The 107,818-nt window shown below is 30.9% G+C and overlaps 10 protein-coding genes and 1 long non-coding RNA gene across 13 annotated transcripts; 7 read left to right on the top strand and 4 right to left on the bottom strand.

Moving 5' to 3' along the window:
* Positions 1-10,708: 10,708 nt before the first annotated feature.
* Positions 10,709-12,172, top strand: LOC103493635 (transcription factor MYB36-like). The gene is made up of 3 exons (XM_008454467.3): positions 10,709-11,053; positions 11,186-11,315; positions 11,390-12,172. The coding sequence occupies exons 1-3, from the start codon at positions 10,918-10,920 to the stop codon at positions 11,958-11,960; spliced, it is 837 nt and encodes a 278-aa protein (XP_008452689.2). The 5' UTR covers positions 10,709-10,917; the 3' UTR covers positions 11,961-12,172.
* A 6,007-nt stretch (positions 12,173-18,179) lies between these two features.
* On the top strand, positions 18,180-20,005 carry LOC103493634 (uncharacterized). Its single transcript, XM_008454466.3, has 3 exons — positions 18,180-18,380; positions 18,909-19,322; positions 19,396-20,005. The coding sequence occupies exons 1-3, from the start codon at positions 18,330-18,332 to the stop codon at positions 19,606-19,608; spliced, it is 678 nt and encodes a 225-aa protein (XP_008452688.2). The 5' UTR covers positions 18,180-18,329; the 3' UTR covers positions 19,609-20,005.
* Positions 20,006-20,714: 709 nt separating this feature from the next.
* Positions 20,715-23,868, top strand: LOC103493633 (uncharacterized). 2 transcript variants are annotated; one of them, XR_007822580.1, is made up of 4 exons: positions 20,715-21,156; positions 21,359-21,533; positions 22,934-23,065; positions 23,763-23,868. It is a non-coding gene; the product is annotated as an uncharacterized LOC103493633 (long non-coding RNA). The 2 variants fall into 2 exon arrangements; XR_007822581.1 differs by having other exon boundaries at positions 22,915-23,868.
* Positions 23,869-24,905: 1,037 nt separating this feature from the next.
* On the bottom strand, positions 24,906-30,962 carry LOC103493632 (squalene monooxygenase SE1-like). The gene is made up of 8 exons (XM_017045860.2): positions 30,481-30,962; positions 29,003-29,114; positions 28,722-28,896; positions 28,145-28,313; positions 27,755-27,973; positions 27,360-27,635; positions 26,568-26,846; positions 24,906-25,282 (listed from the first exon to the last, which is right to left on the bottom strand). Exons 1-8 carry the CDS (start codon positions 30,709-30,711, stop codon positions 25,169-25,171), a joined length of 1,575 nt encoding a protein of 524 aa, XP_016901349.2. The 5' UTR covers positions 30,712-30,962; the 3' UTR covers positions 24,906-25,168.
* A 7,323-nt stretch (positions 30,963-38,285) lies between these two features.
* LOC103493629 (uncharacterized) lies at positions 38,286-40,207 on the top strand. 2 transcript variants are annotated; one of them, XM_008454462.3, is made up of 4 exons: positions 38,286-38,699; positions 38,787-38,982; positions 39,097-39,183; positions 39,795-40,207. In XM_008454462.3, exons 1-4 carry the CDS (start codon positions 38,482-38,484, stop codon positions 39,951-39,953), a joined length of 660 nt encoding a protein of 219 aa, XP_008452684.1. In that variant the 5' UTR covers positions 38,286-38,481; the 3' UTR covers positions 39,954-40,207. The 2 variants fall into 2 exon arrangements, with proteins under 2 accessions (XP_008452684.1, XP_008452685.1); XM_008454463.3 differs by lacking the exon at positions 39,097-39,183 and having other exon boundaries at positions 38,365-38,699.
* LOC103493628 (amino acid transporter AVT6A-like) lies at positions 39,872-45,354 on the top strand. The gene is made up of 6 exons (XM_008454461.3): positions 39,872-40,022; positions 40,791-41,502; positions 41,735-41,887; positions 43,087-43,290; positions 43,888-44,353; positions 44,734-45,354. Exons 2-6 carry the CDS (start codon positions 41,097-41,099, stop codon positions 44,864-44,866), a joined length of 1,362 nt encoding a protein of 453 aa, XP_008452683.1. The 5' UTR covers positions 39,872-40,022; positions 40,791-41,096; the 3' UTR covers positions 44,867-45,354.
* Positions 45,355-51,498: 6,144 nt separating this feature from the next.
* Positions 51,499-55,140, top strand: LOC103493627 (probable xyloglucan glycosyltransferase 12). The gene is made up of 5 exons (XM_008454460.3): positions 51,499-52,943; positions 53,035-53,343; positions 53,431-53,721; positions 53,818-53,931; positions 54,026-55,140. The coding sequence occupies exons 1-5, from the start codon at positions 52,164-52,166 to the stop codon at positions 54,650-54,652; spliced, it is 2,121 nt and encodes a 706-aa protein (XP_008452682.3). The 5' UTR covers positions 51,499-52,163; the 3' UTR covers positions 54,653-55,140.
* A 2,056-nt stretch (positions 55,141-57,196) lies between these two features.
* On the bottom strand, positions 57,197-61,110 carry LOC103493626 (transcription factor bHLH74-like). The gene is made up of 8 exons (XM_008454459.3): positions 59,335-61,110; positions 59,009-59,236; positions 58,865-58,930; positions 58,708-58,776; positions 58,166-58,237; positions 57,933-58,085; positions 57,770-57,851; positions 57,197-57,682 (listed from the first exon to the last, which is right to left on the bottom strand). The coding sequence occupies exons 1-8, from the start codon at positions 59,848-59,850 to the stop codon at positions 57,660-57,662; spliced, it is 1,209 nt and encodes a 402-aa protein (XP_008452681.1). The 5' UTR covers positions 59,851-61,110; the 3' UTR covers positions 57,197-57,659.
* A 14,041-nt stretch (positions 61,111-75,151) lies between these two features.
* On the bottom strand, positions 75,152-81,502 carry LOC103493625 (AP2-like ethylene-responsive transcription factor AIL1). Its single transcript, XM_008454457.3, has 10 exons — positions 81,436-81,502; positions 77,631-77,898; positions 77,012-77,537; positions 76,821-76,903; positions 76,688-76,696; positions 76,528-76,616; positions 76,383-76,456; positions 76,237-76,287; positions 76,060-76,136; positions 75,152-75,838 (listed from the first exon to the last, which is right to left on the bottom strand). Exons 2-10 carry the CDS (start codon positions 77,836-77,838, stop codon positions 75,234-75,236), a joined length of 1,722 nt encoding a protein of 573 aa, XP_008452679.1. The 5' UTR covers positions 77,839-77,898; positions 81,436-81,502; the 3' UTR covers positions 75,152-75,233.
* A 9,680-nt stretch (positions 81,503-91,182) lies between these two features.
* On the top strand, positions 91,183-102,375 carry LOC103493623 (pre-mRNA-processing protein 40A). The gene is made up of 28 exons (XM_008454455.3): positions 91,183-91,395; positions 92,340-92,492; positions 92,855-93,190; positions 93,340-93,480; positions 94,400-94,473; positions 94,676-94,745; positions 95,223-95,275; positions 95,389-95,446; positions 95,520-95,875; positions 96,019-96,091; positions 96,307-96,405; positions 96,557-96,625; positions 96,710-96,787; positions 96,933-97,019; positions 97,120-97,154; positions 97,258-97,363; positions 97,704-97,784; positions 97,874-97,966; positions 98,053-98,106; positions 98,195-98,311; positions 98,458-98,556; positions 99,931-99,978; positions 100,053-100,142; positions 100,624-100,731; positions 100,827-100,891; positions 100,990-101,092; positions 101,496-101,795; positions 101,885-102,375. The coding sequence occupies exons 2-28, from the start codon at positions 92,460-92,462 to the stop codon at positions 102,014-102,016; spliced, it is 2,958 nt and encodes a 985-aa protein (XP_008452677.2). The 5' UTR covers positions 91,183-91,395; positions 92,340-92,459; the 3' UTR covers positions 102,017-102,375.
* Positions 102,376-103,078: 703 nt separating this feature from the next.
* On the bottom strand, positions 103,079-104,873 carry LOC103493622 (uncharacterized). The gene is made up of 3 exons (XM_008454453.3): positions 104,160-104,873; positions 103,878-103,920; positions 103,079-103,761 (listed from the first exon to the last, which is right to left on the bottom strand). Exons 1-3 carry the CDS (start codon positions 104,670-104,672, stop codon positions 103,250-103,252), a joined length of 1,068 nt encoding a protein of 355 aa, XP_008452675.2. The 5' UTR covers positions 104,673-104,873; the 3' UTR covers positions 103,079-103,249.
* Between the last annotated feature and the right edge of the window lie 2,945 nt (positions 104,874-107,818).

Below are 107,818 nucleotides of genomic sequence, written 5' to 3' on the forward strand. Positions count from 1 at the left end.
TTAAGAGATCTTGACTTGAATCATTGTTTAAAAGACCACTGATTTGCGGGACGGGATTCTCTCTTTCTCTCTCTAATCATCTATTAAGAACAATGATTAAGGTTAGCAGATTGTATTAATGTTTCTTAATCTCAATTATTATAATGTATTTCTTGTTTTTACGGACCCTTCATGTATTATTTTGTTATTTACTGTGTGTTAATAACGAAGAAAATTTGTGGGTTTCTCTCCATCTTTAATAATTACCGTTTTAGTGTTAACTATGTGTTAATTATTATCCTCTTTTAACCTTAACATCAAACAGATTACTCCTACACATTAACTCGTATGCATAATTTTCAAAACAAAACTATTTCTTTTTAGTTTTCAAACATATGTGCAGAGGTAGGGTTTATAAAATTTAATTTTTCGTAATAAAAATCTATATTACGATAGTCGAGATTTGGAATTTTTATTTAATAGATTATGAAATTTTACTGTATTTATAAATATTTTTAGCAACTTTTTATTTACAATATTTTTTCTACCATTATTAAGTTTAACTATTCAAAAACGATACGTTTCAAATGAAAAATAAATGACGAAAGAAATTGAAACGTAATACCCACTCCTACATCACACCTCGTATTTGAAATAAAAATTATTATGACATTAGATAAACATAACTATCCAAACATCAAAGAAAACATAAAATCTTATAACACCGTTGATTTAATTCAAAGTTATAAATAAAACTTTCTTAAAATTATGATTCTCATGGTATATGTAATAATGTTATGATTTTCATAGTTTTCAAACTAAACTAAAAAAAATGTTTTTAATCAAATAATTAATAATTAATTTATACATGTGCTTTAATTACAAGAATGTGTAGAAAACATTCATCACATAGGTCTAGTATGTAATAATAGTTTGAATTGAATTAAAATGGAAACTATATATATATATATATATATATATATATAGAAATAAAAGAATGAATAAATAAATAAATAAAGGAAAATAAGTGATGCTTTTATAATTATTATGGTGAAAGAAGGGAAAAGCCATATTTTTGAGAGAGAGAGAAGAAGAAAAAGAGAAAAATGTCCCCTAACGTCCATCCAAGTTGTGGCAGAGTAAAGGAATAGAGTGCCGAAGGCAAGAAATCAAATATATATATATAATAATAAAAGCTTCCCCATGACATGACTCCATTACCATCCTCCATTGTCCCATTGCCCCCTTCACAATTTCTATTTTTTTATTATCTTCCTTTGACTGCCGACTCTCCCTTTTCTTCACTCACCCTTTTTCAATCAATATTTTGTATTCAAATGTCTTGAATTCGGGATGTTATGCTACGAACGACTTAGTATTAACGTTTGGTTAATTTGATTGGCGTTGTCGTGTCTAATAATATGTATTTCATGTTCTCTCCTTTTATCTCGTGAATGCTAACAAACTGTTAGTGTGCCACATATTTATGTGTTGATCTGGTTTTATTTTTTTTTGTATTGCTTAATTGTTGATTTTGTAATTCATTGTAAAACAATTTGCTAAAACTACTTAATATGGTAGAATGCGGTGTTTGGAGCCCTTAATTAGTTATTATAATATATGTGAGTTGTAATAATAGATTGCGATAGGGTGGAAGCTATTTAAAATTTAAATTATAATAGATTCAAGTGCAAATTATTTTAGTCTATATAGGAAATAGTAAACACTATAATAAATCAAAGATATTTTAAATAATAACAATCTAGTAAATTGTAGGATAGTTGGAAATGTTAACTATTAAATCGGAAGTTGGAACCCTAAATATGGAGCTCGAGTCTCCCAAGCATATTCTTAGAGATTCAAATTTGTACTCCTATATTATGTTGACCTAAAAAACATAATTGTTCGCACACGTTTTTCACAAATATATTTTTTGGAATGGTGAATTGTTTTATAACACTATTCACGAAGTGACTATAATTGTATCATTAATTCAGATATCTCACAATTTTTTTAAAAAAATAGATGAGATATTCGACTCATATTTAATTGATTTTGATATAAATGTTCTGTCTTCCCCTTCAAAAGTTAAATTAAAAAGTCCAAAAAAGAGAAAGAAAAAAAAAAAAAACTTCAATTTGAAATTTTTGTAGGTACAATTTATGGATGATTTGCTAAAATAACTTTTTCTTTTGTAAATGTAATTTCTCTTTTAGACATTATTATTAGAAAAGTAATTTGTTGATGAATGCGTTTGAACTTTCACTTCACCGCTCCACAAACAGTTCTTAAAATGGTGGTTTATATTTTAACCTACACATCATTATGTCATATTAGCATCACCATTACATATTGAAAAGAAGTTTTCTTTTTTTTTTAAAAGAAAATTACCTTACACCCAGTTGGAGGATTTACACCATTACATTTACTTTAATTTTAAAGGTACATTAATATTTCAAAGTGCACAGTAAAAAAACAATGACGTTTACGCCACATGGCTCTAAATTGAAGCACATTTTCAGGCCCAAACATTTGGGCCTTTTCCTGTCAAATTGGGCCCAATAGAGGACTCCTCAAAAATCTAAAGTTGGGCCTAGTTTTTTCAATCCCATCGATCTTACTAGATACTATTTATAAAAAAAAAAAAAAAAAAAAAAAAATGGAAGAAAGAAAAAAGTGAATTGAATGAATGTGAAATAAGTTTTAAATTATTGGGGTTGAAGTCAATTTATGCCTACAGTCAATTTATTTATTTTTTCTTAAGAAATTAGGGCTCAGTTTAGCTACGATCTCTGCATCATAATTAATACTGAAAGGAAGGCCGACCAACTTGGCTGTAACTTTGGTCGGATGGCTGTGCCTAAAGATATAAGAAAATTAAATATGGTATAAATAAGTCTAAGTTTCATTCAATATTCTCTTCTTTTGATGTGAGTTCTTTCAATTACCCTCAACAACTAAAATGGATTCAATTTTGAAGGCTTAAAGGAAAATAAAAACTAAATAAATTAAAGATGGACAGTACTCATATTATAATACTCTTTAAAGTCTTAAATTTACTAAAGATCCACAATTGAAAAACCTCGATTTCATTAATTATTCATCTTCATATATCTTCCTATACTAGAGAATTCCATTCCTTGTCTAAAATGTTTTTTTTTTTTTTTTTTAACAATTCCTTTTAGTGATTTAATATTAATTTTAATTGATTCTGTTTGAAATCAATTTTAAATTTTACATTATTTATATCTTAAATTAACTTATTTTTTATATATTCAAGTGCTTGAAAAATATTTCAAACACATCCATCGTCCCTTGTTTATTATATGTTTTCTTTTTGAAATGATATTAGTAATTGACTCTATGGTGTTTTCCTGGAAGATTATATTATATCTAAGGACACATTCATTTTGTCGGGTTTGAATACATGGACTACAATAATCACAGGGTATTCATATGCATGTACCTTGTTAATCAAGTATTTTAAATAAGGTTTTCTTCCTTAAGTAGAAAATTTTGATAAACTATTTAACGAACAAAATTAATACATGACAAAATTTATTACACTTTTTTTTTTTTGTGAAGTGTAAATATTTTTATCAAATAATCAATTTTTGACATTTCAATATGGGAGTTCTCTCTTTTATTATTATTATTACTCTTTTTTTAAAAAAAGAAAATTGACAAACTAATTTATTATATTTAATTTTTGTATGAAATGTAAATATTTTATCAAATCATCTATTTTTGACAATTTTGTAAAATAGAAAAAACTAAATTAAGTATATCTAACTTCTTGCATGACTTTAAACATAGTCTTGACTTTCTTAACCCCAAATGAACTATGCAACATACCAAAATTTCATAATATTATTATCACTAATAGACAATGTTGAATTTTTGTAACGTTTTATAAATATTTTCAAATGGTTATTTTTCACAATAATTCTCATGAAATTGTCGCTATTATTAGAAAAATAACATGAGTCATCTTTCTCATACTTATTTTTTGGTTGGTAGCCCACTCATGATGATAAAGAGTCAAAGACACCAAAATATATAAACTAGACCTAATTGCATGTGTGGAAAAACAATAATGATACATGTTGTTCTGAAAATCTATTTGTGCATTGACTTTGTGGAAAACAAAGTTTGACTTGGAGTAGTTTGTTTGGTATAAGTTTCCAAGTAAAATAAAATAGCTAGCTAGGTGAGTTTTCTATAATAACAAATGATCATATTATTTAGCATTTAATTAGCATTATTTGTATAACATATGAATATGTAGTTGACCAAAAAAGTGCTCTAAATAGTTTTCAGCATTTTAATTAACTCAAACTTTGCATTTTTTTTTTTTTAATCCAAGTGTTTCAAATATAAATATCAACACATAATCATTTTTCTTAATGCTTTACTAGTGTATTATACTGCAGTAAATTCAACTGTTGACATAATCTGTTGGAAAATATTTCTTTTGTATAACAAAGCTCAGCTTGCATGCACTACCATATGAAGATTGGAATGGATATATATTTCTTTTTGATTGTAGGAAAGATTTTCACTCATATTTGAAAGCTTTCTGAATTAAGACAACTGCTAATTATATATTTGGTGTGAGTTGTCTCTTTTAGGGTTATGATTTTTGCTTTTTATAGAAGAGAGTTTGCATTATTGTAGGAAAGGGAAAATGCAAGCTTGATCTATGTACTTAAAGTGTTTATGTTAGTTAATTAGACTAAGTTGATTAGTGTTTGAGTTTTTTTTTTTAATATTCCTATATACTTTTGTGATTAAGAGTGCAAAAGTCTTTCATATTTGAATATTGAGAGACTCCTTCATAGCTTTTGTACAGTTAGAATTATTGTGAGTGGTTCTAGACTCATTACAATGGTTAAGTTAGTTTTGTGTAAAGTGACACTTAATCATACAAAATAAGGAAATATCTCATTACAATGGTTGCGAGGAATTTTTAAATTTAAGGGGATTAATCTATATTATTTTCACTAAAGAGATAGCTTTGTGTATTACATAATCATACAAGACAAGGAAAGATTGTTATATAGCTGTAGTGAGAAATTCTCAAGCATAGGAAGATTCTAAACTATCTCTTCGTTAAAGAGATAAATGTGAAAGGTGTTTAACTTATAAGTATTTCATTGTAACTGTTTTAATTAACACTTTACTAGCCGATTAGTTTCTCTCCTTTTGACATATTGACTTAGATATAGATGATATTAATCATATTGGATCATCCATATTTATTCCTTTTTATCTCAACACTTATTATGTACTTTGCACGTACATAAATATAAATATTATTACAACATTATATGTAACTCTTGTCCTTCGATATGTTAAATTCATCTCACTTTTATTATGCGTGTTTAGGATTTATTTCAAAAAATAGTTGAAATTATTTTTGTTGCTTGTGTATTAAGAAATTTTGTGTAAAAAAAAGTAAACTAAACATATCAAATACTAAATTAATTTTGAATATAATTAAAGCAAAAGTGAATTTGATATTTACAAAAATAATTATAAAAGATAGTGATTCACCTATAGAATTTTAAATTTTTAATTGATGTAGAGTTATAATTAGTTTAGATGTTTAATTAATTAATACCATAATTAAATTAGAAAATGGGGTTATATAAGTAAGTCAACTTAGAGAATTTAGAGAAAATTTCCCCCCAAAATAACAATAATCTCATGACTCATGAGTGTCACATTGAAAGAGGAAATTAATAAGTGCATGGATCAATCAATCCACTAAATGTTAAAATTTTGTTTATACTTCCGACAAAATAAATTATTGTTTTATTAAAATCGTAAATGAAAAGTTAATAACTTTTATAAAATTAAGATCCCGCTAAACAAGGAATAGACCGAGACGAGAGAGAGCGCGTTTGGTCAGTATAAAAAGGAATTATATCATATTCTATTTTAATTATTATTATTATTATTATTATTTTCATGGGACGTGTTTCAAAAGAAAAGAAAAGGAAAATAATAATAATAATAAATAAATAAATAAATAAATAAATAAATAAATAGTACGTTTTTCTTTTCTTTTCTTTTTTTCTGATAAAGTGAACGACCATAATGCCCATATTTTAAATAAGATTTTCACAAAATTTTTCTTCCTCGGTACTTTATCTATTACTAAAATATTTATAATAAGAAAATCATTTTTATATGAAAGCCTTTCCTTTGATATATATATACACTGTATAATTAGAAAAAGAATGAACAAACTATTTATAAAATATAGTAAATTTTATTTTAAAAATATATTCAATAATTTTTTCATTTAAATTATTTTTAAAAAAATATTAAAAAAATTATCAAAAATAAAATATTTATTTAGTGTAACAAATTTTATTTTTAGTGGTTTTGTTTTGTGAAGTGTAAAGAGTTCGATAATTTTTTTTATTTTTGAAAAATTCTCCAAAAAGTTATATAATATATATATATATAAGAAAATTACTAAGATAATGTTTACTAAATTGAATGAAAGTGGTATAATTGTGATTAAGTTCTATTGATGGATTAATCGTAATGAATACGTATCAAATGTAATTGGATTGATTTTTTTTTTAATCTCATTTACTTATAATTATGATTTTTTTGACATTTGCCATTAATATCACTGTTATTCTAATTGGTATCATTATCATTAGACATAATCTGTCATCTTTTGTAGATATTATGACTGTTATTGTTATCACTAGATCCTAGTAGTAACATACGAATATTTTAATATTGCAATATTAACACGGTATTTTTAATGATGACAATAAAGTTTGTAGGTTTAACGTAAATTTCAAACACAATATTAGATTGAATACCTTAAATTCCTCGATCAAATTACATAATTCAAAGTGGATCCCACATTTCATTAGGATTACGAAATATACATAAACAACAATAAACGTAATCATATGGAACCCTTTTTTCAGATTTCTTTACATTTATTATATTTACAAGTAAATAAACTTTTATTCACCCCAAATATATACTTATAATTTTTGTGTAATCCAAATTTTAATGTGTTAATTATATATATAAAAATCCTTTATGATTGGAGAGGAATGCAAGGCTGCATTGAAATATCATTTATTAAACATATTGTCACTTTATTTGATCAACTTTTCATACACCATAGCATACTTTTGGTTAAAAGAATAAATAAGAACAGCTGTCTGTGGGCTCCTTTCTTCCAATTATATAATGTAGTTTCCTTCAGGCTTCTTATTAAAAAGTACACAATCATTATCTTCATAATGCATGTATATACATATAGTTGTTTCACATAGCAATTGAAATTAATGGAGCTGTGTGCCAAATTTTAGCATCAAATACCCAATTATTGTTGCTTTCTTCGTTCAAATTACTCTTCTAAATATTTATGGCTGTGCACAGAAATTATTCGTTAGGTTCAAAAGTAATATTTTCGAAAAGTGTATGTTTCAAAATAATTTTGAATAATTATTTCAAAATCATTTCTAAAAATATATCGAAAAGACTAGAAAGCTATAAATTTTGGTACGAATCTTAAAAATCGGTTGAGAAATTTGTATGATGTTCTCATTGAATATACATTATTTCTTATCCCTATAAAGCTGTCTATTAAGTTTTCCCTGTGATGATTTTAATTTGTCTTCAAAATTTGAACAACCTTTAACCATTTTATACATAATTATCATTGACTATAAAAATATTATCATTTAATTTCTCTAGTACTTAATAAAATCATTTTAAAATTATAATTCCACCCTTTGACTTTAGCTCATTGTTTCAAAACATACCTCTATTATATTGTTTTAAAAGATGTATCATTATTTACATCTTTGATTCTTTTTATAAATGTCCTAAAACTATCTATCAAATTAAAGATATCCTCTTTCATAACATCAAACAGAAGGGTGAGACTAAAAATAATATCACACAGTCAAATTATTTTAATTACCATTGTACAATAATTTTATATTTCTTTCATGCATGTGACGACATTCTAAGAAAATTCTATCTAATGAAATATCAAGGATACATAATATAGCAACTTTAGAAAAAATATGTGTGTGTGTGTTTTTTTTAAATAAATTCTAAGGGTGTGTTTTAATTTTAACCTAAAATATATAAACTGTGGTAATGTTATCATTTTTTACAATTTTAGTACAGCAAATTGAATTAGGTGGATTAGAAGAATAATTTTAGCCTTGGATATCAAAAGTTGGTGTATAGTTGTATATTTCTTTACTATGCTAATGTTTGCTACTAGTTGTTAGCATGAATGCATGGAATATTGAGGACAATTAGAATAGAATTAATAATTTTCAAATGTTGAATATCATTTTTTTGGCTACTTATATGTATATTTCTAAAAAAAACTCTTTTTCTTTCTAATTTCTTACAACGATTTTGCATTTTTTTCGATGATTAAATTCTTAATCAAATTATCAAAAAGAAAAAAAAGTTTTTCAAAGCTTTTTTTTTAGGTTTTAAAAACTCATTGATAAAAGGTAGATAATAGAAAAACAAATTTACAAGAAAAAACAGTGTCTACGTTAGCTTAATTTTTAAAACTAAAATAATTGCAAAAGAGCCTTAACAATTCGAACTAAATATTATTGGGTAAGGGAGTAAGCACCATTCATTGTTTTTTTCGAACAAGATAATAAAATAAGTTGAATCAATAAATATACTTACACATCTCAACTAGGTTGACACATTTTAATTAACCGTCCTCAATATAATTTATGTTTATTGGCATACACACATTTAATTTCCAAGTTAAAAGTTCAAATTAGGTTGTGTCCGCTTGGTTTTTTGCGACTAGTTGTATTGCACTCATTGTTAATGGTCCAATTTAGTGGCCTAACCATAATTTGGCCATGTTCTTTTTTTATTATTATTATCTTTTTTTTTTTCCCTTTTGTCCTGGTTGGGCTGCTGCTGCAAAGAACTAGGAATTAACTATAAGTCTTGGCACAGGATGTATCCTTCTTTTTTTTAGTAAATTGATCTCAATTATCAACACAGGAGACATTAATTACATCCTCTAACATAGTTTTAATCAATTGAAGAAACATAAAAATCTACTAAATAATTGAAATGATCATTCCCTAAAATGAAAGTGCTTGAGAAACTTACACTCACCGTTTATCATTATTAATACTATGACTATTTTGTTGTTTATGGACTACTCATTGTTTTGGTATCATTTTAAACTACCAATTTAATGTTATTAATACCATATGATAGTCTAACAGTCAAGGATAAAACAAAGAACAGATTTTTCTATATTCATGTATAATTTGACTTTCTAGCCAAATTCTACAAATTTAAAAATATTTTTTTTGTAAATATATATTTTATTATTATTATTGGTTATTTGGTGACCTAACAGCAAGGGAAATAAAAGAGAGAGAGACACTTTCGAATGTTCTATGAAGAAAGGTCTACAATAATCTACTAAACTCAAGTGAGATTAGATTACTATTATTAGGCAAATATTGGGGATATTTCCAACATCACAAAATCATTTGACATTTTTCCCCTTCAAAGCCTAAAAACTTCTATGATTCAATACACAATATTTCAAATCAAAGTTCGGCTTGTTATTGATGTCGTGCATGCATTTGGAAAATTTTCTCTTAATTAAAGTTAATAATTGCCAATCAGAACCATCATATTCATTTCTAATTTTTCTAAAATAAATAATTTAAAATGACCCAAAAATAATCTAAATGAATAATATAAGTTAGAAGACTTACAAATTTTAATTATCATTCTCAAAGGTCTTACAAAATTTCAAACATCAGATATGATATGTGGTTTTTTTTAATAAGTTTATGTACGACTTTCATACCATTTTAATACGACTAATTTAGACATTTAACTTAACGAGTTAAAATATTAATAATTCTTTTTCATTAAAAAAAGTTGTTGAAAGTATATTAGTAAATTAAAAGATTTGAAAACTTAGGGTTATATATAGTGAGGATACACTTCTTACCTTGGCCAAAATTTCAAAACATCCTAACTTAGTTTGATCGTGTGTTATAATTAAAATAGATCAATTTTAACACATGATCATTGTACGTCTAATTATTATTGATTATTAGACAATTATAGATTAAGGTTTAATGATAAAGATGTAGGTATGACTAAAATTATCCGATTAGGATTTAATATTTTACGAATTTTTTTAATAATCAATGATAGAGGATGTGATGGAAGTATGTTTAGCATTTTTCTCCCATACATTGATCAAATATGTAGACTACATCGTTGCAACTCTTATTGTGCAACCTCCTTCATGGAATAACTTTTCTCAAATGACAATGTAATCAATGACTTTTCTACAAAATAGATGTAAGTACGTGTCGTTGTTTAATTGCTCAAGTTTGATATGTAGAAGGGAGTGGGAAACATACAGTACTGCTACCTTTATAAAATGGAAGAAATTAGACATGCTTTAATTATCACTAATTAAATCAGAGAGGTTTAATTTAATTATTAAAAATAAAATACACAATATATAAATTAAATATCGTATGCATGTCCCCAGTAGATTCTGAGGATCAGTGAAGTAAAGAAAAAACAGCTCAACTAAAAGCTTATTACAGGGACACCCTCAATATATTTTTCTATTATATATCCATATTTGATTCTATGCAAAACCAGACAAGAAGAAAATCCTTTGTCCTCCTCTATATATATAACACTTTCTCTGCTCTATTCACTTTTCATCAATAAATTAAAAGGTAAATTGAAAATTTGAGAAATTAAAAAATTAAAAAAAAAAAAAATCCGATGGCTTTTTATCATCAGGCACATGAATTTCCCCCCCGTTAATACTATTATAATTAACCCTCTCTCTTTTCCCCTCTTCTCTCTCTAAACTTTGAAGACTTGCTTTTGAACCTGAAGACCATGGGGAGAGCTCCTTGCTGTGACAAAGCAAACGTGAAGAAGGGTCCGTGGTCGCCGGAGGAAGACATGAAACTCAAATCCTATATCGAGCAGCACGGTACAGGTGGGAACTGGATTGCACTGCCCCAGAAAATTGGTAATTGCTATTTATCATAACCTATTAGCTTAAATTTCTCTCTCTCTCTCTCTCTCTCTCTCTCTCTCTCTCTCTCTCTCTCTTTTTCTTCAAGTTTAGTTTGAATACGAAATGGAAATTGAAATCGATTAGGTCTGAAGAGATGTGGGAAAAGCTGCCGACTCCGGTGGTTGAACTACCTTCGGCCTAATATTAAGCATGGGGATTTTTCTGAAGAAGAAGATAAAATAATTTGCAGCCTTTATGTCAGCATTGGAAGCAGGTAAAAGAATACCTATAATCTAATTAGAGTTTTGATTAGTACTGAAATTAAAATTAAATCCAAAATGGATTTAGGTGGTCGATTATTGCAGCTCAATTACCAGGACGAACAGACAACGATATAAAGAATTATTGGAACACAAGATTGAAGAAGAAACTATTTGGAAAACACTATGAGAAACAACAACAACAATTGGTGAGAAGAGGAAGAAAAATTAAATCCGGAATAGGAAATTCCATGGCTATTGTTTTTGATAATCAAGGTATTTACAATAATAATAACAACCAATCGCCTTTCTTGCCGAAATTATCACCGGCGCTCAATTCACCGCCACCACCGCCGTACGCTAATTATCAGCCGCTTCAATTCCATTCAAATTCGTTCAGCAACACCGCCGGCGTTATTGATGATCTGAGGAGAACCGACAGTGTACTCCAGTTTGGAATGGATGGGGCTTCGTGTCAGCCAGTAACGAGCACCCACGTCGGTGAGTTGGAGAAGGTTGTTTACAGCAATACTCCGTCGTTTGACGATGGGCTGCAGTTTTCATGTGATAACAATGGGTTGAATTTGATGAACGATTTGGATTGGGGGGAAATGAGTTCTTTGATTTCTGCTCCTTTATATCCTTCGATGATAATTTGATGATTCGTGTTGGTCTTAGTGTGAGATTATCAAAATTTTATCTCAATGTGTACATGATGATTATAACCCAATAGGTCAGGATTTCTTGTAGAAGTAAAACCCTAAGAAGTTTTAGACCTTTTTTTTTCTTCTTTTAATTACTATTATTACAATACAGTTGAGATTTGATATGCTTTGTTTTTCGATCTTTATCTCTCATTTCATTTGCGAGATATAAATTGTGGAAACTTTTGTCCACCAATTACTCGACATGTTTATTTTAATCTCTTTTATGTTAAGTACTACTTCTTTAAATTTGGATTATTGCTCCTTTTATGTTCGTAGGAATGATAATTACTTCATTCTAAATAGATTTTTTCTTTCTTTTTCAATAAAAGTTCTGAGAGAAAAATAGCTAGATACATTTTTTTTTATATATATATATACTATCAATTGTTGGAATTATAGTTTAACGTGTGAAAAAATTGTTCCTACTTTTTATTTTAAAATTGTTGAGATGTATGGAAGTATAGCTCAATTTGAAATGCGTAATTAGCAAAAGCTAATAGGTAAATGGGTTGAGATGGAAACTACGAATTTAGGAATAAAAAGGCAATGGCCATATTATGACTATAGGCAAGGCAATATAATCTGTGGGTGTTATTGCAATCAGTTCTCTAAGTGGAAATGGGATTTTTTTTTTTTTTTTTGGATATAAATTTGTTTCAATATATATTAATATATAAGCGATATTGCTTTCCCTTTTAGTTCATATTGATTTAATTGCCTTTTTTTAATCATCTAGTATTATATTTTATGATGCCCTTTGTTAAAAGAAGAAATAAGTAATTAAAAAGATCAACTTTTAATTTAAAGTTTTATTTTCTTTTCATTATATTAGTTATTAAAATTGTTTGATATATAAACTTATCTTAATCGTTAATATATATTTAGGGTTGAAGCTAGAAATTGGACCTAAGAAAAATAAATTTTTCACTTTTATAAAAGCCACGATAAATAAAATGGCTAAAACTTAATCAAGGGCTAACATTGTATTGTTAATTGAATTTTATGTTACCTGCCGCCATGTTGGAGTGGAAAAAATGTTACTACTATTATAGTCTATGATATTTAATTAATTGAAACCAAGATTATTTTACTTGAAGCTAAATAATTTGAAGTTATAATTGTAGATGAATACATTATTAAAATAAATTAACATCCACTTAAACATAATCCTTTGCTTTTTATTAAAAAAGAAAAAGGAAACTAAAACATAATGAAATAATAAAGAGGAAATAGTCTATAGGCTTTCACTTTTCCAAATATTTATACATAGTAGATATCAAGAATGGTTTTTCCAATCACATGCACATTTAGTTATACATTTAATCACACTATGGTTATTAATTCTATACAATTCTTACTATACATACAGTTATTCATTATTATAAGGAATGTCTTAGTCCATTCTATTGATTCGAATCAGAGTAAGGTTAATAATATAGAAGTGCTATAGGTGTACATGCACAAGTGTTTATGCACCAGAAGCCCTCTTTGTAGCTAATTGATCAGGTAGTGCAAAATATAGATTTGAAGCTACTATTTTTGTGTTGTTTGTTGTATATAAATTAAACAATAGTTGAAACAATTAAGTGAATGGCACCTACACTTAACATAGTTGTTTAGGTTGGGCCATAGGGTGTAGCTAGTGTCGTTACCAATATATAATATCCTTGATATATAGTTACCAGTTAGTCGTGTCATTCACAGCGCAAATAGTTCATTTTACAGTTGTCTTTCATTCCCCTTTATCCAAAATAATGTGTTTAATATTTATAAATTTTGACTATATGCTTGTATTTGGTAGCCTTAACTGTCCAGGTTTGTTAGAATTGGTTGACATTTTTTTGAAAATCTTTGCAGCTACCTTTTGCCAATGATTCAAAACGCTGGCCCATTGAGAAACCAACTCTGTAAAAAATATATATGCTGTCATTTTAATCTCATGATCTCCCAAAACATTTCTATATTGTGCAACTCTCTAATTAATTTCAAGATTTATAAAACAAAACATTAGTTGAGTTAACATTTTTTAATTTTTTAAAACCCAAAATGGTTATATATATATATATATATATATATATATATATATATATATAAGTATTTTTAAATACCTAGAAAGTCATGAAAAGAAATATACAAATTATATTACAAAATGATCACAAATGAATTAATGTTGGTTCACAACCTCCACGGAATAGAAGATGAAATATTACATATTACAAAAATAACGCCTTCAAAATCTAGAGAGTTGATAGGGGTGGCAGTTACTTGAACTTAAAAACATAATCTTAACAAGGTATAAATTAGATAATTAAATATAATTATACTCTGTATTTGATCATTACAACATATACCAGATTTAATGCGTTCCAGCAAATTAAATAATTATTTTAATATGAAGAAAAAGAAAAGTAGAAAAACGGCAAAATAGAGAGATTCATGTGTTTGAGCATATCCTGGGAGTTCATTCTTTTGGGGGGGAATGCAGCCTAAAATTCATAAACACAGAGATCCAAGTTATTAAGAATTTAATTAATTATATATATGTGTGTGTGTGTGTGTAATGTTAAGGTGTGTGGTCAAAAGAAAGAAAGAAAGAATATCCCGTACCATAGAACAAGCACATCAACAAAACGCCCAAACAAGAAACGTCCAAGCTAGGCCTTCAAAAGCTTAATTAAGTGCATGAGCCTGTTTCACATATTTTTCTTTTGTTTAATTACTATAATAATTATGTTCTCTTTTCAACTTGGCATTTATTTATTTATTTATTTATTTATTTATTTATATGTATAATTATTAAATGGCAAAAAGCCAAACAGCCAAACAGCCAAACGACGACGTCTCTAAATTCTAATTAATCCCCGTTTCCTCATTTTTATATTTGCACGCACAGAACGTCTCTTATTATTATACTTCATTTCAAAACAAAAACCACGTAGTCTTATTATTCTTTCTCACTACCATAACGTTATCTTCTACCTTTTGTCATCTTTTTATGACTCCAGACTACACCTTAATTATATTACTTTCGCTATATATATATATATATATATATATATATATATATATACACCTTTAATTTATAATAAAGTATATTTTGAAAAAATTGAAATTAAGGCCACTCATTTGCTTGTGTTGATTTTAATCCCTAAAAAAAATATATTGAAATTTTTTTCTTTTTTTCTAAAAAAAAAATAATAATAATAATCTTGGAACAATTTTGAGTTGTTTTTGTTCAAGATATACCTAAACTTTTTTAAAATTATTATATTATTTTGGATATTTACTTTGTAGTTTATTCAATTTTAGTATTTATTGTCTACTTTTAGTCTATTTATTTTTAGATGACAACAAAAATATGGAATTGAGTTGAGTTGAATTGATAATTGTTACAAGGAAATTAATCGGGGAAATTGATGCAAATAACGAGTAAAAAATGTGAGTTAGCCTTGAATAACGAAATAATAAAATTCTTTAGTTATTGGTGAACAAAATGATACGTAGGTAGGTTTCTTTTACTCATCCAACCCGAATCTACCAAATTACTCAAGTTTATCAAAGTATCGTTTGATTGATCTTATAATAATGAATACCCATTACTATTCTAATGGTTGATTTTCTAAAAACTTCTTTTTATCGATTATCCAGTGTTTTCACACTAAATTTTGAAAAGTCATGACCAATTTTATGGCATTTCTTTGTAAGAAAATTGCTATTATTATTATTTAACAAATTTTGTTAATTCTTTTTATAGATTAAATTTAAGAACATTTTTAAATATCTTAAAATAAATAAATAAAAATATTTTTAAAAAATATTATTATTATTATTTACAACATTTCTATGATTCAGTCTCTCTTGATAGTTATTATTGATAAGATTTAAAATTTTATTATATTTAATCTTTTATTTTAAAAAAATATCTTTAATTTAAAATTTATTAAAAATATAGATAAAAAGTATGAATTTGTAAAAAGAAAAAAAAGTATTAACGAAACAATATTTTTGGCATTTTCTTTTTATGATCGGAGGCGGTGGGGCTTTCACTGCATATGTTTGGAGGGAAGGATGAATTCTATTTAAATAATTGGTGGCTAAATTTAATCATTTGTCAGTGTTATTCTAACTTATCTATTATCTCGTTTTCATTTCTCTTTTAGCAGGTTGGTTGCTTGACTCTACAAAGTGACGATGGGCCATGATTTAAATTTATAAATCTTACCTTTCGATTCTCGATTCAGTCAAATTTATTTTACAATCGTTTACCATCTTTTTTGTGAAAATTTTGTGTATATAATCAAACTTTTGTGATGAAAGTTTTAAAATATGTCAAAAGTACAATGGAATTACGAAGGATTTCAACCAAGAATAAGAAATAGTTGAACAGATAGCTTAAATATTGAGAAATCCGTGGAAGTAATAAATATGAGGATAGAAAAAAGAAAAATAGTATTATTTTTATTTATGGCAAAAATAATTCTCGTAAATATTTGTCCACTTTTTTTTTTCTCGAAATTATTCCTCTACCGACGGCAATTATCCATATATAAATATAGGATATTCGTTGAGATCAAAAAATCAAACAAAATATCAAAATCAAGTGTATTTGTTGTAAACAATAATTCTTAACTAAATCAAAAAAATATTATATTGTTCCAACAATCTTTATATTCATTAGTTTCAACATCCTCTAATTATTATATATAAAATACAGTATATTGATTTTAAATTCTTAAATTGAATTTCTAAAATTATGCCAAAAATAACGTACAATCCATTAATTTTAGATGAATTTATTTTGTTGGGTGTTAAAGTTATTTAAGTTTGGAAAGGAAAAAAAAAAGATATAAAATTTATAATATTATAAAATAAAATAATATGGATTATATTATTATATTATTATTATTATCATCATTATATCTTTTTTTAAAACCCTAAATTCATCATCTTCTTCTTCATCTCAGCCACAGTCCCCCAACTCTCAGCTCCAACCGATGTTTGTCCGTAAAGCCCTAATCGCCGTTGTTGCATCTCCACGAACCCAGTCGCCGCTGTCACGATCTCTCATTCGCATGGAGCTTGTTGCACCATCCATCCTCCTCCGTAGCACGCTGCCGCACCAGGGTGTACTCTCCTCGTCGTTGAAGAAGCCTCCGTCCTCAAGCAATCATGTTCCAAGTATGGGTGCATAGTTTGTATTAATTATAAGGTATTTTTAGATTCTATTACAAATGTATTTAAAAATCACATTTGTCAATTAGGTAGGGACATTTAAGACATTGTTCTCTCATTTATTATTTAAACTTTTTTTATTTTACTATTTTTTCAATTTAAAAATAAAATTATCATTTATCCAAATTAAACCAACAACTGTGTATTATGTATTATTCTATTCTTGTCACCCCTAACAAATTTAAGCAACATAAATTGTTTTCTGTTAGAGTTGGGTTTCGTTTCCAACGCTATGGCCCCTTTTGTTATTGGGCTGAATTGTTAGTACTTGTAATGGAGCCCATGTATATATATGTTCGAGCCCAACTTAAATAAATGGGAAAACAATCAAACTGAAGACAAAAGTTTGAGTTAAATCACAACCCTACATTTGTGTGTTTTTTTTATTTTCAAAGATATATATGCAACTTTGGGTTTGGTTTTTTTATTTTAAAAGATATCGAGTTAACGTGCAAATTAAAAATCAAATCTCTGAATTCGGATTTGATAACACAAACACTACCTCAACTTACATTGAAATTACCTTTAATAAAATTATTTCTCTCAACTTTTGGAGTTGTTTATGCTGAAATTTAAAAGTTTTACTTATGTTTTTAAGGGTGTATTAGAGTAGTCAATAACTTAGTTCAGTATGTTATCTCTCTTTGTTCCTTTTGTAATTTGGTTTGTCGATCTTTCTAAGTGGCTCTATATATTGTGTTATTTGTATGTTATTTCAAAATTACAAATTTAATTAATGAGTTTAAAATTTTTTATTAAAAAAATTTTAAACTTAATGTTAGTTACCTATAGAATTTAAATTTAAAGTTGCATCATGTTCATGAATTAATTCTTTAAAGAAATTATTGGGTTAAATTTGAAGAACAAAATTGAAATTTTTATGAATTATAGACCTAAAATTAATAAATAAAAGTATAGAGTAAAAAAAAAAATAAAAAAAAAAAAGGAAAAAACCGAGGCTTCTGGGTTGAATCGGAGAACCCACCCAAGTCCTCAACCCTACATAGATAGATAGAGAGGAATAGAGGGAGAGATTAATGAAGAGAAGGCGAAGACGATAACGGCTAACGGCGAATTCCTTGACATCAAATGGCGCTGCCGGCGTCAATATCACTGCCCTCCTTATCATCCACTTCCAGGGTAAAAACTTGTTTATCGACTCGATTGGTTTATGATGCAAATGAACTGAGTGAGCTCCATAATTTAGGTATTTCTTTAATTTGCTCCAAGAGTACTTCAGGTCTTAAAGAGAAGCCAACTGTGTGCAAAAATTTCTTCATTTCTTCTTATAGGATTGTTGGTATAATCGTATTGGTCTGTAGATCGTTGATTTGTTTTGATTCAGTTCATTAATTTAGTGGAGTTGTTAATTAGTCACTTAGTTTCTTGGGATTTTTCTTGTTGGGGCGTCATGGTCGGTTGTATGCGCCAATTTTGTTAAATTTTCCATTATCCATTAGTTTAAGTTTATGAGTTCGTTGGTGATTTACCATTTATTAGAGCCAGTGTTTGACATTTTATTTTCAATTGATATCGATTTTCAATTGGTGAGGAAGAAAGGTAAAGTACTGACTATATAACTCACGAGTTTGAATGAGATTTCCAATATTTTGCTCGTTTTAATCCAACGTAGGCTTGAGGTTGTTGTATATTTGCCTATTTATGCAGATTATACTATTCAAGGGGAAAACAACTCTTAATAGCTGTTTCCCGTTGAATGGTGGTCGCCGAGCTACCCTTACATCTTCAGTGAAAGTAAAAATGGCACGGTTTATGGATTCTAATTTCATGCCTATAGAGATTGAAAATCTAAAAGAGAAGATGCAAGAGGTTGTACCTGAACCCGTTAAAATTTTTCCTTGGAAGGAAGCAGAGAAGATACTGGTGGAGAGACTGGTTTTTATGGGGAAGGAGACACTGAAGTGGTCTCTTCTCTTGTTCTTTGTTCTTAGCTCCTTTTCAGATTTTGTAGCATCCATAGTTAGAAACCAGGAGTTACTGATTCCCATTGGTCTCTTTATTGGTGTCTTGTTGACTGACCTTTTAAAAGAGATATCTCAAGAAGTGTTTGGCAACTCTGAGGTACATTTTTGCTTCTACATTGTTTACTTTATTCCATGCTACTATAAGTAATATAACATCAACCATTCTACAGGAATCAAGCTTCAAGAAACAACTTTATGGTATCGGTTCCTTCTTCATTCTCGTGAAGCTAATTGTTTATGGCTTTGCAATTCAAGCACAGTTGTTTCCTCTGCATGTTGCAAATGGTGGCTTAATGCAAGTTTTGTGGCTGTGGAGAAATTTACCAAAAGAAAGAAATCAACCGAATGAACAGAGCCCGTTCGTAGGCCAAGGTACATCTTAAACATGGATGAATAAGATTGTTTCAGATGTTGATATTTGCTTCCTTGAAGAATTTGGTCGCATGTAAGGATGGGAGAACACAATATTATGATATGTATCGGAAACTTGTTTATCATTGGAGACAGTGGCGAGCCCCGGCTATGTATGAGTAGGTTTTCTTTTCCTTTTGGGTTCAACAACGCATGAAGTAGTAGAGAGATTTGAACTTTTGCCTACTCGGTTGAAGGCATTTTCTTAGACCAATTGAGTTATGCTCAGGTTTGCTTGTATGAGTAGGTTGTATCAAAACTCTCGCTCTTAGAGGTAATGCTAGCTAGGTATTGTGTATCGGCTGCATAATCTGGTAATGAGCGATATTTTGGCACCGTCTTCCTTTTGCCCTGCCTCTTTTTGGTCAATTTTGGTTCTATGTTGTGGTTCTTTCATTCTTTTGTGATATAAAGCATGTAGGTAAGAAATTATTAGTGGCAAATTTGCTCTAAGGAATTAAAACAAATTTCTTGGAGATGTTTTAATTGCTAACTTGTAGAATTATATTTTCTATGGACTTTAGTGATAGACAGGGGTATATCATTGTCTGTACGAATAAAATTTTGTTATGGGTAAATATTTTCAAAACAGTTCTCATTTAAAACCATTTTTCAATTTCCAATTTGTTATTGTATGTAATTTTAATTTCAAAATTCATTTGTAGTCAATTAGAAAATATTGAATTTTTGAAAATTTCTCTCTTCCCAGACCCCTAAGATTAGGTCATCGCGCGCAAGCCCATTTTCCAGTTTCCATTTATGATCCGTGGGCTTTCACTGGTCCAACAAGGTTTTAAAGGATAGGTAATTATAAAAGCAGTAACTCTGGAATAATTATTAAATATGTAATAATATTTTAAAAATATTACAAATATAGCGAAATCCCGTTGATAAAATTTTATGGTTACATCTGTTTTATGGTTTATCAATGATAGAAATATCAATGATAGATTCCTATCATTAATAGATTTTGATGCTCTATTTGTAATTTTTTTAAAATATTATTATATATTTAATTATTTTAAATATAATTTCTATATTTGCAACTATCCCTTAAACCATCAAGTCATTACTTCGACATTTTGTAGTAAACCGCGATATATTAACAAATCTCCTTTCCCCTACGCGACACATTATTTTCTCGCGAGTCTTTCTAATTTGCCACGCATGCAAATTTCACCTGCCGGACTCGTTACCGTCCCCAAAATTGCCATCTGGCGGAGCTCCCCCGCCTATATATAAATAAATGAAGAAGGCGGGAGGAAAACGTAAGAGGCATGCTTTCGAGTTTGGAGTGAGAATTTCGCCGTCCCGGAAAGAAAGAGAGGGATGTCGATTAATCTTTGGAGCATTTTTTCCTTTGGCCTCGTCGGCGCCGGGACAACCAATTCCTCCGCCGGGTGGTTTGCGCTATTCGTATGTTTGGAAGCTTTGGAGCATTCTTTTTTCCTCTGGACTAATCGGCGCCACACGGCCGCAGCCTCCCTTAATGCCTTGAGTTAGCGGTTTTCGTTTACCGTGTAATTCCTCGTTTTATGTTTTTGTATGAGTGCTGAATACATTTGATCTCTTATTTTCCTGTTAGAATGTGGATGGTTCTGTGCTTATAATTCTACTCTTTTTCTTCTTGAAATTGCATTTTTCTCGAAATGTTATCGTTTCATATCAGTTAAACAAGTGGTTTTGGCTATTTAATTAAGAAAGCAGTATGATCTTGAACAGTGTTCAAGAATGCGCTTCACTTGCACATATACTCAAAGAAATCTGACTCGAGATCTTTTCCGCGGTTCGCAATGGTGTCGTATGGACTTCTTTTTCCGTTTGAAATGATCTATGGAAGTCTGCTTGCCCGAGTTAAGGCTGAATTACATCTCCTATGATTCAATATGCAACATAGGTGAGAATACTGATTTTCCTTTTCAAATAAAAACGTCCGCAATGCTGGTTGACTAGATTGCACCTCCTATGATGCGTACTTCTTTACATATTGTTCTATTTGGTACTTAAGTGTTCGGCAAACTTTGTCACTTATATAATGCTTGGAGTTGGAGCAGTCATTCGGTTCGGCTATCTGGTCAAATGGATGGATCATTCATTCTATATTAGGTTCTACTGATTGTGCGGTCTAGAATATTTGCTTCAATTGATGTTTGAATTTCCTGTCACTCGTACACGAATTTCCGTTTTCTTTTGTCGAAGAAAAGTATTCTGATGATCTGATCTACGAGGTTGAATCATTTCTCTGCATGTTCATGACATTCCTGAAAAAAATGAACTAATCACTAAACTTTGATCTGTAATGTTTAGTTTTCTTTATGGAAGTCAGATCTCTATTGATTCCGCTTGGCTGATCAACTATCAAAAGTATGATATAATAGTGAAGATCTTGTAGAAATCTCTTGCTAGCTTTTGTACTAGATGTATTGTTTGTAGAAAGCTCTTGTAATTGATATCTAGAGTTTATGCTGATGAAAGCTGTTGTAGAAATAGTTTTCTAACGAATGATTCCATTTGAGATCGTTTCGTCAAATAGACTTGAGATGTTTGGTACTTCTAATGGGGAAAAGCTAATTATTCATGGCCATTGCACAAAAAGGTGTAGTTTCTGTGTGCAAGAAGACTATGAAGAACTATAGAGTGGTGCTTTTCAAAATTTTATTTTAAACATACAATACCGTTGCCAGTTTTTTTTTTTTTTTTGTAAGGAAAGTATTACCATTGTCTTTGTTGTTCGTATTAAGAATTGATCATAGATTTAGAAGCATCAAAAGGATTTCACATTTTTATCTCAAACTTATAAGGCATTGACCCGTTTCCTCAGGTCTTTTCTTGTGTCAATTTACATGCTGTTCTTAGAGGTTTTAAGAAATAGAGGCAGAAATTTAGGGGTGTCAAATACTATGCTCTGGTACTTCATTTTCTGATCTTTACTTCCACGTGTTTGAACAAATGGGAAGTGTCTTTCATGTGTAAACTGAATTTAGGATATAAGTAGCCAAACTTGATCAAGAGTGCAATTACTACATGATCTTCAAATCTGGAATTTTGCTGCATTCTACGTCAGTTTCTATGGATCTAACTGCATATGCATGTACCTTGCGTTTTGTTTTTCTTCTTTATTATTTATTTTCATTTTTGTATGATAACAATGTTCCTTGCTTTATCAACTTAGAAGTGAAGTGCTTGAATTTCTTTTTATATACCAATTCTCTCAATTACAAGATTGTGTTATTAAGACTTCAGATCATTAGTTTGTGTGTATAATATATCTTATGAAGGTGTATATAAGACATGCAGAATGTTCTCCTTTAAAAGAGGAACAAAATATGTTAATTATCACGGAGCAATTGGTAGATTGATTATACAGGGCCTCCAAGTGAGAGTATGTGGCATTGTCTGTGTCGCTACTCAGTTTCCAGGTCTAGACAGGTCAGCATGTTCTTTGATATCCCTTTTTAATTCGGTATTGTATCCATTATCTTTGTACATTATGATTAAACTATACCTAATAAAGGCCTTTCTATAATATAAACAAGTAAAATCTAAATATTTTCTTACGTTGTCTATGGATGTGTAGTTTTTGTTCCTTGTTCCAAAAACAATGTTAGATGACGAATTGGACATTTTTTGAGGCAAATAAAAAAAAAAAACAATGAAAACAGAGGATCAAATTAAGGTTCTCATTATGTCGTTGGGTCATCTATTGTACATAATGTCATTGAATCAGCAACATAAAATATGGTATTTTTGTCCCAAATTAAAGTTTTAGCTTTGTATGTCATTTCTTAATCAGCAAATATTTCTAAAATAGGCCCAGAACTTCCCCTGCATTTTTTCCCCTATACGATTAGTTCTTTTGAAATCTTTAAGCAATACTGTACTTCTTCCATGGGAACTAGGTATTACAAACTCATAAAATTTGATCTTCTTATTATAAATTTTTCCTTATTTTACGGACTTAAGTTTTGATATGACAAGCGAAGAAAGCTCGTTGCATGGGTGTGTTTTGAGACTGTCCTTCACACTGAGTGCATACTGATATTCCACGACTGCCCATCAGATCATAATTATGAACCGAGTTCATAGGAACAGGATATTTAAATGCATAAACCCTTTAATGTTGCAGACAGCATTTTGAGCGGGATAAAAGAAGTATCATCTATCATCTATGTCAAAACAAGAAAATGAAGGTGTAATGGGGAACCTTTGCTATTGACTCTTGAAGAAGGCAGGTGAGTGAAAAAACATGCTTCTTTCTCCTCCCATTGGACTAAGAGTTTCTGGATTTTAATATCGTTACACCTAGCCCTTTTTAATGCCTATTTTGGCGTCAATCAAACCATTGAGAATGGTATATTATATCCCAGGGTAGAAGCCTTGCCCAGGTTGTAATGGGAAAATTTTCTATGCTACAGTAGTATACTACTGCGTGTCACATCAACGCTTTTATAGGTAGGATGAGACTCGCAAATTGTGGCAACAGACTAACATTTCCTAGTTCGTTATGCTTCCTCTATCTTTGATTTAAAATCCCTTTTCTTATCTCAGGATGTTTGGTTTTTCGCTCTAGTTGGCCATTTTTGCTTTCCCCTTATCAAGATTCTAGGTCTGTTTTTTTTTTTTTTTTATTATTATTATTATTCTTTTTCCTTTTTTTTGTTTAATGTTATATGGAAGCATCTGGTTAGTACCTTCCAATCCCATTGGTGCTAGGGGAAAACCTGCCTTAGAATTGGTATACGATTGAGTTGATTCGAATCTTTTGCGCTTTTGTGCTGGTTTTTTAAATAATTTACTTAATTTTTTATTTTAGAAAAATAGAAAATATCAAAAAACCATTAAAATTTTAAAAATATTTTGTCTTTAATTTTTTTTTTTTCTTATTAGCATTTTCATTCTAAATTTTAAAAATACATTCAGATGTACATGAAAATTATTTAATCAATTTCAAGAAAAAATTAACATTAAATATCTAAGATCTACAAAAACATTTGAACTAAATCTAGGATCTACGGAAACATTTGGAAATCAAAATAATATTTTAACTTTAAAAAAGTTGGGTTGGAAGTGAGACGAATAAATATAGAACTTTAAATTTGGATGATTGTTGTTCAATCTCGTTTTTTTTTGTACAAATAATGAAGGTTTTATAGTCTAGAAATTTAGGCCCTTCCTGATTAGTTACTTTTGAAAATAGAAAGTTAAATAGTAGAACATGTTAAAATATTTCAATCCTTGCCGAGCAAGAACATGTGTTTAGGAACCCAAGTCAGACGAAATTCCTACCAAACTGTATTCCGAACTGGTTCATGGGATTGACATCTTTAAAAGAAACAATCTCAACTGAGGCACACTAGGTTTTGAACAACTAGCACTCACACAACTTAACAGAAAAAAAAAAAATAAAATAATTAATGAGTAGATTTTTACAGGCATCATCAATCTATAGAACCAAAAAGGTTTAGTACAAAATCCATAGCATTAAGACCTTTGTTCTCACATAACCTCTCTCTTTTTCTTATCACGGAAGTGTTATCTCTCTCTCACAACGGGTGGAGCCCGGTAATAAGCTGCAACGGTCTTGGGGAAAAACATCTGCCTTACTCCTTCAGCTTTGATAATAGGAAAGATAATGGCCGATGCACCCTGCAATTTAAGTAAATGCTTAACGACAAATCCGTTCTAATTGTTCTTAATTAATTTCCCCAATTTTAGTTCCTCTATATTAGCCAATTATATAGAACGTCTGGTAACGTTTTTCTTTTTTGAAGTCCAAGTTCGTTAGGTAATGGTGGTGGGATTCAACCTTTAAGACAAGGTTTCTCAGAACTAGGAATAGAACAAAAAAATTTACAATTACATTTCTAGTTAGATGGATTCAAATACGTAAAATTAGCTGATTGACTTGCTCTATTTAAAAAAAGAAAAAAATGGCTAATCTTGTAAATTAAAGTTATCATTCTCATAACATTTTCAATGCTTCACCTGATATCCAAAAATATGAATAAGGGAAGCATAATTGACAAAAAAATATGAATAAGAGGAGCGTAATTGACAAAAAAAAAAACAAAAAAAAACCAAGTTGACCATCCAAATCAAAGTTGGTAGATTGGAACTTTTCAAAATCAAGAATTTTCAAAAAGTATTTTTAGTGATTAACTGATTGGTCTAACAAAAACAGAATGACCTTTATTCATAATCAGTCTAACAAAAACAGAATGACCTTTATTCATTGATGTCGAGGTTAGTTTGATATTATATTAAACCAACTGATCAGGTTTTGTAAAAAAACTGACTTCAATCAGCTGGTCATGGAAAGTTAAACTAACTCTTAAAAAGATGTGCCCTGTACCAAAAAAATTATTTTGAAACAAGATATTTCACAAATCCATTTAGAAAGCACTCTGTTCTTACTCTCACCCTTGGTTTCTGGATTGCAAGTGTGAGAACGAATATCATTTTGGAAGAGCACTTTTACTTCCGTCTAAAAAAAATAGGAAAAAATCCCAAAACAGAAGCGACATTTATTAGTAATTAAGTAGACGTTTCCAGAAGAAAAAGAAAAAAGAAAACAATCGTAATCGACGTTTTAAGACTATCAATTTTATCACTTATTAGCATTTATTACCATTAATACTACAGCGAAAGCAGTGTTTGAAAACTTGTGGAAGATGGCAAAAGATGCACACCCCGTAGGCTAGGATTCTTTTTTAAATAATAATGACATTTGAAAGGCCGTTGGACTCAATTATCCGGCACTTCCAGACAACAGGATTGATTATAAAATTGATTTGATTTAATTATGCTAATAGATTCAATTAAATGCTTCTTTTATGTTGAAGTTTTGTTATATTTAGTAAATGTTTTTGTTTATTTTGTTATATTTGAAATGGTATGAAAAATGAAAAAGAGTATAGTTGTATGCGCGTACCGAAATCAATCTGGCTCCAATCCAAACACGTTTGGGAGAAGGAAATGGGATGAGTAGTCGACCAACACCGTATATTGCGACTGCAAAGAAATGGAGAACCAAACTCAAGGGGCGAGGGTTCAACCCGGAGAGTAAAGAAACTGGTCCATTCGAGAAGATTCCACCCAAGCTTAAATAATCGAAGCAAGCCTGACGCATTTCCTTTCTAGCCTGATCTGGTGATGCACAAAACACCTTATATAGGGCACCTGCCAACGTGTTTATTGTCGAAGCCACTGGCTGCAATTACCACAAATCAAACAAACTCATTGCATGTACAACATAACTTTGTGTGTTTGGTATTTGTTATTGCTACTTTTTGTTTTAAGTACGTTTTGAAATATTACCAACTTAGTGAGTGACTGGTGTAGGTTCTCAATTGATCTTGATTATTGTTTTGATATCTCCAAATATTTGGATTAGTTTCTAGTTAATGCTCATTTAACATGTGGTTGATTTTACCACACTTAAGTTGTCAAGGTAATTTTTAGGATGTCAAATTCCAAACAAGTAGCGACCTTAATTGACCCTAAGGTTAACCTACTGTGATTAAAAACTGATATTGAAGAAGAAGATGGCCATCTAAAAATGATTCCGAAGGGATTAAATGAAAATTTTTCCAAGGATGTATTAAGAAAAATGATGTTTGTTATACTGCAAAAATGGCACGAATTTTCAAACCTTTTTCCAAAAATTATGTTTTGAGAAAAGAAAATTACTTGGAACTAAAAGGCAGAAGAACTGAATAGTTACCTTGCGTAGAGTGTAGAATGCTTCAAGATACTTGCAGAGAGTGGGTGCATCATTCAGATCACGCAGAGGCTTGAGAAGATCTCTAAGAACAACAATGTCAGACAATGCAACGGTCATTCCGCCACCAGTTAGAGGGTGACGCATATTGAATGCATCCCCCATCAATAAGGCTCCGGGGGTAGGATATGGATCTGCTGGCATACTTCTATTTGGCATTGTTCTGATATTACCCTTATCGATAGCAGCTATGAAGGAATTATAAAGTTGAGGAGGAATCTGTGTATGACAAACTTCATACGGTCATTAATTTGGTTCGATCATATTCATATTGAGGTAGATGAGTGAAGAAAAATTACAGATGAGATTATGGGAAAGAATAGAGAGTGTATTCGCACCTGAGGAGCAACAACATTCTTCAAATAGTTAGCCATTTCACCGTTTGAAATGGAAGGAACTTTCTGTCCAGGCACATCCACCAGACAGCGGATCTCTGTACTGCTAATGGGATAAAACAAAATAGGAGAGGGGTCTGCGAGTATCACATGTCCATGATTTGCATAAGGAAGATCGCAATTCTCGAGTATGAGGCCAACAAAACAAGAGGGAACATCAACCTAGAAAAGATTCACGTATTTTAAAATCTTCTTAGCATATGGAACAGTATCCTAGTTTTTAACATTGAGTAAAAGTAACTTGAGCGTAAAACTATCGGCAGTGAGTTGGACAAGTACAAGTAGCAGCAGGACAAGTATAATCCAATACCGAGAATTGAAAGTCGTTCACACCTTAGGGTTGCAAAGAGAGCGTCGCAAATTTGAAAAGCAACCATCACAAACAATAGTTAAAGGTGCATAAGCTGTCATCTCCTGTCCAGACTTGTTTTTGTACTGCACTCCTTTAATTGTACCATTTTCCTCGAGCAGAGAAGTGACTGTTCCCTGCTCCAAGCGTACACTACAGAAGTAGACAAACAAATTAGGAAAAAGGGGAATGAAACAAGTCCGGAACAAATCACGAGGAGAATACTTAATAAAAAGATATTAGTATGGTTATTAACTCAGATTTAAATCTCAACTATGAACAATGAATGAAGTACAAGTATCCCTTGTTCAGGACCAAATACTTATATATGCCTTCTCTGTCAAACCTTCAGAAAAGCATGTGCATGGTGCAACACGACAAAAACTGTGAATACTTTTAAATTTTAGTAAGAATCCTAGGGCAGCTCTTGTTTCATTGCATTACTCAAATTTTAGTAGAAATTTCAATTAAATCAAGTGAAGATAATAAATGCAGCACAGGAGGATAGCTCTAGATACAACATCAAAAACAACAATGATAAAACGAATAAAAGGGAATTACTTAGGCAGGGATGCGGCCTTCTCGCGCATCCTTTGAATGAAGCGTCCATTGTGAAAGCTCCTCCCAGACACGTCCGAATGAAATTTTTCCAAGGGGTAGGAGAGTCTAGTATCCTTTCCATCCTTAAAAAGAGCATAACCATACACTCTTTGGGCATCAATATCATCCACACAATCTGCATAAACAACAGTATATCAACACCCAATTCTAGTGTTCTCAAGAGGCTTAGAAGAAAATCCTCGTCAACAAACAACCATTAGATATCAATGAAATAAACCAACCTTCAAGTCCCAACTCTGTTAACTTAAGATAGCCTCCCGGTTGTAATAATTCACCAACAATTCTGTCCGGCTCTGACAAGTCTCTTTCAATCACATGTACTTGACGACCATCCTGTGTTTCAAAAATCATTCAACATAAATAAAATGACTAGTTCATTCGTTCTTCAAAATTTTCAGCAAATGCATGTGCTAACAGATCAACTATCAGCGAGGAGTGTCAAAATTAAAATCCCTTTGCTGGAGAGTACAACCCAAAAAACGAATGTTAATTGGGACGGACACGACAGAATTTTGTTTTCATGTAGGCTCCAGATACATAAACAAGATGCTTTTGTCATACATATTTTCGTGGTAGCTGGCCAACAAAAAGTTGGAGCGACAAAAGGCCAACTGTCAATTTAGACACGATGACAAAGCAAATAGTCAGCAGATAGATAACAAGCCCATTTTCCTTTTCTCTTGGCCTTTTTTTCCTTAAGCCTCCATAATTGATAGAAAAATATTTCCTACTAATTCATCTTTGAATTATCTCAAGACGTGCTTAGAGCTCTGTATTTAAAATATATGTTTCTTCCGATCACTTGCTCGAAAATTTCACAGATTAAACGTTTTCCTTCTCTTTTTTTCCCAATAAATTATGTGTAACGAAAACCATAAAACATGTGGAGTGAGATTCAGTTGGTGAAAATCTAAAATCGATCTCAGAATATTTGGGGAAAAAGCACTCGAAAACACTCTCAAAACAATTTAAACTTAAAAAGTCATATACGTTCGAGAATTATGTTTCATTTCACCACAAATCAAGTCTTCGAGAAATCTGAAACAAAAATCAAAATCAACAAACAAACATGTAATGACACGGTGAGGCATTTCTATCAAAAGTTCTAACAAAAAGTGTTTCCTTCGAGAAGAAACCTTGACTGTGCATGAATCAAGCAATTCAACTTCAGAAACTGGCTGTGCACAAACTCCGGATTAAAGATAACTCCTCTCAAAAGCATCATTCTTAATAATTCTGAAATGCTTATCCGCGGAGTATAAACTCTAAATCATAAATTTATATTAGATTTCTACATAATTCCAGTGCATAAACCGGAATCTGCTCGAGTTTCGAAAGAAATAATCAAATAAAAGTACATTCAACATGTGATTTCACACACGAAAGCAGAGCATAAAATAGACACGCTGACTTAACAACGTACCGCCATGTGATACTTCCTTCGTGAACAACAATGCCAAACTATAACGCGGAAATGTCATCTAGAAAGAGAAACTGAGTGCCAAATGGACATAAAACATACAATACCTAAGCAAGTCATAACGAAATTTAGTTTCTACAATTTCTAATCACTCGAATCCGATTTTCCACATTAACATTTCTCAAGTAAAACTATCAGAAATCGTCCGCCGTTTAACACGAAACTAAGAGAGAGCGCTTAGTTTGAGAAAAACGTTGGAGAACAGAAGGATAAGATTACCTTGGCGAGAGTATATGCAAGAGCGGATCCGGCAACACCGGCTCCGACAATGATAATGTCGCCGTCGCTATTACTCGATTTGCATTCTCCATTCGTGGTGGCGATATTCTTTAGGCTTTCACGCCTCCGTTCATTCGAAACTCCGCAGTTTTTCTTTCCGAACAATAAATATAGAGCCGAAGCTCCAAGAACAGAGGCCAAGATCCATCCTAACGCGCATTGATCCACCATTTTTTCCGAGTACAGATGCAGCGACCTCAAAGAGACCGCCAATCCGACGACGACAGCGACGATACTCTCTCTCTCTCTCTCTCCTATGGCCCTCCGAGTTTTCTCCCTCTATCTCTCTCTCTCTCTCTCTCTCTCTCTCTCTCTCTCTCTCTCTATCTCTCTTCTATTAGATTATAAATTCTCTCTGCGCGTATCTCTCTCCGCTGGCGAAACTTTACGCCAACGACCGAGTTGCTTAACGGAACCCCATAAAACTCACCAGGAAAGTGGACCCTTTTTATAGCCATCTAAATTAAAAAAACATATATACTATTAATATTAACTGGCCACGTGGCTTTATTAAAATAAAATAATATGTGTCTTCAGTATTAACCTGCACGATTTGATGCTAACATGAGCCTCTCTGCCAGCACTAAGACACCTATTTTCCCATTATATCCATTTCCCAATCCCATTTCTCTCTCTCAATTTTGCATTTTCTTCTAAAGCACTCATTACACAACTGCAATTCCGACCGGAATATCATAAGAATTACTCTACAATTCTCTCTTTTTCTCTTCTATATAAAAAATATCAATTACGATAAAATTTGATCAGAATATTTGTCACGTTGTACTAATGTTTTATGATGTAAAATACTTTTCATAATTTTCTTTTTTATCTTGCTTGAGCTTAAATAATTAAAGAAAACATGTTAATCGTTCCACTAAAGTCCTTCCTCTATTATTACACTTTGATATTATGATTTTAAAAAACTTATTATACATTTTACTATCATGTGTGCTTTACTCATCTCTTGTTGAATGTTGTTGTCGCTTTTGTAGGTTTAGGATTAATTTTGGTTGATAATTTACTTTAACTAGAGATAAATTTGGTAAAGTACTTTTTCCAATTACTTTTTATCAAGTAGATTGAGAAGATCCGGTCAAAGTACTTTTATTTATTTTTCGTATAGTATGCTCTGCTAGCCAACTTTGATTAGACTAAATATTTAACTTCAAGTATAGTTTTCTTGTGTAACTCAGCAACATCCATTTGTTTTTCCAAATTATGTGTTCACGAAAAGAAACCTTAATTTCTTTTAAATTACAACTTAAATGTTAGTCTTTGATTAGCTATTGAGTTTTATTTTTCTTTTTTCCTTTTTCTAACTAATCATCACGAATATTTAACGGTTGAATCATTTTTTAGATATTAATAACTCAATTTTACTAATATTTAATTGTATTATTATTATTATTATTATTATATATAACATTCATATTTTTTTTCAAATACGATTAAGAAGTGGAAGGATTTAAAAATGAGATTTTTAATCACAGGTTCGTAGTGATATCAGTTAAACTATCGTTGACATGTAAACGTCGATTTTTTAAGATTATATTGACATCACAAACATCATATGAATAATATAATATGTATGATTATTATGAGTTCAAATATTTCATTTTGATGCATCAATTAGATATGATTATTTTGTTTCCCTTTTCTTGAATATTGTGGATATTTTTTAAATTTAAAAGAGTTAAATAGACAATTTAGGTTAAAAAGGGGTTATTTAGTGGCAAACATGGGGTAGATTTTAAGTGAGAGAGGGTTTAGTCTTGAAAAAGACAACCACAATTGTCTGACACTAACGCTAGTTGACGTCCGTCGTTTAGTCCGTTGTTATTCTTTCTTTTTTAAATGTAATTATTAACTATTATTTTAAAAACAGAAAAATATCAAAAAAATAAAACATTTAACGAAAATTTACATTCCATGTAAAAACTAAATTATAACAATAATCCTAAGATTATGATAATTCTAGTGTTATATAATATGAGTCTGAACAAAAAATTATTATCGATAGTGTTATGGTAATATGTGTTTGATGAAGAGTTATGATTGTAGTAATTTAAAAAACAATAATAGAATTTTGATTGGGTTATTTGAGTAAATAGTTTTTATTTTATTTTTTATTTTTAAAAAAATTCTTAATATATATATATATATATATATTTCAAATATTTCATGAACTCCTAAAAATAATAAAATCTTCCCTTTTTCATATAATTCTTTCAAATTCTCCTCAATCTCCCAAATTTGCCAAATATCTCTCTACAGATCCATGGTCTCAAATTTATCAAATTGGCCCAAACTCTTCCTAATTTCATCACATACCACATTTTTATTTTCATTCAGAAAAAGAAAAATTTTCTTAAAACTATCTCAACTCTGTTTAGAATTCATTGCTAGAATAGGGTTGATGTAGAAATAGTTGCAAAAATAGAGCCAACCGAAAAATATTTGCAAATTTCAAGTTTTTTCCTTTTTTGCCTTATTAGTAATTTTATTTTAGTGGGTGAGGTTTTAAAGGAAAATAATTGAAAAACAAATATATTCAAACAAGTGTGTCAGTTCACTTTGGTTTAGTCCTCAAGGAAGACTCAACCCTATCACAAAACCATCTCTGCTTGCTACCATGTCTTGTAGAAGACTCCAAGACATGAATACAATGAGACAAAACAAATAGCTCTACTTTTGCAAATATTATTCAAACAATTCTTTTTGCAAATTTTTTCGAAATAACCCTATTTTAACATTAGATCCCTTGCAACCTTATCCAACATCGTCTTAGTCCAAGATAAATTCACCTCATCTATTTATAAATCAATTTAGAGTTGAGAATTTAGATTTTTTATTAAAAGAATGTTTATAAACACTACTTCCATCGATTAGTTTATGTGTTTTAATGTCTACGTTCCAAGAGTGTTTTCAAAATCAATATCAAGTTTTTTAAAATAAAAATTATTTAGTTATAAAAAACCGTATTTTTATATTTTCTATTTATGTGAAAATCAACAAGAAATTTGTAAATAAAATTTTTAAAAAACCACTAAATACAATTTTTTTTTTTAAATCGATGACCAAACAAAGCCTTTATTCCCCATTAATGAAAATTACTACTAGTTTTGTGTTAATTAGTATAGAATTATTTTAAGAACACAAGACATTTGATAATGAGTCGGAGAATGTTGTGTTTTCCACTCTGTTTATGTCTTGTTGTAGTTCAATGACAATACAATAAAGGTTCAAAATAACTCATAGACGGTAGCAGATTTATGATTCATTTTACTGATAGAAAAAGTTGATGAGCACTATATTCTTAAAAGTTAAATAGTAATGAAAAAGAACCATTTTTTTAGTTCAACGATACAGGAGACAAATAATTGAACCTCCGATCTCTAAATAGAAATTTGTGTCCATTCAATGGTCATTGAATTAATAGTTCATTTCATTGTGAAGATAAATAATTGAATCGTTATTATTCAAAATAGTAATTATTGTGTCAAAATGGACATAACTTAATTGAATAAAAATTGTACTATTAACTTTAAAAAGTCATAGATTTTATCTCTCCATGTATTCTAAAAAAAACCGTGATTAACAATGCTTTATGGAAATTATTGCAAATGACAAAAAATGTTGTAAATATTTACAAAATATAACAAAAAAAATTATTTTATTAATGAGTCTTTCTGTATACCTCTATCAATATCGTAGATAGACTTCTATCGATGTCTATCACATCAGTGTCCATCAATGATAGATTTAAATTTTGTTATGTTTTTTATATATTTTTGTTAATTGGCTATATTTGATAATATCATGACACTTTATTAATATTCAAATCGGTAAATACTCTTCTTAAATCATGTCTATTAGAGAGAAAATTTTGTATTATCGTAATACCAACGGTTTAACCTTCATCAAATGATTTATTATTTATTTATATTAAACCCAATCATTTTTAAATATTTATTATTACACCAATGAATGGATAATTTATGAAAATACTACTGTGAAAATTTTTCATTAGGGTTGTTAATTATTTGGAAAATAAAATTATAAGATAGTGTAAATATATATTTATACACTGTTCACTGTTCATTGTGATTGAACCTTTCAAACAATAAATCAATTAGTTTTTTTTTGTACTGAAAAGGAAATATTTATTCATTAGTTAATTGAAACGTTCAACATTTGATTCTCACCACACCACAGAAGCACATGGCCGGCTCCTAAGCAACGAGCCAACTACTTCTCTTAGCAAATATAAATTTACGATACAAAATAATAACATTTATCTGTCAATAACAATATATATATATATATATATATTTCTTAAGCTTCTCTTGTTCTTTTTTATTTTTTCATTTCATTCGGCATACTAGGTAGTTGGTCGTGTCGACTCGAGAATATTTTAACCGATAAAATTACCAATTGTTTTTGTTAGGCCAATAGATGACAAAAATCTCTATGTGATGTTGACCAAACTAATTATCACTATCAAAACCCTACATCCCGATGTCTCTTAACTATTGATTTCGTACTTATAAAAACTATTGTCTTTCAAAATTTAAATGAGAATGTAATAGAGAATCTAACAATGAAACAAGTAGTTGTCATTCAACCACTGAAATTAGCCCATAGAAAAATGATTGGATGTATCATTCTAATATCTCTAGAACCATATAAGAACTCCAAACATTTTCTCTTAAAAAAGAGGTCAAGCCTAACAAAGAAGGTCGCGTCACATGCTAAACTACAAACTCCCATATAAATAGTCCAATAAACTAACTTTTTTTAATATAACAACTAGAATAAAGATAGTACCAATAGAAGATATTCAAACCACAAATCTCATAGTTACTACTATCATTACACGCATTAAAAGTATTGCCACTAATTACCCTACCTATATTTATATTATAAATACAATGATCATTTAATTGTGCCAAATTCTTAATCAAATTAATAATTAGTAGTTGGCATAAATAAAAATGGTAAAAAATAAGTATAATGAATTTTGTTTTAAAGGGTAATTTTATTTATACCTAATTTGTCCATTTTATTTGAAAAAATCCCATAAAAAATGGAGCGGTTGCCACGATCGAAAAGCCACTATTCTGTCTTTAAAAAAAAGAGAAAGAAAGAAGAGTTGCTTTGAAAAAAGAACAAACAAACAAAAAGAAAGAAAAGGAAAAAGGAAAAAGGAAAAGAGGGGATCCACTATGCTATATTGCCAATGCCAACTCACGTCTTATTAAATGTAACGCCTACTATGCTATTTCTTTTTTTTCTTTTTTAGGGTTGAAAAATCCAGAAATTTCGAGACAAGTAGATCGCATCGCATCTTAAGTCATGTATAGTGAAATCTAATTCCAAGTTATTCAACAACGGTACTACGAAACCGCATACTCAGAGTAATTTCCTTTTTCTTATCCTATGATCCTTTTCCTATTCATTGTGTACCATAATAATTCATAGCAAAAATTAAATAAGATCGCATCACATTTATTGTGAACACAAATTTACGTCTCCTTCCAAATTTTCTCCAAAATTGTGCAATATTGGTCAACCGTTTATTCACGGTCAACTTCGTCGTATATACATGAGTTAAAAACTAAAAATTATTATAAATGATAAAATTTTCGAAAATATTTAGAAGATCGAAAAATGTGTTGAATAGGATACCTTTTCAAAATATTTACTAGAATAGCATAGTTTTAAAAACTATTTTGTAAAATATTGTTCGTTTTGATTTTTTTGCCTTCATTTTTCTTTTTAATTAAATAGCGATTTGAGTGTTGAATAGTTGATCAATGTCTAATAAACAATTAGTCTAAATTGCTAAAACGTAACAAACACTATTTTATTTCTTTTTATATCGGACTTTAGAAGTTCAACGAATTTAATCCGTATAAAATAACAATAAAGCACTAAAAATTGGGATTTAATGTATAAATGCAATTGTTAAGTTAAAACAAATTAAGAATAAATTAGATGGTTGACATACATTTAATCAACCAATTGAATACAAAAAGGAAATATAATTATTTGCTTAGCTTAAGAACTATATATTTACATTTATGGTTTAGGAATTTAAAAAGGTTAATAAATATACTTTAAAGTAAAAACTAAGAATTTTGTATATATTAACTAAGGGTTCGTATTAAAAAATTTGAAAGTATGAATCGGAAAAATAAAATAGTAAAAAATGATAATTTAGCTAAAAGACTTAAAGATAGGAAAATAAGAATGTGATTTTAGGGAGAAATCAAGCAATATAATCATATACTACAAAGTAACAATTTCAAACAAATTGTAGTCATGAAGAGAGAGTATTTGTATACATAAACTACAAAGTATTAACAAATTAATCAATATAATAGAATCTATAAGGCAAAAAAAAAAAAAAAAAAAAAAGCATGAATAGACAAAAAAAGAAAATTCAATTATAAGTACTCATGCCAGCTATTTAAAGTAATAAGATAAAAGATGTTATTGCTAACTATTTAAATTTTAAATTCAGTTGTAAGTATTTATTAGAAAAAAAATATTTAAAATTTGTCTTAAAAGTGTTTGAACCGAGTCCAATCCATGAACTCCCTTGGTACATAGTCAATGAGTTGGGTCTTCAACTAAAAAGTTATACATTCAAGTTTATATCCAATTATTTTGTACTCATGTCGATATATAGAGAATGACATACACCTAATTAATTAGATGGCGTTAGATTAGTATACCAATACTAAACAAATCTAATATTATAAAAATTATATAAAAAAATACTCGTTTTGTATCCCAATCTAATTTGTATTCAAACCAAACAAAACTAAAAATACCATTAATATTTTTAATATTGTTTAAAAAAACCAAACTATTTACCCCATCTAGAAAAAGGGTTAAAATTCATAAAAGTAAATAATTTATTTTTCTTTTTTAACATTTCATAAAAAGACTAATAAAACAAAACTAATTTAGTATTTAAAAAACAAAACCATATAAAAAAAATCACTAATATAAAACTTAAAAGAAATTTATACTAATAAAATCAAATTTCTATTAAAAAAAAAACAAATAAACATTACTTTTTTAAAAATTAATAAATTATTTTTTTTAAAAGCACTAATATGTGCTGTTATAATTTTTAAACTAGCACGGGTGAGTGTCTCCGACCTTTTTTTTTTATTATTGTTTTTCAATTTTTATTTTGTCCTATTTTCAAGTCACGTTCTAGATCTCTAACTTTTTTTTTTTTTTAAATAACATATTTTACTAATAAATTAATAAATATAATATTTAAATAAAACGTCTTTCAAAATATAACAAAATAAATCAAAATTTTTACAAAATATCACGATCACTAACTGATTTAGTATATACTCAAGAGCTTGAGTTCACATGCTTAACTTTATGTTAATATAATATCGCACAAAGATCTCATGTCTTCTTTAAATCTTCGTGACTAACTCTCGTTCATGGTATTTATGATCTTTGAAAATATATCGAAAGTTGAATTCTTTAAGCTTAGGCAAACTTGATCGATCAAACCTCTAAATATATAATTTATCTCAAGATGACTCATTGGATTGGAGTGTCCTTGTAAGCACCTATGCTTGCCTATATTTTTAATTAAATACAAGTTAGCAAAGTGTTTGTTTTATGCTAACATTAAAATAATTTAATTAAACAAATCGACATATATGTACTCTCAACCCAAAGATCAAAAGTTCAATAATTTCACCAAATTAAGTAAATGTCTTTCTATTTTAGTTTTATTTCTTTTAAAAGACCAAAATATATATATATGTATGAAAGCCATTTTAAAAATTTTAGCCAAAACTGACAAATTTTTTAGCGGAAAAAATCCACAATAGTTGCTTTCAGCCGCGAAAAAACGCCGGCGGGGACTGAAGCGGCGAAGTTTTGTAAGGTGTAACGATGAAGTTTTCAAACTCCGATCCAACTCTCTGGAGAGAAGCTCTTTCTTCTTATTCATCTCAAATCGAAGCTCTAGGCAAGCCCAATTTGGTTTCTCTCGATGATTTTTACCGAAACGAACTACCTCTTATTCTCCACAAGCGAAAACCTAGCCCGTACATCACTACTTCTGAGCTCTCAAAACTCATGCAATGGAAGCTCACTAGAGGAAAATGGAGGTGCTCGGTGCTCTGCATCTCTCTCTTTTCATTTAGGTTTCGATGATTACTTATCAATTTTATCTACAACGATTTTACGAATTTCAGGCCTCGTCTCTTGGATTTCGTTTCATCATTGGACGAATCGCTCGTCAAATTGGCCTCTCAGAAGGCCTTCCAATGCCTTCCTGATATTTCCAAAGCCGTCTCTGAACTTACGCCGCTCAAAGGCGTTGGTCCGGCCACTGCCTCGGCAATTCTTGCTGCCTACGCCCCGGATGTTGCGCCTTTCATGTCCGACGAGGTGAAATCATGATGTATATTTATGCAATTACATTATCCGTAGCCATTGACTTCTTCAATAAGTTTTGAATATTTGTTATGCCTAGATTTCTAACTTATAGTGTTGAAGAATTAGGCTATGGAGGCGGCTCTAGGCAACTCCAAGGATTATTCATTGAAGCAATACTTATTATTCGCAAATAAATTGCAAGAGAAAGCCAAGGTCTGTCAGCTTTTTCCGTTTTCATCTTTTCAACCTTCATGCACCAATGTCTTTCTTGACTTTCTGACGAGCTTAGCTCTGCAAGTATCTGTTTCTCAAAGCCATGATACGAGTTTAGCATTCTAAATTGAACTGTTGTTTCAAACTTTGGGTGTATAGTATGCAAACATATGTTATATAAATATAGACTTCTGTGACATGTGCTTCATTTGTGAATGTACAATATGTAAAGATCTGCATTTAGTACATTTTCTCGATTTATATACATGGGTTTGTGTATTTTGTGAGATTAACAACCTTGGAACGTGGAATAAATGAAGGCACGAGTTAAACATTAGCTTGATTTCTGCATCTTAGACTATAAGCTCAACTTAAAGTCAAACATTCTAATTGTTCGAGGAAGTGGTTACAAAGTTTTTCTGTTTGTTGGACTGTTTTGAAACTGTTCCGACGATCCGAAAGACAAAGTAAGTGTCTCACTATTTAAAGTCTCTATTATAACTAACATATTTACAGTGAATCACATAAATCTGTTTGTTGATTCACTGTTGTTTTACATTTTTTTTAATTATTTCTTAACACTGTTCTTTATGGGAGATGGTCATTTGCAGGAATTAAGCTTAGAAGGAGAAACTTTCACACCATCTGATGTAGAGAGGGCTTTATGGAGTAGAGCTATAGGGGAAAAATTGAAAGGTTCACAATCACAATTAGATCCTAACAATGGAGGCAAAACTGGAACCAAAAGAAAGAGAAAAACTTCCAAGTGACAGCCCCTACCATTGCTTTTGAGTTTTGTACTTGTGGTTTTGGACATGCAGCTGATGTTGGCCTTTCAGGTTTACTCATTACTGCAACAATCTAACTTATATTCCTTAACTTACAATGTGAAATTGTAAATACTGCCTTGACGATCATGTTTGATGGCATCCTTCAATAGGTTTATGTCCTTTTTATTGTTATTTTTTAGAACACTTCCCTACTTTGAAAATATTTTACAAACAATTTTGTAATTTCAGCATAATTTGGGGTTTTTTATGTGCATTTTGTACTCTTTTTTATTCATTTTTTTTTTAAAAAAGTGGTAGACTAAAAGTCTAAAAATCACTTTAGAATAAATTTTTTAGACCTACATTCAAGCATATTATTAAGAAAATGATTATCAATCTACCTAATTATTAAGAAAATAGAGTTTCGGATTTTTCTTTATCTTGTAAATAATTTCTATATCTTGCTATTTTTGAAAATATTTCTTATTTCAAAAATAATTTGTTTTTAAAATCAAACATTTTGTTTTTTTTTCATTTTTGAACGATTTTTCGTTCATACTTGTTCATAAAGTTATTCTAAATGCACATCTTGGTTTGTTAATTTATAATCTTAATACCAGTAAAGCGTTACAATCATATTTGGACCTTTCTTAGTACTATAATTGTAAACGAAAATTAAAGATCACAAACAAAAAGAAATTTTAAAAAAATCCGTAACTTACCAAAAAAAAAAAAGATGTCTAATTTATTTGGCCCAAAAAACAAGCCCAAGGGCTGATTCGGTAGGTAGATATCGTGTCATGTCTTGATTCGGCTTTCTCTTGCCTTGGGTAACAGGTATGTCACGCAAAACTTCCCCGTCTAGCCTTTGGCGAAATGGTTCGGCAGACCTATAACGTACAAAAGAAAACCGTTGAATGGAAGCCAAGGCTGCAGGACCCACTTGCATTCAACTTGTACAAGTGGGGATGCCTCATTGGCTCCTCCACCTACAACCCGGACGCCACGTCGGTTCCCGCGTTATTCCTCTTCAATAGTTATTTTTCTAACACAAAAGCACCGGCAACGGCATATTTTCCTTCGCCGCGACCCGCCTAGTTTTCTCCAAATTCCCTGACAACGTCGTCCAAATCTCGGGGAGGGATGACGATTCTGGTTTCTGCCGACCGCAAGTATCGGCGGAGCCCTAAAAAGCCCTTACTCCCTGAGAAATGGGGCCACCAGGAGCCGGTCGAGGTAGGGTTAGATGGCGCATCGTTCTCCGGCGCCGTCTTTAACCTATCGAGCACCATTGTCGGCGCCGGAATCATGGCTCTCCCAGCCGTCGTGAAACAATTAGGTCTAATTCCAGGGTTGATCTTGATCATGCTCGGATCGACGTTGACAGAGTTGTCAATTGACTTCATCCTGAAATTCTCTCGGGCGTCCAAATCCGTTACGTACGCCGGTGCCGTCGGGGAATCCTTTGGCAGCGCCGGACGTACCCTTCTGCAGGTTTGCATCGTGGTCAATAATTTAGGCATGCTCGTCGTCTACTTGATCATCATTGGTTGGTCCCATGACTTTCCTCTGTCAAATTTCATTCTTCTTTAATTCATTATTTTATAAATTAGGCTTATGTTAAGACTTGAGAGCAAGAATATGTTTCCCAGTTTGTTAAGCAAGAAATTTGAATTTTGAATTTCATATATATATATATATATATTTAATTGAATGAATTTAAGAACTATTGAAATGGATTTGGAGTACAAATTAAAAAAGAAATGGGATGGATTTTGCAGGTGATGTGTTGTCAGGAACATCGGCAAATAACATCCATCATAAGGGTGTAATGGAAGAATGGTTTGGTCAACATTGGTGGACCAGCCGTATATCCTTGATGCTGCTTACCACACTTTTCATTTTTGCGCCTCTAATATCCTTCAAGCGTGTAGGTAAGCTAGCCACTATACGCGCACACACAGACACATATATATTTACCCATCTCATTTCTTTTACCCTATACGACCCCAACTTTTCTAAGATACTGATGTAGATTTGGTTTAGACTTTAGTTTACTGTTTTTTTAAATTGATTCGAGTTGTTTGAGGAATATGTTAGATTGTGTTATAATGGTTTGGGTTCAAAGTACAAACTTACAAATGAGGAGAGATGAGGATTAGAGAATAGTAAACACGGTATATAATGAATGTTTTTAGAGATAATAATTGTGAAGTTGACTATTATAATGGGAGTCCCAAACATTAAATGGATTATAATAGGTCACTCCACCCAAGAGAAATTGGAGTCACGAACACTTCCATACTCGTTTCTTTACAATTTTTTGTACTTATTCATAGAGGAACATCTAAACTCTTAATCAAGTTTTAGAAACAAAAACAACTTTTTAATTAAATTATTCTTTTTTTTTTTAAGCTTTTGTACTCGGTTTGTTTTGTGTAAACATTGGTAGAAGTGCATACCAAAACAGTGAAACCAAAAACCAGATAGTTATCAAATGTGGGTTAAAAAATCTGTTTACTGATGTTGCATTTTTTTCAATAAATTCTGTGAAATTTGTCGCTGCCATTTATTAGATAATTTATAATCTATTTTATCCATTGCTACTTGGTTGCTTTTACGATTGGGTCAGTATACATAGGACCATTTCAATTTCCAATGGTTTTCTCTCTGTAAGATAAAAGATGCTCCCTTGTCGCTTTATACAAAAAACACTACAAAAAGCTGGCGGTTCTGTAATATGTAACTGCGAGGCAGCACCATGACAAAGAAGTCATTTTTGTTATTATTACTTTTGGATTATTACCGATTCGTATCTTTTATCCAAATATCATACAGATCAAAGTTACTAGAAACTAAAAGCCAAACAATTATTTTGAGATTTTTTATTTTTTCATACTCATTCACTATCATGTGGTCACCATTCCACCATTTGAAATCTGTCAAATATAAGCTCTCTCTTCTGTATTCAACTTGTATTACTGCAATGAGAGATTTGTATTTTGTGTTTGTGATTTTTAAAATTTTGCTAATGAAAAATGAAATTTCTTTCTTTTTGTGATCGTTTCATAGCTTGCAATATACTTAAAAAGTCATTTCAATTCACCATTATGATCAATGTTGGTTTTACTAGATTCCTTGAGATACACATCAGCTTTGTCAGTTGCCTTGGCCATTGTCTTCGTGGCAATCACTGCTGGAGTAGCAATTGCGAAACTGATGGATGGAAGTATTGTAATGCCACGTCTGCTGCCTAAAGTTATTGATCAGGCATCATTTTGGCAACTTTTTACTACTGTTCCAGTTCTAGTCACTGCCTATATCTGTCACCATAACGGTAAGTTTGTATCTTGATCTTGTCTTGTTTTCTGATAACAACAATGTCGTTAGTGTAAAATGTGTTTTTAAGCATTTAGATAGTCATTACAGACAGACTCTAGGATTTAGATCACTCAAACCTTTTCTTTTCAAAATAATTCTTCATTAGTCTCCGTGTCTCTTGTAGCAAGCTGATTTTCAATCATTGCATCAATATGTCTCTATTACTAAGACACCTCTAGTTAATTACTCCTACCTCATACTAATCTTACCCTTTTAGCCCTAAGCCCTAACTAATACTCTCACATAACCCCAACTATTAAAAGAGATGTTATTTTGTTAATTTTTTTAGGGAAACACTTCTTATGTTTCCAGGTGAAAGTTAAAATAGAGATGTTATTGTATAGCCTTCTTGTGTTTATAACTAGGTGGAAGGCCAGTATTTATTTGTTGAAGGGTTTGTGGCTCAAGCATAGCTCGAGTGGTTAAATATTAGGGCCTTCATTAATGAGTTTCTGTTGGTTCAATATCTTAATGCAAATTTTACACGGTATAGTATTGTTGAAGTTGTAGTAATTAGTAAATGTTAATAGTACTTGAATTTTACTTTTTGCAGTTCACCCTATTGAGAATGAGCTAAAAGATCCTACACAGATGAAGTCAATAGTTCGAACATCTCTAACAATATGCTCGACGGTGTATATTGCGACAAGTTTTTTTGGATTTCTCCTGTTTGGAGACCAAACGTTGGATGATGTACTTGCTAATTTTGATGGAGATCTTGGACTTCCATTCAGCTCTTTGCTAGATGATGTTGTAAGGGTGAGCTATGGCATCCACCTGATGCTTGTATTTCCCATTGTCTTTTTCTCCCTTCGCCTCAACGTTGACGGTCTACTCTTTCCCTATGCCATACCTATTGCTTTCGACAACCGGCGGTTCTTCTCAATAACTATAGCTCTCATGAGTTTCATCTTTATTGGAGCTAACTTTGTTCCCAGCATCTGGGATGCCTTTCAGCTCACTGGAGCCACAGCTGCCATTTCTGTTGGATTCATATTCCCCCCCGCTCTCGTCCTCAGGTAATTAAGAATCACAAAGTCGATTACTTAAAACACGAATGACTGCTGAAGTGTTAAGATAATTAATTTTTCTGTAATCTGTAACTCATCAACAAGCTTTCTAGGCTGATTTGTGATTAAATGTGATACTAGAAAATGGGGTCTTATATCCAAATCTCCTATAATGCCATTTCCTCTCGATAAGTGAGGGAGAGTGATGATGTGATATAATTAAATCTACCGCAACATATTAGCTCAAGTTTTAGACGTTGATGCTCATGCTAAAATAGAACTCTTGCACCTGCATTATTAGTTTACACGATCCTCCTTATTCAATCTGTTCCCTATTTTCTTCACATGACATTGCACTCAACATAATCCATGTGATGTGAACTGCACAGGGACACTTGTGGAATTGCATCAAAGAAAGACAGACTGATAGCGTGGATAATGTTCCTATTAGCTGTTTTCTCAAGTATCGTCGCAATCTCATGCGATATCTACAGTTCTTACATGATCGAGAAACACACTTGACATAGAAGAAGAAGAAGAAGAAGAAGAAGAAGAAGAAGACATTATTCTCAATACGAACTCTACTGCTAAACGGTCTTGGCTAGATGTCAATATCAGAGCTGCAAAGAGGAGCCATTTTCTAGATTTTTCGTCCCATCAAAAGCCAGTTTGGCTGGGGCCTTGTTTGTAACAACCATATAAACAAAATGTTGATTGATATATTGTAGGAACACTTGGTAATTAAGAGCACAAGGTGCCGTTGTCTGGGAAAAATCTTCATTAGGCCTCACTCTCATGGCCGTTGGTTGGCCCAAGATGCACAAATTCTCTACTGTCAAGTCCCTTGAGCACTAAATTTTCTGGGTCCGGTTGGTGGCAGGTTTTTGTTTTTGGCATGTTCTTTTGTTTGATTAAGAAAATAATATCTTAACGGATGAAATTGATTCAACCTAACTTACTAGGAACCACCTTCAAATATTTTATTCATTAAAAAACACTTTTGGTCCTTATGTTCTTCCATTTACATTTTATTCTTTTTCAAAATGTTTATTACTTGATAAGTTTGATTTACAAATTTACTTTTTAAATTAATGTTTTGTTTTGACGTAATCCCCAGAATTAGGTGCCTTTTTTTTATTATTATTAAATAGTTATATTAGTCTTTTAACATTAAATAGATTAATTAAAAATAATTAAGAACTGAAATTTTAAAAGTTCAAATTTTAGAGATAAAATTATATCTTTTAAAATCTAAAAACTAAATTGATATTAGACTCGAAACCTAAGAACTAAAAATGCAACCTTTTAAAACTTTTAATGCTGATTAAAACAAAAATCATAACTTAAAAATGGATAAAAGAAAAAGACCTTTTTTCTACATTGTGTTTGTCTTTACTTGTTTGTTTTATGTATTTACATATATAATTTGTTTGTTGATTTAAAAAGACTCCCAATCCCTTTCCAAGTCCGATTTCAGAACCTTTATCAATATGCCACAATTCATAACGCAATCGCTATCTCGGTCTTTTCATTATGCAAATTATGCAAACATTTTAATTCTTTTGTTTTTAAAAGGACAAAATACAATTTTCATTATCATTTGGTCCGATAGTCAAAATTAACATAGGGGTACAAGTTGAAGTGTGGGAGTAAACCAATTGCCATTTGTTCAAAAGTTACAATCTCTTTTTATTACGAAATCAACAATTAATCAAAACAAAAAAGTAATATAAATAAGAAATTTAAAGCATTCCAACTATTTTCCTTTCAAATAGGGAAACAATGAGAACTTTTATGTTATTAAATGCTGGAAGGTCAGTTTACAAGAGGTGAATCAGCCTCCTCAGTGATTTATGTGTAGTTTTATTTGATTTGTTGACCTAAACAACCACTTCCCTTTTTAAAAAAAATATTGTTTCTCCAAACAGAAAATAAAAATGTATGTATTTTAGTTGTTAAATAAAGAGCCCTCATAATAAAGAAAGATGGTGGAGAAAAGGAAATAGAGAACATGATTGAAAAGGATACATAGTAAATGCCAATAAATACAACGAAATTGCACAACATGCAATTGTTAGGCAAAGATTTGCACGTTCCATTATTGATTATTGAGTCAATTATTTATTTATTATTATTATTATTATTTTGTATAACATCATTTTTGCAATAACTACACAAGTTTATTTATCTTTGATTACAATCTTAAATATCCATTCTCCTTACATTTTCATAATTAAAACAAAACAAATAATATTATCTTCAACACCGACCGACAGATTATGTAAGAACCACGAAGCTACGTACTCCTCTTACATTATCGATTTTTGTATTTTAATATTAAATATATTACAGCAAATATTAAATAATACTTAATTTAATATTACTTAAAGACAATTTTTTTTCATCGGTAAAAGTAAAATTTTTTGTAGTTTGTAGTGTTTGTGTCCCACTCTTATAATCACCATGTTACGGCTTTGAGTCATGTCTTTACAAATTTTAATATTTGAATTTTTTTAGTGTGTTTATTATATAATACCTTATGTAAAATTTTTTGATTCACCGTTGATTTTCGAAATATAGTGATTCTATCTAGATTTATAGTCTATTCCAAATAGAAAATAAAATGTTACTACTTAATATGTTTATATATATCTTTATTCATTTGGCTATATTTAAAAAATCACCTTAAAATAGAACGTATTTACCTTGGTTTTTAGTGGTATTAAGATGATCTCATACTTCTTGTCGTGAAATTATCGTGATAATAAAAAGACATATTAATAGTTTTTAAGACTAAGGGACAAGGAAACATATTTTAGATTGTAATCTAAGTGGGATGATTAATTGATAGTTGGTTTTAGGTATAATAAATAAAGTGGATAAAAAAGAAGAGGGGGGAAGAGAGGGGACCCTTTTGCACTAAATGGGGATGTCCCATTTGATTTTAAAACGAGGGGGCCTCTCCACGACCACAACACGTTTTAGGAAAAGTGCTTCTGTCTGCTCCCTCCCCATCGTCATTGTATCTGCCTAAAACAAATGTTTCTTTTTTAAAAAAATTAAAATTAAAAAAAAAAAAAAAAGTCTTCTTTCCTGTATTACTTTTATTCATAAATTGACTAACTAGAATTATGAAACACAATTAATAATAATTTAAAAAAAAAAGGTCAATCAGAATTATATATCGGTGGTCATTGCATAAATTTAAAAATAAAATAATTATTGCTTGATAAAAAATTTTATTTGAATAAAATTCCAACTCACAACCTTCTATTTCCTTGGTAGTTAGCACCGAAACTATATATTTTCTTTATTTAGCTAGCACTATGAGAATAGAGGACTTTGAACCATCAAAACTATATAATTAAATTAAGTTCATAGATGTGAAATTAAATATTAAATTAATTTTGAGCTATTCAATTACATAAATGTATTGGAAACCATTACTGGCTAAATCAACGAATTTGAATTATTGTAATTACAGTGTAAAAAGGAGATGATCATAATCATAAGAATTAAAGTAGAAGGTAGAAAGTACTCGTAATTTGATAGTAATCATTGTTGTAGTAGTTGTGTTTACTTTTAAATATAATTGTGACATCCGAATCAGCTGCTCCACCTAACATGTAAAAAACGAAGGGCCAAAACAATTAATAATAATAATAATAATAATAAAAGGTTGAAAAAAAGGAATAAAGTCAGAAGAAAGAAATTTATTTAAGTTATGAAGAAAAAGAAAAGAAAAGAAAAGAAGAAATTTAATAAAATTTTAATGTTAATATGGAAAGCGGAGATTGCGGGAAAATACCTGAGGGCACGACCGCCGGCTGTGGTGGTGTCCAGGCTGTTTGTAATCAAAAGGGCTGAATGTGGACTACCGCCGCTCCACGTGGCACGATATCCGCCCATCATGGCCTTTCTGATTTTGATCCATACTATTAGTATTACTAACTCTTCTGTGTTTAAAACACCATTTTGATCCATTTGGCACCTTACGCCGATTCCGCCTCTCAACTTTACCATTTTGATCCATTTAGTACATACATCTGCCGTTTCTATATGAGGACAATCTCGTAACTTTCCATTACGCTCTTTCTCAAATATATTATAGTTAACGGTTTAATATTAACTAAAATAATTAGTTTTTTAAAGAACTAATTATTCTTTTGTACAAAAAATAAGGAATTTAACCCCAAAAAATCTAATACTTAACGAAGAACGTAGAACAAACAAAATATAAAGTTGGGTTCAAAACATTATGTGACATAATACTCCAAAATATAAATTTTGGTAGTTTATCTATTAATGTATTTGTATGCAATTGTTTGCGGTATATTGTTTTGTAGGTTTAAAGTGGGAATTTTGTGAAAGTTAATTTACTTCATTTCAAGATTGATTTTTCTAATAATATAATTGATGGCGTTTGTTTTTTAAAATATAATCTCGAACTACGCTTTAATTTATGGTTGCTAAACCTTTTAAAATAATTATAATTATAAATATTTCTTTTTTAAAATTGACAAACTATTTACAAAAATTTATTTATATTGTAAATATTTTGTCTTTTTTTTACAATTTTTCTATAAAAACAATCTTTATTCAAGGTTTTAGTTTCATAAAACTATTGATCAACGTGAAGCTTTAGTTTCATAAAATATACCGTTAGAAAAACTCAATATTTCTATTCACATGCATGTATAAAGAATTGAAAATTATTTTAAATAAAAAAAAATTTAAAAGAATATAAACATAAATAGACACTTAAGTTGTCTATTCATAACAGATAAAAATAATAATTTATTAAATTATTTTGTAAAATTTTATAAATATTTGATTCATTTTATTATATTTAAAACAATTCAATAACATTATTATTATTTAAAATATTACAATATTATTAATGAATTTTTTCATCAAAATTTCAAAACTATACCTATGACAAAAATTTATTAGAATGTTAAATAAAAAGTGAAAAGCATGGTGACAACCAAGAATATAAAAAAGAAAACCTAACATTAAGATTTTTGATAGACATACGAGAGATTCAATATTTTTACGAAATAAAAACTCAAGCGTAAAATAATAAAAATTTTCATTTAATTTTAAAATTTTCACCTCAAAAGTTAAAATTAGTTATAAAGATTATGAACTAAATTATTATATAATTAAAAGTATAGGAAATTTGTTTTTAAAAAATCATAAAATATATATATAAAGGTTAAGAGCAGTATATTAATTAAGGAAGGAAAAACAAAATTCAATATGTATGTATTAAAAGAAAAAGTTAGAGTGACAATTATTATTATTACTAGTATTATTATTTTGGTAGGTAAAGTTCATATTTGCCAAAAATACCCTCGGTTGTGACAGGATTAGTTTGACTAAGAATTTGTCGGTGGATTAATGTGAGAAGAGGGCAAATTAGGAAATTCAAACAATGTTTGCTTGTTTAATATATTCGAAAACATTACAGCTGCAGTGTTGGCGTGTGATCCCTCTGTCAACCACTTAATTATCAAAACTAAGAAATTTTACGCGCTGAGAGGGAGGGTTAAAATGGTAAATTACCCTTTTCTTTTCTTTCTTTTTCCTTCATTGACGAACCAAATTAAAGTTTCGTATGAGCGGGAGAGCGGAAAAAAGGGAAAAGAAAAACAAAAGACAAATTAGAAAAGTATTCCTTTTTTTTTCTTTTCTTTTTTGCGATAACGGAATTTTATAATTTATACTGCTATGAACGACTTGGTCATTTCTTGCGAAATGGACGGCATTCGATTTTTCAACCAAAAAAGAAAAAAACTCATTTTCTGATGACACTAACAATAATTATATAATAATTAAAGTAATTTAATTTACTTCCCATTTTCAAATCTTACCCTTTCATTTAAATTTACAATTATTATAATTTGTATATCATTATAGTCTATATTTTATAAATGATTAGGAAAAAAAATATATACATTGTATAAAAAAAATGGACAAAAAAGTATTAAATACTGTAAAAAATATATTAGTATGGTTAGTAGTAGATTGTAATAATTATAAATAAAAACTATTTCATTAAAGTTTAGCAAAGTTAGGGGCCTTAATTCATTTTTGTAGAAATCTCATAGTTATCTCTCTTCGTACTTTATCGATGATTTTTCATTTTTACGACTCTACATTTCAATCACAAACTTTACTTCATTTTTCATAATTCAACTTTACAAAAAAGAAATATATATGTATATATTTTTGTAAAAAATTAAAATATCAATCAAATCATTTTCCCTTTGTTCCTATGTTCGTCGTTAACAGTTATGGAAAGTAGAAGTTCAATCTTTTTTTTACCCATAAGTAACCGTACTTACGAATGAACATCGGTCAATTGAAGTCGATCTTTTAATCAAACCGACACATATTATGATTATAATAGATTTATAAATGTTCAAACCAATTTCGAAAGGAGTGCAAAGCCAACCATTGATCCATCAACCGGTCTTTTGAAAACAAATATCAGTTTGAATTTTTTCCAAACCAATACCAATTGAACCACTTCTTATATCAAACTGACCACTTTAAATTCAGTCGATTCTAATCAAGTCTGAATCTGTCATGCTCGATCTAACACATAATTGGATTACGGTAGGTTGTTCATCTTTTTTTTTTTTTTTTTGTATTTTTCTTTCCCTTTTTCCACTATGTAAAAAAATGGTTAGTTATTTGATTTAATAACAAACGAATAAGGGCACCCTAGAACGATGAAAAGAATGGACAATATAATATCTCTCTTATTATCACCGCAAGTATTCAATTTTATTTTTTTTAATTCTATCCTTTCTCACCAGTAAAGTATATTAAAAAAGAGAGAGAGAAGGAGGAAGTAATGAAAGTAAATCTCACAGGGCTTTCTAGGGCTCGAGTCGAAAAAGGAAAATTTAAAACAGAGTAAATGGAGACGAAAAGTAATAATTTTTTTTTAAAAAAGAAAAGAATGCTGTGTTATTGTTTGTGTGTTGATGTTCAAGAGAGTTAAGTGAAATTATTGAATACTGCTTTTAATATTCTGAACAAATAATTGAATTCAAATATTAATTTATATATTTCTTGAAATTCATATGGGTGAAAAATGTAGAAGATATGATTCGATCTGGCGTTTGTGAATAAGGTATTTGGAGTTTAATGAGAAACAGGATTTGAAGAAACAGACAAGATCCATGGCATTCTTTGATTCCCATTTTTCTTTTCTTTATCATCCCCAGTAAAACCGATCGTTTTCATAAGGTTAATGATTTGACTTAAACAACGTGCAATCGGTTCGTTTGTTTGAATTTTTTTGTTGGTTTTTTTGATTTGAATTAATAATAACAAAAAAGAAAGGAAAAAAAAAAGGTTATCGAAATTCAAAGACGTGCTGAGCTGTTAGCATTCCATTTCTGAATCCATTGCTCGGCCATAGCCTCTGTTCCTTCTTATTACCTTCCTAACCTTTTCTGCAAGCTGTAAACGAATGGGAAGCTCATTTGGACACATCTCATCTTCCTTTTCAACTCATTCTTCCTTTGGATAGTTCTCGTATAAGTTGTCACCGAATGTCGCAATGATTTAGAGAAAGCCACTGCTGCATTCTTCACCACGCGTCTTCTCTCCCTCTTTCCAAGTATTTCTTCTTCTTCTTTCTTTTCTATTTTCTCCGACAATGAGATCAGAATCATAGTCATTTTTGTTCTTCCTCTTTTTCCCTTTTCTGGGTATTTCCCCATTCTTCGATCGGTTTGAGATTTTGGGTCTTCGGAAAATCGGGTTTCTTCAACTGGGGTTTTGAGATCGCAGTTCAAAGATGGCGCCCTCGTTTGATTGGTGGGGAAAAGACACTCACAGAGGAACCCCTGTTGTTGTCAAGATGGAGAATCCAAATTGGTCGATGGTTGAACTGGAAGGTCCGTCGGAGGATGATTTTCTCATCGCTGGTGAGTCACCCACGAGTCGGGTCAGAGAGAAAGGGAGGGGGAAAAACGCTAAGCAACTCACGTGGGTTCTTCTCCTCAAGGCACATAGAGCCGCCGGTTGTTTAACTTCCATTGGCTCTGCAATGGTGGACCTTGCCGCCGCCGTTAGACGCCGTGTTGCTTCTGGACGGACTGATGAGGAGGACGCCGACAATGACGTCACTGTCGGAGGTAGAGAGAAAGAGAACCCGACTGTTAAAACGAGATTCTATTCTTGTATTAAGGTGTTTCTATGGCTGTCGGTGCTTATGTTGTGTTTTGAGATTGCGGCTTTCTTTAAGGGCTGGCATTTTGGTAGTCCAAAGCTTCAATTGGATTATCTCTGGGCATCGCCTTGGGGTTTTAAAGGAGTTTTTGGTTGGATTTACGCTCAGTGGGTATTGATTCGAGTAGAATATTTAGCTCCTCCCCTACAGTTCTTAGCCAATGCTTGTATCATATTGTTCATCATTCAAAGCTTGGATCGTTTAGTCTTGTGTTTGGGTTGTTTCTGGATCCGTTTCAAGAAAATCCAACCAGTTCTTAAACCTGAAGATGAAGATCTTGAATCCGGAGAGAAGGGATATTTCCCTATGGTTCTTGTTCAGATCCCTATGTGCAATGAAAAAGAGGTGAAATTTTATTTCTTAACATCTTCTGCTGTTGCAATTGGAATTCGTTTTAGTTTTTACTGATAAAATGGAGTTTGTGGCTGATTCTCAGGTTTATCAGCAATCAATTGCTGCTATTTGCAACTTGGACTGGCCAAAAACCAAGCTACTGATACAAGTTCTTGATGATTCCGATGACCCAACTACCCAGTTGTTGATTAAAGAGGAGGTTCATAAATGGCAGCAAGAGGGTGCCAACATTATTTATCGGCACCGAGTCATTAGAGATGGTTATAAGGCTGGCAATCTCAAATCCGCCATGAATTGTAGCTATGTAAAAGACTACGAATTTGTTGCCATTTTCGATGCCGATTTTCAACCCACACCTGATTTCCTTAAAAGAACTGTTCCTCATTTCAAGGTATTTTAGGCTGTCTTCGTAAGCGGTGAACCTGAGTAATTAGATTTTGCTTAGAACACTGTTAACTCTATTTTCATTGACACTCAGGACAACGAAGAGTTGGGACTGGTTCAAGCAAGGTGGTCTTTTGTGAACAGGGATGAGAACTTGCTAACCAGGCTGCAGAACATCAATTTAGCTTTCCATTTTGAAGTAGAGCAGCAAGTGAACGGTGTCTTCCTCAACTTCTTTGGATTCAATGGCACTGCTGGTGTGTGGAGGATTAAAGCTCTCGAGGACGCTGGTGGGTGGTTGGAAAGGACCACCGTTGAGGACATGGATATCGCCGTTCGTGCTCATCTTCATGGATGGAAATTCATATTCCTAAACGATGTCGAGGTACTAATCCTTGTGCAGTATATAGGATATGAGTAACCAGTTTATTCAGTGTGTGTTTGTGAGTTATTGAATTTACTTATTTTTGTGCATAATCAGTGCCAGTGTGAGCTACCAGAATCTTATGAAGCTTATAGAAAACAACAACATAGATGGCATTCTGGTCCAATGCAATTGTTTCGCCTTTGTTTGCCTGCTGTTATTCGATCAAAGGTATTGTTATATTGAACGTGCACTTGTTCTATTGTTTATAAACTTTCTCTTAATCAGATTGCTGATATTGTTTTGTATAATTGATAAAATGCAGATTAGTATATGGAAGAAGTTCAACTTGATCTTCCTCTTCTTTTTGCTCAGAAAGTTGATTTTGCCCTTCTATTCTTTCACACTTTTCTGCATAATTCTCCCAATGACAATGTTTGTTCCTGAGGCCGAGCTACCCGCTTGGGTCGTTTGCTATATCCCTGCCACCATGTCATTTCTAAACATTCTGCCTGCCCCAAAATCCTTTCCTTTCATTGTCCCTTACCTCCTTTTTGAGAACACCATGTCAGTCACCAAGTTCAATGCCATGATCTCGGGCTTGTTCCAGCTCGGTAGTGCCTATGAATGGGTTGTTACAAAGAAATCTGGCCGTTCCTCAGAGGGCGATCTTGTCTCCTTGGTAGAGAGAGAGAAAAAGCATCAGAGAGGGGCTTCAGCACCCGACCTAGAAGAGCTGAAAGAAGAAATTCAGAAGCAAGAGAAGAAAGCTGCTTTACGAAAGAAGCACAACAGAATATACACAAAAGAGCTCGCATTAGCTTTCCTCCTCCTAACCGCATCGGCACGGAGCCTTCTGTCTGCACAAGGTATCCATTTCTACTTCTTGCTGTTCCAGGGGATCTCGTTCCTGCTGGTCGGTTTGGACTTGATCGGCGAACAGATAGGTTGATTTGTAAAAATGGAAGAACTATGTAGGACAAAAAGAAAACAAGAAAATCAGTAGAGAAAAAACAAATGGTGGAATGGGAAAAAAGACACAACAACAATGGAATAACTTGAAGGAAAAAAGAAATTTGTGTAGTGAAAGATGAAGAAAGCCTCAGAAAATGGTTCAACAATAGAATATGTCAGCAATTCCTTGTAGTGAATGTCAAGTCCAATTTCACCCAAATACTGTCAAGAGAGAGCATTATATGGACACAAGCAAAAAACATAATATTGGAGAGAGACGCTTATTTCAAATGGCGATGCTCTTCCAGTGTATGTATGTAGGCCTTTTTTTTTTTTTCTTCTTCTTCTTTGCCTCATAATGTTGTTTTTATTCGTTTGTTTTTCAATACTTTTGTAAGAAAAATTTGAACATCAAAAACCTCAAAACAAGGAAATTAGTCAACTGTTGGAATTGACAGTAAAATTTGTTTCATACTTTTATTGATAGTTTGCTTTCCTGTCTTCTGGTTGCTTTCAAGTTTTTGCCAATAAGAAAAAAAAATGATGTTGGAATTGAATTGGGTTGAGAACTCTAAAACTCAGGTTTTGGTAAAACTTTGGAGATGAATTTGCAAGTAGAAAATGGATAAAGAAAAAAAAAAAAAGCATTCCTGTGTTTTGGGAGTGATTTGTCAGTGATTGGTGAATTTAAAGTTCAAAATTATCCAAAGTTTGTGACAGGAACTTGAAAAATGACACCTGAATATGGGAACGGACTTGCGGCCTACACGCGGCGGAGACTCAAAAAAGTTTCAAACCTGTTTTTCTGTTGTCATCAAATGAAATTTAATTTGATTTAATGTATATATCATATACTTACGTACGTCTTTATGATTATTCATTGTTTTTTTCTTTCTGCCTTATCCATTCGGACATTTCTGAAATAATTTCATTTGCTTTAAGTGTACTTAAAAAGGCCTTTTTTTTTTCCATCATTTTACTATATTTTGAAAATGTTTTTTTTTTTGTAAAATTTCATTTTCTTAAGCTAATATATATTTTCAAAAATAATTGTACATGACAGTAGTGAAAGGTTGGCAATTACATATGAACTAAGTTTAATTTTAGTTATTTGTTCTAACTTTGGTTATTATTTTCTTTTTTTAGTGTTAGTTTAGTTACTATTTTTTTAATGTTAAATTAGAATATGTTATATATGATATATAATATAACAAAATAATAATTATACAAAGATTCAGGTTAATTAGTAATTATATTCAACTTAATATTAATATTTAGTGAATAAGTATAATTAGTTTATAATTTATAAATATATAATTAAACATATATATTTTTTTAAAGATTGTTTAAAGTAGAAAAGAAATATAACTAAAATTTGTTTGGAGAATGTCTAGTGTCTACAAAAATAGGCCACTAGTTTCTCCACTAAAAATAGTCGTTAGAAACTTTATTTTGTTTTTCAATTTTTGACTCGTAATTAGAGTGTTGGTTTATCGATCATATAACAAATATTATCTATCACTGGTCGTCAATTATAAAAATCTATTAATGATAGAAGTCTATCACTGATAAATTTTTCTATATTTACAAGTTTTAAAAAATATTACTATATATTTAATAATTATTTAAGAAATGTTATTTATCGTAACACCTTTTCCAAAACAATCTTTTTCTTAAATATTTCTAATGAAAATTATTTTGAGTACTTAATTGATAAACACTCTCATTTCCTTCCAAATATTTTATTTTAAAATCAACATTTAAAAATATGTTTCAAACACACCATTCTCATAACAATTATTACAACTAAAATTAATCCAATACTAAGTCAGACATAAACTAGTTTTAGTTTTATTGCTCATTGGATCCAAACTGATAAAAAAAAACCGAATCATTTGTGTTATTTTTAATTGAATCGGTTATAAATATATTTTTTCATATTTGGTTTAAATTGTCGCCAAAGTTCATTATTGCTCACAGCTGTATTTTAAATTCAAATCAAAATTTTCGACTATATTACAGAAAAAAAAAAAAGAGAGTTCAAATGTAGTAATTAAATTTTAGTATTAGTATCATAACACCATTTAGAAATATCTGCAAATCATCAATAAAATAAATATGCTGTTAATGGATTTTGTTATAAGTCATAAGAGTGTAAATAAAAATTGTTACACGTTTGTATTACAAGATATTGGAAAGTATTAATTTGAAATTGAGATTTCCAAGTTATTAATAGATTTTATGTGAATGGAATGGGATCACCTTTTGAACTTATGCCAAGAAAAGAGCACATGAAAATCCACAAAAAAGTTTCTATCTTTTAATAATTCTGTTTTTTGAAAGGCCTCTTCTTGCTATTATGTCTACTACGTCTCAATTTTTCATCATGAATTCATCTTTCTTAATAAAAAAAAAATTTAATTTTTAGAAAGAATTAATATCACTCTTGAGAGTACTTTCAATAATTTAAAATCAATTTTATTAGTATAAAAAAATTAGATGTAAAAATGTAAAATTAAACATTAATCAATTAAGAAGTATATTTGAGACTGTCCCAAACATTTCATTTCATTAATAAAATTATCATCTAAAATAACAAAACAATACCACCGTTGTTTTTTGTTTTTAAAATGATTGTAAGAAACAAATAACAAAAGGATTAGAAGATTTCATCCTTCTTTTTGAAAATTTCCATGAAAACTGGTACAAAAGCTTCAATCTTCAATTTCATCCTCTAATCTACAATTTCCCAATCCAAATCAATTCTAATCAGCCTCACCCACAAAATCTAAATTTACATTCCCTTTCTTTTGCTACTAATCCATCTTCTTCTGCTAAAATTCGAAGAACAATAGTTAGAAACTGAATCCTATACAGAATTTAATCTTTCTTCTTTTCTTTTTTTTTCCTTTTCTTTTTCCCTTTCTTTGTCAACTTGAAAACGTTTGAATTTCTGTTAAGGAATAAAAATGAGCTTTTCTTTTTCTCTCTTCATTTGCAAGAAGTTAACGCTCTGGTTTCAACCGCCCTGCCCATTGCCAAATACATTATAGATTAGATCGAACATCTCTATCTTTTGAAGATTGTAATGCAAAGACAATAGTATGAAGAATACCATTTGGTCCCAAATTGTCAATGGTTGAACCTGAGTCGAATCCCATTTGAAGAAGACTTTGAAGATCGCTTTCTAACATGGTCTGTTCGTAAACACTTTTCGATTAATGCTGATGAACACACAACAAAACAAGTGCATCATCATTCAGGTTAAACTAAACTACCTGAGGCAAAGGAGGAAACTGTGTGGATGTGGTTGGCATATTCGACATCGTCCCTTGAAACTGAAACATCCGGTGAGGAGGGACGGGGGAAACGGCGCTCAACCCGGGATCAAATCCAAGAACATTTCCATTGCTGCCTCGTACGTTGAAAATCTACACGAAATAGCAAATTCAAGGGACTTGCATACTATATTTTAACATAATCTTAGCAGCCAAGACGACTCTAAACTTACATCTTTGGATAAAATCCTTTCGATATCGACGTTCACATCCGGGTTGACAGTAGCTAGTTTCATTGACAAAAACTGCAAAATAGTATTGTTAAGAAATTGACAAATAAGGATGAATATAAAACATGAAGTAATAGAGACTCAACACACAAATTTACATGGTTCGCTAATAATAAGTCAACGTTTAAGGATAGAGTGAGCAATTTCTGTTTAGAAAGAATAATTCAGATTACAAAATCAGAGACAGCTCTAGAGTTAAAAGAATTTATTTAGGAAGACCTCTATACTTGATCATTTGAGGTGCCGTATATTAGATTTAAGTCATTCCAACAAGTACAATCTCACAACTTCATTTGAGATCATCCCTTAGTATCTTTGATTCTAGTTCCCATTATCTAACAATATTACTACAAATGAAAATACTAAAAAAAATATTCCATACCTCATTGCAACAAAACACTTCAGAATCACAATATCAATAACTGTAATTATCAGAACATCCACTATTCAATCCATCCAAAGTTTTGTAAATGTTAAACACATACCTCAACCTGTTGCTGCAGTGATTGAACATAGTTGATAATCTCATCAAGCATTACAGCCTTTCCAGTAATCTAGAGACCAAAATCAGACCCGAATTTCGAGTAAGAATCTAACATCCACAGGCAAAACAGAACTCGCAAAATCGATTCGATCAATTACCTTATTACATCCAGGAACAAGTTCTTGAAGCAATCTCATCCTTTCACTTATCTTCTCCCTTCTCACCTATTGATCAAAGTGTTTGTTTTCACACATCTAATATAACTAAACAATAAATTTCCCACTTCAAAACTAGAAATTTACCCTCTCAGCAAGGCTGTGGCTATTTGTGGCTTGCCCTCTTCTAGCTCTCACATGAATATAATTTTCCTTGGGAGCTTCAGCACTATTATTAGATTTCTCTTTAGTTTGTTTTCCAGTTGATTTTCCACGTGAATTCCCACCTAAATTTTGCTCCATTTCTGCATTTTTCTCTTCTTGTGTACTGGAACTATCCCCAGAAACATCCTTCTTCAATTTCATATCAGATTTCTTTCATAAAGGAAAAAGTAAAGTCAATTGAATGATTTTCACAATCAAAATGATGATAAACAAAAGGGAAAGGAATTAAAGATTCATCAATGTCATACCTTATTTGAGTTAAACGGGAAAGTTGAATCAAGGCCTCGTTTTCTGATTTTACCATTTGGTGATCCTACAGATAATGGTAAATTTTCTTCACCAGTTAAAGGTAAATTTTCTTGTGATGTTTGTGTAGTGTTTGTAGTTCCTCCATTTCTGTAATTTGAAGAACACCCACCAAGAATCTGCCCAGCAACACCAAAAGAACCAAACATTTCTGAAAAATTCCCACTCCCAAAACATGGCAACTTCGAACCCATCTCCAAATCTGTCGGATATTGAACACCTTGTTGTGTTGTCCCACTCCCTCCATGATTCTCCAAAACAACAGGAAATGAATTAGAAAATTCGCCATGAGAGGACACCATTGAAGAAGCTGCTCCATAATTCTCACTTTGACCTAATGAAACCAGTGGATCCCAACCAGACCCAAAAAAAGAACCCATCGCCATTGTAGATGGACAATTCATTAACCCATCATTCGAATTCCTAAAACCCATTTCATCATTTTCGAGATCACCCATTTTGGTTTTTCCTTCCCCCTTTTGAAATTCAAGAGCTAATCAAACAAACCAGTATACAACAGTTGGTTTACAGTTACTTCCAATGAGAGGAAAAACAAAAACTTTAAAAATTAAAAAAGGAAAGGCGGTTTTGACCAGTGCTGAGCGAGTGATATCTTGTGAGACTAAACAAAGAACAAAATATAAACTTTGCAGCTTTATAAGACGTTAAAGTAAAAGCAGCTTCTCAAATGCAGCATCCCTATGAATACGAAAGTTAAAGAGGAAAAAAAAAAACGAAATGGAATGTTTAAGAAGAAGAGCCACTTGAAGGTGAAGAAGAAGCTTGCTCTGTTCTACTCTGTTCAAATTCAAAAAGGAAAGAAAAAGAAAAAAAAAAAAACAATATTTGAAGGGGAAGACAAGAAAGTGAAACTTTCAGAGTATAAAGTAGAGACAACAAACAATGACATTAGCTATGAAACAGCTCATCAATGCAGTAAAAGGAAAGGAGATTCCCTTTTCACTTTTGGGTAAGGAAGAAAAACAATTTCCAAGTTCTACATCCAATCAAATACCAAAATATGATTGATTTGAGAGAAGGCTCTTTTTTTTTTTTTTTTTCCTTTTCTTCCTTAGAACAGAATTAAAAGAAATGTGAAAAGGGGGTTTCTGCAAATTTTCAGGAAATGAAATAGTAATAGTAACCAATGGAGATTCAGATGATGAAGAGATGAAAAAGAAAGGTTAAATTGCAGAAAGGGTTTTGTAGATATCCTTGTATCTTTAACCAAGAAAAGACAGAAAAATTGAGGTTGAAAATGAAAATTTTGGGGAAGGGGTAATAATAAATTTAGAGTTTTGAATGTGAATGAGCAATGAAACAACAGAAATTCAGCAATTGGGTTTGTAGCATAAAAGGCAAAGTTTTTATAGATCAAAGACCAAAGAGAGGTGAGAGAGAAAACTCAGACATTGCTCACCTGTCTACCCTTAACAAGTGACATGTAATGTATGATATTAAAAGACAGACAAAGACTAACTAATGCCAACTGCTCTTGATGCTAAATTATTGCATAAAACCTAAAATTTAAAAAAATGAAAAATTATATTTCTTCATCTACTTTAATATTGGGAAATTTCTCTCACTTCTGCAGCTTTGAATTAAATTAGTCTGTTTTTTTTCTTCTCTTTCATACTAATCATAGGAGAAGTGAAGTAGTAGTGGAGAGGGGGGGGGGGGGGGGGGGGGGGGGGGAGATGTTCTTCTCTTGAAGGCCAAGCTTGCTTCTTTGCTTTGCTTCTTCCTTTCATATACTTTCTCTTATTTAACTGACACATTTGCCTCCATTTCTAAAAGACACTTCTTTGCTGTTACACACTTATTTTTTTTTCCCCTCTTTGGCCAACTAACCCTCCTCTCTTTTCTTCACACTAAATCATTATCATTTCTACCTAACCTCATTTTGCAACTTTATGTTTTTTTTTTTCTTTTTAATTTTTACCTGCACTCTTTAACAACTTCTAATCTGATTCTCATTTTTAACATTATTTTCTTTGAATTTAAATTATTGGGTCGGATGAAATGAAATGAAAGTGAGATTCGATAAATAAGGGGATTAGGAAGTTAAGGAATAGTTTAGAAAGAGAATGGAGAAGAAATTAAAGGGAAAGGGTGGGAAGGGGTGAAAGGGGAAAGGGGGAGTTTTAAAAAAGGAAAGGAAAGGAAAGGAAAGGGGAGTATTAGTTTAATGAAAGAAAGAGAAAGAGAAACAGCTGTAATATGTAAGGTTGGGTTTGTGTTATAATTCTTTTATTTGATTTAGAGGTGCTTTGGGGTTAGCAACATATGGAATATTGGAATCTAATCATCAAAATTTACTTGCTTGTCCTGCTCTACCATTTCCAGCTATTGTTCCTGTCTCCATCTTCAAACAACACCCAATCACAAGCCAGCTAGCCACTTCAGTCAAACCCCCCCCCCCCCCCATCCCTTTTGGTCAACACCCCTCTCCCTCTATCAATCCCCTAAATTTCTCCTCTACCTATTATTATATGTTTTAATTCAACCTCCAGTTTTGAGCAACCTATCATCTTTAAACAAAACCATCCATTGAGTTTCATTCACTTTCACAAAATAAATTTAACTTGACTGATACTGTTTTATATATTAATGATTGAAAAGATTGTTTTGCAAAAAAAATATATAAGATATGTTTGCTACGGTAAATACTATTTTATATTTACAATATATAGCAAAATTTATTGACTTTTATCACTATCTATAAATATGATTAATATAAACATATCAGTGTCTATCAATGTCATTGGTAAAATTTGAAATTTTGCTATAATAACTTATGACTGATTCATAACTTAAATCTTTTCGGTTTCCGTAATATTAAAAAACACTTGAAATTTAAAAAATATACAAATTTAAATCGAAAAATTAAAAAACACAAGGACTCAAATCAAGAAACAACTAGGTATTAGGTTTCACAACTTGAAAGAAGGTGGACTGGGGTACTATCTACTACATGCTTGAGACTTCGAATATAATAGTAATGTTTACGATGTTTATTACTAAAATTTATCTAAAGCGTTATTATATATCTTAAACTCTATTTGCTACGATGTTTCCTATTTTATACTAAATTATTTATCTAATTATAATAATCGATTCAGTCTAATGTTTTTTTTTTTAAAAAAAAAAGAAAGTATTAAAAGAGAAGAGAAAAAAAAACATGGATTATATCGATTAATGTGAGGGCCCAATGAAGTACGAGTGGTTAGTGAATAGTATTATAAAGAAGATGCATGATTGTGATGGTACATCAAACTTATCACTGTGCCTTCTCACTCCAAATCATTCCCCTTTCTCCATGTAGGCCCCTTCCTCTTTTCATTCCTCCATTTTTCCTTTTTAATTTCTTTAGATTTAAATCTTAAAAACACAATATCAATTCAATCATTACTCTCACATTCGCCTAACCCACCCATATCCAAATTTTTTTTAATACATTCCGCAAACTTAGCTTCAGTTTTTCTTTCAACAATTATAAAAGTCCAAGTAATTAAATTATTATAATTAAAGTAAATAAATTAAAAATTATATTTATCCGCGACTACAATGATAAAAGTTTATTGATTTCTATTATTGATAGAATAAATATTTTTGATATATATTGTAAATGTTTTTGTTTATTTTGTAAATGATCCATTGAAGAGTTGATTAAATCTCTTGTATATGTTTAACATGTAACACAAGATATGAATATTAGTAAACATAAATCTACGATAGATTGGTTTAATTTTAGTTCACGAAAATTGATTGAATAATAACTTTTTTTAATAAAATAAAGTATATAAATATATTTTCAAAATTCACAATTTCACAAATGTTATAGATGATAATAATAATAAAAAAAAATGTGGGACGGAGTCAAACACGTTCTATAATATATAAACCCTAATGATAATTTAATTATAAATTTACGGTGGTATATATAACAACATTTTTAAAAGAATAATTATAAATAAAACAAAACATTTATTGTAATTTATCAAAAATAAAAGTTTATCTAGATCGTATTAAAAATATTGGTCTATCGTTAATATTGCTAATATAGATTACGGTATATTTTAAATTTTTTAACAATATTATTATATTAACTAGATTAGTGCATCTATAATTATCTATTATTAAATGGTAGTTTATTGAATGGAAAAACAAATTGGAAGTTTGAAATTTTTATAGTTATTATATATTATAAGGTGTGATATTAAGAGTTGAGCAATCTCACGCGTGCGATTTGTGTGGTCCTCTATCACTATCAATGATGGGTTTGGTTTATTAAACAACAATCTCAATGGATTTTCGCCCTACTTTTTTCTCTTCTTTCTTTCTTTTCATCTCTAAAAGCTTTGATGTCGACTTATGTTCTATTAATCTCTATTATCGTATTTTATGTTATTTCTTTACGACTTTAATATGTTGGATTAAAATAATCATAACTCAACTGTCATATCTTATAAATAATCAAGTTTGTTGTTTAAGGCGATGAAGATAGACACATCACGTAGGAGTTGATTATAGTCCACGTCCACTAATTCAAAAATCATTCTCCATTGATTTTATTAGATATAACGACTTTTGTGATTTTATCGGCCAATACATTTCTTTCACGATTACATTGTGAATAAACTCGGCCCCTTATGTTGATCTCAATCCAACATCTCTTTTCATCGTCCTTAATCAGGTTTATGCCTTATATACAATGAATTTTTGACTTAAGAAACGTTAATAAAAAATTAAATGGTGTCACATTCGAATTTAATAGAAACTTTGACTTTAAAGGTAAAAGAAAATGAATTTCTCATCTCTCCAGCTAACATGCACGAGGTAACAAAACTATACATCAATCATTGAAAAACTATATAACACTTTTATTTTAGTACGATTCTTCGATTAATTTTCATAAAATTTAAGTCAAATTTATCCTCATCCATAATTTAAAAACACAACACTAGAATACAAGATTAATTTTATGAATTAAGATGGTTACGTAGTAAAACTTGTATGAATGAAAAAGATAATATTAGGATCAATAATTTCGAATTTTCATATACATAGATCATGGACAATCTAGAATGTAAAAATGGAGGTTGATGAAGGAAAATAATTGGAGGTGTTGGGGGTAAATCTTAGTCATTTTTGTAATGTTTATTTAATTGATGTGTAAATAATAATATTAAATTAATTAGGGAGTGGGAGTTTCTTTAAAAACATGTTACTTTACAAAGCTAAATCTTAGCCCATGCTTGATGCTTCATCCCATCACACTTTTTAAATAAATGCTTTTCTCTTTTCTTTTTCTTTACAAAAAGCAACCACATTTATCTCTCTTTCTCTCTTGTAAGTAAATAATTTTTCTTTTTCTTTTTTTAAAGAAAAAAGATGCCCATCAAAACTTAATTACTCATACTTACGTGCATTAAACAAATATAATTATGATTAATTAAATTAATTTTGGTGTAATTGTACTTCATTGGTTCATGACCAGAGACAAGTTTAATAGCCAATCAAAATGGGTGTTGCATGCGCACCAAAGTACTCTTATAATCATTTCATCCATACTCTTCCTTTTCTCTTAGGTTTAATACTACATCTAACAAAAGAAGAACAATTTAATCCTAATTATGATTTATTTTGAGGTAAATTACAGATTTAATATATCAATTTTGAGGTGCATCTAGTAAATTTTTAAAAATTAATTGATCTATTTTATTGTAAATTTAAATTTTATGTGCTATCTTGTTTCTAGTAAATGTATGTTTTTTTTTAAAAAAAACAATATAGGGGATTATAATTTTAGTTTAAAATATCAAATAATTAAAACTTCCAAAAGTTTATAACTTAAGTTCGTGTTTGAAATTAGGGTTTTATTCTAAATATAGTAAAAGGAATCAAAATGTTTATAAATAAAGACTATCAAAAGACTATACAACTACTTATTGTTATATTAAATTTTATATGAAAATCTCCGATTAACTATAATAAAATATTATTTCAAAACCTTAATTTATGGTTTTTATTATTTTACATTAATTAGTTTTTTATTATTTTTATGTCTTTACAATTTTCACTTCAAGTTAAAATAATTTAGATAGAGCTCCTAAAAATTGGTCCGTTCAGATTAACTTAAGAAAAAAAAATGTTTTTCAACGAATTCATTTTTGTTTAAACTCATTCCTGTGAAAATTATTTAAAAGACATTTAAAAAAATTAATTTTGAATAGCTTTCAAATATTCTAATTGTTTCTAAAATACCTTACTTTTTAAATTAAATACTAAAAAACATAATTCAAACTTTCTAAACTAAATTATTTTAACCATTTAGCTTTGTGAGGTGAAAAAGTATGAGTTATACTTAATTATGACATTATATTATATTCTCTAGTTGTTTCATATTATTAGTCTATGCCAATTAGATTTCATTTCATTTTAAATGAAAGATCGTCCAAGAGTTTCGTGTTCACAACTTCCAAGAAAGAAAAAAAAATCTCTTTTCAATTGATTCCTAAATGAGAGTACGAGACACATCCATGGAGGAATTATTTTAATATAGAATTTAAAACAAAAAAAAAACATATAAAAATATATATTTATTTAAAAAAATTGCATAGTACAACAAAAAAAATGAAGAAAAAAAACAGCATATTTTGCGAAGGGGCTCTTGCAAATATGACAACTATAGTATCATAAATTAGGCCCATAGCACATCATTTTTACATTTGCAAAAATAGCAAAATTGAAACCAAGTCCGCATTTTAAAATTATGAAATTACGAAGTTACCCTTCAGTCATTACTGATACACCAATATATACGGTTGATACACCAATATATACGGCCGATACACCAATATATACCGTTGATACACCAATATATACCGTCGATACACCTAATTTGATGTACTGCTTGTACACTTTTTTTTACTTTCTAATACTTCACTGATACATATTATTAGTTTAAAACACTTGATATGTTGTTGATACACTCAATCAATTAAATACACTTGAAGCACTAAGAATGGTATACTTTATATATCGTTGATACACTTGTTATTGTTTCTTAATACACTCGATAGATTTAATACACTTAATCACTTGCTAAACTTTATTGATACATATTATTAGTTTGATACACTTGATATGTTGTTGATACAGTTGCTCAACTGTTGATATACTCAATCAATTAAATACACTTTGATGCACTAAGAATGATACACTTTATATATCATTGATACATGTTATATATCGTTGATACACTTGTTATTATTTGTTGATACACTTGATAGATTTAATACACTTAATCACTTGCTAAACTTCATTGATACATATTATTAGTTTGAAACACTTGATATGTTGTTGATACACTTGCTTAACTATTGATACACTTAATTAATTAAATACACTTGATGCGCTAAGAATGATACACTTTATATATCGTTGATACACTTGTTTGTTTGCTAATACATTTGATAGATGTAATACACTTAATCACTTGCAAAACTTCTTTGATACATATTATTAGTTTGAAACACTTGATATGTTGTTGATACACACTGTTGATACACTTAATTAATTAAATACACCTGATGCACTAAGCATGATACACTTTATGTATTGTCGATACATTTGTTATGGTGTGTTTACAATCTTAATAACATGTTGAACATCATTATCCCCTATAGTCAACAAATTAAAACTGAAAGTTCAATACATGACTCAACCTGAATTTCAGTATGAATCAAGTTCACAAAAGAATCAAACGATGATATCGCTCCATCAACCAAAACGCAATTTGTTTTGTAATCCACGTAGTAATGTTGCTCATCCCATTGACCACTTTGAAAAACAATTACTGCCAATTTAACCATAACTACAATGAACTGCAACAATTTTGAAAAAAATAAAAACCACGTAGTAAGTATATCAATCAAGTAATACATATAATATAAGTATATCATACCGTTGATATAAAAAACTGATACAAATTAAAAAAAAAAAAAACAGAATCGAACGTAACTAAATAAAACCAAACTGATCTACAAAGTTCCTTTCGATAAAAGATATAATGAACAAATAAAAGAGATGAGGAAGAATTAATCGTAGCCCTAATTTTAATAAATAATATATGAGCAATTTACAGAAATAATATTAGAGCTTCAAAAAAGAGGAAGAAATACATACATAATTCTTGTTTTCCCTGAAGAAAAAATGAGGAGAATAAGAGAAGAAGACGAGGAGAAGATGATAAAAAAAAAGAGAAGCCGACGAAGAGGGAGAAATCTAAAAGAATGAAACTGAAGAGAGAAGAGAAGGACGGTGGAGAAGAACAGTGGAGAAGAGGCAGAAGAAGACGAGGAGAAGAGAAATAGGTGAATAGGAGAAATGGTGAAGAAGAACGATAGAGAAGAGAAAAAGAAAACGAAAAATGAAGGAGAACAATAAAGAAAAATGAAAGAGGAAGAGAAAACACCAAATAAGGGCAATCTTGGAATAATAAAAAGAATAAAATAAGAAATATCAACCAAAATTAAAAAGTTGCTATATTTGCAAAATTGAAAATGTTAATGCTAATATTGCTAAATTGGATTTTTATTGTGCCACCCAATACAATTTCACTTTTGTAAATGTGAATATGACAAGTATGACAAATAATTAATACTATTAGATGATTATTAGGTTTTTAATTTACTACTTTTGTAATAAAATATACAGTGACATAAATTTTATAATTGTAAATTTTTTTACTATTTTTTAAATGATTTTTTATTTAAACCCTTTTGAAATCTTAAAATCCAAATATATCGGTAATATTATTTCTTCATTTCCTTCCTAAACTATTTTTGTGTATTCATATTTTAATAAAAAAAATTTCTATCTTTACAATAACATGATTTACAAAGGTTGCAAAATTAAAAAATTTTAAAACTAATTTTCCTTTTATAAAAAGAGATGGAAATTTAGTAAAATGACATCCAGAAAAATGTTTATCAAGAAGAGGGTTTAGGTTAAAATAAGTTTAAAATTTAAACCCTTATACGATTGATTAGATATTTTTATAAATATTTATATATACAATTTTGTTTGGTTTGTCATATACCAAAAATGTTATATATAATTCAAATTACCATAAATGACTATTAATCATTATGAATTAATTTTACAAAGAAATTCGTATATTTTAACTTTTTTTTAAGAAAAAAACTGTACTTTAAATTTAATTCTTGAAACTGTTGATTTTTTTTTTAGAAAATTGAAATTATTAAAGTTAAAACTAAACAATTTTTTTAATTAATTATTTTTGTTTGATGATTCTTTCTAAAGAAATTTCACAACAAAAAAAATCATTTGGTTAGGTTAAAAATGTGGGAGAAAAATGAGAGAGAATGAAATATTATGAGACGTGTTTTAGTAATTTTAATATAACCATGAAAAAATTCATAGATTCTCGGTCAATCACTAGCAAACATATTTTTTTCAAAATTTGATTCTAAGTGTTCTCTTTAAAATAAATTACTTTTCAATCTCATTTTTTAAAAATACATAATTTTAAAAATTTACCAAACACCTTAAATTTTTTTTAAAATGATTTTTCTTTTTCAAATTTAAACACTTTAGAAGTTAATCCAAACACACCACTCATCTTAAAAAAAAAAAAAATATTGTTATATATCTTATAAACAATTTCAACAAACTTTTTGTTTTATAGTATTTTTCTTAAACCACTTAAAACCTCTCACACCATATAGGGTTATTACTTCATATGAAACTTTCTTCGTTACAACCTAATAAATTAACACACACCTTGCATCTAACTAAATTATTGTATACAAACAAGCAAGAAAATGTATTATTCTTATAAAGATCAAATTCTCACCGCAATGGTTTTACTCTTATAAAATGAATATCAAATTCTCTCTCGCATGCATCTTGTTATATAATAAAAACCACCACATTGTATCAAATACATCAAATAAATAAAAGACAGGTCCATTAATCATAATGTCAGGACCAACTAAAATCAAAGGTGTTGTGTCATATGATGATGATGATTATGATGTGAAATGGAAGTTAGAAACATATTTAATGTAACACAAAAAGAATATTGAGAAGCCAATATTCATACGATCGATTAGATCTCCATCAACCCCATTAGAGAGATTAATTAAATGATAAAACTAAACTTAAACTTAAATCAAATTGCAGGCACATATTACATACATACATACACACACACACATATATATATAAACTATACTTCCAATTGAATATATGTTTCCACATCCACAAGCTAGAGATAAATAAGCTAACCCTTTTAATCTGCAATATTCCTCGATGCGTAAAACAGTCGCCAATTTTTCCACCATTTTGATCATTTACATTGCTTCAATTATTTAAACAAACAAACATACCATTTTTATATACAAATAAATAAAGGGACAATATCTTTGCTTTGTTTTTAAGAATGTAGGGTTTCAAACGTTTCAGTTGTGTCTATCACACTGCTAACAAACCAAACCGTAATGGATAATCATTGAAAAGTAATTATTTTAATTTTGTAATTTTGTAATTTTGTAATTTTCATATCTCTCTCTCTCTCTCTTTCTCTGTTGTTGCAATTTCCTATGTATATAATATATTCTCTGCGGATTATTATGAATGATTTCTCTGGTCATTTATATACAGATTTTTACTTCTCCCAAAATCCCTTTCCCCTTCTACAGTATCATGATTTTGTTTGAGATTTTTATCGTGAATTGTGTTGTTTACCCCAACCACATCATTTGGTATGGGGTGTAAAATACTTGCCTCTTTACATTAGTAAGTGTTATGGGCAAAATGAAAACCAACAACGCGAAATTCGCATGGTCTAAATGGGCTCGTGTGTCGAAAGATTTTGGAGAAGATCTCAAGACTATCATAACCGAGTCAAGGAGCGAGCATGCATCTCAACCCCTAAATGAGGTAATAAAATCTTGCATGTGCCATATACTTAATATCGATCTTTTTTTACTAATACAAAGTCAAAACGTAAGAAATCTATATTTAAAGGGAACAAACAAGGTAACATATCAAACTAATAGAGGTATGTAATATCATTATGTTCAACTCAACACCATATTAATATTACATGATATTGAGTTACAAACATAAATTTCAAAGTGTTTGAGAGTTTTGCAGACAAGCCTAGAACACATGCTACCCGAATCACTAAGTCTACTAAATCTATACAAATATTTTTTAGGCTAAAAAACTATTACTAAATTAATTTCTGTATTGTATTGCATGCATTAATTAGTAAACTAATAATTTGGCAATATTTTTCAAGGTGGTTTATGGGAGTTTTAAAGATGTGAGCTAGTCCTATATGATTATGAGTAATGGAGGCTGATAATAAAAGACCTTGTGATTTTGTAATTGCTATTATGATTAATAATGATGAAAAGTTCTGAAAGATTTCTGATATATTAATTTTGTTTTCATGGGAGGGCTTTAATTACTAGTTAGTTTCATATGCAAAACTTTTATTTTATAAGTGATGTCAAGATTAGAGACCGTGAAATGGATATATATATATATATATATATATTTGTAAATTCATATAGATAATGTATCTAAAACGACTTTACTCAACTATCTTTTAAGTTGTATATTCATATTTAAAACCTTTCTAAAAAGTAGTCTAAGATTAGTTCATTGTTATTAAAGTTCTAAAATTAGGTAAAATATCTATATTTTGATTAGCACCATTTATAATATTTATGCCAAAAAAATAGTAAAATATATATTACAGTAATAAAAAAATTACATATATAACACAAGAATTAGTAGAAAAACTAAAAAACTCATGTCTAGCCACCATTTTAGATGCTTCTTCTCGATTTTTTCAAACTAAAAGTTATCAACAATTGCAACTAGATCAACCAGAGCAATTACCATTGATAAATATTATAAGTTGCTATCACTCGTAATTGCTATAAAGTTGTCATCGCATATAACAACTATTGCAAGTGATTATTCTAGATTTTTTGATGTTGATAGCAACTATCGACAATAGTAATTGATCAAAGTTCATATAAGGTACTATCATTGTGGTAGCCTTGAATTTGAGAGTTTTGTTATCAATTACTATCATCGATATTTACTATAGTCACTAATGAGCATACTTGACATTTAAAAATAATGGAAAATTAACAAAATATTCACAATTGAATATAAAAATCAAATGTAATGAATTTTGTAATCAATAATTTTTTCTAATGGAGTGTAAATAGTCGTAAAAAAATCAGTAAACCAGTGAATAATATTTTTGTAAATATTTTGTCATTTTGCTATTTGGCATCAACAAGAGAAGATGTATATATGTTTTATTACGAAAATGACCCAAAATGTTAATTTACATTAGTAGCCCTGTATTGTAATGGGTGAGACGGCCCTAAATACAGCGGGAAAGCAATCGGCTATATTGGGACCAAATAACGAGGCTTATCAACTGGGCCAAAAGTCCTACTTTCGGCCCACAAAGTTTCTGGGCTCTTATAGCTAATTCAAAGCCCAGATTGCCCAATCTCACTTCAACAACAACAATAATAATAATAAAAGCTGGTTAATTATAATGTCTAATCTCATCTATTTTCTCAATTCCATTTAAATTTTTTATTATTTTCTAAAATAAAGTTTCTCCTATTCACCAATCCAAATTTCATTTTATTTAAAATTTTATTCTAAAACAAAACAAAAGTTCCTTACCTTTATTAATAATTTAACCCAAAAAAAAAAATCAATGAATGGATATTATTTTTTAGGATAATTATAAAAAGTGAAAAAACCGACAAAGCAAAATAAGTATATTACATTTTTTCTTTTTAACTTTTTTTTTTTTTAAAGAAAAGTCATTTTTTAATATAGTGTTACATTTTATTTTTTAGAACATCAAATGTATTGACTTCAATAACAACAATGTAAATGCGACAAAAAGAAATAAAATAATGGTTAATCGAATTGAATCCGTAGATGGTAAATATGTTTCATTTTATTTTATTTTATTTTATTTTGTTAATTAAGGTCAGTCTTAGATATTATTAATAATTATGAAACCCAATAAAAAACAGCGACTTTGGAATTTGGGAATTGGGTATCCAAATCCAAATCCAAATCCAACCTGTAAACAACCAACTCCTTTATTATATGATTTTTTATGTCTTTAAGGGTTGACTAATTTAACCTAAAAAGGAGCTTTCAAGAAATATCTTTTTACATTTTTCCACTCTCTCTCTCTCTCTCTTTTTTTTTTTTAATTTGTTTTGAGATTGAGAATATGAGAAGTGTTTTGATGTTGGAGTCTTTTCAAATCTTTTTGTTGACACAAAATCTAATCCCTTTCTCTTCTTCTTCTTTGTTATGTAGTGGTTGTTGAAATGTCTACATATTTATGCTTCATGGGGTGGGTTTGGAAACCTTTTTTAACTTTTAATATCACAATATTACAACTTCTTTTTTAGTTAAACTTAGTAAGCAATATTACAAGTTTTAATACAAGGTAGCATGATAAATATATGTTGAGTTGAGTATATATATATATATATATGTAGTTGAAGACTTTTGTTCTAATCATCAACGGGTTTAATATACTCAACCCCTCGACTTTATGCTTACAATTTTAATCCATAATGTTTGGAAAGAGTTAGAGTTTAGCTTATATAGTTTGATAAAACTCATATATAGTCCTTATGATTTGAGAACTTTCATAAATAGTCTCGATCGTAAATAGTCCCTGCGAGTGAGACTATTTTCTATGATTTTATCAAATCAAAAGGACTAAATGGCAGTTGTAAACTATAAAAACTAAATTTTATCATTTTAAAATTATAGGAGCCAAATTTGTAATTTAACGAAATTTTTTTATATAATTATTCTTTTGTATTATTATATAACTTATAATACATTGCATAATATATATTATATAAACAAAATAAATTGAGTTTTCTTTTTGAAAAAAAAAAGAGTCGAGTTTATGACAATACATGTTGTATTTCTAAATATCTATATGTATTAAATATAATTATGCTTTTTAAAATGTAAAATTCAAATTAATATAAATAAGTTATTTTCAAATTTAAGATGTTTGAATCACAGAACCCAAAAATAATTTTTAAAAACAGAATTCGAAATCTCTGTCAAACACACACACACAATATATATATATATATATATATATATATATATATATATATATATATATATATATATATATATATATATATATATATATATATATATATATATATATATATATATATATTAAAAGATTATTTTTGTGTCTTATATGTTTTAATTATTTTTTAATTTAAAAATAAATGTTGAAAGATTAGAATAAAAGAAAGGGAGAGCAGCTTTGATAATTGTCAAAAAAAGAAAAGAGAGGGAAAATCTTTGGGCCTAAGTTATGTAGAAAAAGAAAGAAAGAAAAGAAGAAAAAGTTGAAAAAAAGTAAAGAGTTATCTTTAATATCTATTTCTTATCATATTAATCATCTTGTTTTTAACGGGGAAGTAAATTGTTGGTATAAAACTTTTCATATTTACAAATATAACAAAATATTATAGTTTATGATAGATCAAGATAAATGTACAATAATATTTTATTATATTTTATAAATATTTTTGTTTATTTTACTTTAGCATAACTCTAAGAACATCTAAGAGAAGAATCGAAGTCGATCCAATCTACATCGTCCAACTACATGGGTAAAACAAATGCCCTCCACCCCACCCAATGCCTCCAATCCAATCAACCCATAAATACGAAAGTGAACATTTTTCTTTTCCTTTTAACTTCTAATTTCAAACATCCTAAAAAACAAACATTAGTTTAGAAAACAATGGAGATGGCAGTTGGTCACTCGTGCAGAAATAGCAGTTACACACGTATCCAATGAGACCCACTTGGAATTGAAATTAATTTCAAGTGTTTACACAAAGAAAGTAAAATAGCGATGACCCCATTCCCCTAATAATCCAACAAATTATGGAAAAAGTGGGATTTCAAATACTCAACAAATCCCCCCTTCCATTTTTGCTTTTTAACAACACACACAAAACACAACATTATGCAAACCAGTTGTCTTTTTCTTTTCTTTTCTTTTCTTTCCTTTGCTGTTAATTCCTATAATAAGCCAAAGTTTTCTTCCTTTGATGAGACTTTTGTTTCAAAATCTTTGGTTGGATAAAGAAAAGTAAAAGTGGTGACTTTGTGTGGCCTTTAACCAGAGTCTCAGGTTAAAGAAAAAAAAAACTACACCACCAAAGCAGGAATGGCTATGATGATGGGTCTGCAGATTGAGAGACACATAAAAGAAAGAAGAAAATTTATATGAGAATAAAAATATGGTTTTTTGGTCCAAGCCATGGCCTGTTTGCATTATTAGCAATGGCTCTTAGCTGGATTGGTACTTCCCATAAAACAAAAAAGATCAGTAAAACACGAGAAAGCACATTCAATTATTATTTTGCATTGCTTTGAATGAAACTTCTTCCCGCCCTACATAGTCCTTTTTTAACTGTGTAAAACCTTTGAGAGGTGTTTGGAACAAGGAGTGTAGTTGTGAATTCTAAAAATTTGTGGGAGTTTGGAAAGTTAGTGAACTCTTGGAGTAGAGTTTATTACTTTCCACTTCCCAACTCTCAACTTCCTAATTTAGATCTCTTTGGTCCAAACACCTGCTATGAATTTTAAGCCAAAAGATTGGAAAAAAACAAGGTTGGAATCGATTGGATTTGGATTAGAATTCATTACATGTTTCTAACATTTAAGAAAGGCATGGAAAAAAGCTGTCTCATGCATCATTCCAAACAGGCAAAGAAATAGGAGCAAGCCTCATTTGGGGTGATGGAAGCCAATTACTTCCATTGTTTCCAAATGGGGATTTTGCAAATAATACTGAGGATGAGCCATTTGACTTATCAGGACTTGTTTCCCTTGAGCTGCTCAGGCTGCTCACCACAGAGGAAGCATTGGAGAAGCGAGCTTTGTACTTTTTTGAATCATTCACAATTTCTTGATTACAGCTTTCGGTTTCGACCACTCCTATTACATGATTCATGTATCCACTTGAGTTCATGGACTTTTGGTCTATGGATTCGACACTTGCGCTTGGATCCAGTAGCAGGTTGTCGTGGAATACCGCCCTCCAATCTAAGTTGTTGGATATCTCCGACCCCTCGTCAGTTTGTGTCACGTTCTGTTTTGGTTCTTTATGTTCGATGGAGTTGGTTGGTTTGTGTTCTTTTTTTCGCCTCGCAAAATCTCCCGAAAGGAGGCTACTGCTTGCTATGATCCTTTCTACATCGTACCTTGACGTGTCGAAGTTTGTAACAGCATTTGCACCACGAAACTTGATAGCTGCTATATCATAGGCTTCTGCAGCTTCCTCTTGTGTGCCTGGACATCATTGTAATGAAAATAAGCTAAATAAGATAAACAAAGCTGCTAAAGAAATTGAATTGGTCTAATGTTTTAAACTTATAGATAGGAAGGAACACAGCTAAACATAACAAAAAGAGCCAAACAATATGCACCAACAGTACTTTCATGACATATATAATATGAAAAATAAAAAATTAGAATTAACAGCTTGAAACTTAATACCAATAGCAGCATACCAAATGTGCCAAGATACAGGTCTTTATTTCCAGCGACTCTCCCGATCCGAGCTTGCCATCTCCCATGCTGATGATGTCTGAAAAAATGTGAAAGATTGATTTAATAAACAAAATGAGACAAGTCTTTAGCAGAAAAAAGGTCGTGTAGAGCATTGATTGAATCTTAGAAACACACACCTAGTTACACCTCTGTATATAGAAGCTCCCCTGGAGAATCCACTGCTTTTCCTGCAAACCCAAAAACAAAAAAAATGATACTATCTACAAAGATAAGAGCAAAAAACAGCAACAAACTGAAGCAATAATGTCGAACTTCCAGGTACCTTCTCAGGTGTGCCACATATTCTTGGCGGTTCATGTTCTTCATTTCTTCAATTTCAAGTTCATAGTTCTTTAACTGTAAAAAAAGCTATCGTCATAAAGATTATGAAAACAAAACTGGTCAATAACGCTATAATCATATCATACCGGGAAGTTTAAATGTGTAGAGGATCCCCAGTACTTGAGAGCTGCAAGATCATAAGCTCTTGCTGCTTTCTCCTCCATATCATAGCCACCTGAAATTCAAATTATCAATAAGCTTCATGTGACTGATTGCCTACGGCAAAGTTCTTCGAAAAAAGCTTACCGAGATAAACTGATGTCCACACAATTGAATTAAACAGCATCCATAATGAAGTTGAACATGGCAAGAAACAAAGAAATCGTCAGAACATTTGATTTGAAAAAGATACAAAACATTGTCTAAAAAATTCTCTAACCTTGTCTTCCTTTCCTGGTTTGACCTTCCTTCTTACAACTATTATCCCACAAATGAGCCTCGTATCTACCAGTCCATCTATGCCTGACAAGGAAGAACTACCAAAACATTACTAACACAGAAAAAGAAAAGCACAAACTTTAAATGAATTATGTTAAACCAAACATAACATACTAGAAGCTTTAGAACAACCTAGTAACACCTCTGTACTGTGAAGTTCTTTGTCCGAATGTGTCTATCGACTTCCGATGGACCGGCTGCTTCTGACTGGCCAGAGCCCTTTTCTTTATTTCCATGGTAGATGGTCCAGGTTGAGAAATTTGACTTGGAGTAGTAACACAACTAGACTGAGAACCAGGACTCATGGACAAGCTAAGTGGCTTCAAGTCTTGGCAATTCATCCCCCCAAAGCAACACCCATTGATCCGCTGCTCCATATCTTGTCTTATTTCAGAACAATAGCTTGCAATATGAGACTCCTTGTTGGGATCCTCAGCAGGATATTGAAACATTCCAGAATAATATCGCTCAGAATGAAAAAGAATATGTTGTTGTTGCTCTTGTTGCTTAAAAAGATTCAAAGAATGTTGTCTCTCTGAACCAACCTCAGCATTTTGATTGTAATATATGCTGTCTAAGCTTAGCGCTGTGGTTTCTTTTCCATGAGTTGCACCACCAAGAAAATCCTCTAGTTTTGGTGAGATATTTGGCAATATTTCTAAGCATCAAAAATAGAAATACAAATAAAAACTTTACTTTAGAACAGCTTCATCGCAATAAAGCTTAAGACAGAAGTAGAAAGAAACAAAACCTTGAGGTTGTGATGTGTTGATTGAATCCATGATACAAAGAGACCCATCAGACTTGAGTGGCATTACAGAAAGAAAATCTCCATTGTAGTGGTGAGAAGCTAGGAAGCTATTTGACATGGTGTTAGAGATAGCTACTGCTGAAGTTACCTGGCTTCGGTGATGGTAGTGAGAATGTTGCTGAGGCTCAGAACTAGCTTCCATGGCCATTTCTCTCACTCACTCTAGTTGTCTACTTATGTAAAAAGTTTCTTGTGTTTTTGCAACAAGCTGATAATGAAGCAAAGCACCTCAATCATTGGAGATAAAATAACCTCATGATTTCAATTTTTCCCTCCTTTTAATAAAACTAAGTTTTTGAATAGTTTATTGTAAGCAAGAAAGGGGGAAGGGATATTTCTAAATGAAATGAACAATGCATATAGTCTTGCAATCTCTTTCATATGAAACGAACAAAAAGAACGAAAAATTCTTCAAAAACTAAGGGAGAAAATACCCCCTACACATAGGGATCTGTGTATAAAAGAAACAATACATGTTATGTCAAGTTGGACTTTGATTAAATTACTCTCTCAACCTCTAACTACAGATCCCATAAATCAAAAAGTTCCAGAAAGAATTAAAAAATAAGAAATCAAATGGGTCTTCTCTTTTCTAATAACTGTTATAAAAAGCACCCAATTTCCATTAATGCTGAAGAGAAATGAGACATTATTAGGCAGTTTCAATGGGTTTTCACCAATTACAGAAGGTTGCTAAATCTAGAAGGAGTTTATGAAGGGCAGAGAGCGAGGCAAGCGGGGGTCAGGTAACTAAAATGGGAAGAATCTCTTTATTGTAGCCATTATTTTGGTTTGGAGTTTCATTGTATTTTATTTTGTTGCTTTAATCAAAGTGTCAGTGCAGAGAGTAGGTCTGATGGATTTGACGAGCAGAGAGGTCTGAGATTGATGTCTTTTCGTACAGTACTATGGTGAGCAGAGTGTTGTGTTGCGTTGTGTTGTGTTCTTCTCATTGCAGTTCAAAGGATCAAATCTATTTTTTGATCTTTAAAGATGAAACCAGAAAGTGGTTTTCTTTTTCCTTTGAATTGCAACTTGAAAACCAACAGTGAAAAGTGTAGACAGAAAATCCAACAAGAACAAAGATATAATGTAGCTGTGTGTTTAAAACACTGTTTTATACGATGGCTATGTGTGGCCATCCCATTCCACCATTCCACCATTCCTGACTTTCAGCCTTGAAGTTGGGAGGCAGGGCAGCTTGTGTCTCCACCGTACAAACATGTTTACAATATTCAAGACCCACCAATTTAACATTATAATATCCTTTGGTGTAAATACTGTTCTGTAGTTTCTAATTAAGATTATTTCAAATCCTCCCATTGTTATAATTTTTTACTATTTGTATTTGTTATCATCTTTTACTATTTCATCTCCTTCATTTGTTCTATTCTTTGTAAATTAAAATAATTTACCTCCAAAATATTGGTTCGACTAAAATCACGTGTATTCAAGTTACAAGTTGTTATAACTAACTATTTGCCTGAATTCTCTATGCATTTAAAAAAGTAAAAAAGATTCATATTGAGATTTGTTTTGCTCTTTATATAATTGGAGCATCTTATTTGTTGTTAAATTATGACTTAGTTAGAGTTTGATAATGCATCCATTTTAATTGATTGACTCTTTGTAAATCACTATTTAAAAAAATCTTCTTGAAACAAATTAATATCATATATTAAATTATTTGATTATGAAATAGGGTTGAAATGTTTAATTATGTAATTTTCTTTTAAAATGCAAAATTTTCCAACACCAATAATATTCATGGCTTCTTACTTATCAAATCTAAGCACTAATTCTACAAATTATATTCTTTCTATTTAACCTTTTTTCTGATTTTCATAATTCACATGACATCACTTTGTTGGAAATAAAATGTGGAATGATATTACTCTATTTAATATAACTCTTACATATAATTTTATGACTTTTTTCGTTGGTATGATCGAAATTTGATTTATAATTGGGCGGATATATGACATAAAATTTTAAAATAATGAATATCTAATATTTGCATTATAATAATTCTTCTTTTATAGAGAAAAATATAATAATGAATGTTCTGTGATATAATTAATTGAAATTACTTAGGCTTCATTAAAAAAGGCCAGACAAGCCATGTAGAAGGTCCTTTAACCTCAAATGGTAATAAAGTTGAATGCCATTACCTTTTTCAAAGGTTGGTTGATTAGCCAACAATGTCTCCATAAATAAACCCTAATACCATAATTTTGCAACATTATTTGAAATCACTAGCCTACCAAACTTTGGAATTTAGCAAGTCAATTTAAAATTAAAATTTTATTAGAATGTATTATTATTTAGAAAGTCTAATTCCTTACAAATCTAAAAACATCGTCGTTAACCTTAATAAAATATCATTAATTTTAATTGTTGTGAGGTTAGCAATATGGATTAATAAAAACTCAATTTAAAAGGTTAAAAAATTAAAAACAAACTTATGGTCAAATGGTCTCCTCCACCTCCAATAATATTTGGGTAACAAAGTATGAATATAGAATGTGAATATAGGAATATACATTTCAATAGTAAACTATTTTAATTCAAAAGGAAAATAGGATGAAATAGTATAACTCTTTATTATATTATAGGGAACCAATCCCTCAATATTTCATTTCAATGCACCAAAAGCAATTAATAATTTTCTGGTCCAAGCCCAACAATTATTCACAAGTATTGTCATACTTGAAAGAGGAGATTTATTTACAAGCAGGTAATTATATCACAAATATTAGAATTCTGAGAATAAGAGACATACATCTATCCCAACAGAATTTACAAATCAAATCAAATGCCATCATGTAAGATGCAAATCCAATAACAAATATTTAAGTTAAAATATCTTCAAGAAGTTCTGTCTTTGATCTGAGCTGCATCAGCAGTTTTCCGGTATGTTTTATCTCCCCATTTCTTCAGTATCAATGGTATCTAACATCCCCTTGCTTGAATACATTGAAGAATTTCTAGGAAGCGGAGCTAACATCCTAATACCAAAAAAATTAGAATTGGATAACCACAACCATATCAAGTGGACTTTTTGCTTCCCGTGTTCTTCTAGGATTGGGAATATGAACACCATTGTAGTTCCCCTTTTTGGGATAGCTCTCTTCACCACACACGCCTCCCAGTTCATGAAAGTTCCTTTGCATAACAGAGTCGACAGATCCTACAGATTCAAATGTGACGAATCCAAATCCTCTAGGGCGGTTCGTTACACTATCATGCATCACAACTACATCGGTTAACCAAATTTTTCAAAGTAACTTCTAAACTCATCCTCCGTCAATTCAGCCGATAAGCCACCAACGAAAATCTTTCTTCCCCTACACTGATCATTGATATTGTCCATCTTAGTATTACTCAAATTCAACCTCGTTCGCTTCACAGATTTTATATGTATAGTTTTCTTTTTTCTTTTTCCAACCTCCAATCCTGGACGAAAACATTATAAAAAGTCAATGGTTTATCAAATGGGGTTTTTCAATCACCAATAAGAACCAAAACATTAGGAATAAAACCAAAAGAAAAAAAAAGTACAAAAGAAAAAAAAAGTACTTAAATTATACAAATAAATTAGGGAATTCATCCAATTTAAAGAATTAGACCTAAAACCCTAAATGCAGACAAAACATAACCTAGAGAGGGATTCAATGAAAACAGTGGTTCAAAATAACAGAAAGAAACAGAAGAAAAAATTAAGGAAAAGTAGTGTAGAACTTACTTTTTACGGCTTTGACATAACAGATATGAGGAGATTTACAGCAAAAACACAAGGTGCATGTCGAACGCTGGTAAACACATAGGTCAAATTATCGTATTTAAGTAGAGTATTTCTCCTTTTGGGTTGGGCTAATGGACCCATTATTGTTGTTGGGCCCAATTCTAAGGTTTTCAGATTCAAAGCCCAATACTCATTTATAATTTTTAATATATATATATATAATATTATAAAATTCTTTATAAGTGGTCAAATTTTAGTTCTATTAAAAGAATAATAATTATAAAAGAAAATTATGGTTATACTTCTCTGCCAACATAGGAGGTAATAGAATAACAGTGTTGGAATGAAAATACAACCATATTATAGTACCAGTTACAGTACCGATTATCCAAAGAGGAATCCTTCCAGTAGTCTCGGCCATTTGTCCCACTTCCCTCCCCATTTCATCAAGTGGTCGTGCTAGAGACAGAAACAGTCATAGATAATTATGAGATGATATCCTTCCGAATGGGATAAGATAATTCGTGCTATTATTTAGTATTTTCTTTTATTTAATTGAAGAAATAATTGGAATATAGTTCGATAGTTTTATTAAGACCGATTTTGGAATTTTTTCCAATTAATTATAAATATAAATAATTTGTGGATGTCAAGCATAATAAAGATATCCATTGCTAAAATGTGTATACATTCTGTTCAATTAACTATTGACGCAATTTTATTTTATTGATACTTTTGTTAAATAATTTTGAGCGGATATGTTTTTTTTTATTTATTAAATAACTAAGAGTGTCTAGGTTTAATCAACAGTGACCACTCAACCTTGTAATTCCTCTCTTACAAGTTTATTGACACTTAAATGTAGTAAGATTAGACAGGTTGTCTGTCATGATAAATCAAGGTGAGTATGAGTTGACACTCAATTTATGAACCGTTGTTTTCAAATATTTGTTCAAGAAAATTTAGAATTAAAAATTAAATAATAATTTGATTTTGTGAGAGGGGTACAACCATAATCATACTTTTTTTAAATAGAGCATTATTTAATATATATATATATATATATATATATATATATATATATATATATATATATATAATCAATCTAACACCTTAAAATTAATACTAGAATACAAAAATCAATAATCGAAGGAGTCATGTACCTCCGTGACGTCTCTATAAGTCTGTCAGTGCTAATACAAAAATATAGCTAAAATAGTTTTAAATGGATCTTGTTCAAGTTAATTAAACATAAAAATACTTATACTTTAACAAATTTTATGCTTATGAAAAACACGGTAAGTTAGACTTTACTTATAACTTATGGATGAGTCAGAGAATTACTAAAGAGTCAGTTTGATAAATTTTACAATATACTTAATTTCAATTATCTTAAATTTAAAGTACATGATTATAAATGTAGTGTTGTTTTCAAATATAATATAACAAACCAAAGACTAAATTATAAGAAGAAAAAAAATCTTCAATTTAGTGGTTTGTGTAAAAAATGTCTATAAACTTTCGAGAGTTCAAAAAATGTTCTACGACTTTTTTGAATGTTTCAAAAGTACATTTACCTTTAATTTGGAGAGTGTTAAAGTTTTGTTTTAAAAATAACTATGAAATATTGAAAAGTTAAAAACCCTCAAACTTAAAAGGAAAAAAAAAAAAGTAAAAAGAATCCCTATTAATCAAAATTTCACCAAATCTCTTGGCAATCGAAATAAAAACAAAAATGGTAAGTTAAAACTATAATATAAATCCATGTCGATAAGTAGATATTTCCATAGATATCTTTATATTTTCACAAGTTCAATATCGATAGAAGGAGTTAATTGATATTTCTATTACATCGTAGAAAAATTCACAAATAACAAAAAAGTAAACATCAACATGACACTAATATAAATATAATTTAAATAACAAAAATATTTACTTATTTGAAAATAATAAAATATTTATTTACTATTTTAAATATATTTTTTAATTTTTTCTGTTTTTATATTTATTTTTTCACATTTGGAAGGAAAGTTTACGTAAAATTAAAACTTCGATATATTCATAAACATGAATATTTTAAATCTCGGTTAAAACATAAAATTCAACAAAATCTCATAAATTTTCAAAATAATTTCTTTTTCTTAAAGCATACCAAAATAATAATTATTCAAATAATAAAAAAAATCTCACATTAATAGATCTATCAAACTATTAGCGTGTGTTAATAGTCAAATACATTTCTTATTTGACAATTAACTTTATGTTAATTACAACATTAGCTATTGAGATTAAGTGTTCGTGATTTTTTATTATGCGTTAACAGTCAAATAACTCTAAAACTATAGTTTTAACTTTTTTAGTGTAAATTTTGGATTAGTAAGAGTATTTTTTAACTCAATGATATTTATAAAATTTTTCAATAGTTCATAAGCAATTTTTAAACAAAACTTCAACATTTTCTATCCAAAACTAACGGTAAACTAATTAACCATTGTTCAATAGTTTAGAGTCTTTTTTAAACTTTTAAAAGTTTAAGAAATTTTTGACACGAATTTACAAAGTTAGGAGATTTTGTGTAATTTAACCTAAACTGAAATATGTAGTAATTATATAATAGCAAAAAAATAGACCGTTATAAATATTTGAGTGTCATTTTAAGAGAATTTCCCTTAAAAGAATCGATAACTTGGCACCGAAACCACATGCTCAAAATACTGGATTCGTTAATTTCAGTTCGTTAGAACAAGTTCATCAACTAGCAATTTCTGTACGTTTGAAAGCCCAATTGGAGCTGCCGATAGCTAATTTAGATATCTTCTTCTGCAGATAATCAGCATTTGATTTCCCCCAAAATGCCCAAATTTTGACATATTTAAACACAAAGAAATCCATACACACACCCGCACTCATTTATTAATCCCGCGCCATGGCGAGTTCTCGTCCAATAGAGATTGATTTCGAATTCCTTCAAACGAAAATGAACGTACCTTTCTCTTGGGAAGCCAAGCCCGGCGTTCCGAAACCACAATCGCAACCAAGCCCTAGCGCAAGCTTGTTCGAAACGTCGATGTTGAAATTGCCTTCGCCACCGTGCCGATCGGAGAGTGCTAGGCTTTCCGGCGACTACAGTGGGCTGATCACCTATTCTCCTCCACGTTGCAGGGCGGAGAGTGCGAGAATGGCCAAGGATTTTCTGTGGCTTGAAGCTTATTCCGACGGCTCTGCATCTTCTTTTGGATTCGGGTGCTGTAAATCGGATGATTCGAAGAAGACGGATCCTTTTGTTGAAGCTTACAAAAAATGTACGAACAGTCGGTCGATGAGCGGGCGGGGGATCACTGGTGGTTCCGCCACGAATGGTGTTAAACGTCCTAATATTATAAGAAGAGTCCTTTTTTCGCTATCACGTAAGTGCTGCGCTTCATCTCTATTTTTTATTTAATGTATAGATTTTCTCTCTTTTTTTCTTTTTTTAAGTCTATTGTACGGTGTTTGATACATCCGATACCCTTTTATACACCTAAATTATATCAATACATCCCTTCGGGAGTTGGTATACTTAATTAAATGCTTCAATGTACAGCAATAAACTTCTTATGTTTTACTAGTACACTTAACCAATTTGAAACGATTGATACACGTGATACGTTTGATACGCATGATGTACTATAGATACTTTTAGTATTCTTTACTAGTCGACACACTTAAATACACTTTACATACTTGAAGTCCTGTTCATATATTTGATACACACTTGTAAACTTGATAATGACTATAACGATGCACTTAGTTATATCATTCATATACTTAATAATGCACTGGTTTATACAATTAATTCACTTGATACAAAATTTAATGTAACCATAACGATTAACTGCAAAAAAATTTGGAAAAATAAAAATTACGAACAAGTATATCAACCAACTAATACGTATAATATAAACATCCTAACATTGGTGTATAAAATTGGCAGATAAAATAAAACTAAAACAAAACCAACGTAAAAGACAAAACAAAATTATTTGAAATCAAATTCTACTCCAAAATTCACATCGAAAAAAGTAGAGAACAATCACAAATGAAGTTAAATTTCTATATCAACTATCGTTATATATCAAATTGTAATTAATGTGTCATTAATATCTTAAAGTAAAAATTTAATACAATAGAATAAAAAATAATTTGTGGATGTCTAATGGTAATACAACTACTTCAAAACCATTAAAACTTAAAAAATCGTTCGTATCGTTGAAAAATACAAAAAATCGAACTCCTAAAACTGTTGGGACAAAATCAAAATCAATAATAAGGAAGGACAAAATCAAAATCAGAAATCCATCATTCTAATAAGTTTTGAACTACTTGACAAACGATTCACAAATGAAGACGCCTGTACCAATTCCGAAAACCAATTAAAATCTACCAATGAAGAAAAACGAATTGCAGATAAGAGAAATGATAAGTTCATAAATAATACTCAAAAGTGGTATTTTTAAATTTATAATTTGAAAAAAATTTAAAACAAACGAACGAATAACCAGATACACAATCTTACACAAAAACACTCTTAGCAACAAAAATAAAAATAAAAAACAATACTTGTAAATCTAGATGTAATATAATTGAATTAAAGTTAGGTTTATCGCAAATAAAACTATGAAATATAATAGATCTAAAATATTTATAGATATAACAAATTTTAGATTATATTTTTGAAGTCAATATGTGATGGATCATATTGCCAATAGTAATTTATAAAATAATATTTTTAGTAGAAGACTGCGGATAATCAACCATGTTGTTGATAGATATTAATCTAAAATCGAAACTATTAAAAAAAAACTTATAATGGATCGTAGATAGTTTTAATAGATTTTGTAAATAGTTTAAATATCTATCTTTTATGGTCTGTCGTTTTATTACACCAATCTAAATATCTTTTATTCAAGATTAATTAATTTATGATTTATAATAAATAGATCATCGTATAATTTTCCCATATTTCACTATATTAGCAATTATTTATAACACATTACTATATATACTTAGGTTAGTTATCATCCCAAAAAAATATTTATCTTTAAATTAAAGTTATGTACCTATATAAAAAAATGAAATTCAAATAAATAATAGAAACATTTAACTAAAATTAAAGGTTTGTAGTGAACGGCATCTTTTTATTATTATTATTATTGTTGTTGTTTTTATCCTTTTATTGAAAGATAAGTAAATGTTCAAAGTCTTAAGTTCCTCTTAGTTAGTAACGAAGCATATTTAAACATATGGACTATGGAGGTAGTCAAATCAGGAACTGCCGTGACACATTGGCCATTTCTCATTTGTTTGAGCCCCTAAAGTCCCATCTCATTATTAGTAAATAAATCAACAAAAACAAAGTTTATCTATCAATCTTTTGAAAAGTCACCTTCAAACTCTATCGTCGAAAATATAATACATGTGTGTATTAATGTACAAATTTGTATGGTTGACTCAATTTATAATCATATGTAGATATAACGTGATATATTTCCCTTCATGGATGTGTTTGGCTTAAAAATTTTGGATGTATAAGTATAAAATTAGTGAGTTATATAAAATTATATCATAAACTTCATAACTCTCTACTCTTTACCGTTCTATATTTACTCTAAACACTTCTAATGTATTTACTAGTTATATAAGATAGATATAATTAGCAAATAGTTGCGTCAAAATCATGAATAAATATATGAGAGACAACATTTTGAGTAGCGCGAAATTTTTTAGGCCATTCCAATAATAAAATTACAACTATATTTTGAAGTGATTTTAAATTAGTTAAATATCACTTTAATTGTTTTAAATATTACTCAAATATATTTTTTGATTTTTTAAAATTAATTACGATGGTATAAAAATTGAATTTAATATATATATTACTATTAAACTAATTCTGAATGATTAAAAACATGTTTAAAAGTGATTTTGATGATTTTAAAATCACTCAAAAAATATACTACTATGGGTTGTACTTTAAAGTGGCTAATGTCATACAACGATGAAGATGTGTGACAGTTCACTCTTCCTTCCTAGTGGTTTCAAAGCCATACCCTAGACCGAGAGCCTTGTTCAAATGCAATCCAAACAAAGAGAGAAGTAGTGATTTAAACAAACATCATGCTCTCAGTAGTACAATAACTAGCCTTAATAAGACTAAATTTTCATTGGAGCTATGAAGGTGAATGAGTAGATGAATATTTGAGATAAAACTACACGGTTCTTTGTTCGATAATATAACTGTTGAGAATGCAACCAAAGTCCAAGTTAATAAATGAAAAAAAAAAACCTAATAACGTATGAACAAGTGAAAAAGCACCATCTTCATTGAATTCAAGAAATAATGCTATGTGAAAAGACTCCGAAGGAATTTTAAAATATAACAAAAACATATTATAAAATATAAATGACATATTTGGAGAATTGATTAAGAGATATGTTATTGTTTTCCTTAGATGGAAAATGAATGTAAATCATATTGTATATAGTATGTGGCTTTGCTTGTTTGTCTCGTCTCTACCGAGTCCACTCCCCCACCTCTTGTCTTTTTGCTATGCCTTTGAATTCGTCAAACAATTTTATTTTTAAATGAAGATTTATAGCTAATTTTGGGTTCAATAATCAAGCCAAAACAAATTGCAAACTATTGTTTGTTTGTTTTGTATACGAGTTTCTATAAACATATCATAATGTTTATTAATTAAATTTTGATTTGTTCGTAGGATTTTGGTGCTGATTGAAATGGAGTGTTCATGTAATTGCATTCTATAGGTATGCACATCTTTTTTTCCCTCTTTTTGGTAATAGATGAATAAGAGATTGGTCGTGTTTGAACCTTTCAAAATTTGATGTTCCGATCGTATATATATAAGCTAAACTATTGTAGATCAAGTAAAGATCGATGACTCAATTTATAAACTTTGTTTGTATAGTTCTCAATAATCTAAACATAACTTCACTTATAACATATTAATTGTTATTTCGAATCTCAACTAACACTAGTATAGTACTTTTTAGATGAAACTAAAAAATCGATGTGATTAACTTATATTATGGAGCGAACAATATCATACAATTGTACACACAAAAGTGATATTCTCAACGACAAGTGACATTATAATTATAACTTTTAACTTAGCTAAATTATGAATAGATGTCAAGAAAAAAAAACGATGAACTCAAAAATATGTAGTTGTGGTTGAGATGTAAAGTTAACTCGTATGAGTTTTAAAACGTTATAAAGAGGACAAGTTGAACCTACAACTTTTTGAAACACAAATATAAGTATATAAAAATATAAACAATGTGCATATCCTTAAGTTGAGAAATATATATAAATCCTAAGATCATATTCCTAAACAAATATAAATATATAAATATATCACATAAAATATATAACAAATTCAAAATATGTATTAGCGAACCTCTGTCCTTAATTAGCGAACCTATGCCGTTTGGGACAAAAAGAAATACATAAAAAAACCAATAGAATACAATGGCCTTCGCCTATAAAACCACCAACCCAAAACAAACAAAGCCATCTTTCATTTCAAAACACCCGAAATTAATCCGATCAACATCGAGCAATGGCCTGCAACAACAAAACCCATTCAAGAGGAAGAGTGGCTTTCTCGTGGGAGAATAGGCCCGGGGTGTGCAAAGCAGCGGTGGCGCCACCGAACCGCTTCTGTGACGACAACGACGACGACCCGTTGAAGAAGAAGCTGCAGCCACCGCCCTGTACTCCGGCGAGAAAGGGCAACAAGAAGCTGCTGCAGAAAGATGGGGGCGCTGAAGACCCTTTTCTTGCGGCGTACAGAGAGTGCACGAGTGAAGATGATGAGAAGAATTGTAAGTTGAAGAAGAATAAATATGGGTTTGGAGGGTGGATGACGATGAACTTTTTTGGTAATCTGTCTTGTAAGCAATTGACGGCGGTTCGAGATGATAGTTTGATTAGTTCCCCTGTTTCTAAACGAACAGTGTAAAAAGAAATATGAAGAAGTTTAAAGTTTTGGGGCCTAGAGGACAGGAATATTTGCCTTTTTTTTTTTTTCATGTGTGAACTTAGTTTAAACTTTTTGTTTCATCCAATTAAACTTTTAATTAGTTTGTGTTATATACTACCATATCTTGAATCAAAATAAGGTTTGGGAATTTTTGTTTATATACTTTTGGGTTTGATGAATGGTTAAATATACTTCTTGCCGACTAAATTGAATTTATGTGACTAATTCGTTAATTTTAAGGAAATTTTATATATTAAAAGTATAAACTTATATGTAGAAAATGTTAATTTAACGAAAGTTTATATACTAAAATGTTTCCATTTTATATGTTGTTAAAAGAAGGAGAGTAAAAATTGATGTAGGCTATCAAGTTGGACACAGATAAAATTGTTTTCTCCTTTCTTACCAGCTTATATGAAATGAGTTTTCCCACTCCCTTATGCATCATCCACAGCTTGTAATTTAGACTTGGAACAAGTAGTTGGATTTTTTTTCTTTCTAAAAGTAGTTGATCTTTATGCAAACTACAAATTTCTACCATGTAATTGTTTTTGATCAATTGAACAAACAAAATAACTATCAAATCAGACATTAAATTTTAATTTATAAAAATTAAGAAGTGAAACCATTAGGAGTAAAAAAGTTATGGAATCTAGAGAGTTAGATGAACTTATAATGTCTACAATATAAATAATTATCAAATCGATGTTTTTTAGAGCTCACAAACATTCTGGGATGAAACAAGGAGAATAGTTCATAATTACATATTCTCAACTTCAGCTCCCAAATTCTTTAAGCCAAAGGTATGTTTGGCCAAGGATCCTAGAATCAGAAGTAGAGAAATGGCAGCTTAGAAGTAAGTTGAGAAGTAGAGATTCGTGAACTTTACTCTTTGTTCAATGCAAAGAGGTGTGGGTCCCACCAATAAAAAGATCCATCAAACTCCTTGCATTATGTTTGACTATGTTTGAATATTTTGTGTTTAAGGTATAAATTATTTTAGTTTGGATTATAATAACACATGCTTATATTATAAATTATTTCAATTTGATAAGTAAATAATAAACATTGTAACAAATAGTAAAAAAAAGGTGAATGTCAAATAATAAAAAATTATAACAAATGAAGGTTTGGAATAATATTTATTGTATTTAATCTAAGTCTATTAAATAGTATTTCATATAAAAAAATAGGGGTGTAAAAATAAACCGAACAACCGTACAACCAAGACTATCCAATTTGGTTGGGTTTGGTTAGTTTAAAATTTGAGTTAGGTTGGGTCGAATTTTTTTTTTCGGGTTGGGTTACAGGTTGAAAAATTTGGGTCAACCTAACCTAACCCGAATTAATAAGTAATAAATAAATATTATATTTAATTATTAATTATTTATTTAATAAAAATTAAACAATTTTGAGTTTCGAGAGTTTTTTTTGCTTAACTTGATCCAAAACATATTCGATTTACAGTTGAATGTCTCGTAACCTAATCGAATCTAACCCAAGTTACACCATAGGATTGTTCCCCTTCTTACAACTTTTTTTTTTTATATATAAACCATAGTTTGATCTCTAAAACACAAATTAGGGGTCAAATACAATTTGCAAATGGTTTGATCCGAGGGTCCGACAGTGGGATGGCGAATGTGAACAATGCAAAATTACAATTCAAGGGTTAATTCTGACACGTAGTAAATAATTTTTAGCCGCGAAAATCCCCTTCCAATCTTTACTCCCTACTCCTTAATCTCTCAATCAGTTTCAATTGCTCCTCTTCCCTCTGCCACTTCTTCGCTTAAACCCTAAAAAACTCGATTGAACCCACCGTGATCCGACCACTCCGGTTCCTTTCCCGCTACCAGTATTGATTTTGGCGCCACCATTCTCCCCACCGCTACTTCAAACAACAGCCCTAACTGTGAGTATTCTATTTCTCTCTTTTTCTTTTGGCGCTTTGGTGAACTGGATTCTACATCGTCTCTACCTAGTTTCCAAGAAACAATCGGGCAAAGGAAATGGAAAAAAAAAAAAAAATAATTGTATAACGAGCAGTTGGGTTCTTGACAAATGTTGATATTTCTTTATATTCTTAAAGAGAACCACGGGTTGCCTCAAGGAAGTGAAGTCTAGCTAAATGTATTCTCCGTCACTTCTTTGATAGGAAACTCATGTCTCTTGGGAATGGTCTGTCATTGTTCTTCTGTATCCCTCGTCTTGAAATTTCCATCATGCCAATTTTTGGTTATACGGTATTATTGAGATTTCTTGGAGATTGTTAATTTTGAGAGTGAAGATTGCGGTGATATTCTCACTCCCGCTGCATGCGATTGGTGTATTTCCTCTCACCTTGTTAGGATTTTGGAGGTTTAGGATGAATAAGAAACAAGAAGGGTGATGGGATAAATGTTCAATTGTTTACTGGCGTCCTTATGGTCTAATTTAGACATATTCTCAATAACCAATTAAAAAGTTCATGGATTCAATCCATGGTGACCGCCTATTAGCAATTAATTTTCTAGAGTTTTTCAGACATTCAAATTGTCGTAGGGTCGGATGGATTATCCCATAAGATTAGTTGAGATGTGATAATTTGGTCCTAACACACGAATACTAAAAAAAAAGCTACTGTTCATTTCCGTGCCTAACCATAAGGCCTTTTGTGTCATAAGCAACTCATTGAGATCTTCGGTTGTTCATAAATTTGACATAAATCTAAGTTCTCTTGCCGGTTGACTAAGATTTGATTCCATCGTCCAGGAAACTACTCTTGGAAAATTGAAATTAGATAATTTTTTTCTTAACTGGACATAGGTTCGGATCCAATTAATTATTTCTTAGCTAACATTTCTAAGCTGTTTGCAGTTTGGTCTCCATTTTTTGCTTTTGGTGGACTTCATCTGGGAGTTAGCTTGCTGATCTGTTGGTTTTTGATCTCTTGTTACCTTTTTATGCTCAAAGCTTGACACTTGGTTATGCTCTGAAATGGAAAATCTGTCTCAGTCCTCAGGTGGACAGGTAACAGAACCCTCTCTTAGTTCTCTCTAGACATCTCTGATTTCAGCTCTTTATATGCATGTGTGAGTGTTTTTACATGGAAGCACTTGCATACATTTTATTGCTTGCACTTGCTGACTTAAGCTCAGACATTTAGTTTGTTTGTTCGATTATTATCATAATTTAAAAAATTCCTGGGACTGTTTCCTTTCCTCGTTGGTGTATTAGTGTTTGGCTCTTTTGGTCGTTTTCATGGGCGTTCATACTATAAAATTATGGTTCACCGATTCTTGCTGGGTTTGTTTGTACTGATATTTGGTGAAGTCTATGTTCTATTTTATGTCTGTAGAGTTGTATGAGTCTCTGAGATCTTTCTGCTGCAGTTTCGACCAGTTATCCCAGCACAACCAGGCCAGACATTCATTTCATCATCTGCCCAACAGTTTCAGTTAGCAGGGCAGAATATATCTTCATCAAATGTTGGAGTGCCAGCTGGTCAAGTTCAGCCACATCAGTATCCTCAATCAATGCCGCAGTTAGTGCCAAGACCCGGCCATCCTAGCTATGTCACTCCTTCGTCCCAGCCCATTCAAATGCCTTATGTTCAAACGAGGCAGCTTACTTCTGTTCCGCCTCAGTCCCAGCAAAATGTGGCTGCACCAAATAATCATATGCATGGCTTGGGTGCTCATGGAGTACCTCTTTCTTCACCATATACTGTAATCCTCACTTTCATTATGCGTTGTTTACTTGCTTTTTCTGTCCATTCAAGAATACGTTTATTTATTTATTATTATTGTCCTTTTTGTCTAGTATATTCTCTGTCCACTTTTGACTGACACCCAATGATGTTGGTTTCATTTCTCAGTTCCAGCCAATGTCACAAATGCATGCGCCTGTTAGTGTAGGTAATAGCCAACCTTGGCTGTCTTCTGCAAGCCAGACTGCAAACCTTGTCTCACCAGTCGATCAAGCTAATCAGCATTCTTCTGTTTCTGCCGTAAACCCAGTATGTTCTGCTTTCCTTCTTTGCTTTTGTCTGTTTCTATATTCATTGATTGGAGTGTTGATATAGATATTGTCTGAAAACATGCAGGAGATGGACTTCAATTTATTGTTTGTTTTCTTTTTATCGTACTTTGTAATTGCCATTTCTCTTCTTTTAACATATTGGAAGTGTTGGTTTATTTATCAAGGCCTTGATAAATGGTCTTACGAAAGTATAGATGACGTTAGGGTTGTATTTGATTAGTAGGGGAAAGTTTTGACCCTGAGTGAGTATTTGACTCCCAAAGCAGCATTGCTTTATGAATAGTGTCATACTTTATCAGAGAAATGATTGGTAGAAGATTGTAGGCAGTTTCATAGTGTGGTGGAGTGTTGTTTCATTGACTTTTTCATCACCTATATTATTTATGTTTGAGTTCATTGTAAGAAATTTTAAGTAATGGTAGGCTTTTGATACGATATACATATAAATTTTAGAAACCTTTTTTGTTATTCTTTTCGACAACTTCGGTTGCTTTTAGGTCACTGATTCAAAAGAAGGGCTGAAGTTTTTTGTTTTAGCATCATAAAAGCAATTATTTTTGGTCTGTGATACGAGAAAGAAAGAGTGTGATCGAGTGTTTTTTCTAAATTACATTATCCTTCTTGGTGTTTCCCTTCAAAATCTTCTTTGCTATTACATCGGGTCTGTAATTGGTTCTAAGTGGTATATCTTTTATAAGCCTGTAAGTTAGTCACATTTCTATATGTAACGTCCAGATTGGACAAAAGGTAAAGGTCCGTTTTTCTTAAAAGAGGAGTGGTGCAATATTTTTTCTCTGAGAAATTAAGACCGATTTCTAATGTTAGCCTCTCACTGCTATTAAGATACTGATCTCTGAACCCTGATGGGGTTTTTTTCATGCCATTTGTAACATCAGGCTGCCAATGCTCCTGTGTTCAATCAGCAATCGTCATCTGATTGGCAAGAGCATGCATCAGCTGATGGAAGAAGGTAATGTTGTATTTGTCACTATGGTTATAGCCTTTAGATTTCTTAAAATCCAAGTTCTAATATTTGTCAACTTGATGTTGTGGCTACGCACAGTTAATTTGTTAATAGTTATTCTGCAGGTTGTATGAATGATTTTAACGCTGTTTGTAGCACTCCGCAAATTTCTTGATTTTTCTTACTGGAATGACATTTTTCTCTCTAGATATTATTACAACAAAAAAACCAAACAGTCTAGTTGGGAGAAGCCATTGGAACTTATGACACCACTTGAGGTAAATGTCATTTTTTTTAATCATCTGTTATTTGTACCTATAATGTTGAAAAGGCTTCTGTAGACAAAATTCACAGTCATAGATATGCTTTTCTAATATTTTATTTTCTTATCGTTCATATTCAATGTCTTGGGATATATATGGCTCTGTGGAATAATATTCTTTGGGGTTGGGATGTATAAGTCGAAATCATGACTTTTTTTGGATCTTCTGATAATTCTGGAATCATGCTCTGGATATGCGTTATATCAGTTATTGGTTTATCTTCTTTGTGTTTATTTTTTGTATATACATTCTCTATAAAGGTTTTCTTTATCAGATATTTTGTTTAACTATTGTTTTTTATTGTCCTCTTTTGTACTCTAATATTGGTATCTTATCTTTAAAATTCTCTGTATTTTCATAGTTTTACAACTAGCTCGGATTTCTTTTCCCAAGAAAATATAAATATGTTTCTGATCCAACTAATTGTTACAGAGGGCCGATGCATCAACCGTGTGGAAGGAATTTACTGCTCCAGATGGAAGAAAGTGGGTTCTTTTGTCATTTGTCACATTCACGTATTCAAGTTTTTTAGTGTGTTTCATACTTTGATCTTCATGGTTAAGCATGCACTCTAAATTGTTTAGCATGGTTGGAATAGGTACTATTACAATAAGGTGACGAAGGAATCAAAGTGGACCATGCCAGAAGAATTGAAGGTTGAACCACTCTCATATTTTCTTTCAAGATGATTTCTTGGCTTTTAATCTAACTTTGTAGATTTGCTCGCAGTTGGCTCGTGAGCAAGCTCAGAAAGAAGCCACCCAAGGAACACAAATAGATGTATCTGTTACGACACCTCAATCTACACCTGCTGCTGGTCTCTCCCATGCTGAAACACCAGCAATTTCTTCTGTTAACTCTAGCATTTCTCCGACGGTATCTGGGGTTGCAACCAGTCCAGTTCCTGTCACTCCTTTTGTTTCTGTATCCAATTCTCCTTCAGTGATGGTTACTGGATCATCAGCCATTACCGGCACACCCATTGCTTCATCAACTAGTGTGTCTGGAACAGTTTCTTCTCAATCTGTTGCTGCTTCTGGAGGTACTGGTCCTCCTGCTGTGGTCCATGCCAATGCTTCGTCAGTGTATGCACTAGTCTTGCTGATATAGTTTCCACATCCACTCTTCCTTGGATAGCAGCTTCAAGTGCGTGTAGTATACCAATTTAGTTCTGTTCATTGTTGACTTTGTTCTTTGTTCTTTTTTTTTTTTTTTTTTTTTTGAATAGGACTCCTTCCGAAAGTCTTGCATCTCAAGATGTAAAAAATACAGTTGATGGGACTTCCACAGAAGACATTGAGGTAATTTCTAGGAGATTAAAATGCATCTTGCTTGATAAAATATATTGGTTTATTTTCTTTTCTGAAACTTTATTTTAAAACTAGATTTTTCTACTTCTAAATTTGAATAAATAAGCTAGGTTAAGTTGGTTAGTTCATCTACCAACTATTTTCAACTTAAATTTGGCTCATAGTTGTCGACTAGCTTTCAGTATAATATTTTAGAGTCATGATAGGAAGCAAGGAAGGGAATGGCAGTTGCAGGAAAAGTTAATGAGACTGTTCTAGAAGAAAAATCTGCTGATGATGAACCATTAGTATTTGCCAACAAGCAGGTACTTTCTGAAAAACATGTTCTTTTGACATACTATTAGGTTTAAAAAATCGACTGCCCCAAGGGTGTCAATTGTGAATATATTTCCTTATGCCTTTGTTTTCGTTATTAGTGTATTTATTTTCTTATTTAAAATGTATTTTTAACATCAGGAGGCAAAGAATGCATTTAAAGCACTTCTGGAATCCGTAAATGTTCAGTCTGATTGGACGTGGGAGCAGGTTTGTTTGGTTTAAGACTTTTTTCGAGTTCATGCTACACTTTTTCAATTTTCATCTTATTGCATGCTAATTCAATCCAACCAGGCCATGCGAGAAATAATTAATGACAAAAGATATGGCGCCTTGAAAACTCTTGGTGAGCGGAAGCAAGCATTTCATGAGGTACTGATATGATTGGACTACAATGAGTTTTATTGAAATGATCGAGATAAAATAGTGCTCTTGTTCACCCTTTCTCCCCAGCAGTTTTTCTTTGCAACAATGGCAGACATACTTATGATTATTTTGATGAATTTTATGTTTTTAGTATTTGGGACATAGGAAAAAATTGGATGCTGAAGAAAGACGCATAAGACAAAAAAAAGCTCGTGAGGAGTTCACCAAGATGTTGGAAGTAAGTCTGTGAAGACAATTTTTTTCTGTCATTCTTTCTGTTCTTCTTATTTAATGTTGCTAGAGATATGATTTTGCTTGCATATGCATTTTTCTTTCAGGAGTCCAAGGAACTCACATCGTCTACCAGATGGAGGTTGGTTGCTTAGTTATATTTTTGGTTATCATTATTTATCTCTCTCTACATTGTAAAGTCCGTTTGACTGTATAGTTTTTCCTTTCAATTTTTTGTGGGACAGCAAAGCTGTTAGTATGTTTGAGAATGATGAGCGGTTTAAAGCTGTTGAACGTTCTAGAGACCGGGAGGATCTTTTCGAAAGCTACATAGTGGAACTTGAGCGGAAGGTAGGAATCGTGTAGTTATTCATGCACTCATGCATGTGCATGCACTAGTACTGTTCAGTGAGAAATTCCCTTATGTGGGGAGGTTTGTGTGTGAGCCGGCGGTAGTGTAGGGAAACTAAAATGTGACCAAGAATTTTGCCTTCTGTAAAAAAGTAGAAATTGTATTGACTGCATGAAGAACTTACCAAAAATGGCTAATAGCTGAACTGGAAAAACATATTTTTTAGCTAGATAACCTGATGCTATAACCTCTTTTACTCTCTTTTTAGAAAATCTATGAAATTATCCTTCTCCAGATAATGGAACATTCATTCACACCAACATTCTCTCTTAAATTCAGGAAAAAGAAAGGGCTGCAGAGGAGCACAAGAAAAATATTGCTGAATATAGGAAATTCCTTGAGTCATGTGATTACATAAAGGTATTTTCCTCAAGGATTTGGGATATATAAAATTAGATTTACCTATTCCTTATTATCGCTTGTTCTCTTGATTGTCTTCTGTGGATTAGGTTAGCAGCCAGTGGCGAAAAGTACAAGATCGGTTGGAAGATGATGAAAGATGCTCACGTCTTGAGAAACTTGATCGCTTGCTTATTTTCCAGGCATGTATTTTATTTTTATTTGATTTGATTTGATTTGCTGGTTGTGTATTCCAACTTAAATTCTATGCTGTATTTGGTTGGGACAGGACTATATACGTGACTTGGAGAAAGAGGAAGAGGATCAGAAGAAGATACAAAAGGTCTTACTGTACAATTTATTTTATCATTTATGATAGTTGATCTTGTCAAGGACATAGGACACTGACATTCAAGTTTAATCACTTGAAGGAACGTGTTCGACGAATTGAAAGAAAAAACCGTGACGAGTTCCGCAAACTCATGGAAGAACACATTGCTGCTGGTGTTTTTACAGCTAAAACTTTCTGGCGTGATTACTGTTTGAAGGTACAGTACTTTTAATGTGCTGCAGAGCATTGGCATTTGGATTAGGAATCTTTCCGCCCCTTCCTGATTTATTTATTTATTATTTTATTTTATTTTATTTTATTTATATATGTATATGTGTGTGTGTGTATATATATTTTTGCTAGGTTAAGGAATTGCCTCAGTATCAAGCTGTTGCTTCAAATACATCTGGCTCAACACCGAAGGACTTATTTGAGGATGTTCTAGAGGAGTTGGAGAATAAGGTTATCATCTTGTATTACTGTGTCTGTTTTTTCTCCTCGCGTCTCCTCTCTTAACTTTCTTTGCAACCTTTTTCCATGGAATATATTATCCAATAACTTACGCTTGTATACACAAAACATTTAACATACTGTTTGAGTAAATATACCTGGAAATGCACTGTGAATAAAGGTATTTAGCACCTCGTTTGTCCTCGAGCCCTTTCTCTGGTAGAAATTCTTTTGAGGATTGAGAATAACACGAGACCACCAACTTTCTTAAGCTAATATTATTCCTTTTAGGGAGCGTTTGACGTGCAAAGTTGAGTTGATAATTATTATAGTAGGGGAATAGTTGGGGAATTGACGCGAATAAGGAGGTAATAAACCTATTTAAATTATTGGTGAATCTAATAGTTGGTCGTTTTTTTACCCACCCAACCCAATTTGGCGCCAAATTCCCCCTTAGAGGTGTGATCTTTTCTGGAAAGCCTGCTCCTGACGTTTTAGGGGGGTTTGGTGTAAGGGGTGGATAGTTAGGAGTAAGGAGTTGTAAAGTTTAGGGAGTTGTGAACTCCTCCTATCTTGGGGCCGACAATGTAGGAGTTGATAAGGCATAAAATTGAATTTTTCGTGGTGAGACCCACAAACTCCTTGGGCCAAACAAGAAGTGGAGTTCACCACTCCAAACTCCTTGGACCAAACTCATTTTTAACGTCTAGTTTCCAACATTTTAATTTGCAGCAACTTTAGTATTGGAGATCTTCGAATCTTCCCATCCATTCAAAACAATGAACTAAAACTTTGGCCTATGCAATTGGAAAATGGTGCTTGCTATGCCTACATAACTACGTTGTGAAATTGTATCAAACGAACTTGGCTACAGTCTTCTTAATTAGATTCATCGAATCCAGATTTATGGGAATCCAGTCGGGGAGGGGTAGCAAGTTGGTGTTTCTTGATCTAATGTGTAGTCTATAGTCTAATTGATAGAAACATTGGATAAAGAATGAGAGAATACAAGGGTATACAAAATAAACTAAGCCTACAGAAACCCTATTAAAGAAAGGGGACGAACTGTTAACTTAGCAGATGATAGGAGTTGTTGCATATACAAATTTTGTTACTCGGTGAATTTCCCTCTGATCCGATGCTTTTTTTGTTATCCCCAAATTTTGAAGGTATATGCATTAACCTTAAAAGAATATTCCAAGACGTCCTGCCTGCATTTTTGTTATCCCCCAAAAATAGTTTCAAAATGCATTGATGGAATCTCAATTTGTCACAACTTTATGCTTTAGTTCAAATGCCTGCCTTGTATTATTGTTAAATCCTAGTTGCTTTTGACATTTCACTGTCAAGCTCACATTTACCACTCTTCTTTCTCCAAACTTCCAGTACCATGAAGAAAAAACTCAGATAAAAGATGTGGTGAAGGCAGCGAAGGTAGTATGATCACAATCTTTATTAACAGTTGCTGCTGCAGAATCCATTTTTAATTTTAACGGAATGCTTTTCAGATAACCATCACTTCATCGTGGACATTTGATGACTTTAAGGCTGCCATTGAAGAGAGTGGTTCTCTTGCAGTTTCAGATATAAATTTTAAGGTACTACTTAATCCTTCTATCCACTAACTTACCTCCCTCTCCCTCCGAATGTATGGTTTTACTTAAATATTTATGACATACTTAACTTATCTGTTCTGGTGTCAAGTATAATATGTTCTTTTTATTTGTACTGTTTTATTTTTCTATTTTCCTGAAACAAAAATTGCATTTTGGTCTCGTAAGTTGAGATAACTACAATGTTTATAATATCTGGTCAGGAGGTGCAAACTTGATCTTATAAATATCTGGTTGTTAAATTAGTCCTGGAAAGCCTAACGCTGAGTTTGCATCTGTGAATGCATTCTTACTCCTAAATTCCTGTTGTTGACTCTAGGCCCATAAATCCTCCTTTCTGTGAAAAACTTCACTGCATTGTCTATACATTTAATTTTGCATCCTTTGGTTTGTTTTTTGGCAATGATATCGGTGAACATGATGTGTGTTTTGGGTTATTAATAATACCCTTCGTACCTTGTTGAAGCTTGTATATGAGGACTTACTAGAACGAGCCAAAGAAAAGGAGGAGAAAGAAGCCAAAAGGCGTCAACGTCTAGCTGATGACTTTTCAGGACTGCTCCAGTCATTCAAGGTATTTTAGAACTGTTGATGGCATGTGAGCCCGCTTTTGGCCGACTGTTTTCTCTAACAGCAAGCTGATCTGCAATGGTTGTTTCTGTGATGCAGGAGATTACAACTTCTTCCAACTGGGAGGATAGCAAACAGCTTTTTGAAGAGAGTGAAGAGTATAGGTAGCTCTTAAAGATTTCTATTCTTTATTATAATTTTGTTTTTGGGTGCTCAAATTTCTGTTCTATTTGGACTTTCATTTTCTTCTGCTGTGGCGTAGATCAATCGGGGAAGAGAGCTTTGCGAAGGAAGTTTTTGAGGAACACATCACACATTTACAAGAAAAGGCTAAAGAAAAGGAACGCAAGCGTGAGGAGGAGAAGGTGTAGTATATTTCTCTTATTCTTGAGTAATTTGAAGATCCTACTTTTGAGTAGTTCGTTGAAGGTTTTTTAGTGTATTTGCTTAGAGATGTCTTTTCGACAATGCCTCTTGGTTTGTGTGGTCATAGCTTAGGTTTTATTTATTTATGAAACCAAGCGTGGCGATTGTAGTTTTTCCTTCAAATAAGTTTCTACCAAAAAATTATTATTGTTATTTGGATAAGAATTATTATTATTTTGATGCCAAAGTCCTTGGTAATTTTCTTCAAAAATAAAAAAAAGGTCCTTGGTAATTCAATTCCTCTGTTAAAATAGATGGGTTCCTCGACAACTTTAACAAAAGTTAAATGATCAACTGTTTGGAATTTTTCTCCTCCTGAGAAGAGAACTTCTATTTTCACAGGCCAAAAAGGAAAAAGAACGAGAGGAAAAAGAGAAGCGGAAGGAAAAAGAGCGTAAGGAGAAGGACAGAGAACGTGAAAAAGAGAAGGGGCGGGTCAAGAAGGATGAAACAGATAGCGAAAATGTAGATGTGAGCGATACTCATGTCTACAGAGAAGACAAGAAAAGGGACAAAGACAAAGATAGAAAACATCGGAAGCGACATCATAGTGCCACTGATGATGGTGCTTCTGATAAAGATGAGAGAGAGGAGTCTAAGAAGTCCCGTAAACATGGCAGTGACCGAAAAAAATCAAGGAAGGCACGTGAATGTCCTCGTAGTCCGTAGATGCTTGTGACTTTGTTTTCTTTAATGATAACGTAAATTAAATCTCTGTCTACGTTTGGCAGCATGCATATTCACCTGAATCAGACAGTGAGAATAGGCACAGAAGGCACAAGAGAGATCATCGTGACGGTTCCCGTAGAAATCACGATGAACTTGAAGATGGGGAGCTTGGTGAGGATGGTGAAATTCAATAGTTCTTTGTTCTTGATACCAGGAATTTTCTTCGACGTTTCGAAGGGGCCAACCATCCACCAGCACGATCAATGTGGTAAATAGAGCCAGTGGTGGTGATGGAAAACTTCTGCAAAAGGATTCTTTTGAAGAGGAGATGAAGGGTGAACCAGTTATCATTCTTCCATTATCTGTTAGTGGATATATACTTCTGTTAGTGTTCCTCATAGGAGTTAGTGGCGTATATGATGAACCAGCCATTTGGTTGGAAACCATTTTATTTATTTTTCGAGCTGGTTTTGTAAGTCGCCTTTCCTTTAACATCTTTTGTACTTCTGTTAGAGGGTAAATCCAAATGCTGCTTATTTGCGGTTCTTTTTTACTGACAGAAGTTCAATTATTGAGATTTTCTTGAAGATGAATTTACAGCATAAATCGTGGACAGAATGAAAACAATTGGAAGATTGTACTAATTGTGACATCGTTCATTAAAATTGTGTTTACCGCCCCATCGTGGTTGATAGAACTTAAGAGTGATCAAATACTTCTCTCTTCTTTTTGGTCAGTGTTTCAACCTTTTTTGTCTATAAATTTTAACATTTTGTATCTGTCTGGTCTTTCTAAAACCAAAAGGTGAAAGACAAATTACTTGCTTGATGGATTACTGTGCCTGAAATGGACAACGGAAGGAATCGCTTTATGCCGACAATCCCATTGATGAATAGACATCTCAGGTCGTGCAATGTGTCTTCTATTTGAAATGATTCGATTTCTGAATATGTGGTTTTGTAGAATTTAAGAGAGATTTACGAGCTTGTTAAATGGTTTAGGTTTTTACAAAAAGCAGTAGGTTCACGAATCATTTGAGAGAAGCTTCTACGATACAAGTTAACGATTTAATATGTATGCATGTGCCTGATGTATTGTGCATATAGATCTTTATTGCTGCTGCATTGCACTAAACTGATATCAATAAAAGAATCAGTATTTGGCTAGTAATAGATTTTGTCGTACACGTTAATCTGAGATTAGCTCGGTTGATTACTTTAATTTACCTCATAATTGTTGGACTTCACTCGAATTAGTTGTTGTCATACACGGTCCACTCTTATTTTTTTGGGCTAGAATAGCTCGGAAATTTTATACACTAAATTATGTAGAATACCTTTTGTTTTGTTTCTTCTTTTTTGACATGTTGAATCTGGCAAAATGTATGCATTGGAATCTTTGTATAACTGAAGCTAAAGGGCTGTTGGTCATAGATTATCAATTAATTCAGTAACAACTTCATTAATGATCTCTCTGAGAATGAATTCTCCAATCTCTGTTCCTATAAGCTGCTTCTGTGGCTTGAAATCTCTCCATTCTGCTGCTGAGAATAAGTAATCTGAGAAGAGTAAATCTGATAAATTTGCTTCTTTCACGATTGTTTCCTTCTCATAGATGATCCTCCCAGCTTCTTCAGAACCCATTCTACTACCCTTCTTGGAATGGGCCTCCACCACTTCCCTTACACAGTTAAAAAGTAGTTGCTTTGTTTGATGTATTACCCTTTTGGATATCAAGAGCTGAGATGCAGGGTTGGATGATACAAGTTCCTGCAGTTCTGCAGTCTCTATGCCACTTGTTTTCTCCGTCGCTGCAGAGTAAAGAAGTAACTCCCAGAGAGTGGCTGACAGAATTGAATCTTCTGGAACTTTCTTCTGAAGAGGAATGCCATTGCGTAATCGATTATCGTTTGGTCTTGCTCGAATTGGACTCCGCTTCCCTGTTTTCATGTCATTTTGAAGTTTTGAAAGACATTAGAGGCTCTGTATATAGTGTGGTAACTTCATGGACATGGAAGATGAAAATCATTGTCTAGTCCAGGTCTGAGTTGCTTACTTGGTTCCATACTCCTAGACAACAGCTTCTTCCCTGCTGCAGCCTGTTCGGTGTCGTTAGTTCAAAAGAAAACTAAATTTCCTCAACAACTTCAAAAATGTTACATGGTTCATCATAAAGAAAGTTGTAAATGATTTGGTTTTCTTTTAACGTACATATGATTTGAAAAAATGCCTTGCATTTCAAATAGATTTTGATGAATTGGGTGTCTGGGACACTGTAAATGTAATATGAAAACCATGCGAACAGATTTGGACCAAAACTTAAAGAGAATGGCCGTACCTTCACTACTTGAAAGTTGCAGGGTTCTGGAGCTTGGAAAGTGTTTGAAGTTGATGAATTCGCATGTCGTCTTCTTGTGGAAGAGAATGTTTCTTCATTATCTTTTCCAGAAACGGAATGGACCGTCTTCCGGGAGCTACAGGGAGACAAAAAGTTGTCTGATTCTGCAACTCTCTTGCAGCCAACACTAAAAATCCAACCATTTTTTCCCAAATCCTTATTTTGCTGCTTCCTATTGATAGAAACAAGCTTCTTGCACGAATTCTTCAGTAAAGTATTAATCTCTATAAATCCCTTTCCAAACTTCATAATGCTGTCTAATTTTCCCCAACTGCATGCAAAATCACTTCTCCTACTCAAGCTCTTTCTTGAGTAATAGTCTCTCTCAGAAAGGTAATCCTCCAACTCGAAAGGTTCTTGTTGTTCTTGCAGAAGTTCTCTCAATGGTGATCTCGGTGTCATGGATGCTATCAAAAAGAGAGTTTGAAATGTAAGTGGAGAGTAGAAGAACATATAATAATAAGAAAAGGCAATTCACTTTGGAACAGAGAATTATGTGGTGCAGATTAATAAATCATGGATAGATCAGAAAAAAGCTTATCTGTCAGAATCTGATTTATCATAGCCTTGAAACTGACTTAGAAAAGATTGATTATTTATGATTGTTGATACTGAGAAGCAACTATTACTAGGTGAAAATTTCCATTTAACTGCTAAGGACTGCTGCCACCATGTAATGTTTATGCCTTAGCTGTTTTTTATAGGCATTTTGTTTTCTTATACATTTTTCTGTCAAATCATTGCTTGTCTATACCTGTGGCTTTCTCAATCTTTACCTCTTTCATTGTACCTGAAAACGAAGATATAGGGAAGATCTCCTTACAACAATGCAGGTGCCTTAGCTCCATCTGGTCAATGATTAACTGACCATTTGAAATGATATAAGAAAGAATTAAAAGAAGGGTACAGTAGCTTTATTTGTTGTCAGAATGGCCACAGAAAAGCCATCGGTAGATATCTGAAGCCTATGTTTCTTGTTGATTATGAGAGTTCTGTTTGAGATTGATTATTACTTCTGTCAAGCCTATCATTTTTATTAGTCTGCTGTTACTTTCCTGCCATCCATGAATCTGAGATTTCTTTTGGCCAATGTTGTAGCTTTTAGAAGTAAAGCTTTTTGGAGAATGGAAGAGTTGGTTTTGAAATTTGGTACCAACGGTAAATTTGTAATTTTTGAAAGAAATCAAACGAATGTCCTACACAATAGAAGGAAAGCTTACACCAATGTGATGCTTGGCCACCAAATCGGGTGACCGACTTAATAATGTCTAAATAAAGCGAAGGGTAGAGAGTTTAGGATGAGTTTTAGCATATCTCAAATACATGAGAGTTCTTAACACAATTATTTGCTAATCAACTTGATGATGAATGAGACCATTTGTGAGTCGTCAGATTTATTTTTACAACTGACCCAAGCATGTGCAAAAGTACAACATTTGGATACAATTTTTTTTGCCTTTATGTCTGTTTCTACGCGTCAGTCTCTTACACAGGTGTCATGGTTTTATGATCAATCATATGGGTTGATCTCATATACTTAGATACATAAATTTATGACTTGTTGGCTATGGGTCGGTCTCCATACCTAACAAAAGAGTATTAACGTTTTCATCCGGAATAGAAGAGATGTCAAATCTTCGATCTTGCCATGAAATTGGTTAAGGCAAAGGAATCTCATTAACAAGAAAATCTGAAGAGATATTTTGATATTCTTAGTTCTTTTCAAGACCATGAATGGCTATAAGAACAACAATTTTTTTCTGGTAAAAATTTGAAGTTTAATTTTCAGTTGGATTCATAAAAGTGGAAAACGATGGGAGTTTGTTTCTATCATCAACTCTCCTGCTGGCCCTGACCCCATTTTTGGATTTCTTTATCACTCTACAAAGATCCTACATTCTGAGACATTATTTTCCTATGGACACAACAAAATTATCTTTGTTTTTGCTTCACTCTAAACTTGTAGTTTGTTTCTTCATTGCAGAAAAATACAAAATTGATTTATATTTGCTTGGATTTAGTGTTACTTTTGGGGGAGGGAGACTATTGAATGAAAATCTTAAAAATTACCGTTAACTTTGACCTGGAATTAATTCCTAAGTAGGTGATCATGAATTGAACCATGACCTCATAGTTAGATATTGCCCTTTTACCACTAAGCCAACCCATGATGGTTAATAAAAGAAAATATTACTATTATATGAAACGTTTTTTAACAAATTTTATGCGTAAAAGAAAATGAGGAGAAATAACCATATTTGCTATGGTAAATATTAACTACATGAATACACTATTTCAAAACTTTCAATTTATTATTGCATTTACTACGGTTTTTACTATTTGACATTCATTATCTTTTTATTCTTTGTTACAATGTTTACTATTTTCTTATCAAACTAAAATAATATACGTACCAAACACATACTATTATAATCAAAACTAAAATAATTTACACCCTAAACACAAACTATTTTAATCAAACTATAATAATTCACTCCTTACTCTAAACGGTCTAGTGTGTACTTTCGAGATGTGTAGTATTTTTTTGTTACACAAATCTTTCTTTAGAAAAAGAATCAATTAAGAACCCCAAAGGAAAGCTAGTATTACATTAGGATGGTTGCAACTTATAAACTATAATAACTAATTCAACGTCCTTAATAAACCTTAAACTTTTATAAAATAATGTTCTACTTTATATGAGTTAGACACGTCTTTAAACTTTACAAATGATCTCTTACGTAGGATCTTTTGAGTACAAAATTAAAATTTTAGACATTTACTGGATATAACTAAAAAAAGATTAAAAGAAAAATTAACATCTAAAATTCAAGAAGATCCATCCAATGTATTCTGAAAATACTAACAGAAGTACGAAAGAGATCCTCTTCGAAAAAAACTTAGATAAATCGAAAGTTTGAGGACTCTTATATCAAAAGTTGTGTTAATTTCATCCTTTTTTAAAAATAGAATAGAGTTAGAGAATTTGAACCACAAACTTATAATATGTATCATCTTTGAGTAAGATGTTTGATAAATATAACGTAACCATTAAAGATTAGCTAATAAAATTATCCTAAATGACTATCATTCCCAACTAACTAACTATATATATATTGATATTCAATGTCTAATTAAAATATTAACATCATGAAAGCATGGATCAAAAAGTTTAGTTGAAGCTCACTTTAATACATCCATAAATCAAGGAGGCTTTTGTTAAAATTAATCTTAAACATATATTCAAATACATGAGTAAGTACATATTTGAATGGTTGGATACATGAATTACTAAAGAAAAATATACATACATTCACCCATGTGTATCTAGTAATGAGTAATACTCGAGTACATATTGACATCACCTATATTTATGCATCCCACTGAATTGTTCAATCATAACTTGTCATACGATTAATTTTGATTTTTGATTTTTTTTGTTTTAAAATATTTTGATATTTTTTAGATATGTGAATGACAGAAGGGATGCAGAAGATATGTGATATCATGATACATCCAAATATTATCCATTACTAAATACATAGGTGAATGTTCATGTATTATATTGTTAAACGTACTCCACTACTAGTATAAATAAT

This window comes from Cucumis melo, chromosome 7 (assembly GCF_025177605.1).
Source record: "Cucumis melo cultivar AY chromosome 7, USDA_Cmelo_AY_1.0, whole genome shotgun sequence".
Lineage (NCBI taxonomy): Eukaryota > Viridiplantae > Streptophyta > Magnoliopsida > Cucurbitales > Cucurbitaceae > Cucumis > Cucumis melo.

Bases quoted from the DNA above. Each gene is read 5' to 3' on its own strand.
- LOC103493635 (XM_008454467.3), top strand. From the start codon at position 10,918: ATGGGGAGAGCTCCTTGCTGTGACAAAGCAAACGTGAAGAAGGGTCCG. The intron at 11,054-11,185 runs GTAATTGCTATT...GAAATCGATTAG, and splicing joins TGCACTGCCCCAGAAAATTG to GTCTGAAGAGATGTGGGAAA. The intron at 11,316-11,389 runs GTAAAAGAATAC...AAATGGATTTAG, and splicing joins TATGTCAGCATTGGAAGCAG to GTGGTCGATTATTGCAGCTC.
- LOC103493625 (XM_008454457.3), bottom strand. From the start codon at position 77,838: ATGGCCATGGAAGCTAGTTCTGAGCCTCAGCAACATTCTCACTACCAT. The intron at 76,288-76,382 runs GTACCTGGAAGT...TTGGGTTTGCAG, and splicing joins TATGTGGCACACCTGAGAAG to GAAAAGCAGTGGATTCTCCA. The intron at 75,839-76,059 runs GTATGCTGCTAT...AATGATGTCCAG, and splicing joins CCTGTATCTTGGCACATTTG to GCACACAAGAGGAAGCTGCA.
- LOC103493626 (XM_008454459.3), bottom strand. From the start codon at position 59,850: ATGGGTGATCTCGAAAATGATGAAATGGGTTTTAGGAATTCGAATGAT. The intron at 58,086-58,165 runs GTAAGTTTAGAG...TATTTCGTGTAG, and splicing joins AAAGGATTTTATCCAAAGAT to ATTTTCAACGTACGAGGCAG. The intron at 57,683-57,769 runs GTATTCTTCATA...GGCAATGGGCAG, and splicing joins TGACAATTTGGGACCAAATG to GGCGGTTGAAACCAGAGCGT.
- LOC103493629 (XM_008454462.3), top strand. From the start codon at position 38,482: ATGAAGTTTTCAAACTCCGATCCAACTCTCTGGAGAGAAGCTCTTTCT. The intron at 38,700-38,786 runs GTGCTCGGTGCT...TACGAATTTCAG, and splicing joins CTCACTAGAGGAAAATGGAG to GCCTCGTCTCTTGGATTTCG. The intron at 38,983-39,096 runs GTGAAATCATGA...TTGAAGAATTAG, and splicing joins CGCCTTTCATGTCCGACGAG to GCTATGGAGGCGGCTCTAGG.
- LOC103493632 (XM_017045860.2), bottom strand. From the start codon at position 30,711: ATGGTGGATCAATGCGCGTTAGGATGGATCTTGGCCTCTGTTCTTGGA. The intron at 27,636-27,754 runs GTGCGAATACAC...TGTCATACACAG, and splicing joins AGAATGTTGTTGCTCCTCAG to ATTCCTCCTCAACTTTATAA. The intron at 25,283-26,567 runs GTACGCGCATAC...CTTAAATTGCAG, and splicing joins TTGGAGCCAGATTGATTTCG to GGTGCATCGGCCATTATCTT.
- LOC103493622 (XM_008454453.3), bottom strand. From the start codon at position 104,672: ATGTTCTTCTACTCTCCACTTACATTTCAAACTCTCTTTTTGATAGCA. The intron at 103,921-104,159 runs GTACGGCCATTC...GACACCGAACAG, and splicing joins GCAACTTTCAAGTAGTGAAG to GCTGCAGCAGGGAAGAAGCT. The intron at 103,762-103,877 runs GTAAGCAACTCA...ACATGAAAACAG, and splicing joins GTCTAGGAGTATGGAACCAA to GGAAGCGGAGTCCAATTCGA.
- LOC103493628 (XM_008454461.3), top strand. From the start codon at position 41,097: ATGACGATTCTGGTTTCTGCCGACCGCAAGTATCGGCGGAGCCCTAAA. The intron at 41,503-41,734 runs GTTGGTCCCATG...TGGATTTTGCAG, and splicing joins CGTCTACTTGATCATCATTG to GTGATGTGTTGTCAGGAACA. The intron at 41,888-43,086 runs GTAAGCTAGCCA...TGGTTTTACTAG, and splicing joins AATATCCTTCAAGCGTGTAG to ATTCCTTGAGATACACATCA.
- LOC103493623 (XM_008454455.3), top strand. From the start codon at position 92,460: ATGGAAAATCTGTCTCAGTCCTCAGGTGGACAG. The intron at 96,406-96,556 runs GTACTTTCTGAA...TTTTAACATCAG, and splicing joins TAGTATTTGCCAACAAGCAG to GAGGCAAAGAATGCATTTAA. The intron at 98,107-98,194 runs GTCTTACTGTAC...AATCACTTGAAG, and splicing joins ATCAGAAGAAGATACAAAAG to GAACGTGTTCGACGAATTGA.
- LOC103493634 (XM_008454466.3), top strand. From the start codon at position 18,330: ATGGCGCTGCCGGCGTCAATATCACTGCCCTCCTTATCATCCACTTCC. The intron at 18,381-18,908 runs GTAAAAACTTGT...CTATTTATGCAG, and splicing joins CCTTATCATCCACTTCCAGG to ATTATACTATTCAAGGGGAA. The intron at 19,323-19,395 runs GTACATTTTTGC...ACCATTCTACAG, and splicing joins AAGTGTTTGGCAACTCTGAG to GAATCAAGCTTCAAGAAACA.
- LOC103493627 (XM_008454460.3), top strand. From the start codon at position 52,164: ATGGCGCCCTCGTTTGATTGGTGGGGAAAAGACACTCACAGAGGAACC. The intron at 52,944-53,034 runs GTGAAATTTTAT...GCTGATTCTCAG, and splicing joins CTATGTGCAATGAAAAAGAG to GTTTATCAGCAATCAATTGC. The intron at 53,932-54,025 runs GTATTGTTATAT...GATAAAATGCAG, and splicing joins CTGCTGTTATTCGATCAAAG to ATTAGTATATGGAAGAAGTT.